Below are 109,079 nucleotides of genomic sequence, written 5' to 3'. Positions count from 1 at the left end.
TTAAATCTTGTATCTCTATTTCCCAGCTCATTTAATCTCAGATTTAGGAAAGTTGCTGACTTGCAATGAACTCTGCCAAGTAGCTGAAGGATTTGCAGTGAGAACGGAGGCTTACGGTGAACACTGCTGACCCACCAACCCTCATTTCATATGGGACGTGCTACCATGAGGTTTTGGGTCAGTCTATTCGAGACAGATTCCCAGCATTAATCTGGGGCAACAGTGAAATGGCTAAAGAACTGGACCAGTCAATTCCCTGAAAAAAGCAGCCCCATGCAAGTCTCGTTCTATGGTTCCTAATAAGATTTGTTCCAAGGGTCATATCTTAACAAGTGGTACATAAGCACCAATCTACTATGCAGCTCAGAAGGTACATACTCTGTGTGATATTCTGCCAGCCACTTGGATAAACCATGCAAACAGAGCACATGGTGAGCTCTGGGCACTGCGTGTAGGAGAGAATGGGCATTTCAAACATAGCAAGAGGAAAATTTTAATTTGCAGAGTTGGGCAAAGTGAGGCCCACAAATGCCCTGCTCTTTAATACACACAAACAATACCCACTCAGCCACACAACTTTGCATAGGTCTTAAGGGCACCAATCCATGTGACTGGAGAGGGCAGAATACCAGCTCAGTTACATCTCAAGAGAGCCAGATTCAAATCATACACAATTCAGAGCTACACAAGATGTAAGGTAGAATAGACCCCGCTGTGTATTTTATTCAGGGCAAATTGAGAAGGAGGTTGGAACACCTTAAGTGTTGGAGAATTTAGCTAGTAAGATGCAAACACAGCTTCAAGTATTGAAGAAAAAAATGGCCAAAGGCTGGGTCACCCCCATTCTCCGCTTTTACATACAGAGAGGAGTAAACCCCTGAGCAAAGCGCTGTCTGTGAATTCAGTTACCAAAACCAACTCTAAATAGCCATCAATAGCCTTTGTAAATGACGACTATTTGTGCACTTTGCACTTGTTCATAGTTTCAAACTTTGTTTTTACAAGGAATTGTAAATAACTTTAAAGGAGGCATTTTAGTCACAGTAAAAACAAATGAAAAACAAACAAAAACAAGCCGTATTTGGCTTTTATATCACTCCCCCTCTCCCTGAATCTTAAAAGCATTCCAAGCTTGGCATTATCAAGCATCAGCGTCATGCCGATGAGCACCTGGTATTTCCCTTTTCTACATACACCACTGTCTCCATGCTGGCTCTCAGCACATACTCACAGACTCCCTGACTCCCATCCAGGTAACCTTGCAATCCTCTCTCGCCTCTGCAAGTAGTACAAACTTAATCATGGAACTCACGCAAGAAGCACGGTAATGAGAAGCGCAATCCGGGAACTGCGTGCCATGCTTTGCACTCGGTATGTTTTCAGAAGTTGTGGGGATGTCGTTACTTTCAGGAAAGGTTTACTGTCACTCTGGAGATTTTCTGATCTCGTCTGACCTTCGGTTTCAAAAATGAAAGCACTCAGAAGAAGTCAACATAGAGAGAGCACACATGTCCACCCATAGCTCTGGAGGACAAAACTTCCATTACGACTTGCTCATATACCTACATACATACCAGCTGCCCCTTCACTTAGCACACGGTTCTAACAGTCAGATGTAACACAGTGTGTGTTATTGCATAAGAATGCATGCCTAAGTGTCTTGTTAGACACATGGCCAAGAAGGCAAAGTGCCATAAAATGTACCCAGAAGGGCATCGAAAAGATTTATTTTATAAGTGATCAAATATTTCCCCTGGATACCCTTTCCATGAAGAGGTATTGGAATGAGAATGCAGAAGGAAAAAGCACTTCATGGAAGGATAGAACCAAACATTATGGAAACAAATCTGATTTTTCCCTTTGTATTTAATATACTTTAAATGTTAAAAGCACAGGGCAGGTTATAGGCCTCTTTAGGAGCTTACAGACTGTGGCAGCTGTCAAGGAAACCAAGTGTTTCAACCTAGGCCAGTCTGACTTTGACAGACATCTTTGGAGGAAGAGCTGCTATTTCAAGCAAGTATGGTCTCTTTGGAGCAAAGTTTTCTGTTGTTTAGAGTAAAAAGAGCGAGGTGGCTTTCTGTTCCTGTTGCTAGTAATACTGCTTTTGGAGGGGCTGAATGCATCCTCTTAAGCTGACAACTACATTCTGCTGTGTGGCTTGGCGAAAACCAGGTTCCTGAAAGCTACTGTAGACTTGGCTCCTGCAGGGCCCAGTTAAATTTTAAAAGAGGTGGGTAGGTGGTTGGGGAATCTTCATTTTCTTTAACCCTATCTCGTGCACCTAAATGTGAGGGAGGGTGTGATCAATGGTGCATTCCAGCCAGTGGATAGCTGTTATTAGTGCATGCCTACAAGTTAAATCAGATCGCTCCCTCACTCCAAGCCATGTAACAAGCACACCACTGGAAGCTAAGTTCATTCAAACCATTACCAGGTATAGCTGAATTCTCACTGAGGCTCACTCCATCTGCCTGCTACACTTACTTCCAAGTATCATTCCCCTACAACCTTTGCGTATACCTTTTTAAAGGAAAAAAACAACATATCTATGTAGATCTAGATCTATTTTCCCATTTCTGCAGTTCAGTTTCTCTTTGAAACTGTTACAATCTGTCTCAGCGATTGGACTGATATAAAATATTGAGTATTAGCCTAGTAAAGAGGTGGCCAAGGGGTTGCCCGGTAAGTGGGCCAGTTGACTGACTGTTCGCTCTCGTCATTGCCACAAGGTAAAAGAGGTGGCAGCTGGAAGTCAGGTTGTAGAAGCTGATTAAATCAAGAAGGCCAGTAGTATAAAGCTACACCACGTTCTGGCAAGGGAGGGTGGGGAAAAAGGAGTAGCTCTGGGAGAGAAAGACAGCAGTCATACTGTGGAAGAATATCACACCCAGGGTCTCAATCTGCAAGTACCACGCAGTCCTCCCGACTCATACAAATATAAAATAAAAGGTGTGGCCACCCCTATCCTATAGCAACTAAAAAATATATATATATCATTGGACAGACACTGAAGAGCCCTCCGAACTTGGTTACAGCATCACACTTAGTAAGACTAATGTTAAGAATCTGTTCTCTGATCATTTAACAGAAGGTTTTTTTTTAGCAATTCCTCTCCCCACCCCACCCTGCCTTGTTAGAGCCAATTGTATAGACAAAAATGACTAAGTCAGATGACTTCTACCTTAACACATCTTTCTTTCCTGTTAAGTGACGGTAAAACTTTCTCTAGAGGCAGAAGTTAATGATGGTTTTACTACGGAGCTGAATAATGCATGGGGGGGCAGGGGGTGATGATGTGGCGCAGCAGCAGGGAGTGTCAAGCTTTTTCCTCCCCTTCTTTAAAAAAAAAAAAGCTACAATCTTACAGGCTAATCTCAGGAATATCAAAAAGGAGTCCAATATTTTTCTTCAGTAGGTCGGCAGAGACCTAGTCATTTACAGTGTAACGAATGCGATTATTTCCTTCATAAATTTTAAATATAAGCAGAATAAAAATCACATTTTTTTCAGGCAACAGTAGCAGTTCAGTAGGTAAGTGGCTTGATCACATTTTTTTGTATTAGTAATGCATGCAAGCAGCTTTAGTATTACAGATCCCTTATAGGTCACAAACTCTTTTATAAAGTCCCTCCATAAGTACCATCTTGTCTTCTCACGGGAGTTTCTGGCCGGCTAGTGGAACCGGCACCTTGTTCAAAAGGCTGTGGAGTGCTTTGGGTATCTGATGCCATGGCATCTGTTCCAGCTGCCTCCTGTATAACAGAGCCAGCCCCTTCGGCATCCTCACTCTGTTCAAATGATTGGTTGGATCCATTGCTTAGATCGACATTTACTGCGTTAGTTCTCAAAGCTACGATAGTTCCCGAATCACTCCTCCTTTCTGCATAGATTCGCTGCTCAAAGACTTGAGCAGTGCTGGGCTGGAATTCCGGATCCAGGGGGACACTGTTTGTTGTGGAGCCCATGACTGTGCGGTACATCTCCATCCCCTCTGGCAACATGGACTTAATCTTCGGAAGCCAGCGCTTGCGGACTCGTCGGGCGTTGGTGCACATATCGGCTGCGATAACATTCATCTCGCTTTCCTTAAAACTTGGGGCAAAATTCTGACAATACACTGCAAAGACAGGGATACATATCACTGAGGACTACTACAGTAAGCAACACAAAGAAGTTTGTGTGATCACAGCCTTTGTCCCATCTCAGAACTGTACCACAAGATATCAATAACATGCAGCTACGGTTATATCTGACAGAAAATATATGGTTTTATCACAAGAACATAGTTATTACACTGGATGAGACCACTGGTTCATCTAATCCAATATCCTGTTTCCAGTAGTTGTACCAGATGCTATAGAGGAAGGTACAAGAAATCCCTTGATGGACAATTATGGGACAACTTATCCATAGGGGAAGTTTATTGCTAAAACCCAGGCAGTTACCAGCTGGCTTACACACTGAAACACGAGAGTTTGTATTCCAGATGGTATCACTACTATCCAATAGGGAAGTTCATGCCTTAAATTGCTCCCAAATTTTCGAGTAGGAGTTTACTAGACGTTTATTTAGAGGTAAATCATCACTAAATATGTTGTGGGCAGAAGGAGAGAGTTCTGCAGCAGTGATGAATGAGATGTTATCAGGACAGTAAAGGTACACCATCAGTCTCTGTACCAGGTGACTACTTCTTGGTGGTCACTTCATTCAGATCTCACTGTATATTTGGGGTATTCAACTCATTCCTTCATTTAACTATGAGTAATTAAATGGGTAATATACAGATTAAAAACCCCAGGATTTTTCTGGACATAGGGTCTTGCCCTATTGTCCGGAATCCATGTGGCCCTGTACTATGATTTCAGGGCATCCATGGCTATTTATTAAAATTCCCCTGGAAGGTGCTGTCATCTCCTACAGCAGTAGTGGAGGGTGCTCAGTGCCTCTTGGGAGGTGCTCAGCACCTTGCAAGACTGAGCCTTTAGTAGGAAGGTTCTTCCTTCTCAGGGACTTGGGCTTTGCTTTGTAAAGCACCACAAACAATCTATGGCCCAGGTAATAATTAATGCAGTCCAATATTTCTGACTTTTACAGATCAATGTCTTTTGCTACCTCTTTGCCTCCCTCCACGCCCTACAGATCTGCAATTGGGGCTAGAAGGCCCTCAGAGTTCAGCAGCAGAACAACAATTAGGGCGAGGAAAGATTTAACAGAGCCAAAAAAAAAAAAAATTCACTCCACTTTCATCTTGTAGTGAGATATTTACATAAATATTTACTATCCAGACAGAATCCACTGAGGGGGAAGTATGAGAGGACATTGGCTTGCACTGTACATCAAGCATATATTAAGTGGGCTTCACTGTACTGAAACACCAGCTTTTTCTAAACCACAGAGTTCCTCACTCGCACTCGACACCAAGCACCATTTGCTCTACTAATATGCTTCTTTTATTCAAAAGAAGTACTGTAATAGGCAAATTTTTAACCACTTGTTTTGTGCCTTGTAGGGACATATTTTTAAGTATAAAAATTCATTTTTTTTTTAGGATGATAATTCTATTAGGATTTCTATATTGTGATCATTAGTTTTCCCATATTCAGAACACAAAAAATGGGCCAGCTAGTATAAATCAGCAGAGCTCCAGGGGCTGGCACTACGCATTTAGAGATCACAAACACAGGAATTAGTTTTTAGCATCTCCGACACTGAATCACTGACGTTAAAGAGCATTATTTATTAGTTAAAATGTACAGTCTCTTACCTTATGGCCTTTTGGGACAGTTTCAGTTTTTGAAACACTTGATCCTATTACACTATCAGCTCTAAATGGATTTTAGATCCTCTATGTACGGACTGGATAAACTGCTTGATATTATACAGAACCTTGGTCAGTTTCCAAGTTTAAAAAATGATTTTTAAAAAAAGCTATTATTGTTTATGTATATCCCTGTTAAAATGTAATTATTTGCAGAAAGACTCCCTTCTTTACTCACCAAATAATAATAAAAAAAAGATTTATAAACAAGCATTTTCATGGAAATAGGCTGTGAATCACAAATGCTTATACCCAGATGATGAAACAGATTAATCCACAATTAAGTTCTGATGCAGACTGCATAATTTCTAATGATCACTCGCCAATTTACTCATTAAGAACAAAAAACTGTGTGCCATAAAGCAGTGGCTCTGAACCAGGGGTACAGGTACCCCTGGGGGTACCCAAAGGTCCTCTGGGACGGGTTTAGGGGGGTGGCAAATCCAGGACTGGCATTAACAAGTGGCAAATAGGGCAATTGCCTGGGATCCCATGCCATAGGGGGCCCCCGGAAAGCTAAGTTACATGCTTCAGCCCTGGTGGCAGATTTTGGGCTTCAAACAAGGCTCATAAGTGAAAAACAGCCTCAGTATCACACTGAAATGTAAGGGCATCGAAAGGATTTCTTTTACAAGTGATCAAATATTTCCCCTGGATACTCTTTCCATGAGTATTGTACTTACTGAAATGTCAGTACAATACTTCTATCCAATGGATTTATTTTATAATTATATGGTAAAAATAAGCAAGCCATTTTTCAGTAAGTGTGCTGTGACACTTTTGTATTTTTATGTCTGATTTTGTAAACAAGTCGTTTTTAGGCAAGGTGAAACTGGGGGTACTCAAGACAAATCAGACTCCTGAAAGGGGTACAGTTGTCTGGAAAGGTTGAGAACCACTGCCATAAAGCACTGCAACTTTCAGGCACAGCTATGGCCAGGATCAAAAATCTCATCTAGTAATAAAAGCATTGTACTGCAAAATTAGCGATTTAAAAAAATACCAAACAAAATTCAAGATAATGTGAACAATAATGTTCGGTTTCACACTGTGATATTGTCAAACACAAAGTACTAACTTTGGACAAAACTTTAAAGTATTTTTTTTAAAAATATCAAATGTTTAAGTGAAAAGATCTGAATGTTCACATAACCGATTTCAATGTATATATTCACAATTATTATACACTCTTGATGGCCTTGCCCTGTTTAAATTTCAGCTCTTTCCTAGGCTTTTGTTTTTGCCAGACTGTTCTAACACAGCAGCAGTAAATCACTCCCCCCTTACATTTCACTGCATTAAGAACCCTGCTGTCCAGGGGCTTCCTGCTGGGATCACTAGTGGAGGACCGAATTCCAGTTCCACAGCTATTGGCAAGTGTGTTCCTGCAAGAAAGGGAGAGAAATGCAGATCTTATATCCAGGATTTCAGGTAAGAGTGAAAGCTTACAGTGATGCAGAGAGATACTGTCTGGTCGAGATTATTCTCTTTCAGATAGCAACCGAACTGTATATTTTTCAGTTGAGGAATCAGAAAAGCTGGCACTTCAGCTCATAGGTGCTGACTTCTTGCGTGCTCTGAGACTCAAGCACCCTCCACAAAAAACCAGGGGGTGCTTTGCATGTGCAGGGCTGGATTAATTTTTTGTTGGCACCGCTCCCAACTCTACCCAAACCCTGCTCAGCCTCCTCTCCCTGAGGCCCCGCATGGCTTTCCCGGGAGTAGGAGGGGGCGGAGAGGAACGAGCGGGAGGAGGGGGTGGAGAGGAGTAAGTGGTGGACGGGGCCTTGGGGGGAAAAGGCTTCAGGGCAGAGCGCGGGTGGAAGGGACACAATCCTGGCACTGGGGCCCCTTCTGTGTGTGGGCCTGGTGCCACAGCACCACTGTAAACCCGGTACTGAGCACCCATGAGCCACAGTGTTGCTGACAGTTTCCCATCCAAAAAGCTACAGGAGACATAATATCTTTAAACTGGGACATTAGTGAAGACAACTTGTAGGTGAGTGCATGATTTTAATATACTGTAATTCATGATACTGTAATTATGTAGTTCATTACTATTTTAATAATGATTAAATTGTTACGATACCAATGAGAGACACATATTCAATAACTGGAATATGAAAGAAGTGTACAAATATGCTGAAAATAACCTTCCCTCCAAAACTAGCAGAGCTCCCCCACCCCCCAAACACACACACCTCTTCAAATGCAGCCACTGGCAAAAACAACAGTCAGCGACCGTGCTCCAGACTAACCCACCATAAAGCAGAAAAGCAAAAACAAGTATGGGGAAAAAAGGCTCAAATTATTTTTTTTGTAAAGTACATTTAAAATACAGAAACCACTCTGAGGTCCTTAATACCTGATATAAACTCAAAAAGGAACATACCGGTCAAAAAACGTGGCTAGAAGACGTCTCAGAAGAACCTTATGTTTGACACCTGCGCATAGATGACAATTCATGAGCTGCCCCCGGGTGATATAAACACCTGAGCCTGCAAGAGTTAAAGTGTACAGAGTTTAAAATCCACACCCTTATTTTCCCTAAATGTGTAAATCCCACTACAGAATGCAACACAAAATATTTCTGCTTTCCTATTTAGACTGCAAACTCTTCAGGGGAGGGGCAGTCTCCTACTATGTGTTTATAAATGATCTGGAAAAAGGGATAAACAGTGAGGTGGCAAAATTTGCAGATGATACAAAACAACTCAAGATGTTTAAGTCCCAGGCAGACTGCGAAGAGGTACAAAAGGATCTCACAACTAAGTGACTGGGCTATAAAATGGCAGATGAAATTCAGTGTTGATAAATGCAAAGTAATACACACTGGAAAACATAATCCTAATTACCCATATACAATGATGGGGTCTAAATTAGCTGTTCCCACTCAGAAAAGAGATCTTGGAGTCATTGTGGATAGTTCTCTGAAAACATCCACTCAGTGTGCCGCGGCAGTCAAAAAAGCGAACAGAATGTTGGGAATCATTAAGAAAGGGACAGATAATAAAGACAGAAAATATCATATTGCCTCTATAGAAATCCATGGTATGCCCACATCTTGAATACTGCGTGCAGAAATAGTCGCCCCATCTCAAAAAAGATATATTGGAATTGGAAAAGGTTGGGAAAAGGGCAACAAAAATTATTAGGGGTATGGAACGGCTTCCGTATGAGGAGAGATTAATAAAACTAGGACTTTTCAGCTTGGAAAAGAGACGACTAAGGGGGGATATGACAGACGTCTATAAAATCATGACTGGTGTGGAGACAGTAAATTAGGAAGAGTTATTTATTCCTTCTCATAATACCAGAACTATGGCTCACCAAATGAAATTAAGAGGCAGCAGGTTTAAAACAAATAAAAGAAAGTATTTTTTAACACAACGCATAGTCAACCTGTGGAACTCTTTGCCAGAGGATGTTGTGAAGGCCAAGACTATAACAGGGTTCAAAAAAGAATTAGATAAATTCATGGAGGATAGGTCCATCAATGGCTATTAGCCAGGATGGGCAGGGATGGTGTCCCTAGCCTCTGTTTGCTAGAAGCTGGGAATGGGCGACAGGCTGGATCACTTGATCATTTGCCTGTTCTGTTCATTCCCTCTGGGGCATCTGGCATTGGCCACTGTAGGCAGACAGGATACTGGGCTAGATGGACCTTTGGTCTGACCCAGTGTGGCTGTTCTTATACAGTGCCTAGCACAACAGGGCCATGATCTCAGTTGCATCCTCAAGGGACTACTGTAATGCATATAAACAACAGTAATCATGGCTGGGATTTTCAAAGAAGTCTAAGTGAGTTAGGGGTCTATGGGATCTGGGCACTCACTCCGTTGGGGTCTAGTGAGAATCACAGCCCATACTAATAATCTCCTGATTTTATCCAAACAGAAAGAAGATCCACTGCAGTCTGGTAAAATGATCTAGTTATGTAAAAGACACACAGTGCTATGATTTATTTTATTTTAAAAATGATCCATAGCAGACTACTACCATCCTTCCAGAGCAACCATCCATTTGGCCTTTCCTTCTGTCAAGGAAAGAGCTGTAGAATACACGTTTAGACTAAAAAAAGAAGGCTGGCATGGAAAAGATATATATTTATTTTACAAATGCATTTATTTCCAAGAAACACAGCACAACCCCCACTGGTAATTTTGGTGAGCTGGGAATTTAGTTTCTAGTGCCTAGGAATTGCTGGGTCTCAAATATATTGGCTTGAAGTATGCAAATATATTGGCTTAGAGTATGTTTGCAGGTGAGAAATCAACCTTGCTAAGGAAGCTTTACATGTCCAGAGGTTTAGAAACAGACTGTCAGTGTTTTATAGTAGGTCTCTTACCCTTTCATTATCAAACACTTTTATACAGCACATAGCTTGCAAAAGTAAAACCTACTGTATGCCTCAGAATCTGCCTGCTTACACAAAGATGTGGACGTGCATATTTTCTTTCCAAGCACAGTTACAATATAAAAGTTGTTTTTTTTAAATAAAGCTTAAATAGTAGGTCATATCTAGAGCTGTAACAGACTAAGTTCTTGCAGAAGCGGAGATATACAGAGAAATAAAATTACTTCTTGCATTTCCAGGAAAGCCTACGCATGACTAGTTCTATACTTACCTTTAAAATGAAGAATAAAAGAATAGTTAAAAAATGAGTGGGACAGACTCTGAGTAAATCTGAAGCAACTGCATTGAGCTCTATAGAATAACTCCCAATTTACAGTGTAGAAGATCAGAGTTTGACCCTTTTCCTCTGTGGGGAAATGGAGAACTAAACATCATCTGTGCTGTCCTAGCGCAGGCGGTAAGATGACTGCTTGATCTTTCCCAGGTGATGGTTAGCTCCTTTCCTCTTACACACATTTGTTGAATATAAGGGTAAGGAGGGGAGAAGAGCAAGTGGCACTGTGGGATTTCTGAACCTTGCAGCTTCTCTCCATGCTCGGTGCACTATATCTATCAATCCACTTTACGATGATCATTTCCAGAGAAATCTGTCAAAGTTTTCAGAATCAATTATGGCATGAAAAATCTGAGATGAAAGAAAGTATTTAGTGTATGGAGGTTACTAAACTTTCACTGAAAGATTTTTCTTATGTACTTTGGGCAGAACCAACCCCCATCGGTTTTTGGCTAAGTTTGAAACTGTAATGAGCCGCTGAGCCTTTATCCAGTCACAGCATTTTAAGGGATAAGCCATCAGAGAGCAAGTCAGATGCCACCAAGGGTAACTTCACTTTAATAAATAAAAAACAATCTCTCTGACAGTGGCTGCCGGTGTTAATCTACTTTTTTCCAGACTGAAAAATGTAAATCGAGCAAAGATGCCCCGAGTCAATTTGCAGCTCTCACTGTGAAAGTAAGTTGGTGTTTTTAAGTCTTGCATAAAATGTTAGCAGATGCAAAATGAATATTCCAGCTACAAAATAAATACTTGTGGTTTTATGCTATTGTACAGTGGGTGCGTTTTATTTCTGCCTTCCAGTGAAGAAAATATATGTCCTTGATCAGAGAGAAACCTGTCCAGCTAATTTTTGAAATTAACATTCCTACTACAGGCTGAGAATAAACGTGTGCTATTCATAACATTGTATCTAAGATATAAAATGGTTAGAAAGAAAGGACAACTGGTTTGGATAGATCGTGCTCACTCACTTTTTCCCTCTGTAACATTTTCCGTCAGAGGAACTCAAAGCACTTGACAGGTATTAATTAATCCTCACAACAACCTGTGAAGTTAGTAAGGACCATTATATCGGATTCACATCACCCGAACAGAGTCACTTCTGGGGTAGAAGACAGCAGTTCATAACGCTATACAGTGGAGGGCATATCCAACTGAAACTGCAATGTGCATTTAGGGAGGTAGACTGTAATTACTCAAATTGGAATTTGGTCTGATCATCAAGGTCAACACACCCCTCTTACATACAGTGCCATGAGATGTTTAATGGCCACTAAAGGACAGGACTACAGTTTTAAGTCTTGCATATTTTATATCCGTCTACAACTCCAATATATCAAACGTAAACAGTACCATCTCCCAGCTTTCTGAATGCCTAGCGAAAATATGTATCCGGATAAACAATAGCTGGATTCGGCTGAACCTCGAGAAGACTGAGAATAATCTGGTGGAAAGAGGGAAATGCTTCTAAAAACCTTGCCTCCTCTCGAACATCCCCCAATATCAAGGGTATCTGTCCTTAGAATCATAGAATCATAGAATATGAGGGTTGGAAGGGACCTCAGGAGGTCATCTAGTCCAACCCCCTGCTCAAAGCAGGACCAATCCCCAATTTTTGTCCCAGATCCCTAAATGGCGCCCTCAAGGATTGAATTTACAAGCCTGGGTTTAGCAGGCCAATGCTCAAACCACTGAGTTATCCCTCCCCCCCGAGCTGTTAAATTGGTTTCCAGCCTTGGGGTCCTACTGCCTTACTGCTTGCAAAAAGGGACCAATTCCATCTGTGACTAGCCAGAAGATTACAGCCTCATCCTTGCCACAGATACACCAAATATGTCACTAGGGATCGATTCTTGCCATTCATATCTAGGGAGAAACCCACAAGCCCAAGAGTATAATTTTTTTACCCACTATTAAAGTTTTTGTTGTTTTAATTATATTTTAAAATGTCTAAATTTGTATTCATTTCTATAAATCCTAATCCCCTGCCCTGTAAATCTTAAAATTTGATAGGTAAAAAAAAGTCTAATTTTTTTCATCTGTGAAGCAAAATTAAAACACAGTTGTAATATAGCCCATACCAATCAGGGAGAATACAAGTTTACGGAATTCAATTAAATGCTAAATTAATTCAATTGAATAACTCCTGCTAATGACACATTCTTCTAACAGTGAATTAAATGAAATTTAAGATGTTCTATCTTTTCCCCCCCACCGATTAGCGATGGGTACATTTGTTCATAGTAATACACAAAAAGGGAAAATTTGCATCCAATATGTATGATTGAAACTAAGGTTCAAGGGAGATAAGGGGTAAATTCTAAAAAGAAAAATGGCTGATCTTCAATCATTCTAATGTAAAAAAGAAATAAAAGTTATTACCTGCAACAAGTTCAAGTTTTTCTCCGGGATCTCCCTCCGAGTAGAGTTTTGGGTGGCACCGATATCCAATTTGACTGATAAGACTTGCTGGGAGAGCAACTAAATCACGTCGAATGAGGACACAGGAACGACTCTCTAGTGGAATCTGCTCTGGCTTCTCTTGAGCCACTTTAAAAAGAATTAACAGGGAGAATCATTAAATGTTTTCAAGGAGCAGGATCCAAATGAACACAGCTAGATTTTGATGATTCAAGATATTTTTCACAACATTGCTCTTGAAAACAGTCATCTACTCAAAAAGCATGATCATTTTATACGTGGAGGCAATGGGCACCGTTATGCTGGAGCCAGGGCTAATATCTGTGATCTTCAGAATGAAGCTTCTCTTGTCCTGAAGTTTAAACCTAAGGCCTTCCTTTTTTCCCCGCTCTCTTTCGGAAAGAAGAGCTCCTACAGGAGCTTTGCCTTGAATGGATTCTGGGAGAGGGATTAATGTAACCTAATAGTGCTTTCATTTATTTTTTTTTAAATGTTAATCATTTAGAAAAATTGCTATTTCTGAACATCTGAGATCACTGTCTAAATGTGGACAAGTATACAGAATCAGCTTTCTAAAGAGAAGACACAAACTATTGTACGCAACTAACCAAAAATAAAATGTTATGCACATCTATTAGAGGTTTCCCAAATAGGTCATAAATTGTCCGATTAGGTTAGTAGCTACTTCCCTATTATAACTTCTTTTCTTTAATCTTCCGCTGCTGAAAAACCTTATATACATGCTGAACTAACAAAAGTTAATCTTAGCAACTCAGTATTATCCGTCAGCACTCACTTTTTCTAAATCAAAATGTGATTCCTAGGTTTCCTTTCCTCTCCCATTCCCACTTCTAAGTGCATAAAATTTATCTCAACGCCACCAAAAAACCCAAGGTTTTATTAAGCTTTCCCAAGGTTTTATTAAGCTTTAGCTTTAAAAAAAAAAAAAACTACACTGAAATACTAGGATATTGCTGTGATTTCCCTTAAAAAATTGCCTTATATAGAATTGATGGGGCCTACCACTGCCTATTAGCAGATGTTAATACTGAAAAGCTAAAACAAATGAGTTTTACTATGAACAAACACTGCACAATGCTAGGTTTTGTGAACATACAGAGGATTAGCTTTCTAAAACGTATTTGTAATGGAAGTCCATTATCATGCTTAAAATTACCTATCACAGCAAACGAGGACTCATACAAGTGTGCATAGGTGCCAACCGCATCATCTACAATATATTTTAGGCAATTATAAAAATACATCCAATTGTATAATGCTCTACACCTTGATCAACAAGTTTTTATAACATATGTCAAACTCTATACATATGATCAGGACTGCTCCTTGAAAAGGATAAATACAGCCTTAGTACAATTGGGTGTAGATTTATGAATTCTAAAAAAAAAAATAGTTAGACAAAAGCATTGGATCAAACATGCAATCACTTAGCCTCTTAAATGTATCTTACTCTCATTATTTTGGTGTTTCCCATTCTTCAGGTAGAATAGCAAATCTGGGGACTTTTGTATAGATGTTGCTACAGTTACCACAACAGAAAGGTCTCTTTTACAAAGAAATTTGTGTTCTAACTAGGACATATCCTGCTACGTTCTATTATTATGTGACAGCACATTATAGGACAAAAAGTTGTAAAAGCCAACAAAATGTAAGGCTATATTGAGTACCAATGTATTGCAATATTATTCTTAGGTGAGAAGCCTTTTAAAATGGAAAGTTTTTGTTTGTATGAGGTGTGTGGTTTTGTTTTAAGAATCATGGCATCAGCAAGTATTTCCTAAAACAAGATCATCTCAATGTACCAGTACACCCAGAACAACAGCCTGGCATTACCCTGAATGGATGAGGAACAAATTGTGGAAGAACAATCCAGATGACATTTTAAAGCATAATTTCTCCTACCAGTATGGCCTGATTATCTATGCAAAGTAGAAGTATTTTGTAATGCTGATGCGCAGCTCGCTTACATAACAAATTTTCAACAACAGAAATAATTCTCTATTTCTAAGCTCCTATAAGGAGAATTTCCAAATATTCAAATGCACTTTTTTAGAATGAAATTGCTCATTCTTGCAGTGGAAGTATCTAAAGGGGCTGGTATCTTGCTGGTGCTTTTGGACATTGAGACGGGAAGGATATTAAACTGAAAAATATTTAAAGTATTTAATTTAAATAAATCAAGAACTGGAGAGCATATTATCCAGCACTAACATTCAGACAAAAGCTACCCTAGTCTCCTTACAGTCCCTTTGGTTTTGCCAAAATTGCTCAGATAAACACATACCAATATCACAACTGCCACTTCAAAAATATATCCTGGGGACCGGTTCGGGGACACTGCTTGCTTTCAGTTCTTCCCATTTAGAGCCCATGAGAGCACATATATACTGTACACCTTTGCATGTCTCCCTATGACAGGGAAGCATTCAGGTATAGCACAAATACCACACACAACATTAGGGGATACGTGGGTCACTTAGGTTAGATGTCTGATGTCCTTAACAGATGCTGTTCAAGAAAAGGACAGCATATGTTTAGGAGTCAACAGATTTCAAAACAGGGCAGCAGATTTTTTTAGTGAAGCCACAATGTTTTTGAAATGCAAGAGCCACAGTAAGGGATAAAGATTAGGCCATATTATTTCATATTGCTTGTGTTAATTGTGGGCAAGCGTGCCAGAGAAAGTGTTCCAGCAGCTTGTCAATTCTTTCTACACAGTCATGGTTTATACTGCTGAGCAAAGGCGTGAAGTACCAAAACACAAAACCAAAATTCCCTGCACTATTTGTTCAAAGCTGCAATTTTAATTTTAATTAATGGCTTTGAGTGAAAAATGTAAAAACTATTTATTTCCACTTTAAAAAATGGTAGATTGTAAGCTGTTAAAAGGGTCAGAACAAAAAGTTGTGCATAGTGGCATTAATTTTCACAAGGGCTTTTAAAATGATTCCATGTTAGTGTCTTTATAAAAAATAAAATTAAAGTAAGGTTAAAAAGCTGGTGTAACTGCAGAGAAAGTATCCTTGAACAGTTGCAGCCAACAGAGCAAAAACAGAAACATTTCACAACAGAAACTGTGGTTTCTCTCATACATCTAAATACTCATATATTCTAAACAAAAACATTTAGACAGAGATTGTGGTTAATTACTATTTTTCATAATCACATAGATGTGATTTTAATTTATCTTGTTAGATAAAGTTTGTTAACAGCTTTAAAAGTAGGCAGAGCTAAAAAATGATCCCCCCATAAATGAATTAAGAAACAATAATTATTTGCACGTATAGAATGCTTTTCATCCATATATTTCAAAGCATTTTACAAAGGTTGGTTACATGGAAAACTGAGGCATACGATGGTTAAGTGACTTTCCTAAAGTCATACAACAAGTTTGGGAATAGAACCAAGCCCTTGTTCTCCCGCTCTTATATTTTGTACATTGCACCATTAGCTTTTATGCATTTCTTTTTCAAACTATTATTGTAATTGCAGGAAGTCAAACAATATACACAACACTCAGACCAGCAAACAAACTGCACCAGATGACAGACAGTGGATTGTAAATTTCTGTGCACGTCACACAGAGTGACTCTGAAGGTACATCAATTTTTGGGCCAGCCAGTCTTGATACTGCAATAATAAATAATGCAAAGAAAGCAACATAACGCAGTCAAGTGACTGTACTGCCCTGGTATTTGGTAACTTCCTAAAGTAACTAATTCCAGCTGAAGCTGGTGTCAAGTTCCATTTCCTGAAATCCTGCTACTTGCTCTGAAAAACAACTTTAATAGTACAGACAACACTGACCTACCCAAATTGTGTTTTTGGAGATACATGCACACACAATATTGGGAAACGTCAGTGACGTTTTGGCAGAAAAAAATATTCTTCTGATTTATTTTGAAGTGCCCTGTGTTTAAACATAGGAACCAACAACAAGGTCATAGCATTCTCTTTTCTGAAGCTAAACATCGCATGTGACCTCAGCCAAATTTGTGCTAGAAAAAAACCCCACACAGTACAATCCAGATTAATCCGTTCTAATATAATTAAATACTGTTTCGCTTGCTTATTGCCTCTGTCTATAAAAATTCTCATTTATATATGGACACTTACCTCATTGGTGGATTTTGTTTTGGTTAAAGAATTAGTACAACTCAAACAAGATTAAACAAACTTTACCAAAGATTTAGGTCTTTTTAACGCTACTTCAATTCAACATATATTAAATTACTGCACACAGAACTTTAGCATAAAAAAAAACCAGGGTACAAAACACTTCGGGGTCCCATGTTTTCAAAGAAAGCAAGTCTGTTTGGCCTTTATGCTCTACAGAACAGGATAGTATTCACTTCTAATTAATTTGTATCTTCAGAGGGCAGCTGCTCCTCTTCCTTTGAATGAAATGGCAAACAATGTGAAGTATTGTCTCACATAGTTTTGTACTAGACTAAGAAAGCAGCTTACCAGCTAACGCAGAGGAAAAGAAGAAATAATTAAAAAGGCAGTAGGAGCTATGCGGCTGCACCCATGTATTTTATTTACACACACACACACACACACGTATTTGGGTCTGAAACTTGGAAGGGTTTCATAACAAGCAACAACTGACCTACAAGAGGACACATCCAGGACTGGAGTATGGAAGACTACCTCAGAGCTACCTGGTTAGGTGAAAACTTCGTGCCAAATCGTGGGAAGTGCTGAAATTAATAGAAATTACTGGCACTCAACAACTTGTGGCATTGGACCCTTCCAGCATCTGCTTGGTGGTGCTGAGTGCCTTTGATCCACACGCTCTTAAGATGCGCTCTGCTTTGCAGAGGTCAGTTACATGAGGTCCTCCATTTCTAAGTATCACTGTTTTAGTTGACAATGGGCTGTTACAAACCATTAGATCTTAAGAAGTATTTTATTATTACCTTTTACTACACAGTTGTAAGAAGCAATAATCCGACTGGCTATACATTTGTAAATATTATGCGTATGATGTTAAAAAAAAACTAATACAAATTAATTTGTGTACATATAAAAACCTTAAAAAAAGTAGAAGTTATCAGCAAAAATGAAATTCTGATTACCTAGACAATGAAGAACAGGTTAACTGGCAGGGCTGACAAGAAAGGTAAAAGGGGGACAATTGTACCTGAACCCCAAGCTCAGCCCCCTTCCCATGTCTGTAACTGGGTGAAAAGGGAGGGGCTGCAGCCCCAGCAAACAATGTACCAGGGCCTCAAATTTCTCTTGACAGGCTGTTAATGGGGCTCGTGGACACGCATCAGTTCAGAAAGAATGACAGTAATATGTCAGTGGCCAACATTTTCACACTGGGGTGCCCAAATCATGCAGTTAGGTGCTTACTTGGGTACCTAAATAGGTGACCTCATTTTCAGAGGTGCTGAGCACCCAGGTCTCCCAATGATTTTAATGAGCATTGCGAGTGCCCAGCACCTCTGAATATCAGTGCCAAGATTTTGATATCTAATTTCAGGCATCCAAATTTGAAACTGTTGACTGTACTCCCTAAAGGCCAGTTGCTTTAATATCTTCTTGGCTCTTGCCAACTCAAAGAGCAGAAATACCAATTCCCCCTTGGAAGTTCACAATTCCAGAGGTTTTCATTTGGATTCTCTTCTTATTCTTCTCATTCACTATTCTACAGGGTAGGGAAGTATTATTGTTCCTATGTTACAGACAGAGAAAAGAGAGAGCAGCTGAAGTTACTTGACCCTGGTCACACAGGAAGTGTGAACCCAGAAGTCTTGGGTCCTAGTCCATTGCCTTATCCACAAAATTACCCTCTTCTCAACTATCATGGATGACTGGAGTTTGGAAGCATACACCTAATTGCCCTCCCTTTCCCAAAGAGTCAGACTTTTCCTTTCAAACAAAGAGTTTACAAGAATCCTTATCTCACACTTGGTAGGGAGCGGACATGAAAACAGAACCCAGCATCTGCAGCTATTTTCACAGATTCTTAGTAGATTTACTGGCAAATGGTATGTATGTTTACAGAAAAATACACACACGCATGCGTGCACACAAGAAGAAAAAATGGTAATATAGTCCACCATTGAACTATACATATTTTACTAATAGTGCTATTTGCAACAGTATACTCAAATGTAGAGATATGATGCGTGTCCTATTTATACACAGAATTAATCTGGAAGTGCAGGAACAATATTACTGGTTTATAAATGCCCACATCTTGCCTTTGTTTCACATCTCAGTCAGGAGTGAAACATCTGCCAGTCTAAAATTAAACATCTGTGTTTTACTGTGAAGAAACAGGGACTAGAAATGTAATGCCAAAAAAGGTCTGAAGCAGAGTGACACCCATGTGGATCTTAAGTTTCCTTACGCTGCTGGGTCTTTAATAAGAAAGAGAATTTCTTGCTTGCAAGTTGTTTTCTGTGGTTGATATAAGTTCAGAACAATTCACATTGATTAGACAGGAGGCAGCCAATGAAGCTAAAGATTTCCCCTCTAGTCAGCATTATACCTTCCCCCTTTTTCCCTCGCAGCCATTAGAGGATTCCCACTTTTACAATAAGAAGCAGATAAGACCAGCTCTGTCTGATGAGTGTGACGCTCTGTTCATTTCAGACACATTTTTCTCCATTTCCTCTATGTTTGTACCTAGTTTGGCGTTCTTTTATATTTCCTGGAAAATATATTCATTCTTGGCTTCTATTGACGGCCTCCTGCCTGATCCTAAGGATCAGACTACTCATTGATCTGTATCAGAGGCAACTGACTCAAAGAACCATGACTGCAGTTAAAACAAGCAGTTTTAAAAAGATTGCAATTATTTGGTTTCAAGATGTTCACGGGATCATTGCTACTGGCTGTGGTTTAAATTGTAACATATCTTTTCTAAGCTTGGTCTGGGATCATCTTCATACAATATGCCATGTATCCTCTCACTAAAGATTTTGGATTGTTTCTTGCCCTCTTTACTTACTGTCAAGAAATCAGAGAGCCAGGAGAGAAAACTATTCTCTTAGCTAATTACTGCAATTGTATCCTATAACAGCTATTTTAGATGAATTTTTAATGAAAATGTCCATGTGTCAGTTTGGTATTTCATAACTTTCAGGTCCAGCCTTTATACTCCAGCAATTTGTTGCATGAGGATTTAAAGACACTTGGTGCAATTTCACTTGTGCCTGTTGAAACGGAATAAAATCAAATACACCTGCTAAATAGTAAGGTGACTGAAAAGAATATGGTTTGATATTGAAAGATGATGAGCATCTGCAAGTTCCACTGAAATCCTTTCAGGATCAGGCCCATGGTGCTACAGGTAAAGCGATAAGTACTCTGCTTTTGTTTAATATCCTACCTAGCTGCATACTTCTCAGATCAAATACTAGAGCCCATATGAAGACCAACTAGTTTCTTTAAGGCCTAAATGTTCTCCAAGTCTAGACCTATTTACAGAATAAAGAGCCACCATATGGAAATGCTATTAATGCACACACAAAAGTTATGCAAATCCTGATGATGATGATACTAATATCATCCAAAGCCAAAAGCACACACACAATCCTAACATCCTCTGACTCTATACTGAAACGTGATGTGAGGAATGGCCAGTTTCTGAAGTCTGGTCTGATCCATAATGGCAATTCCCATATTTCCCTCCGTAAATTAGGGACTTCTTTCACGACAGCTAAACTTAATTCTTACATCTGCAATGTGTTTTAGAAGGGGAGTTAGCCTTCCCCTGGATTTATTTTCAGTTTCTTTTGCACTTCAGTATTCCTTATGGTTCACCACACCGTGCCATTGTTTTCTAAGTCAGCTACTTAATGACGCTTAAGCTTTACTCTGACTTTCTACCATCAAAGCCCTTTGCCAAGGTCATGAATTTCTTTGGTTTGTGCCAAGTTTCAGAGATTTAGTCTGGTTTTTCAGAAAGGCTTTTATATAGGAGAAAACAAAAATAAATAAGAATCTACAACACCCAAATGCTTTCAGAACAGACCTAATGAACAATGGCCTGGACCATCCTACAAGCCTTCAGCGCTGACATTCAGCACCTTGCAGAACCAGGCCCCGACATGGAGATGGAAGACGACAGAGGACACTGAACAAAAACTTGAGTTTCAGCTTAAAATGTCGCCTTACAATGAACCAGACAAACGTCCCTAACAATGGATACCTGGCACCATTCTGAATGACACTAAGCTGTGCAAGGAGAGAAATAAAAAAGGGGGAGGAGGGAAGCTTCCCATGAGATTCAATGCATGATCTGGCTGTGTGCTCTTTTTTGGCTTTGTTTTTGTTTTGACTCAAAAGGCTCTCAGAAACTTTGGCAATCACTATTTTACACTGTTTCCCTGTCTTTTGTGAGATTGTCAAGATCTACGTGGCAGGAGCAGGATTAGCTTTTCCTTGCTCTTCCATGTTGTAGGGTTTTTTGTTCTGTGTCTTTTGAAGGAAGGGTTTATTCAGAGTCATGAAAACACAGTGAGAGTTACACAAGTCCATACTAGGATGGATTAGCCTCGATTTTCATTTTCTTTTTTAAATCTTTCCCCCTTTCATCCCCAGATTTTGGGGAACCCTGAGACTATGCCTGTGGTTAAAACAGAAAACCCTTTTTCAATGTGCTTGTGCAGGAGAGACATGTTTTAGCTAGAACTGTATAGATTATAACCCTGGGGGAGGGGGCGTTCGTTGGCTGGCCCTTCAAGTTGGACAGAATGGTGACACAATGCGAGCTCCTACTTGGTGCGAGCTCCGTCATTTCCCTTACCTCCCCAAACAACTACCCATGGCTATGCCTCACCCAGCAATTCAGAAGCCTACTCACAATCTGCATAGGGAGAAAGAAAATATTACTCTTCTTCTGGATCATCAGATCCAACCTAAAGGCTGGACAACTGAAAAATTATCAAAGCCACCAAGTCAGCTGTTCACATTTTCAATTTTCTGAGTGGAGCAGCTCTGTTTTAATCTTACACAGTAATAAGAGTTATATGCAATAGCCTGCTTGCTTAGTAGTCGCATACCATACCATCCTATAGTTTTTCCTATGATAGTCTTCTATGTTTCTATTGAATTTGTTCTGTTCTGCTATTATATAAATAGGCCCCATGGCTGAGAAAGAAAATATTGTATACAAGGGTATAATCCCGTTTCTCTAAAGAACAATGTTAGAAATGCTCAACACTGTGAAGACAAACACTACTCAGTCATAATGCTCTGCAGTGTGGGGGGAAAACAAATATCCATGCAAACAGCCTCAGCTCTGTCCAGTTAGATGGACATTTTAAAACACATCCTATGCATCACACTCCATCCCACCAACTAGCTAGCCAGGCAAGGACTTTATAGTAATCAAGCACCATTCCCTAGAATAGTCTACTCCTTTCTGAAAGTTTACTGTCAGTATGAGGAATTTGGACTCTTTCCTCAGAAACAGCAACTGAAAAAGCAGACCGCTTTTTAGAGACCGTTCTAATATTTAAAAAAAAAAAAACCCTCAAAATTTGCCATTAGCAGTATTTGCTGTGAGAATGGAAAGGCTAGTTTAAACACGACAGTTTCCCTTGCCCCTCCAGTAAAACACATGGCAATGATTTCTTCTCCTCTATCTACTTACAGACTTGTACAGAAAGGACATTACTGTTCAAACAGAAGTTTGGGGTTCTGTTTTTATGGAGAGGGTTGGAAAGCCACACATGGGAGTGTCTTGGTGTTGAGAATTACCACCACCATGAATTACATACCTGGATCAAACAGAGGTTGTTAATGCAACATTTTCTACCCATCTCTAAAAATAAAATGGGTCCAAGGAAAGAAAGCCAACTTTTCAGCATATGTGAGGGAGTTAATATTTTCAAATTAGTCATTTCTGATCCAGCAATTACAACGGGAAATAGTAACAGTGAAAACTAAGCACAGACTAAAGAAAATTCTGCGTTGCCAGCTTGACAAATCTTAAGAAAACCATGAAATATGTTTCCACCCAGGAACTGAATACAAATCAAAGCTGCATTCTCAAACACCTGCAGCACCAATTAAGAGTCCACTGTGTTCATCCAGGAGCCTCTTTTTGGAATGCAGAAAGAACATACACCTCCTCATATATGTTCTTTTGAAATGCCTCTCATTGAGAAATACTAGCTGTTGAGATTAGATTCCCCAAGTGTTTGCTACCACATAGCCTCTACCCTCGTCTCTAGCCCTCCAAAAAAGCCAAAACACGACAGGCACCAGAGACATTTCCAAACGTCAGTTCAAAATCTTGAAGATGAACAAGGCCAAAACGGTTCTTTTTCAGAAAAGTTTATCGCTTGCAAGGGAAGCGGAAAAGAAAATGTCCCCTCATATACTCATACTGAAAAATCAAAACACCTGTGTGTCCTTGGTGGAAGAACCCAGCAGTTCCTTGTCTAGCAATTCATTGCTGGAGCAATCTTCTCCTTTAGCTAATGCTTTCACAGTGCAGTACTACCACGTGATGAGTTAGGTTAATGAGGACTTAACTAGTCCTATCAATTATTTCTGAAGGGAAAAAGGGAACTTACCTGACAGCGTACAAGATAAAAATAAGGACATATATGTTAGGGATGGGGGAGAAAGGTTTGTTTAAATTCTTTCTGATATACCAGAAATCTGATTTATTTGAAGTATTTGGATGGAGAGAGCAAGACATACACTGTAATTGATTTTTGTAAAAAAGGGAGGGAGTAGTGGGGAAATAAATGGATGAGGTGATTTGCAATTGGATACAAAGCCTTTCACCTTCAGATTGCCTGTTCTAATCCAAACCGAGATGGGTAGTGGCTGAGGTAGCTCTTGGATGACCTACTGTATGTGAAATTAGTTGGCACTCTCAGTTCAGCAGTTAATGGATAGGTGTCCATGTTGCAAAAACACAAAACAAATGGAGTCCGTGGCTGAGACTGCCAACAGGAGGCGGCTAAGGATTAAATAGACTATGGTCACTGCACTGCACTCTCACCCCTACATGTGGTCTCTCCAGTTCCGAGAAGCGGCACAGTAGTGGAGTGGTGGTGAAGTTTGTACTGTCCTATGCCCATGCTGTACCTGTTCTGTGGACAGAGAATTCAAGTTTCCTGGGCTGTCAGGCCAGCAATTTTCAACAGCATTAAATTCACAAACACAAATCTTCATGTGTAAACAAACAGGATATAGAAAAACCTGATGAAAAGTCCAAAAAATATATTCTAGACAAAGGAGAAAAGATTTAAGAGGAAGAGAAAAACAAAGGGGTTAGAGAAAGGGAAGGTTTTGGTTTATTACCTGAATATCCTCCTGAGGATTTGATATACATCTGCCCATACTGTTCTTCTACCATGGTATCATAAGCCTCATCATCTTCCTCATCCTCCTCATTGTGGTAGGAAGTGGGACTATCAGTAGTTGGAATGCTGCTGGCTCCTGGGCTCGTCCGCTCCCCCTGGGAGTACTGCACTTGCTGTATGTTTGGGATGAGAGTAGCTAAACTGGGCATTCCATAGTATGAAACACGAGACAACTTTAGCGGAGCAGCATTAGAAACGCTCCCTCCTGTACTATCCCGAGTGCTGGCTTCCAAGGGTCGCTTGGCAGGAAGGCCTGACACAGCTGTGGGTTGCAGCTCGAGATTTTCGTGTTTCACCCGGGTCAGGAGCGGGATGGGCATGGAAGGGGACATGACGTAGGGCACAGAAGCAGACTGCAATTGGTTACAAGGGCTCTGAGGTTCCGAACTAGGATCTTCGATCATGGTGGTTTGAGAGTCACAGTGGGGAGAACTCACTTTGAACATCAAGTCTGTCCCTTTTTCTACGATATGTTGGATCTGTAGGAAACCTGCAGTGTACATCACTACCAGCTGTTCACTCGCAGCCATTGTGAGTTTCCCAGTGTAACAAAATGAAAGGATTTGCTGGAAGCAGGCTGGTGGCACGGTACCTGGGAGCTCAAATGCACTTTTGCTGTTCCCGCTAAACAAGTCTCTGAAGTACAGGCTGCTGGCTGCTAACACCGCACGATGTGCCTTGAAGGCTTGGCCCTTGACAACTATGGACACATCACAGTAAAGCCCCAGCAGCCTCTGCTCATTCAGGCAGCCCAAGACGGTGTTCCCAAAGTTGGGAATTTCTATGTGCAACATCTGTGACATGGCTCAGGATTAGTTGGAGCTCCTTAGACATGCAATGCAGAAGTATCCAAAGTAGGGCACATCTGAAAAATGAAGAAGGCAGGGAGAAAGAAACAGCATTTTTAGACAGTTCTCTGCAACAAATAAAAACAAAATCAAACAACCTAACATGACTCAAAACTAAACCCTAAGGGCTGATGTATAACACCAAGTGTTTATAAAATTACTTAATGCATTTTAAAAATTTTTTTTAAAAAAACGTATTTAAATATTCAAATATTCTCAAAAAAATTTTTTTAATTATCATTGGTTCTTTCCTCTGGAGTTTAAAGTAAACAGGATAATATGGATGGTAACAGAGTGGGAATGAATAGTAAGGTAGCCCTATTAATATTCAACAGACCTTTGGAAATGGATAAAAAAAACCTGCTGAAACTCGAGATGAAATAGTTACAAAATGATGTGCCATTTTGTCTGAAATAAATATAGCATTCTATCGAAGCAGTTACTGTAACAAAACCCTATTTTAATGATCCTAGATGATGCCCCTACACTTGTTTTAAAAAAGAAACTATTCAGAGTCAAACTACTTTTAAGTGGAATTATAAGAGCCATTTATTTTAAATGAATCAAAATTAAGACAGGTAATTGAGCCCAAACAAACAAAACCAAGGTACTGCAGTAAACTTAACATCAAGTCATTTGTTTTTAATTGTAAATACAGACTAGGGCAAGAGAGTGTCCACATACGTCCCCCTGTGGCAAGTGCCCTATGTTCTGTTCCTGGTCATATTAAAAAGGGATTCTATAGGTGACATAGTGCAAGCCTAATCCAAGGCAAGACACGCACCCCATAATAGGAACAACCCCATCTTCTGAAATCAGAAACAGTACTATCAAGAACGCCTCTGAACAATCTCAAATGAAAAAAATACAACTACAGTCTATACGGCTTTCGACTTTGCATCAAACAACAGCACAGAGTGTACTGTTTTAGGACATTGGCACCTTTTGGGGATGAGAATAATTTCTCCTTTTCTGTACAGAAAGAGGCAAGCTCTGAAACAAGCCCATAGGAGCAGTAAAATTAAATTAGGTAATTTTAGTGCATAAAACTCCAGAAAAGCCAGTCAGTGCTTATTAGCCCAAATAAAGGCTACACCCCAAGAATCTCCTGCCCACCATCACCCAACCCTCCCCCCCTTAAGAGAACAGAAGATTTCAAATTATGTTTGCACTTGACGGTACTGAGTAAACTATGTTTAACTAGTACCAAATCCTCATGACAATGGCATAAAAAGAAATTTACCTGAAATTTTTTTTTAAATCTCTTCTGAAAAGAAAAATAACCTACAAAGAACTTCTCTGTTCACACTGTTGGAAAAAAGTCCTATCTGCAAAGCCACTGAGGAACAGGAAGAAAAGAGAACACGCACAAAGCCAATTTAATTGTATCTGCATGGTTTAAGAGAGAATTCTTCAAAGCAAGGAACTTCTATGCCCCCTCATCTGATACCATGCGAACATACCTTAAACAACGAATGATCCAAGGTACTGCTGCTCAATGAAGGATCTCTTAAGTCCCTTTTTATCGCCTCCGTCTGCTACACTAACTGCAGCAACCAAGATCGTTCAGGGGGTGGGGGGGAGAAAATAGTATCAAAACCTCCGTTTGTATCTGCTGTAGCTCAAGCTTTTACCAAGTCAAATCTCGACGGCAGTGCATAGCATCTAAATGAATAGGCCGGATGCAGATTAACATTCAGGCTGCTCTCTGCAATGAATAGAGCCCTTTGATTAGGGACCTGAAGTAAATGCCAGTTTCAAACCGAAGCTTTAAAAACAGAGAAATATCAGTGCCAGAGGAATGCTCTCAGTGTTGGTACAAGACAGACTTTTGATGAGTCACTGCAATGCAAACAAAGATGGCAGAAACCCTGTACTGTATGCTGATGAAATGCTTAGTGGTGCCACAGCAACTGAGACAGGTTTTAAATTTATAGTGCAGTTTTGCATATGAATTACGCTGTAAACTGCCTCCTCTGCCATCCAGTCCATCCAGAGAGTCCAAGCATCTCAACTATTCCAAACAGGCTGCGGAGCTGGCACTGCTGCTGTTTAACTCCTCCAGCGTGAGGACGAAATTAGTCAAAGGAAGCACATCTGCTCCAGAAAAAAAACTACCCATCCCGACAAGGCGGCTCCTCGTTTCTTCCCGCTGGCTCAAATCTCTCTGCCCCACCACCACAGATGAAAGGTTTAAAACCTATACAATAATCACCCTACAACAAGCATCCAAAAATGTATATTTGGGGGTGCCCAAATCAGTACTAAATAAAGATGCTCCAGAGTCCTAAGTGCATATGGGGCAACGTTCATGGCCCCCTCCCCCTTCCTTAACACACAAGAAAGCTTTTCAAACACAGGAAAACATTTACCCCTTGGGAACCCTTCTCAGTCTGTGGCTGCATCCACTAAAAGCAAATCCATTTGCTTAAGTAATGAAATCCTAGTCACATTGTCTCCCAGATTCAGATTTTAAATTACCTTAACATTTATTGAGCATGCTGGTGCTTTTTCTGGGAAAGAGGGTGGGGTCTGGCTTTTCTTACTTGTTCCCTGCACAGACCATTTTTTATTTCAATTAATGCTCTGTGGCTGGTTCCAATTCCTCTGCTCATATGGTGTCATAGATAAAATTCAAAACTTAAAAAAAATAAAGATTAAATCAGGCCACCTTTTGTCAAAAGTAGCTATAAATAATGCAAATATGTGGGGTCTCCGCACTCACTTCTTATTTAGCGTGTGCATGCCTGGTTTTTACTGTTCATATGTATATTTGGTGCACGAAATTCAACTGTGCAGAATCAAAGCAAAACACTGCCACTTTTGAGATTACAGGGGTTGGAAGCAAGCCTGGCTTTTCTTTTCCTTCCAGCAAAAGACACTAACACATTTACAGGACTAGCGACCTCATAACAATACTTGGCAGTCCTCTAGTCTAAACCTTCCAACCAAGGATCTCAGAGCGCATTGAGAAGACATTAACAATTTAATCCGAACACATCATGAGGCAAGTTTTCCCTATTTTGCTGATGAGGAAACTAAGGCACAGAGTGGTGCCCAAGGTCACACAACAATTCTGTGCACAGCTGGGAGCAGACACCACACCTCCTGGCTCCTAGTCCCATGCGCTAACCACACTGTCCCCATCTTGCCTTCCAAGAATTGTCCATCGCTTTAAAAGTAAAACAATCATACCTGAAAAAATGGAGATTTTCCCCATACCAGTTATTCTCTCTAAATTACTGATTGTATTTCAGGTTCTCTTTTGTCATCACCTCTACTGGGACTAAAGGAGAAGAGGAAACGCTTGGGATCATGGTCTCACAAGAGATTTCATTACTATACAGCAACCTTAACCCAGGGAAGCAAAACAGCTGCTCTTGATGTTGTTGCCCACTTGCTAGAAGAAACCTGAGCAGAATTACATCGCAGTGGATGGTATCAAACCCAGGGTCCTCATGCAATGGAAAACGAAAAGCAAAAAAGTTTACCACTCAACCTTCTAGGAAGGAAGCCACTGCTATATGGAAAGCCAATCCTGGGTCAAAAATGATCTCTCTTTTCTTATAGTAAGAGCTCTCAGAGATATATGAGAGATTAGGGAAGTACCAGATGGTACTTTTATTTATTTTGTGTGTGTGGGAGGGTACTCAATCACAATCCCCCTGCTTCTGAAAATTAGACAACGTAACATGAATGGAAAGAGGTAAAGACTGCTGATCTTCAGAAACAGAAGTAGCCAAGAAAAGGTACTGTAGAGTAGATTAAGCTTTGTTTTCCTTTAACACTACTATTAGGTTAATTAATTAACGGAGTCAATGGGGATATCAGACAAAGATTATTTTGCATGGAAAATGGAATGAACTTAATACACAAAAACATCTTACGGGGAAACTTACAACGCGGTTTCCTTTAAAAAAAAAATCAACAGAGCACAAGTCAGATTTGGAGTACAGCATTGAAAGCTTTACATTTACATGCAACTTTCCTCATCTACCACCTCACCCAGTTGCCTACTCACCTTTTGTATCTACCATAACATCAGTTGGAAGTAACTTCTTTTAGTGGTGCAAAATAAAAGAAGTTAACATCAGCACTCTTCCAATGAAATTCTAGAATATCATCTTCTATGTCAAGCCTGTTAAAGATATCAACCTACTGTCTGCTCCCCATTTTAATTCAAAATATATTTGTTACCTCTTAGAAATGCTGGGTGGGTTTACATACGATGGAATAGGATTTAATTTGTATTTTCCCTTAAAATAAAGAAGTCCTGCCAAGAAGATACCATCACACTGTTATCCCCAGAAATTAGTCACAATGGTCCAGGCTACACTCCTTAATGAGTACCAAAAGAACACAACTAGACACAAGGAGTACTACCAGACTTTACCTTAAACCCCCATGAACCGCCAGAGCTTGAAACAGTTTTTAAGGCATGTCTGCACTGCCCAGCAGTTCAGACTATGGGGTTGTGCTGTGCTGTGATTTTCTCGTGCACGTGCTGTGGGCGGTTTTCGTTTGCACTGCAGTGTCCACGAGAGGGAATTGCAGTGCAGCACTTTGATGAGCACAGATATTCACACCTCCATTGTCCAAACTGTGGGGCAATACAGACAAGCCCTTAGAAAGCAACTGAGAACCTGGACTTCCAGTGGCATTCTATATACAATATTCATTTGTTGCTATGATGTTTCATGAAGGATCCAAATTTAAAAATCACACCATTCTGATTACTATCTTGCCTTTTCTCCACGTCTACCTATTGTAGCAGCTACAACTCTCACAAACCACTAGAGTTAGGACTCAGTCTTTGAGACAGTATAAAATAATAGTTTCTACTTCTAGATTTTCAGGAGATAAAAGCTTCTGAAATCAAATTCAAACTGAAGTGGAAAAAAGGCAAGATAGTAATCAAAATGACAATTTTAATTTCTGATATTTCACATCCTGCCAGGTCTAGAAACACTAAGAGAAAACCAAAGCAAACGCTGTCGGGACCAGGAAGCTTTTCAAAGCACTAGTCCTGGCCCAGTGTTCAGAAAATGTTTTTCTGGTTCTTGGCTATCTTTCTTCCACCCTTTTATGGCCCATGTTCTACCATGGTGAATCCAACTGGTGGACAGAGCGCGAACATAAAGTAATCTTGGAAGACTGAATAAAAACCACAAACACTATTTGACACTGTACACGCCTGAAGAAATTGCTGAGAGTTTCTGATAACTGTAACATGGTCTTATACCTGACAGGTCTTAACCTGCTAGTCTTTTTCAGAACAAAGAGTTTGGAGAAAGAGGACAAATAAGCACTTTGAATTGTTTAAAATTTGGTTTATACTATATTAACCTTGGTTTCAGAGAAGCAGCCGTGTTAGTCTGTATTCGCAAAAAGAAAAGGAGTACTTGTGGTATCTTAGAGACTAATACATTTATTTGAGCATAAGCTTTTGTGAGCTACAGCTCACTTCTGAGTTCCCTGTGCTGAAATAGAAGGAAAATGCCCTTAGAAGTTAAATGTGTAAATTACTGGTTCACAATACTGCACCAAATGAAGCTACTTCTGTGTAACCAAGTCCTAGTCACTGTATATAGGGCAATACAGTTTCTTCTTCACGCGGTCAGAGTTTTCTCTCTTTTAGATTAAACTTTTTTTAAATAAAAGTCAATCAGACCAAGAAAGTCTCCCCACCTCCTATGCACACTTTAGCTCAAATGGGAAAAATTTAACTAAATTTGATTTTTTTTTTTAAATAAAGAATTAAGATGCATTGAAAGTCAACTGAAAAAAAAGATAATTTTCTTTTCTTGCTGAAAACCCCTTGTTGGGAACTTTTAGGCATCTATCAAAACAAGTTTACATTAAAACATGTTTTTAGGAAAGCCATAGTCCTTGTCTTAACACATTCCTAAAAAGCTTAGGCATTATTTGACATAAGGCATTTTACAGTTTTGTGAATATCCCAATACTGCTCTGTTGAAGCTACACATGCACTTTGGATGCTGGAGGCTTGCTTCTTCTAAATGACTTGTTTGTTTAAATGCCCGAGTGGTCTGGACCACACTAACTTTTCCTGAGGGAAAAAAGTTATCTATCTAGAACAAGATGCTACCATCACAGCTCCTTTAAGAAGCATAAGTAATTAAATAATGTATTTAAATTGTCTTTTCCTTAGACAGCTCAGAGACAACCAAAAACAAACTTATTTATTGTAAAAGAAAGGTCCTTATCATAATTGCTTTCTTAAAAGGAAGGAGTACTGAAAAGCAGCTGGACTTCAGAAAAATAAAAGATTCAGTGACCCTCAGAGGGCTGTAAACAAAACTCTACAGAAAAGCTTTCACAGTTATTCCCAGCCAAAACTCTCATCAAAAGAAAATAGCTGAAAAGTCCTGCCCTTGAAGGCCCCAATGGGTCAAAAGAAACTTCTCTTTCTTCTGTAAATGAGGAGAGAGAAAGAAAATCACACCCTTCGATTTAAGGCTGCTAGGGGATTTCTAACATGGAAGAGGCACATTTGAAAGGAACAATAGAACTAGCTTCAGAAGGAAAAAATGAACAGAATTTTCTCTGCCAAAAACAGAATGGTACAGGAGCAAGATGCCTAATTCCCTTTTAAAACTTGGTCACCAAAATACATGGTTCTCCTTTGGCTCATCCTCAACCAATTAACTGTGTAAGGTTTCCTTACTCTTAAATTCCTCAGGAAAGCCACAAGGGAACTGGAGAGGTACTTATGGTTAACAGAAGGATGGACCCTTCTCCCCACTGTTTCTGAGGAAATACACCTTTCATACAGGACTAAGGAAAAATATGCAACAGTTCACTACACCACTTGGCGGCTAAATTACAGTCTCTAAGTACCTAATCATTATAACTCCACCAAAAAGGGAATAGCAAAATCAAAAGTATTGTGTAGGCGGGGGCAGTAGGGATACAAAAGAGGGTCAGAGATACCACTCTCCACAATAAGGAAATAAATACAGCATTGCATATTTTTGTTTTTCTCCTCCCCCAAAGAACACGAATTACAAGTCACTGTCTTTTCAGCAAAGACGGTGCAAAGAACTCAATCACAAACATGAAATTGTGCAAATGCCAGTCCCTGTCAGGAGAAGGAAAACAAGGTTATCTTCAGTAATCAACTGACAGTCATACTGAGAATCTTTTTTTTTTTTTTTTTTTTTTTGCTGCATTTGTTTCTGTTGCTTCAAAGCATTAAAAAGGAGTAATGATTTATTTTGAAATGCTGAGTTGGAAGCAGTAACCAATGCTAATCCACCCTATTTTTAGTGTAGCAGCAAAGTGACAATTGGTGAATAGGATTAATTCTGGTTTACTAAAATAGTGGAAACTAATTTTGCAAATATTAATAAGTAGCGTACAAACAGCACATGCAGTACAGATATACTTGGTTTATGATTTTAAAAAATGAGCACAGAAAGGAATGCATTAGATGTTCACATACCTCAGGGGAAGAGGGGAAAGATGAAGTTAATTAAATTAATGCTGGTAATCTAGCCTAACAAAGTGGGCACAAATCCTTTATTAAAGAAGCCCAAGATAACAGTTACTTGGAGCTTTCCTCCCGAAATTACAAAGCACTCCAGCAGCAGCCTCTGACACCCATGCATTAGATTTACCAAGAGATCTGTCATGCTGCAAGGTGAGTCACTTACACAGCCTCAATGAAACACTAGCGCTCGAGGTCATACACTCACACTGGATTCTGTCTCAAAAAAGTACAGTAATTTCATGAAGGCAAAGCATGCTATTTCCATTATTTTGTAATTATTTTTTTTCTTATTCACCGCAGATTTTAAGAGCTTATCAAATCAAGGACAAGCAAATCTGGAGAACAAAACATTTAATTTTTGCAGGTTGCTACAAAGGAGAGGGTGAGGCATAGATACAAAAAATAAATACAAATATTTTGCAAAATTTAATTTTAACAATCTAATAAAAGCTTCTGAAGTCCCAGGCTAACTTACAACTATAAGCATCTCCAGAGAGAACACGGTCTACTATTCTCATGCTTTCTGCAAAAGTGTGCCTTTCCTGCATTCCATTACAGACATTAATTCATATCCATAACACATCAAAGACAAGTGTCATGCTGAATTTTATTACCCTCACTCCTTCTGCACAACAGTATTTGCTAGCAGTATATATCCTGCATGACTCAGTTCTACCATCATGGCAATACGGAACAAAAAACCTTAAAATAAGTACATCTTAAAAGGTCAAATAAGAGATCTTACAAAACATCAGACGCTGCTTCTTGCTTGAGCTCATTACCTAGTATGGTGGAGCTGCCTGTGTGTTTTTTTTTCTTGTGCAAGTTAGTCTGTGAGTCAGCATTAACACACATGAGAACATCAGGAATACTGCCTAGTTCTGATGCAATGGAGGTTGTATAAAAAAAAAAAAGTGCACTCTGTTTGGACAGGAGCCTGTAATTCAATTGCCTTTACTTTTCAATTACTGCATAGTCTACTGTTACCAAACTGCATAAAAGAAGGGAACTTTGCTTACATATGTGTCTGAATTAATCACTTCTTACTTCTGGCTACAGTTTATTTTCTGTGCTAAAAAAAAGCAACTAGGCATAATATAATTAACGCTTCAAGGGCAGAAATCTCTTTGAAGCTATTAAGACTGTCTCTTTTTGTACCATTTCCAGTGTAAGCAGACAACACTGCCAAAAAGTTTTGGCCAATGAAGGCATTTATACATTACACTTTTAATATGCTCTATAAAGTGAAGCTACAACTGCATATGAGCTTGATCATTAATGGAAATATAGGCTTGCCTTTAAAGGTTCACATAAGGGAAGTTAAACTCTACAGGAATTTAAATGCATATCCAGCATCCATGGTCATATGAGAGCTATTTCAAAGACTGTTCTTGCATCTGGTTGTTGATCAAAGGCATTTAAGTTGATAGCAAACATGGTGAAACATGTGCCAAATTTTAGGTGAGGTATTAAGCACTTGATGAACATACAGTGCTTTCCACCCACGTTATGAAAGCTTTTTTATGACACACCCTTGTACAAAATTACAGCAAGTTTGCAAAGCACCACATGAAAAGCTTATTAGAACAGTGTTAATTACAACACCTTTTTTATACACATCCAAATGTTTGCCACATACCAAATGTTAATGGTATTTTTAACTGAATGTGGGATGAAATATTGATGCCACAGTACAGGAGTTCAGCTCTCTTGGATCCCTCTGTACTGATTTTTGGGAGTGGAGATCCAACCAAAAACCTCACGCATCATGTACTGCATTTAGTCAGATGATCTCAGAGTTTTTAAAAGACTTTGTACATTATTGCGCCATTCACATGATCTACATCCTCTATATGGCAAAACAGGTGACGAGAAGTTAGGTCATTTGCCAGTTACATGAACAACAGAACCCAGGAGCCCCGATACTCTGGTAACAGACAAACATTGCCTCTGTTGAAGACGTGTAGAGAGGTACAGATGTATATATGCCACACACAAAAGCTAGGAGAAGTAAGATTAATATTCCCATTTACTGTGTCTAGTTACTGTAAGGATCACCATAGTGTGGTTTTGAATCATGTGAGCTGCAAGATCAAGGTAAAAGTGGCAAGGAGTAGAGGTGGGAGAGTCACCTTTAACTTTCAATTTTTGACTTTTCTGTTCATGTTACAAACCTCTGTGTTTTGAGTATACAACACTTACATGTTTTGAATAAGCATTGGCCTTTGTTATCTACATTCTACTGACCCAACAGAACACAATGGCTCCTTCAGAATTTCAGTGAACTAATTTTCAATACACATACCTGCAATGCACCCCATAGGCAGCCTTGAAACAACAATAATTACAGTCCACAGGGTAACTACTAAGAGGCACAGGGAAATTACAGGATTTTGGAGGCAATCCTAGAGTCTGAGAACTTTTTGTGGTGTGCCACAGATGCCAAGACCACAAGCCCTGTCACCATGAAAAGTGTTAGTGAATATTATAAAGGGGGAAGGAGAAAACCTACATAGACAATGACAGAGCAAGCCCTACAACTGCCCAGATTTACTTAAAGCACAAGATACATTTTCCTAATATTTTTGAAATCAGATTTGTATACTTTTTATTTTTTATCCCTAAGTAGCAGAGAAAAACCTGGAGATTGGAGGGAGAATGGTAAGGAAATCTCTGGGTTTTCATTTTCACATTGTAAATAGATTACCTGCATACATTAATTTGACCTCCTATTTAAAAAAATCATGTTTGGTTTATAGATGATTGAACATGGATTAATAATCCAATGGATCATAATAATGTTCTAAATAAGCTTTTTATTGTTTTAAGAGCAGGTGCAAGTTAAAGCACTGTACATTCCTATTACACTTTTGTAGGAAAAGCTAAGTAGCTATTAACTGAATGTCAACAATCAAAAAAAAACCCAAAAACCATTATGGACCAATTTTACCTAAACATAAAAGTATCTTAAAACAGTATAATCCTAGTGGGTTTTTTTTTTTTCCAAAACATGTGCGATTATTCAAATACAGATGAATTGATTTATTTTAAATGTAAATTGCCTCTGGGCCAAATCCTTGAGTGCCAAACTTCTTAACTAACTACAGTACTGCTCGACAATATTTCAAAAGAATTTAAGTGCTGTTTTGAATACTGCTGACAATCTTCCTCACCCAAATTTGTAATTTAAATACCTTAATTTGAAAAGCACTCTCCCTGTGGCATATTTGACTCACCCCTCCCATTCTTGATGAAAAATGAAGCTTTTCTGAGTATCTCAGTATTTTCCTAGCCCCCCTTCCTTATTAAGGACTCAATGCTGCAAACTGCTATGTGTGGCTGGACCCTGGTGCCCAAATGGCTCAATGATACACCACATCACACAGGAGACTGTCCACGCAAAAGAGCTTGCAGAATCAGGGCCAAAATTTTTACACTTTTAATGTTCCTAAATTTGTTCTTCAAAGTGCACTTCCTGTGTTTGCAGTTAATAATTTTCATCTATATAACACAATACATCTGAGGATCTCAAAGCCATTAGATATTAATGAAGCCTCACAGAACTCCTTTGGTATAACTATGATACCAATTTTCAAGACAAAAAGATGTTAACTGAGTTGTCCAAGGCCATTTAGCAAGTAAGTGGTTAAACCAAGAGTTAAGCCCCCTGAGTCCTAGCTCCCAGTCCCACACTAACCACTAGACAAGACTTTCTCTCCAACGACTATGGTGTGTGTACAAGACCATAAGAATGTTATGCAGATGAGTCTGATTGTCAAAAAACAGCTAATTATTTTTTTCTGGTAAGTGTGATTTTTGTATGAAGCAGTTTCATTTTAGCTGAAACATGTTTAAGATTCCCTTCCACTACTGCAAAGCACCTTGAAAGGTCAGCAAGCACTTTTATATTCTCAGAGATCCATCTACAACACTGCAGTAGATGAAACGGATTGACCTATACAAGAACTGAAACAGCCTCTATGAAATAATCCATCTAAACTCTTTTGTAGCTGCAGCAGTGTTTGTCACAGGCACATTTGAAAATAGTACCTACGTACTGCAGCTGATACAGGGCTTGATATGTTTTAAATAATGGTCATGGTCTCTTGGGATGTAACCAAACGTGGAATGAATAGCTGCAGAGCAGAGAATACAGTACAAAGATAAAATACGCCCATATTAAAATGTGTGCAGAGCCCTGTGCCCATTACTGAACTCATTAAAGACAGCGATACTTTGTAACATACTCTAATCTTTAATATTCATAGCTTAGTTAATTTGCATATCATGCCATAAATAGTTGAAGCAGAGGTAAAACACAAAGCGCTCTACTTGCATTTCTAATTATGCCTAAAATCAAATGTAAATCATAACACATCCAAGATACTGAAAATATTAAATTTGCTGTCTTGCAGTTAAAGTCTTTTTTTATAAAACCAATTATCTGTAAAAGGAAGAATCAAAGGGGGTTCTATGTACGTTCACGAGGGATTGTATTGGCTTACGTTGCCAGTTACCAAGAGGAAAAAGATGTGCAACTACACAGTTGGACTCAATTACCTAGTAGTTACTGTCAATTCTTCAGGCTGAAGGTTACCAAGGTGCCAAACCTTCCATTGTCAAGCAACCTTTGCTATTGCCATTTACAATGCTTGCTGCTAACCGGCTGCTTGTTTTCAAGAGGAGAATAAAGGAAGTTCTGTTCATATTTAAGGTACTACTGCAGAACTCTTTTCTGTAAACAATATTGCGGCGTCCTTGCCAAATTTCATCAGTACACTTGGAAAAACAAAAGATGTTTCCCCTTTTCTGTTTTTTAGATATTTTCTCTGGTTATCCCATAAAGTTCCACATCAGTAGTCACCAAAGCAGGAGAAAGACCCAATGACTTGTACCTTCTGCCAAAAACAGACTTGGAGAGTGGTGACAGTTGGTGCCATTTGTTAGCCACTTGCGTCTTCTCCCATCACCCAATGTGGGCATATCTGTTTACTGCAGTGGTTTTCAAACTTTTTCTCTGGTGACCCAGTTGAAAAAAACTGTTGATGCCCGCGACCCAGCGGAGCTCGGGATGAGGGGCTCAGGGCTGGGGCAGAGGGCTGAGAATGAGGGGTACACAATGTGAGAGGGGGCTCTGGGCTGGGGCAAAGGTGTGGAAGGGGGACAGGGCTCTGGGCTGAGGCCAGGAATGAGGGGTTTGGGGTGCAGGAGGGGGCTCTGGGTCTGGGGGGCGGGCATAGGGGTGGGGGTCAGGGCTCTGGGCTGGGGCCAGGGATGAGGGGCTTGGGCTTCAGGAGGGGGCTCCGAGTCGGGGGGGGGGATGACGACTCAGGGATGGGGCAGAGGGTTGGGGTGGCGTCAGGGTTCTGGGTGCAGGCTCTGGCGTGGGGCTGGGCATGAGGGGTTTGGGGTACAGGAAGGGGTTCCGGGTTTGGGGGGAACTCAGGGCTGCGGATTGGGGCACGGGCTTACCTTGGGCGGCTCCCGGTCAGCGGCGCAGCGGGGGTTCTAAGGCAGGCTTCCTGCCTGTCCTGGCATCACAGACCACACCCCGGAAGTGGCCAGCAGCAGGTCCGGCTCCTAGGCGGAGGCGCACAAGCGGATCCCGCCTGCAGGCACCGCCCCTCCAGCTCCTATTGACCAGGAACTAGCCAATGGAAGTGCGGATCCAGTGCTTCAGGGGCGGGGGGGGAGGGGCAGCGTGGTGTCAGAACAGGTAGGAACTAGCCTGCCTTAGCCAGGCAGCACAGCTGATGGGACTTTTAACAGCTTGGTCAGCAGGGCTGACCAGAGCTGCTGCGACCCAGTGCCTTACATTCCACGACTCAGTAAAGGTTGCAACCCGCAGTTTGAAAACCACTGGTTTACTGCACTGACACTGCTAGCTGGAAAGTAAAACTGAGTACATTTAATTATAGAAGAACCATAAATCTCTCTTCTCAGTTCCAAAAGCTATCTCTGCCAACCTCTTCCTCATCTCCAGTACAGACAGATTGCTAACTCAGGTGCTCACCTGCTCCTGATAACACCATCCTGGCCACTATGGATGTAGAAGCCCTCTACACCAACATTCCACACAAAGATGGACTACAAGCCGTCAAGAACACTATCCCCGATAATGTCACGGCTAACCTGGTGGCTGAACTTTGTGACTTTGTCCTTACCCATAACTATTTCACATTTGGGGACAATGTATACCTTCAGATCAGCGGCACTGCTATGGGTACCCGCATGGCCCCACAGTATGCCAACATTTTTATGGCTGATTTAGAACAACGCTTCCTCAGCTCTCGTCCCCTAAAGCCCCTACTCTACTTGCGCTATATTGATGACATCTTCATCATCTGGACCCATGGAAAAGAAGCCCTTGAGGAATTCCACCATGATTTCAACAATTTCCATCCCACCACCAACCTCAGCCTGGTCCAATCCACACAAGAGATCCACTTCCTGGACACTACAGTGCTAATAAACAATGGTCACATAAACACCACCCTATACCGGAAACCTACTGACCGCTATTCCTACCTGCATGCCTCCAGCTTTCACCCTGACCACACCACACGATCCATCGTCTACAGCCAAGCTCTGCGATACAACCGCATTTGCTCCAACCCCTCAGACAGAGACAAACACCTACAAGATCTCTGTCAAGCTTTCTTACAACTACAATACCCACCTGCGGAAGTAAAGAAACAGATTGATAGAGCCAGAAGAGTTCCCAGAAGTTACCTACTACAGGACAGGCCTAACAAAGAAAATAACAGAACGCCACTAGCCGTCACCTTCAGCCCCCAACTAAAACCCCTCCAACGCATTATTAAGGATCTACAACCTATCCTAAAGGATGACCCAACACTCTCACAAATCTTGGGAGACAGGCCAGTCCTTGCCTACAGACAGCCCCGCAACCTGAAGCAAATACTCACCAACAACCACATACAACACAACAGAACCACTAACCTAGGAACTTATCCTTGCAACAAAGCCCGTTGCCAATTGTGCCCACATATCTATTCAGGGGACACCATCACAGGGCCTAATCACATCAGCCACACTATCAGAGGCTCGTTTACCTGCACATCCACCAATGTGATATATGCCATCATGTGCCAGCAATGCCCCTCTGCCATGTACATTGGTCAAACTGGACAGTCTCTACGTAAAAGAATAAATGGACACAAATCAGATGTCAAGAATTATAACATTCATAAACCAGTCGGAGAACACTTCAATCTCTCTGGTCACGCAATCACAGACATGAAGGTCGCTATCTTAAAACAAAAAAACTTCAAATCCAGACTCCAGCGAGAAACTGCTGAATTGGAATTCATTTGCAAATTGGATACTATTAATTTAGGCTTAAATAGAGACTGGGAGTGGCTAAGTCATTATGCAAGGTAGCCTGTTTCCTCTTGTTTTTTCCTACCCCCCCCCCAGATGTTCTGGTTTAACTTGGATTTAAACTTGGAGAGTGGTCAGTTTGGATGAGCTATTACCAGCAGGAGAGTGAGTTTGTGTGTGTATGGGGGTGGGGGGATGTGAGAAAACCTGGATTTGTGAGGGAAATAGCCCAACCTAATTATCATGCACATTGTGTAAAGAGTTGTCACTTTGGATGGGCTATCACCAGCAGGAGAGTGAATTTGTGTGTGGGGGGGTGGAGGGTGAGAAAACCTGGATTTGTGCTAGAAATGGCCCACCTGATGATCACTTTAGATAAGCTATTACCAGCAGGACAGTGGGGTGGGAATAGGTATTGTTTCATATTCTCTGTGTATATATAAAGTCTGCTGCAGTTTCCACGGTATGCATCCGATGAAGTGAGCTGTAGCTCACGAAAGCTCATGCTCAAATAAATTGGTTAGTCTCTAAGGTGCCACAAGTACTCCTTTTCTTTTTTCAGGTGAGAAGATGATAACTAAGATGTAGCTTGTTGAGGAGAGCGAATTTAGGGAAGCATAGTAAATTGACAGTAGCAACTCATGCATCTACCCAGCTTCCAGACTGGCATCCAACAGAGCCAGGCTCAAAGGACAGGAAACATACAGCCAAGAACCAGCTACGACACTGAAATTTCAACCCAGGATTTTCTGTGATTTTGCTGAAATGGTTCATGTCCACACTGAGCTCTGGGGATTGGGGAGGAAGAGAACAATGGCATGTGTGCATGCCACAACATTGGAGCCTGGGTTTCGCTTCAAACTGGAACCTCTGTGGCATCCTCTTCCAAGACAGGTTTCAGAGTAACAGCCGTGTTAGTCTGTATTCGCAAAAAGAAAAGGAGTACTTGTGGCATCTTAGAGACTAACCAATTTATTTGAGCATGAGCTTTCGTGAAAGCTCATGCTCAAATAAATTGGTTAGTCTCTAAGGTGCCACAAGTACTCCTTTTCTTTCTTCCAAGACAGACCTCAACCAGCACAGAGTAGCCCCAGATGCACCTATGATGGTCCTTCACTGCTATAACAGTTCATACTCACTGGTGTTAAAACAGTTAAGGAGTTCCTTCATCTACTAATAGCCAACACCATGGCAAGCAGATCATCATGCTAACTATTTTAAAAAAATCGAGCGGATTATCACTACTATAGTGAGCTGCAGTTGCTAATTTAACCTTGGGCTAGGAGCCTTTTTCTTCAGGGCAGCTGGGAACTATATCTTAGGTGAGGGAAGTAAATTTGAAGAACAGCTAGAATTTGGGATTCAGCTAAAGCTTTAGAGCTCTGAAGGTTGCCAGCCTGGCATTACAGGACTGTGTGAAAAGAAATCACCTGACTGAAAAGTTAGTCCCAGAAATGGAAGAATTTTTTATCTCCAAGATCTTTGAAGCTGCTAAGCCAAGTTCACTGAAACCAAAAGAGGCAAGAGATTCAGGGGAAAACAGTATCCTAGATTGCTAGATTCTATGGTTCTCAGCTCTGCGAGAGTGAGAGGAAAAACACTTCCACTAAGTTACTGAGACTCTGCAGATACAACATGTTCCATTTTTCCTCTCTATTTTTTTCTGCATTTTACACAAAACATTTAATTTCAAATTTTTCCTCTTCTCACTGAGCAGGAGGAATGTGCTCCTGTGATTCAATCCATAGCCAGGAAGAGAGACTGGGAATTCCAGATAGAGATGATGGGATCTGGATACAACTAGTGCTCTAGCCTCTCACTCATGTGGGATCAGGTCAATCCAGTGCTCCTGCATGGAGTTCTGGAGCTGCAGAGCTCAGTTAACACAAATGGATGTTGCAGGTACCCACCAATGGTAAAAGATATGACAAAGTCTTTCAAAACAAGTTAAATATGAGTATCTAACTGGGTAAGTATCCTGTTCAATGGAAAGGGTCGGCCCCCACAGCTCCCACTGCTTGCGATTCACGGCCAATGGGAGCTGCAGAGACGGCACTGAGGAGGGGGCAAAGCGCAGAGCCTCCCTGGCTGCCCACGTGCCTAGCGATCACAAGGACCTGGCAGCCGCTTCTAGGAGCCGCGTGGAGCTAGGGCAGGCCTGCCTTAGCTCTGCGCCTCTGCTGCGCCGCCGACCAGACTTTTAACGGTCCGGTCTGCAATGCCAACTGGAGTTGCCATGGTCCCTTTTCGACTGGGCGTTCCAGTTGAAAACCAGACACCTGGCAATCCTAACACCACCCCGTGGGTGACTAAACTCAACAGCCGCGCATACACTAACGATGCTCTCACAGCTGGGTGTATGTGCTTGTGAATTCCCTGTTTCATCCCCTTCAAAAATACTTTCCCCCTGCGTGTTTGAAGTTTACCTCAGCATGACATAGGTATGTTTGCATGGATGTGCAATAAAAATCTAATTATGGAAACTGAATTTATCTTTATTATTCTCCATCACATGGTGGCTGCTGCTAACATTCAAGACAATAGTAATAGGTGCCCGTGCATTGTTATAGTTGTTATAGTTGGATACACACAGCAATCATTACGAGGTTCAGAATACAGTACAAACAAACAATGCCAGGCTCAGCACACTACAGCAACACACATTACTGTGGCTCAGTGTTAAACTGTTCCTTCAAGGTCCCCGTCAGCCAAATAGCCCCCCACTGAGCTCCTCTTATAGCCTTGTGTTCATAGCACACAGCACAATACTGAAGAGCATTGCAGGATCCATGCTTTCTGACAGAGATGGCTGGCTCACAAGTTACCAGGGCAGTTGAAAAGTGGCTAAAACCCTTCCCAAAACACCCCATGGCCAGTTGCATAGTGGGTGCATTGCTCTCTGTGTCGATGCAAGAGCTGCGACAAGGAGCATAGTGTGGACATGCAACAGCGGTTTAATTGTAGCGGTGGCTGTACATCGACATAACTTAAGTTGACTTAACTTTGTAGCGTAGACGTAGCCCAAGGAAGAGAGGTGAAGTGATTTGCCCATCTGTAAAAGAGAATTAACAATACTTTCCTATCTCACAGGCATGCTGTGAGGGTTAATATCCATAAAGCAGTTCAAGATCCTTGGATAGAAAATATTATTACTACATTACTGTCGACGGCATAAATAATTTCTCTTTAAAAGCTTACTCCTTTATCAGGCACAAGTTTTTATGGAAGGCCAAGACCATCACTGACAAAAGCATAGATTTTAGCACAACAATGACCTCAGGGACCCAGATATCTATGCTTTTTACCCATACTCTTCTCCATATAAAGCACCAGAAGCAGAGTTCCTTGGCAACTGTGACCCATAAAACAAAGACATAATCCTATCTCCACAGACCTGACCCCAAAGTGACATTTTTATCTTTGCTACTATGTAGGGGCTCATAATGCTCCTGTGATTGAGGCACTCTAATAGCACATTTCTGCTCTGAAGAAGCTCAAAACCTTCCTCCTCAATGTCCACAAAGGTAAGTAGCAATAGGAGAGGAAAGCGTCCAGGGCACGCAAAGTAAAATATGTTTTTACAGAGCTATGTTCAAAGCTCCAGTTAAAAATCAAATCAACCAAATCTCAGTAACTAGGACAAAAATAACTTCCCACAAGACAAATTTTAGGAAACAGCAGAACGCGTGAGCTACATGACAGATCAAGGTGAAGGAAAGATGGTTTACTGTTATCTATATTCTTTGCAACTTTTTCCACGTTTCTTTATTTTACCACTGGGACTCCACTCACTGGTGCACCATGCCATTATTTTAGGCTTTTTGGGTGGCTGTCCTCAAGAAAAAAAGCATTTTGCAATCATCTGAACTCAACTAACTGATTCTAAGCAAAGAGCAAGCTAAATATCACCAAAGGGAGAAAGGTAATCAGATTTTCAAGTCATACTGCTATTGAATCTATGCAACATAATCACCATCACTATGTTTCCCTGTCTTAGGGCTTGTCTACATGAACATTTAGTTCTCAGCAAGCTGAAGTGTAAAACTACTCTGCATTAGCCTACCAAATGCTATCTATCCTTGTGGACCCTGCCGACACACTACAGTAGTTTGTCAATGTGCTACCCTGCTTGGAACTGGGAGTAGATAAAAGCACACCACAGTGCGCGTGACCAAGCGTCACACCGACAATTAATGCACAGCAGACTAGATTCATACCATCCCAGCTTGTCATGAACTAAATACTCGTGTAGACAAACCCTTAGACAAAAAGATAGAAGACACTGCTGAGAATGAACAGATGAAAAAAACTCATTACATTTTTCTTCTATTTTCTCAATGTTATGTTGTTTCCAGGGCAAAGAAACCTCATCGACCGTGGGGGTGTTAGACGTTGATGCCAGTGAGTCCCGCAAAGTTCTTGTGTTATGATTATTACTAGTAACCACCTTCTGCCTCCTTCTGGAACTTCTGTTTCCATTTCAACTGAAGTATAGTCAAAAATGGTACAGAACATTTGTCAGTCAGAACATCTTTTTCATAGTTTCTACCTTAAAGGAGTTGCAGAAGAGAAATCACAAGTCACTCCGAAAGGTGACCATTTACCCCTTTTTTTGCAGTTAATACAATCTGCGTGTAGAGAGAAGTGAAAGCAAGCTGCTCAGAGTGTACAAAGCTTTTTTGCTGTTCAAATGTACCCTGGCATTTTGCCCAGACCTATTTTTAAGCCCATTTACTAGAAATCCCACAAATTAAAGGAAATACGGATAATGTTGTAAGAATCCTTTGGGCCAAATAAAAGCTACACATAATTTTCCTTGTGCATCAGAGTAAGATCCTTAACCACAAAAACCAGATTTCCCCAAAGCTCTTTTGCAATAGTAAGAGAATCTTGTTTTGTGAAAAGTTGCTTTGATTCGCTACAGGATTACAAGGAATGATGGCAGACACCACCGCTTAGTTCAATATGCCTTTAAGCTAAAACTGTAAAAGGTAATTACTGTTATGAAACGGAAAGGTGTTAAGAGAACACAAATAAGCTAAATATCTATAGCTCATGAATGGTTATTGTTAATGACAGCGAGACATGCAGAATGGGCTCATACAGAGAAGCTTTAGAATAGCTATTGCAGTATTTTTCTCCACACAGGAGACTGCCATGTATTTTTATTTTCTAGTTTCTTTCAAAATGTAAGTTAAAATTGCTCATAAAAGCCCAACAAGTACTAGTTAAAGTCTGCAATGGCACGACAACATTCTATACCCGCTTCCCTCATACTGCTCAGCACAGTCCGGTCCCGCATTCCTTGCTATTCCAGTGCTGAGAGACGGAACAAATCGTACCAAATATTCTTCTGTTTTGACTTGCTACCCACATGGCAAATAACGAGACCACTAAATTCATTTCACTTGTACATAAAACCAGGATTTTAAGTCAGGCACCTCTCTGATGGAACCTCTCGCATCAACCAGTTCATTAAGTGAATACTGGGTTGTATCAATGATCTCTTTTGTTTCTTCCCTGTAGCCACACCATACTACCTGCCACCTCCTTACTGGGGCTAAGTCACAGTGTTGAGGCTTGGTTCACTGCCACTACTTGCCTTGAGTCAGCTGCAGATACTAATCCATAAGCAGTTGTTATAGTAAAATATAAAAGGAGAACTGTGCACAATGGTGGCTATTATGACAAATCTAGATGTCATACGGTGATGTGTCATTACATCATCGTGTTGTGACTGAATGCAGTAAAAAGAACGTGAAGAAAAAAAGTGATCTGAAGAACTTATCTGCGAGAGGGGCGAGTTCCTGGTGCTCCCCACCCCAATTTCTACAAAATGCCCTCAACTGGATTTACGCAGAGTTGTTGTAGCCGTGTTGGTCCCATGGTATGAGACGCACAAAGTGGGTGAGGTAGTATCTTTTATTGGACCAACTTGTGTTGGTGAGAGAGACAAGCTTTCGAGCTTACACAGAGCTCTTCTTCACATCTTCATGTAAGAAATAAAACTTTATTAGGCACTAACAAGTCTGATACTGCATTAAGGAAAATAATTCTACTAGTTCTATTAAAAAAACACCCCTTGAATCTCCAGCATATGAAAGTCCAGTCATAAGAAACGAACACCAGTCTAACTACCATTATACTACATTCTAAACAAGAATTGGCCAGGGCCGGCATATGTTTAATTAAGGATATGATTTGGTCATGGAGGTCACGGATTCCATGCCTTTAACAGATCTCCATGACTGGGCGCTGGCTTCAGCCCTGCCATGACCATACCCGGATTTTGTACATTTTTACCATGACTGTCCTGTGAATTTTGCCTAATTTTACTGTGACAAAATCATATTCATATGTATAATAAAAAGGTTCTACTGAACCTTGTGACTCTAGTAGGAGATAAACGTATGCAAGGAGGCACAGAAACATTTGGAGCAGCTGCAAAACCGCTTAATGATATCTATATAGAGCTCCATATGTGTTCAAACATGGACTCTGCCCCAAAGGATTTTCAAACTAATTTATAGGCCTAGGGTGACCACCCATCCCAAATTGGGTGAGGCAGTCCTAAAATGCAGAGTTCAAGTCCCGGTCCCAGGCTGAATGACTCCAGGACAGCATTTGTCCCAGGTTCCCTGCGGTGCTGTGCCGCACCTGCCCGAGGCTCAGGAGCAGTGGCAAGCCTCTTTCTTGTGTGTGTGTGTGTGTGTGTGTGTGTGTGGGGACTGAGGTGGGCCTTAGCCCCACCCTTCCACAAGGCCCCACCCCCTGCTCCTCCTCTTTCTCCCCCCACCAAGATCTTGCCTCCTGGCCAGGCCAAAAGCAGGAGCCAGGCACTAGTAAGAGCTGCCCAGGGAGCGGGCCAGGGACATGGTCCAGGGGCCTCACAGGGCAGGCGGAGGGGCCTGGACTCCCTCAGCAGCTCTTATCATGGCTCAGCTCCAGCTTCCAGCCTGGTCAAACGGCAGGGCTCCTGCATGTGTCCCGCTTTTTCCTTTTAAAAAGATGGTCACCCTATGTAAGCCACACCCTGCTTGCCTTATTCATGCGAGCAGTCTCACTGTGAATGTCTACTTTGCAACATAAGCCCAGGCTTAGTTTGACTCGAGTCAGTTGACCATGTTATGGAACTCTGGGCTTAAGAATCTACGTTGTATTTTAACCCTATGTTAAGACTTTTTCTAAACTATGCTTGAACCTATGGCTCTGGTGTCCACCCTGCAGTGTGCAGACCTGAGTCAAAGTAATCATATCCCAAAGTTCCCCCCTAAACATGGCCTCTCTAGCCCTAGAACCATGATGCACTGTGGGAAAACTTTCCTTCCCGCCCCTGACATTACCAGAAAGCAGCTTGCTTTGCAAAAGGCTTGATTGGTTTGCTGTCCATTGCAAACCCAGGAGGCTCTCCGACAGCGTGTTTGCAGATTGATGATGAGAAGAGAATAAGTTAACGCTGACCTGAGCTGCTGCCATTTGCAAAGGGCGGGCATGACTTCCATCTTCAATAGAGCAGATTGCAGGTTATTGGGATAGACAGGACTAGCGAAGCTGTCCCAAGGAATTGTGGGATACTTCCTGCTGACCCCTGGGACCTGAGTCTAGTGAGGCTGCATCTATGCTGCAAAGCAATAGGGCTTGGAGCCTGCGTCCCAGCTTAACTCGAGCTTGGACCCTCCACTTCTGCAAAGTCCTGGGACTCTGGACCCAAGCCCTGAGTTAGCACAATTGCAGTGTAGACATAAGGTGGGTTAGTCTTGAGCCTGAGCTCAAGGCCGGGCTTACGTTGCAGTGTGGACATACCTACCAACTAGTTGAGTAAGTGACCAGGATTCTGCTCTAATTTAAGACATATCTTGACAAGAGAGGAGGGTAACAGTAGTAAGGTCACATGGTTGCTTCAGTTTGTAATGCACATGTGTAAGTCACGTGAGTTCTGATCCTGCTTCAAACACAGTAAACATACCTCGTAATAAATCCGAATGTATCACCTACTGGATTTGGCTTTACTTGTTTTTAACCAAACCAAACAAACCCCAGACTAAGTCTTTTCCTGATGTTTGGCTGCTCCTAAGGAATTCCTCCAGGACCTCCTCCATCCCAGTCCCTCATTCTCTCTGTTTAAGGGGGAATCCCCAACCACTCTTACAATCTGACTGAATTTTACAAGATCTACCTACCAGTAAATCAACTGAGCTCTAGGCCTTCAGCTCAACAGAGGAGACTTGCATTCCATGACACATTATAACAGGGTGGCAGTTCCAAGGACACTATTTTCAAAGCTTTAACCACATCCACATCAAGGAACCTTCAGTATGGAGTTATCCCTTCTTACTGTTTCTCATAAAATAAAGATGGCTGCAACTCCCTGATAAGTAAATTACAATAAACATTTGCACTAGGGACTTTAGAAATATATATTAACACAATGGCCATAGTTTTAAATATTCAAAGATCCTACCAAATCAACTGAGCAATATCTAAAGTTAGTAAGTTTTGAGAAGAGATTAGCAACCAGCTATATGTGTCAGCAAAAGCTATAATTGTGGTTAGCCCCCCTGGACTGTGGGGATAAGGAAAGGGGCTGTTTTTCAGATGAATATGATACAAAATGAAGCAATCATCATTACACATGGATCCCTCTTCACTGTGGTTCGTCCCCAACCGTCACTTACTAGGTCTCCCTTACATTAGTTTAAAATTCCCTTTAAAAAAGTAAAATAATTATGCAGGGGATTAAAGTGTTTTTCTACTCTACAAAATGCACTGATCCAAACAGGTAAACATGTCACTCTGGGACACTTTCCAAGATTTATAGGTTTTGCTTGAACAGCAAATGTTTTTTCCTGCCTGGGAAAATATTTAAACCACTAAATTTGTGAAGCCAAGTCCGTTTACTCCTATTTTATGTTGCTTCTCAGATGCAATCTAATTAGCAATTTAAACAGTGGAGTGAGAATTCAGTGCCGGTCAGCCACACAGCCCACCAAATTTTAGCTAGGCCAACTTGTGTCTCAAGTGAACAAACAAGCAATTTTGTTCTAGTTTGCTGATTTTCCAGCCATTATCCTGTTTATCTGGGATACAGATTACCACAAGACAGTGATAGCCCTCTATTCCCTGCCCTTTCTCAAACATACATTTTTAGGTCCTCACTCCGATAGGGCAACCATCCTCAAAAGTAAGAGGGAACGGGGTGTGGGGTTCCTCAGAACTAAGTGCTTTCTCTGAACTATGTGTTGGACAAATGGGATTGCTAAGAACAAAACCCCAAAGCCAAACATCAGCTGCTTGAACCCCTTTTTCTCCCCAGAATGGTCTTAAGTATGTCAGAACCATGAAACTGACATCTCATTTCACAGCCAGAGAGTATAAAGGTATTCAGTAAAAATTCAAAGATCTTTCATTCATCATCCAATCAACAGCTTTTAGTAGCCAACACTCAAATTATTGTATTTCAGCACCGTAAAATCTTACCATGCCCATATTATTAACACCAAAAAAGGCCTTGTTTCCTATTTGCTAGAATGTATGTCTTGCTTGTCGAATTGCTGGCGCACACGACAAATCCTATTTTCCAATGCAGACCAATGGTCGTCCAAGCCCAGTAATCCTATGTTCAACAGCAATCAATAATTGAGGCTTCCAAAGAAGGTGAAAAAGCAATCCTAATGGCTATGGCTAGTTGTTAGGATGTAGTATACTGGCAGTAGGCATAGTTACTTTTGAAATCGGAGAGATCAGAGTATACTATAAGATATGCAATTTTACTATCCTATTATATAGTAGGAAGAATAACTATACAAATATTATTGATCATAAAATTATCCTTTGCTTCTCTCAGTCCAACCACACTGACTCTGATTACTGCACCAGTGAGTTCCACAGATACACTACCTGTGCACGAAAACATTTATTTCCTTTAATTTGATTTATATTTATTGCCCATTAACTTAGAGTAAATCTTGGTCTTTTATTATGGAACAGTGTGAAAGGGGGAGACCGAACAATGACAAATGTACTTTTGATCTGGAATACGTCATGCCACTGGACTGACTCATTAGAATCAGACTTGAAGCTGCTAAGCAGATGCTGCTTCTAAATCTTTAGTACAAAATCGTTCTCAGCACAAAATTCAATACAATTAGAACAAGCTCAGACAGATGCTGAATATTCACTTCATGATAAAAACATAAGCTCGGAACATGTGGTCTAAATTATTTTGCATCCCTAGAAAGAGCACAACTTCTAAGATAGGGTTGAGATCACATCCATTTTAACTGATCAGTGGTAATATTCTTAACTTCTCCTATGACATGATCAGGGCTTTGCCTTATAAAGATGTCCCATTTCCCTCTTAACTGTCAGAAAAAAGAATATATATTCCTAGTAGTATGCAATTACTCCTGTACTGGAATTTTCTTTTGGGCACTTTCATTTATGCAGGGGCAGCCTGTTTTAACATTGATCATTTCATAAATGTACTAGGGAGTCTAGTCTAGTGGTTGTAGCAGAGACTAAGAGTCAGGACTACTGTGTTCAACCCCCTGCTGACACCGACTCTCTGACTTCAACAAGCATTGGGATGCACCCTGTGTGACCTTATGCAAATCACTTCACTGTGCCTCAATTTACTCATTTCTAAAATAGCGACCTACCTCAGAGGGCTGCTTGGCTTTAATTTATTAAAGGTGATGACACATTTTGAGATCCTTAGATCAAGAGGCAAAGAATTTTAATGTGGGTCAATGAAGGAAGGGTAAAGCCTGGATGCGAGGAGTCTTTTCACCACAAAAGAAACCATTATCACTGCAAAAAACAGAAGTAGGAGTGATTTGTCTCTCTTATTTATTTTTTAAATCTTCCTGGCCAGTTAGACAAGACCCATTGCAGTTGTGAAATCCAGGAAAGTTTGCTGCAACACTGTGTAATACTTACAAGGCAATTAGCCAAAAAAACCCACAAAAATAAGTTCTTTTTTGCCACACAATTCTTACCACTTATTAACAACCCACTTTTTAAGAAAGTCTGCTAAAATAGGTTCCAAAGCTGAGGCATGTCAGCTTGGCAGAAGGAATGGAAAAAAGAAATAGCAACATTTCTAGCACATGGTGAGAAAGATCCTCAGCTGGTGTACATCACAATAGCTTCTTTCAGCATAGCTCCATTAATTTACACCAGCTAAGGATATGTCTGTAATGTAGGTCAGCTCCTCACAATCTTCTCCAGTCACGTAAGAGACATTGATGATTTCCCTGGTCCCCTCTGCCTTTTTATACTCTCAGGCATGGACCTTGAATTGTCTTGCTGGTGCAGGCTACCTTTTCAGCACTCATTCCCCCAACATCTTTCTTACTGGCTTCTTCGTGGAAACTCTGCCTTAGATGTGTCAATTTCCACCACTAAACTTCACTCTGTAGCTTTCTAAATAAGTCACAGCAAAAGCAAGACAACTAGTGTCTTCTGGGCAATGTTTAGGAAGAATAATGGAATTATTAGAGTCCATATTTAGTTGTAAAACTATTAAAAATTGTTTTAATAAACTTACATCACCTTATGTTTCATTTACACAGCACCTTTCTTTTGAGGATCTCAAAGTGGTTTAGAAACAATAATTAACCCTCTGGGAAGTAGGTATCCACCTAAGGATAAAATCGAAGCAGAGAGTGGTTAAGTAATTTATCCAAGGTCACACCCTGAATCAGAGTCACGATTGAAACCCAGGTGGCCCTGACTCTCATTCCCTTGTTCTGAGTTAAAATAATAAATACATACATACATTAATAATAAAGGGTTCAAACGATATTTCCATTAAATCACTCCCCCCACCCACACACACTACCTTTTGGGAACTTGGGGGACAATAATAAGGCTACCAATAATGCTACAAGTGTCCAAAGAATTACAAAAGAAGAAAACAGACTGCTAAATTGAAAGGGAGTCAAGTGTTTGCATGGTTTTAATTGAGAAATGAAATCCAGCTTTAAATATAGTAAATGGGAGACTATTCTGAATCACCTCTTGAATTTTTTAATGCTGCTCCTGGGAGCACTGAAGGTAAATATGTTAATTTGACTTCAATCATGGTTTAGAAAAAAAAGCACACTGTATTAGTTTAGGGTACCAAGTCTTAAAACTATTCATGCATTTCTGCATATTTTATACTCAGCAAATAAAGTTCCAAGGTTCTATAAGGAGGCTGTGAAATTATTCTGAGTAAGCAATAATGAGGTGTGTATTATATAAGCCTCATACTAATGGTAATTTATTATTAAAATTTAAAAATTATAGCAGCTACATTTCAAAAACAGTCCTACAGCAATTTTTCCTCTTTTAAGAGGGAAGGGAACATTTGTAGGACTGAAGTCTGAGGTACCACACATTTCATACATTCTTCAGACAGTAACCATTTACTAGAGCTATACAACACATCCTTCTGGAAAAACCTTATTCTTTGACAATTCTGTAATGAACTCTTCCCAAGTTCACCACCATTTCTATGATAGCTACAGTGTGAAGTCACGTCCACCTGTTTATTACATAGTACCCGGACAGAGAAATTGCCTTGGTTTCAAATGAAGTTCGTAGTCACAATACAGTTCACAGACTGATATTTCAAGGAAATGTATTCCCAACATGGATTAGGAAGCAGAAAAATCAACAATACTACAAATTTGTATTTCTCACATTGTTTTAAGAACTATCAGACCCTTGAATTCTTTCAGTGAAGATACCCACTTTTTTGATAACTAAGTTGAAAGGAGGACAGAAATCAGAAAAGGAAATGACATCGCATATTTTTGTGCATCCTGGCCAATGCAGGATTGCTCTCTGCAGCAGTGGTTCTCAATAGATCTTAACCTATGAATGTTTTTCCTGAAATTCTTCTATTTCTGTGAATTAATGTACCCATATTACTCCTGTTCTGGGCTGAACTTTGGCATAGGATCTTTATTTTTTAAACAACATTTCAAAATTCTACTACTTACAAGAATTGCATTTTTAAAGAGATTTGCATTGCCTACAAGCTGGTTGAGTGTTCTATTTTCCTTAAAGAAACATGTAGAGAAGTTAATCCATAATGTGCTCAGTTAGTGTTCTGTGTGTGAGAACTGCAGGATAGAGCCATTAGTAGATTAAATGTGTAGCCTCATAACATTGCTATGGGTCCTTTTAAGCATTTCCTGATAATCACTGATGCAACTACAGCATCTAACAGACAGGACAAAGCGTTGGAAAATTTACTACATGGTAGGGGGACATAGTAGTTACTAGGTCACCTAGAGTCTCTCTCTTCCCTGCTTTTAACTTTATGATTTATAACAGAGATGTTAAAGCCCCCTAGCTTCTTACTGGTTTCCAAGAACCGTTATATTATTTACAGAAATAGACCTTTGAAGAGGAAAAACTAGTTACAATTGATATACAGTGTTCTGTATTACACAAGAAACTATTAAACAAAAACATAGGTGAGGAGTTTTAAAGTTGAGCTGATAAAAGATTACATCTCTTTGTATAATCAGATTCAGAACTGGTCAAACTGGGCAACGTGCCTTAACTTCCCAGAACAATTCTGATGGAGTCTGATGGAAGGGGGACCAAAAGGAAGCTGGACTGGCTTGTAAGGCCAGCTACTTAGCACGGCACTGTAACCTTTTTGTAAGTGCAGTGCACCCACTCAGAAGGAAATTCAACTTCAGAGAATTTCCGCATCTCAGCTAGGAGGAATGCTGTTTTCTACTCCAATTTTCTGCTGCATCTTCATGCCTAATAAATCTGATCATTATGTCTCCCGAAAAGGTGGAAGAGAATGGTAGAACAAGCTACTGAATCAAAAGCAGAAGGCTGCCCTTTACAGTAGGGAGAACAACACTTCTCCAAACCACCATGAAAATGGGCAATTAAGTTACCTTTCGAAAGGGGTTTTTTCACAGCTCAACTCACTTGGACCTTAACTCCTTTCAACCTCTGGTGCTTGGAAAGACACTGCTTTTGATAAAGAAGAACCAGCATGCCAGGAGGTAAATTGGAGCATCATTCACTCCAGGAGAGGATCTCCATGCAGCAAAATATCCTTGCTACTGTACACTGAATTCTTTCAGAGCTCCAGCCAGTAGACTCCCATTTGCTAATACCAAATTCTGTTTGCCTTTGAAGGAGGAGGAGATGTTTTTATACATTCCAATTTAGCCTGACAACCTATCTTATGCTGTTACAGAGAAGCATTAGAATGATTTAAACCGGGGGGAGGGAGGTGGAGGGAGGAGGAGGAAAGGAGGGAATCAAGATCTTAACAGTATCACTGTTCTTGACATTACAGACTCCAGCCTGCCAATGAAAATGAAATTAGACCATCACCATCACCACTGTTCATTTCATTGGATACTCAATCCTAACTACTGTAGAAACCCATTGTACTCCAGGCTATTCTATTCTCAGAGCTTAAAAGCATTTGCTATCTTTCTAATTTCTAGAGGGAGATGAAACAGACATATTTGTATTAGAGTTTGAAATGCAGAAAACTACCATTCTAATTCTCATGCCATTCCCTTGATATTTTTTCCCAGAAGGAAAAACAGAAGATGCTTTCCATAAGCAGAGGATTTCAGCAGCTAATTTTACTATCACTTATGGTCAACTTTATGACTAAGATTTCATGCTGACTATATTAATCCTGTCAAATTTCAGAGAGAGAGAGAGAGAGAAATGATACTGTATATTTTATGGCTGCAATAACTTCTAAGCCATTAGACATGCATGCTGACATGAAAGTAATCAAACTGAATTTTTCCCGTTACAATGAAGAACTCTGTATGAGCAAATAGTCTTTCTGGCACAGGACTGAAAACCCCAAGAACCTTGCACTCAACTCAGGAAATTAGGAAATCAACACAAGACATAGCTCAGAAATTTGGGCACTCTGCTTACTCACATGTTATTTTCACTAAAGCAGAAAGGAACATATTAGTCAACCAAAGGATCAGCAAAAGACAATGCAAGGAATAATTTGAGGTTTACAAAGAAATGCAGACATTACAGAAGATGCAATTAATGGTTTTTCCAGGATCAAGGGCTCCATTATTCCTCTTACCTACAAAGAAACAATGATCTCCTTATACAATATAGCAACTCAATTCTCTGCCTTTAAAAATAAAAGTATTTCACTATGAGAAGGGGAATAAGATCAAATGGAGAAGGGGATAAAGTTTATGACGCAGAATTCATTCCAGCTAGGAGCTCTCCTCAAGAGCCTATGCTGCACTGTTGAAGACATGGAAGTATAAATGGACACATGGAGGGCTCAAACTGGGGGACTGATCTCACACTTTCCAGAGGTCCTGACTCAGATAGGCTCCTATGTGGAACATGGTCAGTTAACTAATTCTTCAGTAAAGTAGGATTAGGCTAAAAGAAAAGGAGTACTTGTGGCACCTTAGAGAGTAACAAATTTATTTGAAAAAAGAAAAGGAGTACTTGTGGCACCTTAGAGACTAACCAATTTATTTGAGCATGAGCTTTATTTGAGGAAAGCTTATGCTCAGATAAATTGGTTAGTCTCTAAGGTGCAACAAGTACTCCTTTTCTTTTTGCGAATACAGACTAACACGGCTGTTACTCTGAAATTTATTTGAGCATAAGCTTTCATGAGCTACTGTCATCCCAATAGATTCTGCAGTTCTGAATCAGCTGCCTGCATAAAAGTAATTTTTTGCACTGGAAAACAACGTCAGAGGCAGCTTATTCCCAAGGTTTGGAGGAGGACTTCGATCTACAATTTAAAAAACCTCCCACAAAAACAAAGAGCGGGAGGAGGCAGCCATCAGAAGGGAGAAACTAAATCATATTCCAGCACGAAGAACCCTCCTCTTTGGGAAGTCATCTTTCAGCCATTAGAACTCCCACCTGCGCTATTTCAGACATAGTCTCCTTTAAACACAGAGTTTGTGTCTAGTATCAGTATCAAAGGTCAGCAGTAAATTAGAGAGCCTTTTAGGTCAAAAGTTCAGTTGAGAAAGGAAGCTTAGTTTTCAACTTGACCTTTCCTCCACTCTTCCAAGCTTGATAGAATAAACGCTGAAGTGGTGCTTCTAGCTTCGGATCCTGATACTCTTCCCCACTGAGCTGCAGACACAGCCGGCAGGCTGCACCACTAGAACTATGTCCTCTTCAGCATCCTCATTCTTCTTCACGAGCCGTTCACCAAGCTCTCGCAGTGTAAGAACCTGCTGTGATTCATTTTGTACGTTTAAAGTGGTATCTTCTTCCAGTCTTATAACTATAAAGACATTTGAAAGTCATTGCTGCTCTTAGCATTTCAAAATCTTATGGAAAAGTTTGCATAAGATTTATAACTAGTGTAGTATATAAAAATGTAAAACTGTTTTGAATACCTTTTTGGACTCAAGCAATTTTTTTTTTAAATTTATTTTAAAATACATTTTGAAATGGGGGAAATTTTGAACTCTAGCCTTTCCTACTAAAAGTCCACCCAGATTTGGAGACTGGTACACACTTCTCCAGAACCTCCTTTTTACCCTGGTTCCGCACTCCTGCTTGTTCTTTGCTTCCATCTATTTTTCTTCTCTTTTAGCTCTATTATTGGGACACCATTCAATATCAAACGTTTTGTGGCTTCACCATCCTCCGATTTCAATGAGAAGGAATATCTCCAATCACAGACTGTGAGGGATTTTTTAATTGTCTTGCCACTTATTTCTGTACTTTGAGCGTTTACAATTTAAAAAGTTTAAATAGCTCCACTATTACATTGAGGCATCATGTTAAAACTGTAGGAAGCATCTGCATGATTAGAGTCCAGTATAATAAAATGTATTTAATGTTGTCTAAAATCTTGTTTGCATTAGTCTATGATGGCTACATTACTCAACAGTGTCATTTCTTACACACTCTAACTTTGAAGGTGTCTTAAAGGCACAGAAGTCAGGAAATGGGGATTCAAGGCTGAAACTTTAACCTTAATTCACCTTATTGTGTTTGGGAATTTAGGAACTTGCAAATGGTATCTAGGAATATTGTAAACCTCGGGCCAGGAGTGAGAACTCATGGAGTTTTAGCCTTTGGCTTCCTTGCATTTGCCAGCAGCTTAATTATAAGTAATTTTAAAACAATAGTGGTCTGATAATCATAGTACATTCAGGATTGGACCTCTGGTCCACTACAAACTCCCACAGCCATTATCTACCTAATTTTTTTAAAAAGGTCATTTTAAAGCTTACTGTCCATGGAGCGCCTTTAAAGCCCTTTTAAACTGGGCAAAAAGCAGTTGATGAAAAAGTGATATAGGTTGGGGTCATTTAAAAAGTTGCATTAAAAAAGGAAGTGCCTAAACCAGGCCTCTCCCAACCAAAACAAAGCACAGTGTATTCTTTCAAAAGGTCACCTAATATACAAAGTCTAAAACATTTACTTGTATCAACCTCTGGCCAGTTCTACTTTACAAAGAAAGATCACAAGTCAGCACATGACATACGATAACCAGCCAAAAATTTAATTTCACCTGATCTTGTAAACCTTTCAGTTACCAAGTAGTAAAGAGCACAATTTGTATAATCTTGAGTAGACATAACTGGGCACCCGATTGTTGAAATATGGCAATTGTTTTGGGAACACTGCTGTAAGCGCATTCCCAGACACTAGAACTGGTTTTGACACAAATTATTTCAAGACATAAGCATGTTATTCATCAAAGAATCATTTGAACAGAATTATCTCAAAACTACTTGAAAAGTAGATGCACAAAACACCAAAATTCATAGTTTTGCAAGTGTATCAGAAGTCTCCTGGGAGAGGCAGTGAACAATATCAATGAGTTTCTCATGACCTTACAGCGATTGCCATGACAACACAGTCTCAATCCTCCAAACATGGATATTCATTTGCACTAGTGTGATTTAGAATAATTAGAGTGAGATTCTCCGAGCTCAGGAGACAAGGAGTGACAAAGCAAATGGAGACGGTAATGTTGTACAATGGTTCACAAGAGCAACGTCTGAATTTCGAAGGCTGAGGAAAGCAATCCCAAATTTAAATGTAAAGAGAAGGAAAAAAACAACACTCTTCAGAGCTGTGTGACCTAATTCATTAAACACAATGTCAGTTAGAAAATCTTTTAAATAAAACATTAAGCTAGAGGTAATTTTAAACCTTGTGGATTTTATTTTACTCAATTATTTTCTAATGCTTCAAGAATAACTTCAAGAATAAATATTAAAAAACCCACAACCAAGGGTTTCATCTAATTCTTTGCAAAAGAAATGAAGACATTTTATACTAAACAAAATATCCCCATCATGCCAGATATGAGATCATTTTTTTCTTGAAACTTTATTTTCTATAAGTCATAGGCAAGTCTTCAAGGTTTTAATACCTTCTTTGGGCTGATCTTTAATAGTCCATTTGGAGGTTAGTTTCTTAAGTAAAGATTTATGAATTCCTAGCTACTTTTCTATGCTGTTTAGAAACAAAGTGCAATATACTGTTCATTCGATACAGCGCAAGGGAGTAGTATGTGTGACTCCCATTCGAAGATCAGTTGGAGAACTGAGAAGACTACAGAGCAGACACAGCTCACAGGGTGGGCCACCACAGTAGAATTTCACTGAATCTGGGCAAAGACCTATTTTTCCATGTCACCATTATTCATAGTGGATTGTGGAACCCTCATATCATCATCTCACATGGAACCTACAGTAGTCGTCCTGTTAATTTAACTGCAATTTTCGACAACTACAAATAACACATTGACTTCAATGGTGAAATATATATATTTTTCTTGATTTATCTGACCAGAAAGGAGGACTCCAAAAGGCAGGGACAAAAGTATTCCAAAATTACTAAAGTAACTACATTCTTCTAGAAGCATCATGCTGTAATTCATTATATAATAACCCTGTGCCAAACATTATTATAACTCATTTCCAAGACACCTTTTATTTCACATACTCACAAATTAAACTGCTCTGGAATAATTATTTATCTTGCTCAGAATTTGCATAAACAATTGAGATTCGGACTCTGTTAGTCAGGAAAAACTTTTCCTGCCTCCCTGCACAAAAGGAAAAAAAAAATTCTCATTGTAACCTCAGTTTTTCAGATGTATGCTAGATAGCACTGCATCTAAAATGTACAGTTGTAATGCAGGTGTGGTAGGGATTTATAATCAACAGTATAGTAGCCAAGGGCTTGTCTACACTTCAGTTTTGTTGTGGGTCAAGTTGAGATATTTACCATTGAAGCACCTTGCATCCACAAACAAAATATTTTGTTATGGATCACCGGGCCTTCGCGGATGCATGGTAACAACCCGTCCTTGGAAGCGTGTTTTCTCAGGTGTGGAACGATTTTCCCTGCAACAAAGTACGTGTGGCTACTAAGCTTATTATTAGCCTGTGTGTTGGCAAACTGCGTAATGGGGGAGCATAAATAGGGAACAACAAAGGGAGAGAGTTTGATGATTAACACTGCAAGTGCCCTTCTCAGAAATAGAAAAGGAGTACTTGTGGCACCTTAGAGACTAACCAATTTATTTGAGCATGAGCTTTCGTGAGCTACAGCTCACTTCATCGGATGCATACCGTGGAAACTGCAGCAGACTTTATATACACACAGAGAATATGAAACAATACCTCCTCCCACCCCACTGTCCTGCTGGTAATAGCTTATCTAAAGTGATCATCAAGTTGGGCCATTTCCAGCACAAATCCAGGTTTTCTCACCCTCCACCCCCCCACACAAATTCACTCTCCTGCTAGTGATAGCCCATCCAAAGTGACAACTCTCTATACAATGTGCATGATAATCAAGTTGGGCCATTTCCTGCACAAATCCAGGTTCTCTCACCCCCTCACCCTCCTCCCAAAAACCACACACACAAACTCACTATCCTGCTGGTAATAGCTCATCCAAACTGACCACTCTCCAAGTTTAAATCCAAGTTAAACCAGAACATCTGGGGGGGGGGTAGTTGTAAGAAAGCTTGACAGAGATCTTGTAGGTGTTTGTCTCTGTCTGAGGGGTTGGAGCAAATGCGGTTGTATCGCAGAGCTTGGCTGTAGACGATGGATCGTGGTGAGGAATTCCACCATGATTTCAACAATTTCCATCCCACCATCAACCTCAGCCTGGTCCAGTCCACACAAGAGATCCACTTCCTGGACACTACAGTGCTAATAAACAATGGTCACATAAACACCACCCTATACCGGAAACCTACTGACCGCTATTCCTACCTGCATGCCTCCAGCTTTCACCCTGACCACACCACACTTACAAGCTTTCTTACAACTACAATACCCACCTGCGGAAGTAAAGAAACAGATTGATAGAGCCAGAAGAGTTCCCAGAAGTTACCTACTACAGGACAGGCCTAACAAAGAAAATAACAGAACACCACTAGCCGTCACCTTCAGCCCCCAACTAAAACCCCTCCAACGCATTATTAAGGATCTACAACCTATCCTAAAGGATGACCCAACACTCTCACAAATCTTGGGAGACAGGCCAGTCCTTGCCTACAGACAGCCCCGCAACCTGAAGCAAATACTCACCAACAACCACATACCACACAACAGAACCACTAACCCAGGAACTTATCCTTGCAACAAAGCCCGTTGCCAATTGTGCCCACATATCTATTCAGGGGACACCATCACAGGGCCTAATAACATCAGCCACACTATCAGAGGCTCGTTCACCTGCACATCCACCAATGTGATATATGCCATCATGTGCCAGCAATGCCCCTCTGCCATTTACATTGGTCAAACTGGACAGTCTCTACGTAAAAGAATAAATGGACACAAATCAGATGTCAAGAATTATAACATTCATAAACCAGTCGGAGAACACTTCAATCTCTCTGGTCACGCAATCACAGACATGAAGGTCGCTATCTTAAAACAAAAAAACTTCAAATCCAGACTCCAGTGAGAAACTGCTGAATTGGAATTCATTTGCAAATTGGATACTATTAATTTAGGCTTAAATAGAGACTGGGAGTGGCTAAGTCATTATGCAAGGTAGCCTATTTCCCCTTGTTTTTTCCTACCCCCCCCCCCCCAGATGTTCTGGTTTAACTTGGATTTAAACTTGGAGAGTGGTCAGTTTGGATGAGCTATTACCAGCAGGAGAGTGAGTTTGTGTGTGTATGGGGGTGGGGAAGGTGAGAAAACCTGGATTTGTGCAGGAAATGGCCCACCTTGATTATCATGCACATTGTAAGGAGAGTGGTCACTTTGGATGAGCTATTAGCAGCAGGATAGTGAGTTTGTGTGTGTGGTTTTTGGGAGGGGGGTGAGGGGGTGAGAGAACCTGGATTTGTGCAGGAAATGGCCCAACTTGATTATCATGCACATTGTGTAGAGAGTTGTCACTTTGGATGGGCTATCACCAGCAGGAGAGTAAATTTGGGGGGGGGGGTGAGAAAACCTGGATTTGTGCTGGAAATGGCCCAACTTGATGATCACTTTAGATAAGCTATTACCAGCAGGACAGTGGGGTGGGAGGAGGTATTGTTTCATATTCTCTGTGTGTATATAAAGTCTGCTGCAGTTTCCACGGTATGCATCCGATGAAGTGAGCTGTAGCTCACGAAAGCTCATGCTCAAATAAATTGGTTAGTCTCTAAGGTGCCACAAGTACTCCTTTTCTTTTTGCGAATACAGACTAACACGGCTGTTACTCTGAAACTTCTCAGAAATAGTGTAAGTTAAACTTTATTTCTATATGCTGCAGACTTTGGTACAGATATTTGCCTCACCTATAAAAACTGTAATTTGGAATCTAGGAAATACCACCTGTATTTTTAAAGAATTTTGAAACATCTTCCTTGGCTACCAAGGATGGTTGGGTGAGTGTTTTGCTTCTCCCACTTCCCATGTTTGATAATATGACGACATTATTTAGACTAAAAGAATGTGATGTCTCACTAAGCATCTCAACTGAGCAGTCACTTTTTCCTCATACAGGTCAAGGGCCTTGGCACATTTTCAGATTGCCCTAAAAGTGAAAAAAGTTCAGTATTTTAGGTCAACACTGAACGTCAGAATTTGTTATAATCTAATATTCTGAATAACTTTTATTTTAAATGACTGTCATTTGAAAATTAGAAAAACAGCTACTGTCTGCAAGAACGGCATTTTGTGATCTGGTGCTTCAGCACAGTTAGAAGGAACAAACTTTGAAGGACACGCCGGGCTCAAAGTACCCAGCACTGAAATGTAACTACCTCTGGGGTGCAGCACAAGCAGCTGTTTAATGCCACATTGCACAAGTACAGCAACAGCTTATGAAAAGTAAAGGGGACTTTTGTATCCAACTGAAAATGCACAGGAAATTTAGGAAGGCAGAAATCATCTGCCTAAGTGAGAAGTTAGCCAGGAACTAAATGCAAAGGGATAGGTAACGGTCAGGTCCTCAGTATGTATTAGCTGAGAAGACAGCAATTCCAACCACATCGCACATCCTTGCACAGTGATGCGGCACTGGTTCAGTACTGATTCAGAGGAAAGCGCACCACCTAAAGAATCATGAAAACCACTTCCTCTAGCACCTGCTGCAGAACTTCCTTGGAGGCCTTCCATCTAACCCTCACTTAAGTTATGATCTGAAAAGGTAAAAGCAGTTGATGGTATGGCTGCCAGTCATATCCAGGATTGCTTATCAGAGTTACAGAAGTAAACGAATGCAGAGTCGAAAGTGTGACTGGAAGCAGAGAAAGAGGGGAGATTTACAGTTTGTCACATTGAAAATGGAATGTATATGTAACATTTCAACAAGCGTGCCACGAGAGAATTAAAGTTCAACTCTTAAAATATGCTTAACAGTGTTCCTTTAAAGTCTATAAAAGGAAACATTTATGCAGCACACAGACCCAGAAGATAAAAAATTCATCTCTGCCACCGTATTAAGGTTAAAACACCTCACTACCTTAATTCATTCTGCTACACAAAGTTTTTTTAAAACTGGATTTATTCCCTTCACAGTAATTAATTATGGAGGTCCCACTGTATATCTAACTATTCAATCAGTGATGCATTACAAGGGGTGCATTTGTTATCATGAGGTGCCCAAGGCAGGCCATAGGAAGCATGAGGCAGAGCCAATTGTTGTAATCACTCACTAGTGTAATTAGCACATCACATCCACACCCTGGGGCCACTTTTAGGGTACTAAAGTTCTCTTCTGTGCTACCAAAATATGTATTCCATGTTGGCAAAAGGCATAAGTGCACATAACCAGCCAAACTCTGTGGTTCATACAGAATGTCCCTCAGTCAATCCAGATGCTCTCACAATAAGAGTTTCTTTTAAACATACAAACACAGATGTATCTGCCTATTTCTTTGTATAGTAAAGCAGAAAATAAACCAGGTTTAGTATTCATCCATTAACAACAAGAAAAACTCTGCAGCTAGAGCTACCTCCTGTCAATGTCTAAACATTCAGCTGAAATTGCTTGATGATATCATTTCTGGGCTATTTATTTGAGTTAGTTTGATTTTAAAACATCAAGTTATCTAGCCATATGCACAAAAATAGTGTGAAACGTTTCTTGGCAGGTGAAAAAACACTCCTTTTTTCATGATGTGGTAATTCAATGGCCAATCAGAATTTTACTGATCTTTCTCGGTCACTTATGTGCTGAGAAATAGCCTTTGAAATTTCAATCCAAACGCTACAGTTTTTCAAAATAGTTTTAAGTGCCTGAGAAACTGGGTCTTACAGTGAAAATATCTTCTCAGTCTCCACTGTAATTCGTAAGCCTATAGAGATTTTAGTTATTTAAGTGGTCCACTGTTCCTCAGATGTTCTTGTTAACTCCTGGAAATGTGCTGGAAATGGCCCACCTTGATTATCACTTCAAAAGGTTTTCTCTCCCTCCACCCCACTCTCCTGCTGGTAATAGCTCATTTTAAGTGATCACTCTCCTTACAATGTGTATGATAAACACCCATTTTTTCATGGTCTGTGTGTACATAAATCTCCTCACTGTATTTTCCACTTTATGCATCCGATGAAGTGAGCCGTAGCTCACGAAAGCTCATGCTCAAATAAATTGGTTAGTCTCTAAGGTGCCACAAGTCCTCCTTTTCTTTTCGCAAATACAGACTAACACGGCTGCTACTCTGAAACCTGTGGTTTATATAGTGTTTGTTTAAAAGAATCTGTTTTAATCAGCCATTAATCTATTGTTCAGGCAAACTCTGTGTCTGGTTCCTAAAATGATACTCTGCTTTCATAGAATCATAGAATCATAGAATATCAGGGTTGGAAGGGACCCCAGAAGGTCATCTAGTCCAACCCCCTGCTCAAAGCAGGACCAATTCCCAGTTAAATCATCCCAGCCAGGGCTTTGTCAAGCCTGACCTTAAAAACCTCTAAGGAAGGAGATTCTACCACCTCCCTAGGTAACGCATTCCAGTGTTTCACCACCCTCTTAGTGAAAAAGTTTTTCCTAATATCCAATCTAAACCTCCCCCACTGCAACTTGAGACCATTACTCCTCGTTCTGTCATCTGCTACCATTGAGAACAGTCTAGAGCCATCCTCTTTGGAACCTCCTTTCAGGTAGTTGAAAGCAGCTATCAAATCCCCCCTCATTCTTCTCTTCTGCAGGCTAAACAATCCCAGCTCCCTCAGCCTCTCCTCATAACTCATGTGTTCCAGTCCCCTAATCATTTTTGTTGCCCTTCGCTGGACTCTCTCCAATTTATCCACATCCTTCTTGAAGTGTGGGGCCCAAAACTGGACACAGTACTCCAGATGAGGCCTCACCAATGTCGAATAGTAAAGACTTTCATTTTAGTAAAGACTCTTGTTCATGTACCATGAAAGGGAGTAACTCTGAACAATGCTAATTTATAGTAAAATATAAGGTGTGAAAACCTGATCCACTGAAATCAACAGAAAAACTCCCAATGACTTCAATGAGACCAATGCCGCTTCCTGCAGCTCCCATTGGCCGGGAACGGTGAACCGCAGCCACTGGGAGCTGCCCGTGGCCGTACCTGCAGATGTCAATGTAAACAAACTGCCTCGCGGCCCACCAGCAGATTACCCTGATGGGCAGCCTGCAGCCCGCGGGCTACCCACCACTGCATTAAATGATAACTAACAACTTTGGGTCATAACCAACTTGGGCTGGATTCAGAACAACCGCCTGGAAAAACTTCCTGTCCATTATCAGCTCCAAGAGGTGCAATATCCCAACCCCCGCTATTTTAAAATTCATACTTTATCATTTGGGGTTGAAGAAATCCAGCAGAAAGGCACAAATGGATTGTGCTGGTAAGCAGAAAACCTGCTACATCTTCTAAATGTAATTTTGCCAAAAGCTTGTGCACATTTTTTGTGTCACGCTTTGCATTATGAAGGAAATTTCTTTTTAGAAGAACAGGAGAATGATTTGCATAATATTCTTTGCAAGTTAATATCAGCCTCTGATAATGATCGCTGCAAAATGCAAAAACGTTTGAGAAGACTGTTACAACACTAAGTAATCATATTTTAAATTATGTTTCCCTTTATAGAAAGGTGTTGCAAAAACACACAGACATGAAATCTGTCTGTTGAAGCCCTAAGAACCACCTGACCATCTTCCCACTATTCTACTGTTACACATTGCAACACTGGCTTTCAAAATCTTACAAAACAAATTATACTGCAACAGTCTGGCTTCACAGAAGGCAGAGCTTTTTCCTGTGTTGATGCTACTGCACATTAGATTTCACAAGAGCTTCTGACATACTGTATAAATTAATGGAAGATCAAGAACTTAAGTTCTAATACAAGGCCATATCAACTAAGGCCCAGATTCTTCCATCCCTGCTCATGTTGAGTAGTACCTTACCACTGATCTAAATGGGACTGCTTCTAAATCAGTCTACTCTTCAACCTGAATAAGTGAGGCAGAATCTAGACCTATGTTGCTTGCTATCAACCAGGTGGTTTTATCTCACCACTGTCCCTTAGATTTCTTCATGTGTAATAAACCATCTTAGTAAATGTGGACAATGTGACTAAGCACCAAATAATTGATCATGAAACCATTTCCAGAGTACAAGAAATTAAAACTTCACAACTTAGAGAAGAGGAAAGTGATCAGGAACTGTCAGCATGGATTCACCAAGGGCAAGTCATGCTTGACTAACCTGATTGCCTTCTATGATGAGATAACTGGCTCTGTGGATGAGGGGAAAGCAGTGGATGTGTTATTCCTTGACTCTAGCAAAACTTTTCATACCATCGCCCACAGTATTCTTGCCAGCAAGTTAAAGAAGTATGGGCTGGATGTATGGACTATAAGGTGGATAGAAAGCTGGCTAGGTCATCGGGCTCAACGTGTAGTGATCAATGGCTCCATGTCTAGTTGGCAGCCGGTATCAAGCGGAGTGCCCCAAGGGTTGGTGCTGGGGCCGGTTTTGTTCAATATCTTCATTAATGATCTGGAGGATGGTGTGGATTGCACCCTCAGCAAGTTTGCAGATGACACTAAACTGGGAGGAAAGGTAGATATGCTGGAGGGTAGGGACAGGATACAAAGGGACCTAGACAAATTAGAGGACTGGGCCAAAAGAAATCTGATGAGGTTCAGCAAGGACAAGTGCAGAGTCCTGCACTTAGGACGGAAGAATCCCAAGCACTGCTACAGACTAGGGACCAAGTGGCTAGGCAGCAGTTCTGCAGAAAAGGACCTAGGGGTTACAGTGGACGAGAAGCTGGATATGAGTCAACAGTGTGCCCTTGTTGCCAAGAAGGCTAATGACATTTTGGGCTGTATAAGTGAGAGCACTGCCAGCAGATCGAGGGACGTGATTATTCCCCTCTATTCGGCATTGGTGAGGCCTCATCTGGAGTACTGTGTCCAGATTTGGGGCCCACACTACAAGAAGGATGTGGAAAAACTGGAAAGAGTTTAGCGGAGGGCAACAAAAATGATTAAGGCGCTGGAGCACATGACTTATGTGGAGAGGCTGAGGGAACTGGGATTATTTAGTCTGCAGAAGAGAAGAATGAGGGGGGATTTGACAGCTGCTTTTCAGCTACCTGAAAGGGGGTTCCAAAGAGGATGGATCTAGACTGTTCTCAGTGGTACCAGATGACAGAACAAGGAGTAATGGTCTCAAGTTGCAGTGGGGGAGGTTTAGGTTGGATATTAGGAAAAACTTTTTCACTAGTAGGGTGGTGAAGCACTGGAATGGGTTACCTAGGGAGGTGGTGGAATCTCCTTCCTTAGAGGTTTTTAAGGTCAGGCTTGACAAAGCCCTGGCTGGGAAGATTTAGTGGGGGATTGGTCCTGCTTTGAATAGGGGGTTGGACTAGATGACCTCCTGAGGTCCCTTCCAACCTGATATGCTATGATTCTATGACCTACCACCACTTTCCTCCGACTGAATGAACCTGCTCTCATGTGTAAATGCATACTACAAACAACATGTGCAGGAAAAAAAGATATGTTCTCTGACCACAAATAGCTTCACAACCCTCTTTGTAAGGGTTAGGTGTATCTTATCCAGTCACAAAAGACCTCAACACTTCTTACCAGCACCATGGTTATGTACCTCATTAGGTTAGGAACTTAACCTAAAAAGAAGAGTCCTAGAAGGATGCTCTTTAACCACATATACAGGATAACATCCCATTCAGATGTGGGTATAGACCAAGTATTTCTGTCAACCCACACCAACAGGAAGCTAATACATTCTCATGTTAAATGCATAATGTTAGACTAAGATTTAATAACCATAACCAGTACTTTAAAAATGAATCAACCTTCCCTGGTCAAAAGTAAAAATCTAAATACACACTCAGAAAGACATCAAAAGCTAAATCTTACCTCAGACTAACCTACATAAAATCACACACTACTATTAGCAAAGCAGGACAAATATATTTCTAACTGTATGTACGATATAATGACCACAGACTCAATTTACTATGAAGACTGTATTCTGCAGAATTTAAAATGATACAATTCCAACAAATACTCTTGAAATCAAGCGTCCTCAGAGCCTGCCTGTATCATCTTCAGAATCAGTTAGGGAAATAAATTCCCTTGACCATCAACCATCCCCCCAGAACCTTAGCAGGTACAACAGGCATAAGCCAATTTCAAATCCTGATAAACATTTTTGGCCATCCTCAAAGGCAAGCCTAAAATTAAACAGCTGAGCTACATAGGCTGGGCACAATGCAAACTGAGAATTTCTTGTATCAGAACTCTGCTTGCAATTCCTGTTGCTTTTCATATTATATTTTGCACTATTGATGCAGAACATGTAACAAATAACTGTACCTGTTCCTTACCCCTTTTTGCACCCTTGCTATTAGTGGGTATGAAGTGAACAACTTCCCTTATTCCATTAAGGTCTCAAACACTCAAGAAATACAAGCAGCCTCAAGATCCCAAATTCTCTTTTATACCCATAATCCTTAAATTACAGATTACTAGACAAATTCCCCACGTCTTCTATTTGGCCCTTGAGACCAATTAACATGAATGAATTCTCTACCCCCTTTTTTAGATTAAAAAATGTCTAAGTGTTGTATCTGAAGAGCTGGTTTTGGGCAATCAGGTCTCTTTGCTGGAGTCCAAACTCGCCAGTGCCTCACACCTAACAAACGAAATGCACTGGGGATTAAATGCCAACAATGTGGTCATTATATTACAACACACAAGACAGATGCGATCGCTCCTCCAAGAAATCACTGAAGTTTTCTTCAGAAGGCCTGAAGATGTCACAGGCCTCATACAAATCCAAGATGGCTGCTCACCTAATTTGGAGGACTACACAGTAACATACACAACCTTAAAGTCTTCAATGTAGATTTATTTCTGCAGCAAAACAAGCTTTTGAAGGAACAGTGAGGAGATTCTCCTGCTTCACCCGAAGCAGATGGGATAACGAGTTCTCCTCTTCTGTGGTTTGCAGATTTCGTCTTAGAATGTTTTACTCATGCTTGCAGCATAAATGGTAACAGGGCTGAGTGTTCCATTTTACTCTACAATAATCCAGCTCCCTCATCAGGACGTATTCATCCTTTGACTCTGTAGTTTATTCACTCGTGAACTGCATTGTTGCCTCATTAAGCAGCACACCCATCCTATCAATTCAATACTCTGCCATGATGCTGAGAATGACAGTTCAGTTCTTTAGCAAAGGATCTGTATTTACTACTTCTCTAATATCCTGTAGCAGGTGTAGATGACTCAAGACTTAATTATATAAAACAAAACTTCACAAAAGAACTTCAAAGAATTTAATACGTTTAAATTTGGGACTAAACAAAAGAGTGTTCTGGATGATCTAGAGGCTTGATAATGTTAAACCGAACAAGTACAGTCTGCTATACTGATGAGGACATGGCAAGATTCCTAGGAACTGTCTGGTAAGTCAAGAAGTTCTGTGATTCGATTCATTACGCAGCCTAAAAATTAGTCAGTCCTACTCCTTAGTCTATTCTGGAGAACAGGAAAAAAGATGGCTCCATTCCAAATACCGTGTACTCTGCAGAAACCCTAATAATCACTTAACACGGCTCTTGTAAAACCTCAAGAAACACTGACACTCCTCACTATTCTGGAGGAAAAGATGAGGTAATTACTGCAAATAATTCTTTGCCATTCTATTATAACCTTCCCCCATAGACCTTAAAACAATTTACAAACAATCTGCACAATAATCCATATTACTATTCTCAGGAGTAGTGATCCACATCTTGTCAGAGAGTCAGCAACAGAGACAAGAACAGAACCCTAGGATTCTGACTTCAAGTCCTCTGTTCTAGCCACTGAACCCCACTCCCCCTCCCACCCCCCCGCCAAAGAGCTGTACACTTACTGGTGGGATACGTAGGCCTTGCCCAAGAAGCACCTGGCATCTGCATCTCCCATTGCGATTAACAGGAGTTGTGCGTGAGCAATGCCTATCAGACTCAAGTAATTAGTAAACAAAATTTAACCTATTATCTCAAGCTATACAACATTTTCAAGGTTTTTCCTTCCCTCTGCTACATTTCAAAACATGATTATTTCTGGTTTTTTTTAAAAATCTGAATTAAAACAAAAGTCAAAGCTTTCTCTCTTAATCAGAAGTTAGTGAAGAAGTCATAATAGCCCCATTCATTAAAAGCAAACTTGGTAAAGTAGTGGGTACAGCTCATATTCATAAGGAGAGAATGAAAAACACTGAGCTGAGGAAGAGTTAAGAGACAGAAATAGAAAATACCTCTCACAAAATATGTTTTTTTAGTAACCTAACTGGCTATGAAGCTGTTTTCTCTTTGTTTACCTTCTGTGGAGAGCAATATAGAAAGCCAAAGTAATACACTCAACTATTTTTTTAAAAGCTTTGCTCTTTTTTTTTTAAAAAAAAAAATCAAATTATAGAACAACTTTCTCAGCAGGAGTCAGTATAGAATAAAAATCACCAAAGTTAACAAACACAAGACCAACAAAGATTAATGTCTACATGGTTTCAAAAGTAGTACAATGTAGATTTCATTAACATTTTAATTGTAATGTATATCTTTTTAATCTTCTTTCACACTAATGGTTTTATATGAGAAAAGAAAAGAAACACAGAATAAAAAAACTGCTGACAACAACAAAAAATCAACATGCAAAATTTAACAGAAGGAACTTAGTGCTGTAATGGGAAATGAATTAGATGTTGAAAACTATGTTAATGTTGCATTAAAGTAGAGATTGAATTTCTTGACTCTTCCATGAAAACGAAGTTAAGGTTGCAACTTTAAGGCTGTCCCTTTCACAGACACACTACAATAAAGTCTTTCATTATAAGACAACAGAACATGTCGTATTACAACATGTACACCTAAGGTAAAAAAAGGGACAGTTAAAACATGCCAATGTTCAGTTTAATTTATTTACAGAGCAGCATCTTAGGATGAGAGTTCTATTATTATTATTGTCTATTACATGATTCTTTTCAGTAAATTGAGTATTTCTCCCTGTTGTATATGATCATATAAGTATGTGAAGATAAAAGTCACACACACTTAGGTGACTTTTCTCCATTGTACAACCAAGGTTAGATGATACAGTAGCGTAGAGCAGGAACAGGTATTTATACCGATGTTTGATAGTGCAAGTGGAGCTGCATGGGAGCAATACAAATGGTGCAAAACTTTCAGAGATGCATCTTTACCTGAATGTCCAGCCCCCAGAACAAAAGTCATCTAGGGTGAGAATCAGCAGGAGAAATTTTCAGCACAAACTATAATTGTGTGTAAGCTGTGAAAATACAGGTTTTCAAGAAAAGTGCCATCTCAACCACAACTATAATAAAAACAGGTATGCATAAATTCATTACACAGGAATAAATATAGGTTGCAAAGCTTGATGTGCTCAGTGTAAAATACAGAAAGGTTTCCAAGTAAGCAAACATCTAATGAAGGATTATCCTTATTTGTGAGGATTCCATTTCATCAAGGAACTGAAGCACGAACCTCTGCATGCGACAGAAAGGAGAATATATGCTTATTCTCTCCCTAAAATGACTAGCCTCATCTTGTAAACAGCAGGCTGGCACACAACACTCCATAGACCTTTTTCCCCTTGGAGGTATTTAATCCAAGTACTTGCCAAACCTACTTACGTCTAGCTTTTAAAATCAAGTGATGTTAAGCATTATCAAACCAACATAACACACCAAGTCTTTCAAGCACACAGCTGTTGTCTTTCAAACAGAAGTTTCTGTAATTCCAATGATTTATTAATGCACCTGTGTGGTACTGTATCTGTCATATCATAATTTGAATAAGGGACTCAGCACCTTGCAGGGACAGGAACTCACAAGAGAAATGCTGTCCCACCGTAACTTTGGCATTGTTACATTGACACTACAATATGTTCTTTATGACCCCTCTACAAGGGGTTATATAGTCAAGCTTAACTCCTGTTTTTCTAATGCATCACATAACTAGAGTATCCTGTGGCATAGGGAACTGGCATGTGAAACACATATCCACACACAAACTACGTAGCTTTAGGCTGTCACATGTCTCTCTAACGAATATTGTGGTGTTAAAGCGTTTATGGAAAGAAATCATTGCTGGCACTGGGCGACACAACCCCTTTCCATACAAGTGTTCAAACCCACTAGCCTGAGAGAGCACAGGCTCGGTCATATTTAACTTACAATTCTTTGCACATGCTATTCTTCAGTTTGCTGCTGAATTTTTGCCTCCAGGCTCCCAAGGATGGAAATCATCTGGCTCCTCTCCCTAAACCAACAGAATCCTCAAAGAGCCCTGATTGCTACAAATTAGTTGCTACAAAGTGAGGTGAATTTTTTGCTGTTTTTACAAATGATTAATAGGTCCCCATATTGGCTTTATTGCTGTTGGGATGTCACTGTGAGGTAAAGTATTTAATCTCATCCCAATGACTATATATGGTCACTTTGATGGAGTCACCCCCTCCCCCTACATTCTGATGCCCTTAACTCCTGGCACTTACTTCCAAAGCAAACTGGCAGTATTTGGGAACTGTGCCACTAAACCAGAAGTCAGCAGACTCCCAATGTTACCATGAACTCCCCCCTTTTCCAGTTAATGCTTTTAAACACCCCTTAAAGTTGGCAAGATTTTGAAAAGATACACAAAGAGAAACTTTTTAAAAGTACTTTGAAGTCATTACATAAAAGAAAAAAGTAACAAGTTACTTTTGTTTAAATGTAGATTTTATTATAATCTCTTGGAAGTTTAAAATCAGCCTCTCTTGCTCCTGAAAAGTGTGCTAATTTACTGAGCCTGCAAACTGGTTTGTTATTATAGGGTTGCTTGTGACTCCTGGACTGGTGTCAGTGATCTGAAACATTTTTGTCCCGTTTGGAAGGGAAACATAAAAATTTACTTTGAGTGCAAGTTTCTAAAAAGTAAAATTTCTAGACCATTTAGAGGATTAAGAAAATGATTTTTAATTTGGACAGTACTCTGAACATGGAAAGCACAAAATACATACCAAGTACTATTATCTACACAGTATTTAAATAAGGTTGCAAGGTATTTTAAGTCTTAGTAAGTGTACCAAAAAACCTTTTTCTGCCCATGAATCAGAGTCACTGACAGCCCATCACTGTCCCAAATCATATCCCCATATGGTGAAAACCATGTGAGGCAGCAGTGTGGTACCGGGGGCATTTCCCCTGCAGATCTCCAGAAATATATGGGAAGCCATGGCCTTTGACATAGAAGTCCAGTACTTTCCTACCATATCCTACCCCAAGCACTCCCAAGCAGTGTAACTCCTTTGCAGGCACATTGCCAGCGCCTCCTCTCTGCCCGTCCTGTCCCTAGAACCCCCAAGTAGGTAAGCCACATGGAAAATATAACAGTTCTAGGCTGCTTTATCTTTCCTAATTTCCATGACACTGGAGAGCTCAGGGTCTAGTATTTGTATTCAGGAAAGAATTTTCCCCTAGGTCAGATTGGCAGAGACCCTAAGGTTTTTCGCCTTCCTCTGAAGTGTGGGACATGGGTCACTTGCTGGTCTGAACGAGAGTAAATGGTGGATTCTTTGTAACTTCAAGTCTTTAAATCAAGATTTGAGGACTTCAGTAACTCAGCCAGAGGTTATGGATCTATTACAGGAGTGGGTGGGTGAAGTTCTGTGACCTGCAATGTACAGGTCACACTATATGATCATGACGACTCCTCCTGGCCTTAAAGTCGAGGAGGGGCTGGGGGAGAAAATGTGCACACGCACACCCCGTTTCCCAAGCAGCCCTTCCTCCACTCCTCACATCAGGCCTTCAAGTTTCCACCCTTCCCTTCACACAGACCCTGTATTCTGGGAAGAAACCTCCACCCAGTCTGGAATGATGTGGGAGGGAGAGACAGGGCATGATATTCCAGAGGTGGCTGAGGCTATGTCTACACTACAGCTTATGTAGGCGTAACTTATGTTGCTCAGGGGTGTGAATAAACCATCCCCGTGAGCAACATACGTTACACTGACATAAGCGCCAGTGTGGACAGCCCTATGATGGCGGGAGAGCTTCTCCCACCAACACAGCTACTGCCACTTGTTCGGTGGTTTTACTATGCCGACAGAAGAGTTCTTTCCCGTCAGCACAGAGCGTCTTCACTGCTGCAGCACTGCATGTGTAGACATGCCCAGAGTCTCCCTCCATAAGGAAGGGGGAGACCCAAGCTCAGAGAGTTCCCTTTGTGAACTGATTTATGTCACATGATCTGGCTGAGCAGTAGGAAATTTTATTACCTCTGTCCCCATTTAAGAGAAACCACATGACAAAACGAGTGCAATACCTCACACCTGAAGTCTTGGCATGATTCTTTACTCCTCTGTCAGATCATGTCATTTAACAAGTTAAGAACAGCAGCTATGGACAAATACAGTGCACGATTTAATATTTTTAAAATCTCTACCTTCAAACATTTGCTTAACTTTTTTTTTTAAATAAAAACGAGTTGAACTTAAAACTTGCTAACAAATCACAGTTCCCAGCAAATGAGCAATTACAGCTGACAATGAATTATGCCTGAAGCAAGCTGGGAAACATATTTCGCAAATGATCTCATCCACAGGCAAACGTGGCATGACACTTGATTTGCTAAAAAAGACACAAGGTTGTCAAAATTCCTGTCACTTTGCAAATAAAGTCAGGTAGAAAGAAAACAAAGAGCCTCACCCCTTTAGCATGGTTAACCTACTTCTCAATGTGCTTGAGAAAAAAAACACTGCAGGTGTTTCCATCAAACCTCGGGCTAGTCTACACGGCAGCGCTTTAACGTGGCTTGTGTGGTCGCGGCGCAGCGCGTGGAGAGAGCTCTCCCAGCGCTCTAAAAAACCCACCTCCACAAGGGGTGCGGCTACCAGGGCACTGGCTACACCGGTGCTTTATAGCGCTGAAACTTGCTGCTTGTTTTTTCACACCCCTGAGCCAGAAAGTTGCCATGCTGTAAATTGCCAGTGTGGACAAGCCCCCTAGTTAGTGAAGCTCTGATAAAGGGCAAAGGCTAACTGAATTGCTAAGACTTCACAGAACTACCCTAAGCAACGCAGAAGAGATGGCCCCTGAGTGACTGTAAGGCTGCAATTCACAGGAGTTGCTCTGCTGGCATTATAGAAGGGAGCTGTAGCCCACGAAAGCTTATGCTCAGATAAATATGCTAGTCTCTAAGGTGCCATGAGTCCTCCTGTTCTTTTAGCAGAGATTAAGGGACTGAACAACAGCAATGCATAGCACTTTCCCAGGCCATCAGGTGTTACAGAAAGCTTAAATAATCAAAAGAAACAATAAATAACAAAGATATCAGTAAATGGGAAGAAGAAATTACGTGCCTTTAACTTTCCATTTTCTTCTACCTCTGCGTGAGTTTGGTCAAATCAATCTGAAATGTTTAACTGTGCCTTGAAGTGGTTTTAGAGCTCTCTGAAGCAATTACTCCTTTCTACCTCACTAAAACCCCTCTATTTTCACCCCACCGAAAGCTACTGCTAAACTCAAAATGCGGGAAAATTCAACATTATAGCTGAATCTCCATTCTAACCTCATTTTGTCAGGCCTGGGTATTTTTAAACACAAGCACTGTAGGGAGACAGCCAGTGGTAAAGTCACATCATCATTTTGTAAGATCGCTTTGCTAAGTTTATCCGCAATCCAATGGCTCCACACAATACTGAGCAACACACCAGCCTATTGTGTCAGAGAGCCATGTCCCAATTTAAATACTATTGTGTCAATACAGCCAGCTTTCAAATAAAGTACATATCTGCAGACGTACACAGCAGAGCAGAAACCGTCCAGGAGACCTGGCAGGGAAATCATACTTCATAAGAAAATGGTCTAAAATAAATATTTCCATTCCACACAGTGATGGGCTGCAATCTGATTTGGATAAGCACACACAAGCATGGGAGTTTCTCTGAAGCTACTCATATTTCTTCAGGGGTGCAACACGGACTTGAACAAACTCTCTTGTGATATTTCTGGCACTTCTCCGAAAACCAACTGGAAATACCACAAAACAGCATCTTGTCTCTCGGCACTTTGCTGCCTGGTCCTAACTGAAACCTGGTGCTAAAATCTGAACTTTACAGAGAGGTTTGTTTTGAGTCCAGGCCTAGAAATGGACAAAGATTCGGAGGGAAGGAGCATTCTTATCTTCTCCAAACCAGTTTAAACATCCATGATTAAAGTCCACATGAAAAGGCCAATTAATGCAGTAAGACAGTGCTCTTCACATCTTCAGGCTCACAGAGTACAGAATTAGAGCCCGATGTGAAGTTGGTGCTAATGGCACCATTTCATATAAACTGAAATCTGTCCGAGGCCTAAAAGATTCCCAGGGTAAGGAAAATCCAGGCAGATCACATTTATTATTAAATTGTGGAGTGAAGTTGCTTTCATTTTGCAGGAAGGCATTGTCATAGCCTGAAAAATATGTAAGTGTGAAGTGGTCACCATCACTTGCAGGAGTACTCTTTATATATATAAACACATGTTGTCAACATGCTAACTATGATTTTAACTTACATGTCTTCTATACCCTTAAAAAAAGAGAGAGAATTAGTGTACCTAGTAATAAGCAACACAATCACAGAAAGGCTTCTTCCAAGATCAAACTCTGGGAAGCTGGAACAACGGAGCTTAAACTCTATGAACAAAATTATTAAGCTAACTTTAAATTGGACTCTACTACTGGAAGTTTTCATCCATCTCTTATCCACAGCAAGATCTTACATTTCAGACACTATATATTCTAATATATCACAATTCAAAATCCATTAAAGAGCGGCCATGAAGTGAATTTATGCCACAAATTTAAATCTTATAGAAACAATGTTTCTCAAAAGGTTCGATTAATAGAAATGTCTGTATGTCTGGCATTTTCTTCTTTAAATTCTAATGGAAATGTTTTTGTTTGGTTTCCAGTGCTCCTCTATAGTGTTTGCAAAACAAACACTGTAGTATTGTGCAAGTGCAGGAGAACCAGAAGACAAAACTTCCTATAGACTGGGTCAATTGTTTGTTTATTGCAACAGTCCAATTTAAGAGAAGTTCAAAGCATAAACCTTAATGGTGCAAAATTAAGTGAGATTTTAGAATCCATAGTGTTTTATTAACTAGGATAATTAAATTTGTTTTGTAAAATTATGTTTACCTGAAATATACATTATATGTTAACCTGAATGTCCCTTTAATACTGTTCTATGCCCCTTTGTCTATTTTTGAACTAAAGAAAAAAATTCACAGTTCATTTAAGAAAATGTATTACTTTAAAAAGTTGCTAAAATTTGCGAAGAAGAAAGATTTCAACTCCCGCAAGTTCATTCTTTCCCTTGGGCATTCCAATTCCACCACCCCTTTTTCACATAACCCTGTATGAAAGCTCGATTGTGAGAATATTTGTTGTTTTTACACAATGGCATGAAATCTTCAGTGGACCATGGAATGACATTTATTCCCAGGAATATAGGGGCAAGATCCCTAATAAAAGCCTCTCACTAGAGGTTGAGCTATTATTACCTCTATTGTTCATAGCTTGAGGATATGTGCTGTCTGTCCCAGGCCTGGCTAACAACATATATTCAAGCAAAAGGTTTAGCCTTAGTCTGTTTAAAGCTATTTAAAAGTAGATATTCAGCAGCTGAATGGGCTTGTATTTTTGCTTCATTTTAACTATATTCATATATACATTTTAACATTGCTTCTGGATAGTGTTGAACATTGTTTGCTCTTACTGAAATCTAATAGGCCTGGAGGGTGCTCAGCATCTCACAGCATCAGGATCCTAACACTTTGTATGAAGTATGACTAGATTCTTGAAACAATCACATTTGATACATGATTCCAGAAACCCACTCTTCATGCACTGGAATTTTAACTTGTAGAAGCCAATATGCAACAGAGGACAGCAATAATTCAGTTTTGCTTACCGATTTCAACTTCTACTACTGTTTAATATTTTAGTTTGAAAAGGTAAAACTGTGTGCCAGTTCATCAATTACTCCGGACACAAGACAAACACTTGGCAAGCATGAAGTGCATCAAGCTACCCACAATCTCACAAATGCCTTTTGAAAGGAGGAAACACACAAGTAAAAATTCAAATTAATGAAGCAGCATGTAATGGAGACTTCATTTTAAGTGTTCCCATACTTTTCCTGTTAATACATATGGGTGAGTCTCACCACTGAAGTACAGAATGTACCACTGTCATTTTATTTTCCTATAGCAGTGGCGATGTTCGGAGAAGTCCTTGAACAGAGCAAATGTACTTTAACTACAACATGCTGCCTGCTGCAGTACGTACCATAACACACCAGCATTCGGAAAGGCACTTATCTCCCTTCAAAAAACCCCCAATACCACTATATTTTCCACATTTATACATCAACATGCTGCTTAACATCCTGCCTCTTGCTGACCACGTGATATAGCATAAAATAATACTGGAATATTATAAAGCATTTCTGCTCTGCGACACCCCCCCCCAAAACCCACAACTGCAGTCATTTGAATTATAGCATCCTTCGCAAAAATGATGTTATACCATTATTCATAAACTATTCATTTGGGTGTTCATTTTTTTAAAAAAATCCCTTTCCTTCAGGCCATATAATCCTCCAATACCAAGAAAGAGTGCAAACATCTATACAAACACTTAGAAATTAAAATCAACTAAGCACTGCAGCCACTTCATTAACATGTTTCTAATTATAACCTATTTCTCAAATCCATTTTGCTAGGTGAATAGGACTTGGAAAGACCAAACGACCTAATCAAATTCTACCACAATCAGCATCTTTTCCAGGAAAGCTCCAATACTTCCCAAAGCACCCCTCCTCTCCCAGTAACTTCTTCCCCTATCCCCAGCCAAACAAAAAAAAAAAGAAAAAATAAATACCACCTTCTTACCCTAATGGATGCTTTACCCCTTGTTACACAAAACACTTCCTTATCTAGATCCCCAAATAACTGCAAGTTGAAATTAAGAAAAAGACAGCACAGCTCATCATGTTATTTGAAGCAATCAATTTATGTTTGTGTCTCTGACTCCATGAAAGGTTAAGGGGGTTTGTGATAATATTTACTGTGCCTGTTCCTTCAGTATCAGGGCTAAAATCTATTGTATTTGTCATATTAAAAAAAAACTGGGAAAGAAAAACCTGTTTACTGAATGCTCACTGAATTAGCGACATGGGGCAGAAGACTGTTTTATATTTTATTGACTCAATAAACTAACTGTATTAAAAGCTGGACCTGCCAGCAGCAGGAAACAGCCGCAAAACCTCAAAGGAATTTTTGGGGGAGGTTGAGAGACAAAGTCCACGATATGTTTCCCCCATATTAGAGAGTGGATTAAAATACCTCTCGTAACTATTTGTTAAACATTAGCAGAGTGCTAGGCATTGTACAGAACAATGAATTACTATGTACAACTGGACACAATCCTTTTATCAAAGGCACCAAAGGACTATCAGTTCTTTTGAGGGCAGGGCGGAAGGAAGGAGAAGACAATACCCCTAGAGAAGAGGAATGTGGTGTGAAGAGGGGGAAAAAAACAACCACTACCAATGGACAGGGTGAAAAAAAATGGTCTCTGTGCTGTTTCTTGGGCAGGAGGAATTCCCCAGGGAGGATGTGGGGGAAGGACAGGGATTCAGAACCGGGTTTATTCCCTGGGGAGGATAGGTGAATCAGATGGGAAGAGGAGGTGGGGAGAAATCCCCAGCAACAGTGAGAGGATGGAGCATGTGGGGGTGCCTCAGCTATATAGTATTGGAGAGTGGCTTGTCAGGGGTAGGGTGTGGGAGATGACAGGAGATGCTTTCTCTGGGTAAAGGTTGTGGGAGGGTAAATTCCTAGGGTTAGGACAGAGGCAAGTCCAATGAGATCAGGGGAAATGGGGGGGACTCCAATAAGATAGGGTGTCAGGAGAATTGGGACGAGTCCCCTGGAATGAGGATTGGGATGACTCTGCTGTGTGTAAGGGCGTATGCTGGGCAGGTGACTCCATTGGATGAGGAGGAATAAGGGGTGACAGCCATATGCGGGAGTAGGCTGGGACTGAGACCCATGGACTGAGGGTGAGAGGGCTGAGGCAAGTGCTACCATGTTGGGGGGAGAGGTAAGGATGAATCCCTTCTTGGGGAATGGGAGGGTTATTGTCCCTGTTGGAGGAGCAGGCAGAGTCACCTCTAAGGTGGTTAATTCCCCCGGGGTGACTGGGAGAAGTGATTGTGTGCAGACAGGTAAGGGTTAGTCTGCTGTTAAAGTACTGCACTTGGGTGCAATCGGTGGGGCCAATTCCCCTGTGAGTGGACTGAACATGTTGGGGTTGAGTCCCATTTGGGAGGGAGCTCTTTCCCCCCGAGGTAGCATGGGGGGGCGGAGGGAGATCCTCTGGTACAGGAGAAAGGTGGGTGGGGCAAGTTCCCTGTTAGAAGGGGCAGAATGAGGAGGGTGTGATCCCCATGTTGGGAGACAAGCAGGGGCGAGTCCCCTGTGGGTGGGAGAGAACATCAGAGGGGGAAGAGGCAAGTCCTCTGGATGACTGTGGGGAGGGGTTCATGATGAGTCTGCTGTGGATTACGAGAAGGGTAGGTGGGGACTGAGTCTCTGTGGGAGGTGGGTGAATCCCCTCTGGGATGTAGGTTAGGAAGAGAGCACCAGGCCGGGGGGTTAGTCCCTTTAGAGAGAGACGGACCAGGGAATAGGTGTGGGATGGCTGCCCTCTTGGGGGAGATACAGAGAGAGGATAGAGGAGGCAAGTCTGCTGAATAGGGTGAGCAGGGGAGGGATGAATCCCCCTTTAGCAGCGGTAGGAATATGACACCCCCCTTTGGGGGTGTGGGTGACTCTCCGGGGGCAAGTTTGTAGATTAGGGGTGGGGAGTTCCTGGCAACTAATAAGCTAGGGGTCAAGTCTCCCTTGAGGAAAAAAGGGGTTGATTCTTCAGAGGAGAGGATGGAAGGTAACCCCAGGCGAGGGGGTGACTTGTGGGGGTGGGTGTAGGATGGGGTGTGAGCCCCAGGGGAGGGAGGTAAACACGGGGGGGGAGCAGGATGGGGTGCGAGAGCCTCAGGGGAGGTGGCCCTAGCCCTAGGGGTGGGGGTGACAGCCCCAGGGGAGGATAACTCCGTGTGGGAGTAGGATGGAGTGAACAGTGGTGGGGCAAGCAGGGTGACTGGGGGTAGGTTGGGGAGAAGGGGAGGGGGATGACTCAGGGGGCGAGCACCGGGGGAGGATGACTCTGGGGGGAGTAGGAGGGGGCGAACACCAGTGGGGCAAGGGAAATGAGGGGACGAGGTTGGGGCGAGCCCCGTGGGAAGCATAGGAACAACAGCGGGTGAGACGAGGGTAGGGGAGCGAACCCCAGGGGGTGACTCGGGGGGGGCGACACCCAGTGGGGCGAGGGGGGTGACTCGGGGGGGCAGGGGGAGCAAACCCCAGGGGGTGACTGGGGGGGTTAGAGGGAGCAACACCCGGTAGGGCGAGGGGGCGACTCGGAGGGGGCAGGGGGAGCGAACCCCGGGGGGTGACTCGGGGGGGCAGGGGGATTAGGGGGAAAGAACCCCGGGGGGTGACTGGGGGGGGTTAGAGGGAGCAACACCCAGTGGGGTGAGGGGGGTGACTTGGGGGGGGCGACACCGAGGGGGGTGACTCGGGGGGGCAGGGGGAGCAAACCCCGGGGGGTGACTCGGGGGGGGGGGCGACACCGAGTGGGGCGAGGGGGACGACTCGGGGGGGGGGCGACACCCAGTGGGGCGAGGGGGACGACTCGGGGGGGGGGCGACACCCAGTGGGGCGAGGGGGACGACTCGGGGGGGGGGCGACACCCAGTGGGGCGAGGGGGACGACTCGGGGGGGGGGCAGGGGGATTAGGGGGAGCGAACCCCGGGGGGTGACTGGGAGGAGTTAGAGGGAGCGACACCCAGTGGGGCGAGAGGGGCGACTCGGGGGGGCGGGGGGAGCGAACCCCGGGGGGCGACTCGGGGGGGCGACACCCAGTGGGGCGAGAGGGGCGACTCGGGGGGGCGGGGGGAGCGAACCCCGGGGGGCGACTCGGGGGGGCGACACCCAGTGGGGCGAGAGGGGCGACTCGGGGGGGCGGGGGGAGCGAACCCCGGGGGGCGACTCGGGGGGGGCGACACCCAGTGGGGCGAGAGGGGCGACTCGGGGGGGCGGGGGGAGCGAACCCCGGGGGGCGACTCGGGGGGGCGACACCCAGTGGGGCGAGAGGGGCGACTCGGGGGGGCGGGGGGGAGCGAACGCCGGGGGGCGACTCGGGGGGGCGACACCCAGTGGGGCGAGAGGGGCGACTCGGGGGGGCGGGGGGAGCGAACCCCGGGGGGCGACTCGGGGGGGGCGACACCCAGTGGGGCGAGAGGGGCGACTCGGGGGGGCGGGGGGGAGCGAACGCCGGGGGGCGACTCGGGGGGGCGAACGCGGGCGGGGCGCGTGTCGGCGGCAGGGGCCCCGGGGCAGGGCCGGCTCCCGGCGGGCCGGCCGGCGGCGGTTACCTGCGGGGCTCGCTGCCCCATGGACGCGCGGCGGCTCCCTCGGGCCTAGCGGCGCTGGCCGGCTCGGCGGCAGGAAGTGATTCCAGCGGCTCCTCACATGGACTTTCCCTGACCTCGCCCAGCAGCGCCGAGCGCCGCAGCCAGGCAGCCGGGCCGGGCCGGGCCGGGGCGGGGCGCGGCGCGGGGCTGATCGCGGGCCCAGGCCAGCCGGACCCTGGGCACAGCGGGGCCGCGGGACTGGAGCCGGCTGGCGGCGCCCTGGCCCTGCCGGCGCCTCAGGCTTTGCCCGGCTGCCAGCCAGCTCCGGGGAGCTGCCTCCTGCCGCGCCGCGCCGCGCCGGGCGCTCCCCGGGCCGGGGCCTCCCTAACCCCGGGGCTGGCGCTCGCGTCGCCCGTTCCCCCTGTCGTGACATGCCCTGGGCAGGGGATGCCGCTGCCAGACCCGCCCCGCAGCCAGCCCGGCACGCGGGTGCCCCACGGAGCCCAGCGATAGGGTCACGCGGGGGGGCAGCGGGCGCTAGGGGTCTGTGCGGCACATGGAGACATCCCGGGGGGATCAGAGGGGCTTGATCTTTACATGTGTCGCTTATTATCTTTCAGGGAAATTAAAAAGAGGAGGGGAAAGAGGATGTCAAAGATGCACACCTCGACTTCCCCGTATTCAGGCGGTCCCTGCGACTACAACCTAGGGCAGCGTTGGACCCCATTCTGCAAACCCTTTGGGCTGGGAACTTCCCCTGAAGTCAACAGGGCTTTCCGCTCCCTGACCATCGCTAAACTGGGCCCTAAGCATGCACAAGGTGCTCCTCGTCATTGCATGTGTTAATTATGCTGTTTAGTCAGATCATATTACAAATAAAACAGCTGGAGTTGAGGAAAACTTGAGTTTTTAAAAATCACCTGGGTTCTTTCTACCATGCTGCCTCTTTTGCTCGGGAGGCAGCCCCAGAAACATCTGCAAAGAAACCTCATCATCCAACTTCAAATCCCCACTCAAAACTCTGCTTTGCCAGTATGCCCATAAAAACTTGAGGAGTTAGGCTGCTGGCGTGCTGAAACCGTTACCTATCACCAATATTGTCTCCGTGTGCCCCCTGGTCTGTATCCATTTGTTGTCCCTTGTCCTTTATTCGGTTGTAAACTCCTTGGGGGCAGAGAGCGTCTTTTTGTTCTGTGTTTGTAGTGCACCTACCACAATAGCATTTTCACAGGATCTCATAAATAAGAAGTGGAAAAATACCTGCTAAGCTCAGGTTTCAGAGTGGCAGCCGTGTCAGTCTGTATCCGCAAAAACAAAAGGAGGACTTGTGGCACCTTAGAGACTACCAAATTTATTTGAGCATAAGCTTTCGCGAGCTACAGTAGCTGATGAAGTGAGCTGTAGCCTGCTAAGCTCAGCTAGTCAATTCCCCTAGCCGATACAGAATTGTTTCCATGGTGTATGCTTAAGTATTTTCTACAGTCCAGTTTTAAATGTCCTAGGCGATGAGGCTTCTACCATGTTTCTTGGAATATTGGACCACAGTCTAATAAGGTTATTCTGTTTGAAAATGCCTTCCTGTATCGAGCCTGAATTTCCTTTGCTCAAGTTCATGTCATTGCTCCTAGATCTACCCCTTGGACTGCACATAAGTTATCTATAATAAGTGAAGCTTTTTGCTGATTCAGGATTTGTTTTATTTTTTTTAAAATATCCAGAATAATATTCTGAACCAAAACTTGTAAATGTTCTCAGTGATTTTTTATCGTGCACTTAAAACATTACTTCACTAAGGCTCCAATTCTGCAAATGCTTAGGGACATGCTTAACTGAGTAGCCCCCTTGACACATGCATAAAGTAATACATATCCATAAATGTTTATGATATCAAGGCCTAATTAATATTTTTTCTTTCTTTCTTTAATTTAAAATATTTCTGAATCTTTTTATCTAAAAGTGTGAAATCCTGCTGACAGCTACATCACAAGATTTTCAAATTCTTAATTGCCCATCTCTCTCAAAAAAGAGAAATTTTTTCAAAATATTAATTTCAAGGAAGAACTACAAGAATCAGCAAAGGGATGGGAATATTTCATATTATAAGAACATTCCCTTTATTATCTTGGCCAGATGAAGCTGGCTGTCAGAACTCAATTATGATCTCAAGGCTACGATAAAGAAAATTACTAAATCTTAAAAAAACAAACAAACAAAAACCAACCTCCCCAACCCTACGTGTTTACAATAACTAAAGAGAACATTTTCTGTGTAACTCTTTGTCTTAGCCTCATCTTTTAAAAGAAAATTTTTGATGTTAGAGGTTCCTATCAGTGTAATCCAAGCAAAAGATTATTGTTTCCTTGTACCTTCCTGTCTATAACTACTGGTTGTCTCTTGTCTTAAACTCAGATTGTCAGATCTTTGAGACAGACACAATCTTTTTGTTCTGTGTTTGTACAGTGGGGTCCTGATCAGTGTTCCCTCCAACTTTTCCCACCCATGTGTGGAATGAATTTTGTATGTGCACCTATATGGAGGTGATATGTGACACATCACCTCCATATAGGTGCACATAGCAAAATTCATATGGCGGGCATGGGGCCCAGGGGTTTGGAGTGTGGGAGGGGGCTGGGATGCAGGGGGTGATGGCTCTGGCTGGGGGTGCGGGCTCTGGGGCGGGACCGGGATTGAGGGGTTTAGGGCTGGGGCAGAGTGTTGGGGTGTGGTGGGGTGAGAGCTCTGGGGTTGGGCCAAGGATGAGGGGCTCAGGGTTGGGGCAGAGGATTGGGGTTGGGGGGAGGACTCTGGCTGGGGTGCAGGGTCTAGGGTGGGGGGAGGAGTTTGGGGTGCAGACTGCCCTGGGGTTGTGATGGGAAGAGAGAACTGCCCCCAGCTCTCTCTCCCAGCAGCAGCACCTGGGCTGGGGGGGAGGGGCACCTCTCCCTACCGCAGCAGCTCCGGGGCTAGGGCCACAGGATAGGCACTTTTCCCACGGCCGCAGCAAGTCCAGGCCGGGGCTGGGTTAGGATCAGGGGAGAGGCACTTCTCCCATGGCTGCGGTAGATCCGGGCCAGGCTGGATTGGGGCCGGGGGAGGGGGACGTGGATTGGGGCCGTGGCTGGGCTGGGGCTGGGGGAGAGGAATCTCTCCCCACCGCAGCCCTGAGTGCCTGCATGGCACTTAATAGGCTGCTGCACAGCTTAGAGGGAACTTAGGTCCTGGTCTATGGCTAGGGCTTCCTCGGCGCTACTGCAAAACAAATAAGTGACAACAACAAAGGGCCAAATGCATTCACTTTCCCCATGCTGTTGAAGTCAATGGGATCACACTGGTGAGTAAATTCAGTAGAATTTGGCTCAGAAATGGTACTATGGAAAAGATCTATAATCTATCCCTATACATGGCTCCAATGTACACAACTTCCGCATTAGATCTACTGCATTGCTGAATGCCATTATGGAGTCTGAACAAGCATGTGGCCACTATGCCTGTGGCTCTGCCATTCATTTACACCTATGGGACAATGCAAACAATGTGATTTTCAGCACTTATCAGTCTTATTTTTACCTTTCATTACAGATTGCCACTTACAACTTCTTGGTGTTTATTCTCTGTGGACTGTACAATCACACAACCCAGTCCTGTAAACACTTATTAATTTGGGCTCCAATTTGGCAAAATTTTCTGAATATGCTTAGCTTTGCACACTTGAGAGGGGACTACTCACATGCATGTTTTGCAATAACAGGACCTTTGTTAGTTCCGTTGACTTGCATCAGTAGGGGTTACTCACAGGAGTCAGAATTTGTAAGATTTGCTCTCTATTAGAGTCTGGTAAATAACCCTAAATCACATTGTGAAATAACTCTAAAGCAATTAAAAAAGAGGGAGGTATGCATGATATAACATACTCTGTAACATGCAAAGAGTGCCTTCCAGCAGAGACAAGCTTAGTACAGAGGAAAGATCCTTTCTGAGTCATAGAATTCCTGCTCCCATTAAAGTGAATGGTAGTTTTGCCATTGGCAAAGACCCTGATAGATAAATTGTCTACAAATCCTTAAGGTCTAGGTTTCAGTCTTAAGTGAGTATCCCCCCCCCCCCCTCCCAGCCCCCAAAGTAGGCAAAAATCAGCAGAGTTATACCTGTACAAATCCATTGGGACATCAATTGTTGTTGTTTCTGTGGGGTTGGACAAAGTGTAAATCAATATAGCAGTTAGCCCAGTGAACATAGCCACCAGATGTAGGACTCTGCTCATCCTGCAAGTCAGCTATAACTTTATCTTTCCATAACATTTGCCCAGGCATACATATCTTTTAAGTGTTATATAAATAAGCAAAATTCTCCAGGTCATAGGACTGCTTTAAACTAGCCCACACTAAGGCCACGTCTACACTACAAAATTATGTCAACTTAATTTACAATAGCATAGAGCCACTGTACTTATTAAATTGCTTGTGTGTGTGTGTGCACACCTAGAATCATAGAAGATTAGGATTGGAAGAGACCTTAGGAGGTCATCTAGTCCATCCCCCTGCTCAAAGCAGGACCAACCCCAACTAAAGCATCCCAGCCAGGGCTTTGTCAAGCCAGGCCTTAAAAACTTCTAAGGATGGAGATTCCACCACTTCCCTAGGTAACCCATTCCAGTGCTTCACCACCCTCCAAGTGAAATAGTTTTTCCTAATATCCAACCAAGACCGCTGTCACCTGCCACCACTGACAACAACCTAGCGCCATCCTCTTTGGAATCCCCCTTCACATAGTTGAAGGCAGCTATCAAATCCCCCCTCACTCTTCTCTCAGCCTCTCCTCATAAGTCATGTGCCCCAGCCCCCTAATAATTTTTGTTGCCCTCCGCTGGACTCTCTCCAATTTGTCCACATCCTTTCTGTAGTGGGGGGCCCAAAACTGGATGCAATACTCCAAATGTGGCCTTACAGTGCTGAATAGAGGGGAATAATCACTTCACTTGATCTGCTGGCAATGCTCCGACTAATGCAGCCCAATATGTCGTTAGCCTTCTTGGCAACAAGGGCCCACTGCTGACTCATATCCAGCTTCTCGTCCACTGTAATCCCCAGGTCCTTTTCTGCAGAACTGCCACTCAGCCAGTCAGTCCCCAGCCTGTAGCAGTGCATGGGATTCTTCCATCCTAAGTGCAGGACTCTGCACTTGTCCTTGTTGAACCTCATCAAATTTCTTTTAGCTGAATCCTCCAGTTTATCTTGGTCACTCTGGACACTATCCCTACCCTCCAGCATATCTACCTCTCCCCCCATCTTAGTGTCATCTGCGAACTTGCTGAGGGTGCAATCCATCCCATCATCCAGATCATTAATGAAGATGTTGAACAAAACCGGCTTCAGGACTGACCCCTGGGGCACTTCGCTTGATACCAGCTGCCAACTAGATATCGAGCCATTGATCACTACCCATTGAGCCCGACAGTCTAACCAGCTCTCTATCCACCTTATAGTCCATTCATCCAATCCATGCTTTTTTAACTTGCTGGCAAGGATACTGTGGGAGACTGTATCAAAAGCTTTGCTAAAGTCAAGACATATCTCATCCACCGCTTTCCCCATATTCACAGAGCCAGTTATCTCATCATAGAAGGCAATCAGGTTGGTCAGGCATGACTTGCCCTTGGTGAATCCATGTTGACTGTTCCTGATCACCTTCCTCTCCTCCAAGTGCTTCAAAATGGATTCCTTGAGGACCTGCTCCATGACTTTTCTAGGTTTCAGAGTAGCAGCCATGTTACTCTGTATTCGCAAAAAGAAAAGGAGTACTTGTGGCACCTTAGAGACTAAGGAATTTATTTGAGCATAAGCTTTCATGAGCTTTTCTAGGGACTGAGGTGAGGCTGACCAGTCTGTAGTTCCCTGGATTCTCCTTCTTCCCCTTTTTAAAGATGGGCACTATATTTGCCTTTTTCCAATCGTCTGGGACCTCCCCTGATTGCCACGAGTTTTCAAAGATAATGTCCAATGGCTCTGCAATCACATCAGCCAACTCCCTCAGCACCCTCAGATGCATTAGATCTGGCCCCAGGGACTTGTGAACGTCCAGCTTTTCTAAATAGTCCATAACCTGTTCTTTCACCACTGAGGGCTGCTCACCTCCTCCCCATACTGTGCTGCCCAGTGCAACAGTCTGGAAGCTGACCTTGTCTGTGAAGACTGAGGCAAAAAAAGCATCGAGTACTTCAGTTTTTTCCACATCATCTGTCATTAGGTTGCCTCCCCCATTCAGCAAGGGTCCCACACTTTCCCTGACCTTTTTGTTGCTAACATATCTGTAGAAACCCTTCTTGTTACCCTTCACATCTCTTGCTAGCTGCAACTCCAATTGTGCTTTGGCCTTCCTGATTACAACCCTGCATGCTCGAGCAATATTTTTATACTCCTCCTTAGTCATCTGTCCAAGTTTCCACTTCTTGTAAGCTTCCTTTTTGTATTTAAGCTCACCGAAGATTTCTCTGTTAAGCCAAGCTCCTTGTGTCAGCGGTGCGCGTCTTCACCAGAAGCGCTTGTTTCAATTGCATTGTCAGTGTGGGGCATTGTGGTATGGCTCCTGAAAGCCAGTAACAGTTGACATAAGCAATGCAGTATCTACACTGACACTGTGTCGACCTAATTACATCAACCATGACTCTACGCAGCTTGAGAAGGTGGTGTGACTAAATCAGCATAAAAAGGCACTTACGTTAAATTTAAGTGATGACTTTTCCACAGCTACGTCGATGCAAGGCAGCTTATGTCAACCTAACTGTGCAGCGTAGATCAGGCCTAAAATATGTAATTTATTTTCCATCTATGTAGCAACTCTAACAAAGCTAATAGTTCATAAAATAGTTGTAAGAAAGACAGAGGTTACCAATCATGGGTGAAATCCTCATCCTATTGAAGTCAATGGGAGTTTTGTCACTGATTTCAGCAGAGCCAGAATTTAACTCCATATTTTAAAATATTTAGATTTGCTTCCCTATATTACTAAAACTGAAAGGATTTTAAAATCAACAAGCTTTCTTTTGTGAATAATGTGAACAGGTTTTGGCCAAAAGTATTATGATTACAATGAGTTCCAAATGTAAATACACATGTAAATAAAGTATAATCCTTCCTCCCACCCCATTTTGCATATGAGATCATGTTAAAGCATTTGTTCACCTGGAAGTTTCTTTTCTTTCTCTCTCTTGTTTTTAAACCTTTACAGTTTTGATGCTGCTTTAAAGACTGCAGAAAAAATATTTTTTAAATCAACATTTGATGTTTCAGAAGGGCTTAGGGCTAAGGAATTTCATTAACACCCAACACTTTAAAAAACAGTGTCAGGCAAGGATAAACACACTTTCTTTGGCATGCAAGATAAAACTGTTGTTGTATTTTTAAAAGGTACATGGGAAGTATGCCCTAGAATCTCGTTCTGAGATAAGCCAGTTAGTGGAATGTTGCTTCTGTGCATTGCCTTCAAAATATAAGAATATTTTGTCCTCCCATAATACATTCCATTCAAGGATCTCAATATGTATGAATACATTAATAATAATTTATTATTAATTATTATTATTATTAATGTACTCATACAACACCCCTGTGAGGTAAATATTATCCCCATTTTACTGATGAAGAAACTGAGGCACCGATGACTAATTCCTCTGCCTTTTACCCTGGCAAAGAAGCTGAGCTTAATGCAAGGAGGGTTGGCCAGTGGTACAAGGGGATGAATTCTTGAGAAAGCTTCCACCACTTCTGCTGGGGAAGGGTGGGTGAGTGGATGGATTGCAAGTGAGTGGATGGATTGCAAGGTGGGTGGGTGGGTGGATGGATAGCAGCAGATCCACTAGTCCTGCTCACTTGTGGGGGGTCATACAGGAATCCCTTGTGGAGCTATGCTCCATGGCAAAAAGGAGGTGTGGTCTACCTGTAGGGGATCCACAAATAACACCCCTTTGCCCGCAAGCAATAGAGCTACATCAGTCTGCTATATCATACCTCTGAGCTGCAGAGGTGGGGAAATGCAACAATATGCATTTAAACACAGCTAAATGTAAATATCTACACCTCAGAACAGAGAATGTAGACCTTACTTACAGGATGTGAGACTCTCTCCTGGGAAGCAGTGACTTTTAAAAAGATTTGGGGGTTGTGATCGATAATCAGTGAACATGAGCTCTCAGTGTGATGCTGTGGCCAAAAGAGCTAATGTGATCCTGGAATGCATAAACAGGGGAATCTCAAGTAAGAATAGAGAAATTAATTTTACTTTTATATTTGGCACTGGTGCAACTGCTGCTGGAATACTGTGTCCAGTTCTGGTGTCCACAATTCAAGAAGGATGTTGATAACTTGGAGAGGGTTCATAGAAGAGCCACAAGAATCCTTAATGGATTAAAACCCCTGCCTTTTAGTTATATACTCAAAGGCAGCAGCGTATTAACCCCTAGGTCGACAAGGCCTAGGCCTAAGGCTGCAAAATTGCAGGGGCGGCAAATTTATAATAGCAGCTAGAGGCTGCTTCCTCCGGGCCGGTTCGCGCCCTCCGCCCCGGCCCCGCCCCCTCCCTTCCCCTATTGGTCCCCTTCTCCAAATCTCCACCCAGCCCCCGCCCCGCCTCCTCTCCTGAGTGCGCCGCATTCCCCCCTCTTCCACCTCCTTCGCGAACCTGTTTCACGCACAAGCACTGGCAGAGAGTGGGGAGAGCAGGGCCTGGCAGCACGCTCAGGGGAGGAGGTGGAGGCGGAGCGGGGCGGGGAGCAGGGAGCTGCTGGTCAGGGGGCGGCAAAATCATTAATCCACCACTGCTCAAAGGGTATGTCTACACTGCAATTAGACACCTGCACCTGGCCCGTGCCAGCTGACTCAGGCTTGTAGGCTGTGAGGTTGTTTAATTGCAGTACAGATATTTTGGCTCTGGCTGCAGTGCAAGCTCTGGGACCCTCCCACCTCACAGGGTCCTAGAGCCCCGACTTCAGTCTGAGCCTGGAAATCTACATTGCAATTAAATAGCCCCACAACCCAAGCCTGAATCACCCAGCATGCGCCAGCCACAAGTTTTAATTGCAGTGTGAACATACCCAAAGAACTCAATCTATTTAGCTTAACAAGGAGAAGGACTTGATTACAGTCTATAAATATCTACATGGGGAACAAATATTTAGTAATATGTTCTTCAATCCAATAGAGAAAGATATAACATGATCCAGTGGTTGGAAGTTGAAGCTAGACAAATTCAGACGGGAAATAAGGAGTAAATTTTTAACAGTGAGAGTAATTAACCATTAGAACAATTTACTAAGAGTGGTGGTGATTCTCCATCATTGACAATTTTTAAATCAAGGTTGGATGTTTTTCTAAAAGATCTGCTCTAGGAATTATTTTGGGGAAATTCCATGTGGCCTGTGTTACACAGGAGGTCAAATAGATTATCACAATGGTCCATTCTGATCTCTGAATCTATTAATTTATGAAGAGGTTTTGCCCCAAAGAAATTAAGGATCTGACTTTCAGAGGTGCTGAGCTACTTGCATCTTACCCTGACAAAACAAAGCTGTAAGTGCTCACAACTCTGATAATCAAGCCCTAGAGGCCAGATTTTCAGAAGAGCTCAGCTCCTGTTTAGGCACCAGAATAAGTGGCTGTATTTTCAACAGAGCTCAGCATCTGCTGTGTTGAGCTCCTTTGAAAATCTGGTCACAAGTATCACGATGGGATCTGCTAGGATCTGAGCACTCTTGAAAACTGGGTCCTTATTTAGGTGCCTAAATGGGAGCCTTTGAAAGCCTGGCCCCAACTGTCAGTGCTCAGCACTGGAACATCTGGTCCTACATGACTTGCCCAAGGTCTCACAGAAGTCTACTGGGAACAAAAACAAGCTCTCCTGACTCCCAGTCCTGTGCTTCAAGAACAAAAAAAAATCTTAATTCCAGTCAACCCTGGACATTTTAATAATCTTTTATGGCTGACAAAGAAACATTCCATAAATAAAAAGAAAAGGAGGACTTGTGGCACCTTAGAGACTAACTCTAAGTTGCCACGAGTCCTCCTTTTCTTTTTGCAGATACAGACTAACACGGGTGCTACTCTGATTCCTTAAGTACTGTTTGACATTTCAGAATGGCTCCAAGGCTGGAGAAAACATGGTTATTTACTGCTGCGCTGAACTTAATGCAAAAGATTGATTCAGAGACTAGAGGAAACAAAATAGGCAACATTTTCTGTAATGTCCACAAAGTGATCCAGGGCAGAAGAAAAATATTTTCTTTCTTTCTTTCTCTTTCTTGGTTGCCTTTGTTTGTTTGTTTTTAATCTAGCATTTCAAACTGAGCAATGGTTTGAAGGCTGAAGAAATTTGATAAAATACCCAACATTTACATTCTTGCAGTGGAAAAGCTAACTTTTCTCATCTCAGCAAAAAGACCGTCCATGTCCCAAGGATCTTACAATCTAAGTATATAGAGACCAGCTGTGAAGTTCAGATCTGGGTCCAAACTTTGCGTCTATAGATCTGGGAGTTCAGATCTGGAACTCTGGTTCAGTTCTTTGTCTAAATTCTCGTGAATAATAACACCATAGTAGAAGGGAAGAAGTGTTTTAAATGAATTAAAGGGGATATAAGGAATAATGACCTGAGACTGGTTTAACTTACTTAAAGGGAAACTTTGATAGACGTTGACAGCACTTCTAACTGTGAGGTTGACTAGACAGTGAAATAGGGTGACCAGATAGCAAGGGTGAAAAATCGGGACAGAGGGTGGGGGTGAGGGGGTAATTGGCACCTATATAAGACAAAGCCCCAAATATCGGGACTGTCCCTATAAAATCGGGACATCTGGTTACACTACAGTGGAATGACTGTCCAAGGAACGTAACTGAAGCACCATCCCTTAGTGTTCACGAGGAGACTTATAGATTCAATGTACAGTACATTCTTACCCTTGGTGCCTGGTCTTAGCAAGGGATAGACACCAAAATTCCAGCTTGCAAGTATCCTGTGGAGTAGATATTGCTGTACTACTGGAAAATATTCTACTAGCAGCATTCCAGAACTGTTAATGATATGCTATGACCCAAGTGAATAATGATGTTAAGGAAGTACTTGAAGGCATGGTTTTAACAGTACGAAGATGTGTCTTTTTAGCAAATTGGTGAAGTAAGGAGGCCTACAAGTTCTCCTCAGTCCTTATATTTTAGGAGGTTCAGTCATGATGATCTCTTTCATCTATTAGCAAGTCACATGGTATATCAGCACTCTACTTTTCTCTAGAAACTGTGCAATTGTGAGAAATGTGTTGTGAAGTCTGAAGTATGGCTCCAGGCTACCAAAGTAGTTAGGGAACAGAACGCTATAAGAAAGGCAAGGTGTCTGTCAGAATAATTTAATGTTTCATAAGCAATTCTTCAGAAGAATTTGGAAGACGGACTAATTGCCAAGTTAGGACACATTTTTCTACTTGGAATCTAAATTCTCCCTGAAAGTAGTTAAAATATTGCTTCCTTAGCTTGATATACATGTCACAGGATTGCTGTCCCTTTAAGGGGAGCTGGGCCCAGCCTCGTTTCTGACAGATCAGCTACCTCCTAGCTGAGACTACTCAGCTGGGGATCAGGTAATTATCAAAGCCAACAAGTAAAGCCACTGAGGGAGAAAGCTTCAGGGAGCAGGAAAGTTCTTCCAGGAGACCTTATGGAAAAGCTATAGGCAGCACATTGACTCCTGTGGCAAGCCCTGGAACAGAGTGTGACTCCAAGGCAAGTGGCCTGCAGAGTGGAAACCTATAGGGAATAGAGAGGCTCCTGCAGAAGACCCCCGTTTAAGGGGATGGGCAACTGATGTGCTGTACTAGTTTTATATGGAAGAAATAAATGTGAAGATCTGAGGTAAAGGATCTGAACCAGATTTTGAGTGTAGTGTCAGTCCTTCCTAGGCTGGAGAAACAGGTCAGCAGCCGACAATGTGTAGCCAAGGTTGGTATTGAGCTGTAATGCAATCTGGCAAGGAAAGAAAATTACCCCTAAGATAAACCTTTATGTTGATGGAACATTTAATTAGTGCTGCATAATAATAACTGGTATTCATATGAAAGTGGAGAGGCCATCTCATCTATGTTATGGTCATGTACAATTAATTAGGATCAGTGCCCCATCAGCAGCAAATGAGATAGCGGAGTATTTATTAGAAACCCTCCGGAAGGGAACTGAGACATGGAGGTTAAATGACGTACCCACAATCTCCACAGTGATCATATATCTTATCAGCTAGTCTTTTGCCTCTGTTCTATCAGACCATCTTGTGATATCTTCATTTCACTTCCCATTCTGGAATTTCATTCACCTCCCATTAGGGAGACTTTCTAACAAGGACACCACTGGAAAAGTTTTAACCCTGCTGTGGTCAATCTGTCTTGGATCACAGAAGGTCTAGTTCCAGTCCAGAAATGTTTTTTTGTTTTTGTGGGGGGTTTGGTCAGCCTTTCAGAATTCCCCCAGGAGGTCCAAGATTCAGAATTGGCACTATGATGGTGTCTCAGTTCTTTGAGCCAGACCATAACCTTAGAACATAAGAATGGCCATAGTGGGTCAGACCAATGGTACATCTAGCCTAGTATCCTGTCTTCCAACAGTGGCCAATGCCAGGTGTCCCAAAAGGAATAAACAGAACAGGTAATCATCAAGTGATCCATCCCCTGCCACCCATTCCTAGCTTCTGACAAACAGAGGCTAGGGACACTCCTATGGAGATAACCCCCATTTCAACAGACTTGTAACATGAGTAAATTGCTATTATCAGACGCAATCAGCCACAATAGGAAGCTAAATGGAGTATAAACGTCTTTTTTTTTTTTAAACAAATCATCTCCAGTGAAGGCCTGAAAGTCAAAATCATACTAATGTTTAGTAAAATCCTGAAGTATTTACTCAATCAAAATTCCACAAAATGCAATGGGGATTTTTACATAAGGAGGCCTTTTATTTGCAGTCTCTAATGTTTTTTATGTCAGTTAAAACAGCATATAAGATTAAAAATATCATCTCTCATTAGATTTTGGTGCAAAAGCCCCAGTGATACTAATCTTTGGCCTGGTCCAGCTAATTAGTACTAAATTTGAAAATGAAAAGCACCAAGAGTCAAATTCTACCATCCTTACTTCCTAAGTAACACCTTATTCCATGCAAATCTCTACTGATTTTCAATAAAACTACTCACAAAATAACATACTACACAGCAGGAGTATGGGTGATAGAATCTGGTCTAATAATGAATAAGCATTAATTGTTAATGAGTCAAGTCCTGAAGTCCTTACAATAGAAGTGTGTGAGCCTTAGTGCATGTCTGCATGCAAAGTTTCACCAGTTTAAATTTAAGTTAAACTTACATTTAGTTAAACTGGTGCAAAAGGAAGTCTTAGATGCTCTTATTTTGTTTCACATTAAATTGACTAGGAACAGATTTATGAAACCACAATTAAACTGAAAGTAAGTGTGCACAGAGAGGTTTGCACTGGTTTAACTAAACTAGTGCAAGTTTTTGTTTAGACAGGCCTTAGTTAATGTTTGTAAAATGCTTTGAGATCCTTGGATGAGAACTACTGTAGAAAGGCAGTGGAAATAAATAATACCTTGCACATCTCCCATGAAATGGAAATGTGGGGTTAATCTGGGTGGCTTCATTCAGCCAGCAAAATGAATAATGTTGGCAGTTTAGAAAAGTTGTTTATTACATAATTTGATGCAGACTTTGAAACAATAAACAAAATCCCTAAGGAAATATGTTCATTTTGATTATGTGAATTCACATTACAATGACCAGGCAATGATTCTCAACAATTTCAGCTTTTACTGCATTAGGTTGTAATTAAGATCATACATTTCTAAGAGTTTTGGGATTTTGAAACTCAGATATGTAGCATTACATGGGCATGTAATTGGGCAGTATCTGAACCTTTGATTTGCGCAAGCTCAGGTAAGACTTTTATGTGGGGGGTTAGGCATTGACTGAGATGAGAATATTTACCATAGTCACTCAATCAGAACTTTAAAAAAAAATCTCAGGGGTTCTTCTGCTATTACACCCAATTATCTTGATACACTAGGACCCCTAAAGCCATCACTCATCTAAGCTTTTTCCTACTTGGGGTAATAGTTCTCCTGTACCTCAAAAGAGACCACTTCATAAATAGTGCTCAGTCTCTCCCTGCTGATTCTTTTCAACCCTTTACCATCCTGTGATTTAGATGCATGGAAGCATGGTTACAAAGCCTTATTTCAGGCAGCTCAAGTCACCTTTAAAGAGGCAATTAGCTATAGATTTCCCAGAGAGCTGTAAGCTACCCACAGGGTTTTTGAAGAATATATTTCCTTCTCCCCCTTCAGATCCCCCATCTAGTACTTCTACTGTGTATTCTTTTGAAACTAGCCATTCAAATACTATCAACTCTATAGCTGGAGTGTCTTCAGCTAGAGGGTGTGAATTCTGTCCATCGGCTCTGTCATAACCATACAGCTAAGGGTAGCATAAAATCCCTCCTTTACCTGTCAAGGGTTAAGAAGCTCAAATAACCTGGTTGGCACCTGACCAAAAGGACCAATAAGGGGAGAAGAAGATACTTTCAAATCTGTGGGGGAAGGTTTTTGGTTTAGGCTTTTGTGTTCTCTCCGGAGACAAAGAGAGAGACCAAGCAAGTAATCCAGCTCCTACTGAATGATACATCTAAACTTACAGGAATAGTAAGTAATAGCAAGGCAATGCTTTAGAGTATCTTTTGTTTTAGCTTGTGCTAAAGAGGGAGGTTTATCCCTGTTTGTTGTAACTTTGAAGTTTTGCCTACAGGGGAATCCTCTGTGTTTTAAATCTTATTATCCTGTAAAATTACCTTCCATCCTGATTTTACAGAGGTGCTTCTTTTAATTTTTTTATTATAAAGTTCTGTTCTGATTGGTTTTTAGTGTCCTAAAAACCCAAGGGTCTGGTCTGTGCTCACCTGGTTTACCTATTTGGTTGGTAGATTATTCTCAAGTCTCCCCAGGAAAGGGGGTAAAGAGGCTTGGGGGGATATTTTAGGGAAACAGGAACTCCAAGTGGTCCTTTTCCTGAATCTTTGTCTAACTCACTTGGTGGTGGCAGCAGTACTCATCCAAGGACAAGGAAGGATTTGTGCCTTGCGGAAGTTTTTAACCTAAGCTGGTAGAAATAAGCTTAGGGGGTCTTTCATGCGGGTCCCCACATCTGTACCCCAGAGTTAAGAGTGGGGAGGGAACCCTGACAGGCTCCAATACTGGACAATAATATAAATGGGTTTCTCAAACGTAGCAAGCTCTCCTGTTCTTAAGGACAGAAGAAACCATGGGAGAGGTTTCAGAGTAACAGCCGTGTTAGTCTGTATTCGCAAAAAGAAAAGGAGTACTTGTGGCACCTTAGAGACTAACCAATTTATTTGAGCATGAACTTTCGTGAGCTACAGCTCACTTCATTGGATGCATGCCGTGGAAACTGCAGCAGACTTTATATATACACAGAGAATATGAAACAATACCTCCTCCCACCCCTAACAGAAGTGATCCAATGCAAGATATTATATCACCCACCTCATCTCTCCAAAAGCACCCTCAATTCCCACTGACTTTATGGGAGGCTGAGGGTGCTCAGCAATTCACAAGAGCAGGCCAAATGGCTATATTTTAGTAGAGAGACAACCGGTGCAAAGAAATGATCAGTGGAAAAAGGAGTGTCTTCCCTATATTTGCATAATAATACAGGTAGTTGGCTTTCCGCAGGGGCCGGCTCTCGCTTCTGCAGCTCTTTGTGGCTCTGCTCGGAAGCATTAACAAAGACAATCATATTCATTAAGGAGGCATTTATGCATAGAGATATCTGAGGGAACTGACAGGGTTACATTGTTCCGTTTTGAAAAACGGACAGTACAATCAATTCACATTCCTGTTCTGTCTGTACTCTGATAAACAATGTATTTTGCAAAAAGCCACATTTAATTAACATTTGGATCTGACACAGACCCTCTAATGTTCAGAAAATAACAAGTGCAGCCAGTCATTTCATTGCTGGTGTTTTTATTCAGCTGTTGTGCTCCAAGACCACCTATTAGGCTGAGACAACGTCCCTTCTGCCTAACTTCCTGTTTCAGTGTCCCATTGAAATCATAAGGGAAGGTTGTGGTATGCCAAGCACATTGAAACAACACTAGAGGTGCACTGAACACAAAAAGACAGCATGATCTCTAGAGGAATGAACCTGAGTCTGGGAGCCAGGAAATTCCTAACTCCTATCTGGTTAGTTTTCATGTAGTTTTGGGAAAGTGATTTGCTTTTCTGCCTCAGTTTTCCTCGAGTTTCTTAGAGGAGGAGTATTGTGAGAATTTGTTAACATTTGTACGGTGCGCTAAAGATATAAAAGGCTAAGAATTAATATTAGTAGCAGTAAAGACTTGGTTCAAGCTAACGTGTCTTCAAATTAGAAGCACCCAAATACAATTCCAAAGAAGCTATTCTAGATGCATGGAATGGACCCTACTATATAAGAAATTCAGTGTTGAGAGTTTTCTCCTGAGTCCTATTCCTTTGTAAAAGTGGGATCCCATCAAGCGTATAACAAATCTAGTCAACCCTCTATTGACTTTAGCATCTTTGATAAAAACATTCTAAGAATGCTCTTCTATTTGGGAACAATATAAGATCCATCCTAATCTCCATCGCTACAGTATCTGAGCACCCCAAAAAAGAACGATCAGAATGTACAGCAGTCTCTTTAAAATACTACTTTCTCAGGCAGGCTAAAAGTGTTTTTCTCAATACAGGAAAACCAATAAGACCAGATGTATGTGGCACACACAATACCAGCCAAAGTTTTGCTCATTTTTAAAGTCAAATTATTTGTTTCTTTCAACAAGCTGAAAACAAGAGGAAAATAAAAAGGAAATCTTGAGTATTTTGACTTTTTTTTTTTTTTAAAAGATTCATTTTGATTTCCCCCTCGTGGCCTTGTACTTTGTCCAAGAAAAAAATAGCTCTTTTCAGAGAAAAACTGTCATATCAAAGTCATCTCAGAAAAAAACATTTAGCTCAAATCAGACTCACTCTTCCTATTTGGTTTTATGGGACTGAGGGATTTTGAATGCACTGGTCAAGATCAGAGGAAGATATGAAGGATAACATTTCTTTTTAAAAGTTGATTCAAATACCCTTAAAAGAAAAGGTTTCTAAAGGGATCCCTGACACACATAACTTTAGCTTCCAACCTTGCTGCCTTCAAAGTCAAGGAAAAGCTCTCATTGATTTCAATATGAGCAGGGGCACGCTTTTAATTATTTAGGGCCATATCCTCAGCCGATTAGTGGCACAACTCCACTGTAGGCTGTAGCCAAAGGTATTATGCATATTTACACTAGCGTCCTGATTATGACGCTGTTACAATAACATTTTTGGATAATATTATAAACCATGAGCAAGTCCAAAGAAATGCATGGAGTTATGCCAGTGAAAGGACACTTAGGCCCATTTATTTTCAAGAAAATGCTACCCCTTTCCTACTATGTAACAGCTTTGATAGCAATGCAAGTTCTCCTTTAGTGCCCATGTTGTTGTAGGGTAGATTTTTAGCCAAGTAGTCCCTGGAATCATTGCAGATCAATTCATTGTAGCTGAGCAAATCCTTAACACCTGGCAGCTCCACAGTGTTACATGCTCCTAGTAAGGCTGGAACGTGCATGTCATAGCTGTGGATAGTTAGGAATTAGAGTACCAGTTAATGCACCGAAAAGCAGACAAAAACCATACTGTGATTTACCCAGAAACAGTTCAATAAACATTAGATCTGATGGCATTCATTGCTTTTTCATAGTGCGCTCGATTACTGCTCCAGTTATTGCTCAGATGACATCATTCCTGGCAGAGGAATTGATTGATTTGTTAATGAATATTCATATGGTATTTCAGCCACAAGTAGGCATTAATATTCTAAGAAAGAGGAATGAAACGTACATCCTAATTTAATGAATGATTGTAAATATGTATCTGATGGATAACATGACCATAAACATTTAAAAAGATATCCATAGTCACTTTTGATGCTTTTATTAGAAACAAAGAAAAAAAGAAACTGGATGCAAAAAGAGAGTAAAATTTGGAACTGAAAAAGATAGGAATTTGCTACTCCTACATGCACCAATGACTGGCGATTTTGCCTTCCCGGTCACTGCACAACTAGAATCTTCTGTGGTTAAGGCACAGGGCTGGGAACTAGGACATCTGAATTTTATTCCCAGCTCTGCCAAGGACTTCCTGTGTGACCTTAGGCAAGTCATTAGTTATTTATTTTTATTACAATAGCACCTAGAGACCCTACCTGACATATGGAGCCCATTGTGCTCAGCATTGTACAACTACATAGGAAGGGATGGCCTCTGCCCTGAAGAGCTAACAATGTAAATAGACAAGACAGACGAAGGGTGGAGCACAGGAAATATGCTTATCCATCCAAGTGGTCTGTGGCAGAGCCAGGAATTACATCCAGGTGTCCTATGTCCCAAGCTAAAGCCTTAACCACCCAGTCATCCTTCCCCATCTGTAAAATGAGGATAACAATACCTATTTCAAATGGGATGTTGTGAGATTCAATTCAATAATAACTGAGGATGAAGCATTTTGAGATCCTTCAGTGGAAGACACTGTACCCATATTATTATTTTATTTATTTTATTATTAATTATTATTAATATATATTATATATTGTGCTTTTGGCTGAACCTACATGAAACCAAATCCCGTGGTTCAGATTTGCAATGCTGGGAAAGGAATTTAGCCACACAACCCCTAAATGAAATTGACAGGCGCTTGCATTGAAAATCTCAACCTATCTATATTTTTTCTCTTTTCATTTTCAAAGTCCATTGATTGCTATTTGAATGTACTGAATTCACAGCTGCAGAACAAGCTTCCCATACCTACACATGCAAATGGCTCCACCAATGGGCTGCTTTCCTGACCTGGAAGGCTAGTTTGGCCTTTGCCATCCACTCAATGCTTGTCCTATCTGCTGACTCAGCAAGGGTATTCAATCTATTCTATCCTCCAGAGAGCGCTGTCATGTTCAATACATTCCACTGTATTATGAATTCAAGGCTTGTAGTCCCCAACTGTACATATATTTGTCAGATATTCCTAAGATATCTTCCTGTTCTGTAGCACTGATCCTTGGCTTTGTGAGGGTAGCAGTTAAACTAAGATAATGGGCCTGATTCTCCTCTCACTTGCACTAGCAAAAGGCCTCAATTCAGACAAGCACTAAAGCACTGAGTTAAGTGTATCCCTATTCAGGAAATCATTTAAACACTTGCTTAACTCTGATCCATTCAAGTCAATGAAGTTACACTTGTGAGAGACATTCATGCCCAATGGCTTTGTGCTGGGAAGAAGGTTAACCCTTTCACTGACAAATATTCAATGTGCCCAATGGCCACAAAAGAAGAAAAACTAATTTAATATCCCATAGTCATCTTAAGTGTTTGTCTATCTTAAAAGGTTATGTTAAAATCCATTATTAGGGACTAAAGGAGCATGAATTTGTTCCACTTTGCCGTTCCCATCAAATCAACTTGTTCTTGTTATGACCTGACTGCACGCATTGCTGTCTCATTTGCACCGCAAGGACATCTTAGTGTGTGAAAATCTTTAAAACAAAATGGCCAAGGAAAATGAACAAGTTCCCCCTTGGAGGAGTAGCCCTTGTTTGCACATTCAGATGCATGGAACCGAGTTTGATGATAAAAATATATACAAAGTTATGCTTGGTATGGAACAAGCAGGCAGCAGCCACCAAAGACTTCATAACATCCAGTATTTGGCTTGCTCCCAAAATAAAATATATAAAAAAAATACCAATTGGCATCTCTGCAGATTGAAGCAAGTTTTCTCTCTGTGGCAAATGCTGAATAAACATTTAAATACTGTGCCATCCCCTACTTACTCCCCTGGAACATGTGCTACAAGAGACACAAAAGATGCTTAAGGTCACAAATGCATCAATATCAAATTGTGAAGGAGCCCTCGAATTCCCGCACCCCCCCCCCCCCGAATCATAGAATACCAGGGTTGGAAGGGACCTCATCTAGTCCAACCCCCTGGCTCTTGGGTTTAGCAGGCCAATGCTCAAACCACTGAACTATCCCTCACCCTCAGTCTCCTCAGTAACTTCCTTATATTGTGCCAAACAATAAAGGGGAGGGGAAGCTGGGAGCTTTACTTTTCATTCCTCCATGGTGGGGAACCAGGGCTGATTCTTGAAGGTTTGGGTCACACCTTCCTTTTTATTATATCTTGACTTTGGTCTCCACAGTGGAATAGTATTTGTGTACACCAAAGCTGAATTCAACCCTGTGGGTTCACACTTTTCACAGCAAAACCATTTCCCCACTGAAGGCCCAGTGTATGTGCAGCAGATTATCCAGTCCCTTAGATGTCTCCCAATAAAGTTTCCATCTCAGATTAAAGAGTCTAACGTTTTTGTCCAGCCCTTCCAGCATCCATTTGCGGGAGAGTATAAAGGACAGCACCACAGACTTTTCTGCCCCAAACCCATGAAGAATCACCAGGGTGCACTGAAATACTGTGCCATTGGTGAAGTCAGTGGAAGTTTGTCCTGGATAAAAATGGAGTAAGGACTCCAAGATTTGGCCCAATATATATATATATTTTTATGCTATATACCGACGAAAAGAGATGGCTATGAATAGATGCATGCTGTAATCTGACCTTGTGAGCAGTTTACAAATGTGTTAGTCATTTTCCAGAGAACAACCAGTTTTGTTGGAGAGAAACAGAGGATTAAATCCTGGGTTCACTGAAGTCTGAGTGAGTTTTGCCATTGACTTCAAACGGAACTAGGATTTCATCCATAGGCTCTACAAGTCTCACTTTCCACCTCTGCTTTTGGTTGGTACCTGTGCGCTTTCCTACAGCAGGGGTCGAAGTATAGACCTGATCTCACTTCCACTGACATCAGCAGGAGTTTTGCCATAAACGTCAATGGGAGCAGGATAGGCCCCATATAATGTGAAGGTGTATATATGCTGCAATTGCTAGGTACAATGGGGTGAAATATAGGTTTAGGATAAAGATAATGATGGATCCTTTAAGGGCCCGAGTGTGTGGCTACGGTCTCCTGCTGTGAGGTTTCATGTATCTTTGATATTGGAATAAATGATTGTGATACCATATTTGAGGGGCAGCATTACGCTTTTTTTAAATAGTTTTAGAAGCTTGGAAATGAAATTCCATTTTGTACTGATTTCGTTCTTTTGCTTTTGGCAAATAACAAGGAAGCCCCTGCCCACCCAATTGCAAATTCCTCCCCTTGCTGAGCAAATAATTTGTAACAAATCATTTATTTTATGAACTTCACCTCTTTTTTGGATGGCCGCAAACAGATTGCGATTTTCTCCAATTTATTAATTTTTGGCAAAATTTTCATAAAAATGTCTTTACTCCTTGAGAGCAACTCACTCAGTAGGAACATTCCCAAAAAGAGCAGGAAATCTGAAGGGAAGAGTGGTTCATTTCATTAACATGTACAACCTTGGCATCCTTCCTCAGGAAAAAAAGAAAAGGAGTACTTGTGGCACCTTAGAGACTAACAAATGTAAAAACTTAAAATTTAAAAAGGAAAAACTCTCACTGGAGCCAATGGGAGATTCGTCTGAGTAAGAAGTAGGCAATGACTTCAGTATTTGTCTCCAGTGGTTTATGTGGTATCTATCAAGGCTAGTTCAGTTCAACTATTTACTCGCCTCTACTTATCCACTCTGAATCACCCCAACTTCTCCCCTGTTCCCTTCACCAACAAATGTCTTGTCTGAAAGGACTTTTCTGAGGATTTAAGAGTAGCACCATGACGTTTATAATCGAAGGAAGGTTACAAGTTAAATCATTGAGAGGCCATAAGACACTAGGCAAACTCTGAGATAAGGCCTTGTTTACATCCAGAAGTTGCATTGGTTTGACTTATGCCTTCTCTACTCAAGAAAGCTGCACTAGTTTAAGTTAAAATGGTTTTTAAATCAATTTAGTTAGTTAATAACCCCTGGATGGATGTTTTTATTTTGGTTTAAGAGGGGCTTATTCTGGTTTATTTTAAATTGACGGGTCAGATTTATATTGATTTAAGAGTGTCCGCACAGGGGTTTGCACTAGTTTATCTAAATTACTTTAAAACCACACCTTTAGTTAAACTGGTACAATTTTGCATGGAGATAAGCCCCACATTAGTGTGCATCAGGGATTAAACTCTGATTTAGAGCCACCAAAGCAGCAAAAATTCAGAGCAAACCCTGACAACCCCAGCCCTCGATATCCCTTAAGCACAGTTTTTAGTAGCTGAATAAAAATATCTTGTACTTAGCAATTTTCATTGGCTTATTACTGGACAAAAACTTTGCTTTGAACTGACATTTTCTGGGCATGACGACTGCTTTGAAGCAGGAAGAGAAAATTAACATGGTGAATTGGCTGGTGAAGAAATGAGATGAGTGTTTTTTTTCCCCTTGGCAACATAGCTGTCCAGGGGCTATGGAAACGTTGTTTGGCTAAACAAAGATGTTAAAAGATAACAAGGCTTCATTTTTCCCAGCAGTGTCTTCACCCGAACTGCTGTGTCACTGTGCAAAAGCACCCCTAAAAGCCTTTCCTGGGAGTAAACACACCTTGTTAGTTTTCACAGCTTCCAGAAAAAAAAAAACCAAACCCCAAGACCTTGCCTATCACCGTGGGTTAACTGCATTGGGAATGATAGCTCAGGGAGTGAGCTCCAGGCCAGACTGTCCCTGTTTGTGATGAACAAGTAGGAGAGAGCAGAAGGAAGCTTAGCCCCTTGGATTTCCTGGTACAGGGGTCAGCCACAATCACAGCTCTTCTAAGCACAGGGACTGTTCTCTGTTAGCACTCCCAAGGGCTCCACCACCCGAAATGTGGCAGGGAGGGAGCATGGCTTTGCCGTGCACCATCCACACTGCACCCTCCTAAGGGAATGCGCAGTAGAAACACACACACACACCCCCCCCCGCATGCTGAAGAGCTCCAGAAGCAGTCGTGGCAATACCTCCTGGTGTCCTGCTTGATTGGCGTGGGTCCACGCAGCCCCTGAGTAGGGCTTAGGCCTACAAGATAAACCTGGCTCTTGAGCCCTGTCTACAAAAAGGAAATTCATATACTGACGTAATTACCAGTGTGCTAACCCCTAACATGGACACTATTGCAACTAGTGCAAGGCATGGCTTGCACAAATGCTGCTTGATCTTGCAATATGTAGACTTAACATCAATATGGTTGCAATAGTTTGAATTTCCTTAGCACATACAGGGCTTTTGTAAGCAATCCAACATGACAAGGAGTGGGTTGTTACTAAGACGGTTGCATCTCTCAAGTGCTTTGGGAGTCACAAGGCCATGAATAACACGCTTTCAAGCACAGATAGTCTTATAAACGTAGCACACCTACAGGACTCCAAACTCATTAGTTGATCAAATGCCTCCTTTTATCTATCCCATTGTATGGCTTGCACCACACTACATCTTGCCCTGTCTACTAACTAGAAACTTAAGGATTTACTGTACCAGATCAGAGACAAGATCCACCAACTCCAATATCCTGCCTCCAGAAGCGGCCAACACCTGGTGCTTCAGAGAAGGGCTTCTCAAACTTTTTCACCGTGTGGACCATGTCGCAATAGAAGCCACTGTGGCACCTCCCCAGCCATTGATGGAAGAGCGGGTGTCCTGCCCAGTCATCTGTCATCACGTAACTAAGCGATGGCAACTACAGCACTTGCTTGCATAGATGAATAACATTAGGAAAATAGATCATGTATTTTTAGCTGTCTTTTAATACAATAGAGTAGCTGGATACAGCAAGGAGATGATTGAAGTAATCCCAGGGCTAGACCCTCCGCTGGTGCAAATTGGTTTAGCGCCACTTACTTCATTTGAGCTACACCAGTTTACACCAGCTGAGGATGTGGTCCCCCGTGTACAATTTGAATATCAACTAGTTAAGTTTGTCAAATGCATGAGGATGACAGATGCTGTATAAATACAAGTTGTTATGACTTGTCTAAGAACATGGGGCAGAATGGAATTAGCTTTTCACCAACTAATGCACTTACAAAGGGCTCATATACTGATTTTACTTCCACTAGTATATTTCCAGTGCCTTCAGTGGAGTTGCTGTGGATTTCCACTGGTGTAACTCAACCGGAATCTGGCCTGAGCTTGCTCTCTTACACAAAGAGCACATTATCGCCAATTAAAGCAGCCTGATTCTTAAAATGTTGAGAAGTGAAATGGTCAGCTTCATGATGTATGCTCAGAGAGCACACGCATTAATTTTGCTTAAATTAGTGATCCTGCACAGTACATGACTCTGAATGGGCCACGCCCACACACAGAACTCTGATGTCAGTACACCATTTTGCTCCTATCATTCTCATTCAAAAAAAGAAAAGGAGGACTTGTGGCACCTTAGAGACTAACCAATTTATTTGAGCATGAGCTTTCGTGCGCTACAGCTCACTTCATCGGATGCATGCAGTGGAGAGATTTATATGCAGAGAACACGAAACAATGGGTGTTACCATACACACTGCAATGAGAGTGATCACTTAAGGTGAGCTTTTACCAGCAAGGGCGGGGGGGGGGGGGTAGTGATTATCAAGGTGGCCATTTCCAGCGGTGGACAAGAACATCTGAGGAACAGCCGGGGGGGGGAGGCGGGGGGCGGAGGGGGATGGAATAAACATGGGGAAATAGTTTTACTTTGTGTAATGACCCATCCACTCCCAGTCTTTATTCAAGCCTAAGTTAATTGTATCCAGTTTGCAAATTAATTCCAATGCAGCAGTCTCTCCTTGGAGTCTGTTTTTGAAGTTTTTTTGTTTAAGAATTGCCACTTTTAGGTCTGTAATCGAATGACCAAAGAGGTTGAAGTGTTCTCCGACTGGTTTTTGAATGTTATAATTTTTGAAGTCTGATTTGTGTCCATTGATTCTTTTACGTAGAGACTGTCCAGTTTGGCCAATGTACATGGCAGAGGGGCATTGCTGGCACATGATGGCATATATCACATTGGTAGATGTGCAGGTGAACGAGCCTCTGATAGAGTGGCTGATGTGATTAGGCCCCATGATGATGTCCCCTGAACAGATACATGGACACAGTTGGCAACGGGCTTTGTTGCAAGGATAGGTTCCTGGGTTAGTGGTTCTGTTGTGTGGTGTGTGGTTGCTGGTGAGTATTTGCTTCAGGTTGGAGGGCTGTCTGTAAGCAAGGACTGGCCTGTCTCCCAAGATCTGTGAGAGTGATGGGTCATCCCTCAGGATAGGTTGTAGATCCTTGATGATGCGTTGGAGAGGTTTTAGTTGGGGGCTGAAGGTGATGGCTAGTGGCGTTCTGTTATTTTCTTTGTTGGGCCTGTCCTGTAGGAGGTGGCTTCTGGGTACTCTTCTGGCTCTGTCAATCTGTTTCTTCACTTCAGCAGGTGGATATTGTAGTTGTAAGAACGCTTGATAGAGATCTTGTAGGTGTTTGTCTCTGTCTGAGGATTTGGAGCAAATGCAGTAGTAACGCAGAGCTTGGCTGTACACCATGGATCGTGTGGTGTGGTCTGGATGAAAGCTGGAGGCATGTAGGTAGGCATAGCGGTCAGTAGGTTTCCGGTATAGGGTGGTGTTTATGTGACCATTGCTTATTAGCACCGTAGTGTCCAGGAAGTGGATCTCTTGTGTGGACTGGTCCAGGCTGAGTTTGATGGCGGGATGGAAATTGTTGAAATCATGGTGGAATTCCTCAAGGGCTTCTTTTCCATGGGTCCAGATGATGAAGATGTCATCAGTGTAGCGCAATTAGAGTAGGGGCATTAGGGGACGAGAGCTGAGGAAATGTTGTTCTAAGTCAGCCATAAAAATGTTGGCATACTGTGGGGCCATGCGGGTACCCATAGCAGTGCCGCTGATTTGAAGGTATACGTTGTCCCCAAATGTGAAATAGTTACGGGTGAGGACAAAGTCACAAAGTTCAGCCACCAGGTTAGCCGTGACATTATCGGGGATAGTGTTCCTGACGGCTTGTAGTCCATCTTTGTGTGGAATGTTGGTGTAGAGGGCTTCTACATCCACAGTTTGCCAGGATGGTGTTTTCAGGAAGATCACCGATGGATTGTAGTTTCCTCAGGAAGTCAGTGGTGTCTCAAAGATAGCTGGGAGTGCTGCTAGCATAGGGCCTGAGGAGGGAGTCTACATAGCCAGACAATCCTGCTGTCAGGGTGCCAATGCCTGAGATGATGGGGCATCCAGGATTTCCAATTTATGGATCTTGGGTAGCAGATAGAATACCCCTGGTCAGCATTCCAGATTTGTTCGGATTTGTTCTTGTGCTTTTTCAGGGATTTTCTTGAGCAAATGCTGTAGTTTCTTTTGGTAACCCTCACAGATCTTGGGAGACAGGCCAGTCCTTGCTTACAGACAGCCCCCCAACCTGAAGCAAATACTCAC

At 41.7% G+C, this 109,079-nt stretch overlaps 1 protein-coding gene across 4 annotated transcripts; it reads right to left on the bottom strand.

The window, feature by feature from the left end:
* Window positions 1-3,325: 3,325 nt before the first annotated feature.
* Window positions 3,326-82,923, bottom strand: NACC2 (NACC family member 2). Of its 4 annotated transcripts, XM_073314929.1 has the most exons (7): window positions 82,545-82,923; window positions 51,556-51,649; window positions 24,241-25,167; window positions 12,898-13,065; window positions 8,214-8,319; window positions 7,109-7,206; window positions 3,326-4,120 (listed from the first exon to the last, which is right to left on the bottom strand). In XM_073314929.1, exons 3-7 carry the CDS (start codon window positions 25,103-25,105, stop codon window positions 3,621-3,623), a joined length of 1,737 nt encoding a protein of 578 aa, XP_073171030.1. In that variant the 5' UTR covers window positions 25,106-25,167; window positions 51,556-51,649; window positions 82,545-82,923; the 3' UTR covers window positions 3,326-3,620. The 4 variants fall into 4 exon arrangements, with proteins under 4 accessions (XP_073171030.1, XP_073171028.1, XP_073171029.1 ...); XM_073314927.1 differs by lacking the exon at window positions 51,556-51,649; XM_073314928.1 differs by lacking the exons at window positions 51,556-51,649; window positions 82,545-82,923 and adding an exon at window positions 33,409-33,467.
* Window positions 82,924-109,079: the final 26,156 nt, after the last annotated feature.

This window comes from Lepidochelys kempii, chromosome 16, assembly GCF_965140265.1.
Source record: "Lepidochelys kempii isolate rLepKem1 chromosome 16, rLepKem1.hap2, whole genome shotgun sequence".
NCBI classification, from domain to species: domain Eukaryota; kingdom Metazoa; phylum Chordata; order Testudines; family Cheloniidae; genus Lepidochelys; species Lepidochelys kempii.
The sequence above is the reverse complement of the archived record's forward strand: the minus strand, read 5'-3'. Positions and strand labels throughout refer to the sequence as shown.

Coding starts and splice junctions, on each gene's coding strand:
- NACC2 (XM_073314929.1), bottom strand. CDS start 25,105: ATGTCACAGATGTTGCACATAGAAATTCCCAACTTTGGGAACACCGTC. Junction 13,066..24,240: donor ATCCTCAGGAGGATATTCAG/GTAATAAACCAA, acceptor TTCTTTTTAAAG/TGGCTCAAGAGAAGCCAGAG. Junction 8,320..12,897: donor AAAACTTGAACTTGTTGCAG/GTAATAACTTTT, acceptor TAACTCTTGCAG/GCTCAGGTGTTTATATCACC.